At 34.9% G+C, this 144179-nt stretch overlaps 2 protein-coding genes across 7 annotated transcripts; one reads left to right on the top strand and one right to left on the bottom strand.

Annotated features, from left to right (window-relative positions):
* Positions 1 to 8746: 8746 nt before the first annotated feature.
* LOC148942274 (zinc finger MYM-type protein 1-like) lies at positions 8747 to 11948 on the bottom strand. Its single transcript, XM_089103277.1, has 2 exons — positions 11764 to 11948; positions 8747 to 9833 (listed from the first exon to the last, which is right to left on the bottom strand). Exons 1-2 carry the CDS (start codon positions 11946 to 11948, stop codon positions 8747 to 8749), a joined length of 1272 nt encoding a protein of 423 aa, XP_088959403.1.
* A 28474-nt stretch (positions 11949 to 40422) lies between these two features.
* On the top strand, positions 40423 to 133452 carry LOC148942273 (uncharacterized). 6 transcript variants are annotated; one of them, XM_089103112.1, is made up of 13 exons: positions 40423 to 40446; positions 48625 to 48765; positions 51296 to 51540; positions 60301 to 60632; positions 64391 to 64642; positions 74809 to 75028; positions 76302 to 76508; positions 83205 to 83635; positions 94981 to 95223; positions 104556 to 104680; positions 115854 to 115917; positions 123796 to 123849; positions 133043 to 133452. In XM_089103112.1, exons 2-13 carry the CDS (start codon positions 48631 to 48633, stop codon positions 133144 to 133146), a joined length of 2412 nt encoding a protein of 803 aa, XP_088959238.1. In that variant the 5' UTR covers positions 40423 to 40446; positions 48625 to 48630; the 3' UTR covers positions 133147 to 133452. The 6 variants fall into 6 exon arrangements, 5 of the variants coding, with proteins under 5 accessions (XP_088959238.1, XP_088959237.1, XP_088959236.1 ...); XM_089103111.1 differs by having other exon boundaries at positions 40433 to 40480; XM_089103110.1 differs by having other exon boundaries at positions 40439 to 40475.
* Positions 133453 to 144179: the final 10727 nt, after the last annotated feature.

Genomic DNA, 144179 nt, shown 5'->3' with positions numbered 1-144179 from the left:
CTGCAAAGAAGAAAAAAGTTTCAATTAAGTTCTGTATTTTTTAAAAGAAGAGAAAAAAAAGTCAGGTTGTCTTCTGAATTTTATTGGAGAATAGAAAAATGTTAAACTTCAATTCTCAATTTTTTCCAAGAAAAAAAAGATATCTATCTGGTTCTGTGATTCACCAACGAAGATAAAAAAGACCCACTTGTGTTCTGAAATTTTCAAAGAAAAAAACGGTTCAATTTCTTTTCTGGATTTTTCCTTGGAAGTGAGAAAATGCTAATCTTCGATTCTGATCTTTTTCCAGAGAAAACAAAAAGGCTAAAATTCGACTCCGAAATTTTGGCAGAAGATAGAAAAAAGTTACGCTTCAGTTCTGAGTTTTCCTAAGAAGAAGAGTTCCACCTTAGCTCGGAATTTTCTCAACAGAAAATAAAAGTTCAAGTTATCTGCTTAATTTTCTCAAAGAAGAGAAAAAGAAAGTTACATTTCGATTTTGAATTTTTCCAGAGAATAGTAATAGTTCCAGTACAATTCTGGATTTAATCAAAGAAGAAAAAGAAGTCTCACTTCACTTCTCTATTTTCTCTGTGAAGAGAAAGAAGTCTCATTTCTCAATTTTCAATAGAAGAAGAAAAAATTTATTCTTCGATTCTGAATTTTTTCCATAGAGAGAAAGTTGTACTTATGTTCTGAATTTTCTCAAAGAAGAGAAAAAAGGTTCAAGTAGTCTTCTGAATTTTTCAATGGAATTGAAATGTTAAACTACCATTTTGAACTTTTCCGAAGAAGAGAAAAATATTAAACTTTGAATCTGAATCTTCTCAAAGAAGAGAAAAAGATCAATTTCTGTTCTGGATTTTTTTCAGAAGAAGAGAAAAAGTTACAGCATCAAATACAGCACACCAAATAACCTTCGCTTTGAGGTTTCACGTGCCCATCCATAAGAAATGTAAAATTTGTTGCTTTTTCGAGGAAATTATGTCAAAACTGAAAATTCGTTGCTTTTTCGATGAAAGTATGCAAGAAATAGAAAATTCAATGTGGTAAAATTGTTGAATGTGTGCTAGTAGTCAAACAAGTTCACAATTTCGTGAACAGTCTGGGGGAAATCTTAGAAAATCTTGGTTAAACATTATATCAGTGAAATATTCTTGAAAATTTGGCTTGTAATCCAAGTTTTAAATTCTATTGAAGCCAATTTGATTTTTGAAAGGGGGGAAACACTCGCAAATAGTGTAAAGTGTCTTTATAAAAGTTACAACGTCAAATATAGAACATCAAAGAACCATAGTGTTGAGGTTTCACACGCTTATCCACAAGAAACGTACAATTTGTTCTTTTTTCAATGAAAATATGCCAAAAATGGAAAATTCAATGTGATAAGATTGTTAAATGTGCGCTAGTAGTCAAAAAATTTCAAAATTTCGTAAAGAGTGAGAGGGGGGTGGGAATCTTAGAAAATCTTCGTTATTCACTTTATTAGTGAAAAATCCTCGACAATTTTGCCTGTAATCTAATTTTTGTATTTTATAGAAGCAAATCTGATTTTTGAAAAGCGGGATACACTGGCAAAGGATGTAACGGGTCCTTATAAAAGCTAAATCATCATATACAGTACATCAAAGAACCTTGATGTTGAGGTTTGTTACGGCAGTGCATCGCCGTCCATTTAGTTTTGTTCGCCCTAGTGCCTCGTCCTTTCTTTTTTCTTTCGTTTATAATTCGTCTGTGTTTTAATTTTTGTTGTAGATAGGTTACAAATAAATAAAGACTTAGTTAAAAATGGGGAAAGCGTTTCCTGCCTCAAATCTAGGAAGTTTGAGTTTATAACCTTATCGTCGTCTGCTTTTTTAATTAAGTCAGCTGTAATTATGTTAACATTGTGATTGTTGCAATTCGAAATTCAATGATGATTTAGTTTCTTTTCGTAAGAGTCCAATTTATGTGACGCTGGTTATTCTCAATCTTGGTGTAAATTTTTCTCTGATAATATTTTGTGTATATAACTAATAATTTAACTGTTTATTAATTATCCATTCTTTTAAGCATTTTGTTTTATGTAATGAAGTAAAAAAAACCATGATTAAACAATTTCCTTGTTTTTGATATTTATGCATATCGGAGTAAATGAATCATTTGTTGAGAGTCATCCAAATTCAAGACCAGCGGACTAAAGTGTCGTTTAATTGTTTTACCGTCTCTTTTCATATTTAGACTAGTTGATATGACTATCTACTATATATTTTTCATTCACAGATGATTATTTGTTTTAAATTTTTACCAGTTGTGGTTTATTGTAACGATGATCATATTGCTTATGTTTGTTCATTACTTGGGAGTTTAAAAAGTAAAATATGTTACGTACCTGCAGTGCAGTGTATAATTGAGTTCTGTTTCTCGTCTTTGCAATTTGTTCGATATGTTTTTTTGTTTATGTTTTTTCTTTTTAGTGATACTCCGTCTTTTTTACCTTTTTTGAAGGATAATAAATAAATAATAATATATCAGTGAAAAATTCACGACAATATTGCCTGTAATCTAAGTTTTGTAGTCTATTGAAGCAAATTTGATTTTTGAAAAGGGTTAAACACTAAAAAAGGGTGTGAAGGGTCTTGATAAAGGTTACAGCATCAAATACAGCACATCAAAGAACCATAGTATTGAGGTTTCACACACCTATCCACAAGAAACGTAGAATTTGTTGCTTTTTCTATGAAAATATGCAAAAAATGAAAAATTCAAAGAGGTGAGATTGTTGAATGTGCACTAGTAGTCAAACAAGTTAATAATTTCGTGAAGATTCAGAGGCAAAAATTTTTGAAAATCTTGGTTATTCACTATATTAGTGAAAAATCCTCGACAATTTGGCCTGTAATCTAAGTTTTGTATTCTATTGAAACAAATTTAATTTTGAAAAAGGGAAAACCACGCCAAAGGGTGGGTCTTGATAAAAGTTAAAGCATCAAATACAGCACATCAAAGAGTCTTGGTGTTGATGTTTCATGCGCTCGTCCCCAAGAAATGTAGAATTTGTTGCTTTTTCAATGAAAATATGTAAAAATGTAATAATGCCACGGTGGTATGAATTAACATGGTGTACCACGTAGGGTTGGGTTGAAGTATAATTTTAATTCTTGTTATAGAAACAAGAAATGTCTTATAAAAGTCTTTGAGGTGATAATGTAATGTCAGAGGGTGCCAAAGAGTACAAGAAAAACGTAAACTTTTATTGAAAGCTTTGTCATAGAAACTTGGAAAAGGGCGCATTCGATTTGAAATTCAAAGGGCTGGAGCCTTTTTTAATAGTCGAAAGTGATTGGAGGGCAACTAACCCCCCTCTCACGCCCACTTTTTCCCCAAACACATACAATCAAAATATTTTGATAGCCATTTTGTTCAGCGTAATTCAAATGTTTGGAAATTAGGTCTTTAATGATAAACCCCCCCCCCCCAGAGCCCTCAGGGCAAGGGTTGTAAGTTAAGCCCTGGGGGAATATAAGGTTTTTATAGAAAGTGTTGTCATAGAAACTTCAAAAAGGCCTCATTCCATTGGAAATTTAAATGGCTACTGGCTTTCTTAATAGCTGAAAGTAATTGGAGGGCAACTAACCCCCCTCTCACGCCCACCATTTCCCTAAACACATCCAGTCAAAATTTTGAGATATTAATTTTGTCCGACGTAGGTAAAAGTTCGGGAAATTAGGTCTTTTAGGATGACAACCCCCTCAGAGCCCTCAGGGCAAGGGTTGTAAGTAATACACTGAGGGCATATAATATTTTTATAGAAAGTGTGTTTTCACAGAAACTTCAAAAGGGGCTCATTCAATTGGAAATTGAAATGGCTAGTGGCCTTCTTAATAGTATAAAGTGAATGGAGAGCAACTAACCCCCCTCTCACGCCCACCATTTTCTCAAACACATTCAATTAAAATTTTGAGATAGCCATTTTGTTCAACGTAGTTGAAAATTTTGGAAATTGTGATTTTGAGGATGACAAACCCCCCAAACCAATCGGGACAAGGGTCCTAAATTATGCCCTGGGGGCATATAAGGTTTTTGTTGAAAGTGTTTTCGTAGAGACTTCAAAAAGGGCGCATTCGATTGGAAATTGAAAGGGTTAGTGCTCTTTGTAATAGTCGGAAGTGATTGGAGGGCTACTAGCCCCCCCCCCGCTCACGCTCACCATTTCCTCTTACACATCCAATCAAAATTTATAGATAGCCATTCTGTTCTACGTAGATGAGAGTTCTGGAAATTAGGTCTTTGTGGATGACATTCCCCCAGAGCCCTAGGGCTAAGTTTGTAAGTTATGCCCTGGGAGCATATAAGCTTTGTTATAGAAAATGTTGTCATAGAAACTTCAGAAAAGGCTCATTCAATTGTAAATTGAAAGGGCTTGTGCCCTTTTTAAAAGGCTAGTCGAACCTGGTTGAACGGCGACTAACCTCCCTCTCACGCCCACCATTTCCCCAAACACATCCAACAAAAATTTTGAGATAGCCATTTTGTTCAATGCAGTTGAAAAGTTCAGAAATTATGTCTTTTAGGATGACACAGCCCCCAGAGCCTTCAGCTTAAGGGTTGTAAGTTACGCCCTGGGGGCATTATAGAAAGCGTGGTCATAGAAACTTGAAAACGGGCTCATTCGATTGGAATTTGAAAGTGCTAGTGCCCTATTTAATATTCGAAAGTGAACGGAGGGCCCCTAACGCCCCTCTCAAACCTACCATTTCCTCAAACACATCCAATCAAAATTTTGAGATGGACATTTTGTTCAACGTAATTGAAAATTATGGAAATTACGTTTCTGCCACTTTTATCGCATAAACTTCAAAAGGACTTATTCAATTGGGAATTTAGAGGGCTAGTGCTCTTATTAATAGTCAAAAGCGATCGGAGGGCGAGTGCCGCCCCCCCCCCGACCCCAAACTTAAAAAAGTAAAAACTTCAAAGGCTTCAGAAAGGGTTCTTTCGATTGGAAATTGAGAGGGCTATTGCCGTTTTTAATAGTCTTAAGTATTCAGAGGGAGAATAGCCCCCCCCCCCCTCCCAACGCCCGTCCTTTCCCCAATGATTTCCTATCAACATTTTGATTTGGCCATTTTGTTCAACGTAGTTGAAAGGATGACAAACCTTCCCCCATAGCCCTCATTACAAGGGTCGTAAGTTATGCCCTTGGGGCATAGAACGTTTTTATAGAAAGTTTTATCGTAGATACTTCAAAAAGGGCTCATTTGATTGGAAATTGAGCGGACTAGTGCCTCTTTTATTAGTCGAAAGTGATCAGAAGGCAAATTTCTCCCTCAACGCCTTCATCTCCCAAAACACTTCTAATCGATATTTTTATGTAGCCATTCTTTTAAGCCTATCAGAAAGGTCTGGAAATTATCTCTTTGAGGATAAGAAATCCCCCCCCCCCGCACTCAGGGCAAGGGTTTTAAGTTGTGCCCTTGGGACATATAGGGTTTTAAATTAGATTGGTAATCAGACGCTCTAGTGGTCTTTTTAAGACAACTACCACAAATCAGTATCAATAAATAAATGAAACAAACAGAAATTGAAATAAGTCAAACCCAAAACGAGCAGAAATTAATCTGAGTAAAGTTCTAAACCCTATGCTTTATAAATCCAGAATATAATTTGTAATTTACTGCAAAAAATTCTTTTAAATATTTTCACTTATATAACTTTAAGAAATCAAAAATTAATTAAGATTTTAAAGAATAAATATCAACACATGTATATTAAACTGACAATAAATATTTTTTTCAGTAAATTCATTTGAAATTTTTTCAGTAAAGTACAAATTTTTCTGTAAAGTAGGCCTACAATCAGTAAAGTAAAGGACAAATTTCCATTTCAATTGGAACTTTCAATTGGAAATTAAAATTTATCGTTCACTTTATAACAATTAAAGAGATCGAAGGGCAAATAGCCCCCCCCCCATCGCCAATTTCTCCAAACCCATCCGATAAAACTTTTGAGGTAGCCATTTTTTGAAAAATAGTTCGAATATCAGATAACAAAAACTCCTGTGTCTACTGAAACCCCCGGGGCCTGAGGGAAGGCGTTGTAAGTTGTGCCCTGGGGGTATATATGGTTCCTATGGAAGCGATGCTCGTATAAACTTCAGAGAGGGCTCATTTGATTGGAAACTGAAAGTTTTAGTTCACATCAGATAATAGAAACTCCGAGGTTGACACAAACCCATTTTTTCACTTTGATATCGTTACTTTCATACCAGTTTTGATAAAAGGTTGATGAACATTTGATTTTAAAAAGGAAGTTTGATTTTGATATTAGGAATTTTTTAAAACTTGAAACTTTTTGCGATGAAAAAGGAACAAAAATTAATTTTAAAAACTTTCCGAAAAGTAAGGTTTTCAAAGAAAAGTAAAGGCAATTTTAAACTTAAGATCAGAAGATACAAATAGATTTTAAAATTCAAAGTCAAAACGACCAGAAATTACTATTAAAGAATAAATGAAACTCAAAACGAAGAGATATTAAATAGTCAATCAAAGCAAAAAACATGCAACAAGTAATAGTATAAATGAATAAACAGATCCTAAAGCGAGTAATGCTTGGATTGAACATGAAAATAAAGATTAAAACGAAAAAAAAATATTTTGCTATGGAAGTATAAATGAAACTCAAAACGAACAGAAGTTAAATAAACAATCAATGCAAACAAACGTTCAATAGATATTAATGTAAATGAATAAATAAATCTTAGAACGAGTGAAACTTAAATTAAATATGCACATCAAGCTTGAAACGAACAAAAATCACTACAAACAAAAGCTTGGGTATCGCCTCCTTTTTTTACTGTAAAAGTCTAAAACCTACTGCGTCATTGGTGCTTTACTGAAAACTAATTTTATTAGAAATACTTCTTTTGTACTTAATATTGAAAATAAACATTAAAATTAAAGTAAAATTTAGAACTCATTAGCTTTCATCAGTTCAGTCTGATGTATAAGGATTAATATCATTATACATCAAATATTCAGTTTAATTTATTAGTTCTTTCTAAAATTGTTCAAGACGACAACAGTTTCACTACAAACAACAGTTTAGATACTGTTTAGCCCCCTTCCTTAACTGTAAATACCAAAAGTCTACCGCGTCAATGGCGCTTCACTGAAAACGAATTATATCACAAATATTTTCTTTTCTAGTTCTAAAAGCATTAAAAATGAAAATGTAATTGTAGTGAAATAAATTCTTGAACTGATGGATCTTTCAACAATTAATATCATTATATGTCAAATATTCAATTTGAAATGCTTTTACTTTCTGAGACTGTTTAAGACGCATATAGTTTTCAGTAAAGCACCAATGACGCAGTAGGTTTCAGACTTTTACAGTGAGAGAAGGACGCGATACCCAAACTCTTGTTTGTAGTGATTTTTGTTCGTCTCAAGCTTGATCTGCATATTTAATTTAAGTTTCACTCGTTTTAAGATATATTTATTTGTTTACATTAACATTTATTGTCTGTTTGTTTGCATTGATTGTTTATTTAATTTATGTTTGTTTTGGGTTTCATTTATTCTTTAATAGTAATTTCTGGTCGTTTTGATTTTGAATTTTAACAGCTATTTGTATATACTAACATGGGCGTAGCACCAGAATTTTTATTGGGGGGGGGCAAGAATTTTATTCCAGCACTACTGAAGAAAATTCACCATTTACCGAAGACGCTACTAGGTTAAATTCAAAATATTACACGATACATAACAAACAATAAACACGCACTAAATATCCATGAAATTTAGTACTATGGTAATCAAGCTTCTACTAAAATTATGATCAATGAGTTGCTACAGGCGACAGTAGTATAGTTTAAAAAAGCTTTTGCGTTTAATAAGGTTAATTTCATATACATTGGACTTTTTTCAGCAGGCTTCATCACTAATGTTGCAAAGCCCATCCCCCTTGACTTCCCCAGCCTTGCTTCCAAGCAAAGGAAGCTCAATCTTATAGTTGAACCAAGCACCATCCTAACATCTCCGTGTATCGTTGTATTCAGTTGCTGGCAAATTTTGAATAGATTTTGACTCAGTGAGATTAAATTTGTTGTGCTAAACTTTTACTATGCGTGATTCATTGAGATATTATTTGTGAATTTTTATTAAATTGATTTGATTGTAGATTCACTGCTTTATATTAATAAATAGCATTGAAATAAGCGGGCCACATAAAGCAAAAATACAGAATAATTCCAAGTTTTATTACATATAGTTCCAAATCTAATATTATATTGTGACATGAATCATATGACACTTCCAAATTAGACAAATTTACATATAAAAAAACCTACAATACACACTAATCCTGGAATAAAAAAAAAATCAATGTGTTGGCTCTGTATTACATAAACTTGTTACGAAAATTGCAGTCGTCTATGTTTTTCTATATTAAATTCCTTTATCACTTTATCATGGTCCATTTGTACTTCTTTTTCAATTGCCAGCAGTGCAAGTGATGATATTTTTTCATGTCCCGAGGTATTGCGGCAGTACGGCTTCAACCATCGAAGGCAAGAAAACGATCTTTCACACGACGCTTCTAAAGCTGCAAGAGTTTCTTCAAAGTTGTCCAGCAGTGCACGCACTGCTTCAATGCGACAAGTCCATCTGGTGTCGCTTAGTGACTTTAAAGTTATGGTTCCCCCCTGAAAGGACTTGGAATTCCTCTGAATCCTCTCAAACACTGCATGGCGTTTGGTTGACTTTTCAATGAAATTATAGATACTTTAAAGGACAAAGAACGTATTTCTAATTGAAGTCACTGAATTACAGCAGCTGACAATGCATAGATTCAGTATGTGTGCGCAGCAATGAATATAAATTGCGGTTGGGCTCTCCTGAAGTATTCTGGCTGCCACACCTTTATAAAGCCCTCTCATGTTCGAAGCTCCGTCGTAACACTGACCACGTAAATTTTTAATGTCCAGGTCTAGTGAAAGAAATGTATTTTTTATTAGTGTGGCTAATGTTTTTCCATCGGTTTTTTCAGCACGATAGAAACCAACAAACGATTTGTGAATTTCTAAGTTTTCATTAACATATCTCAAGACCTCTGCAACTTGTTCATGTTTTGCTATATCTTGAGTTTCGTCCACAATAACAGCGAATATTTTTGCTTCTTTTACTTGTTTAACTATTTGTTGTAATATTTGATCTCCGATAATAGATAATAATTCATTCTGGATAGTCGGTGAAATATATGGAAAATTCTTTTTACGTTCAATGAAGAGCTGTTGAATCACATCACTGTCCTTAGAGCGAAGTTCCATGAGCTCCAAAAAGTTCCCTCTGTTTTTTGAATCCATAGTTTCGTCATGAGCTCGTAATGCGATACCTTGTCCATCACAAAAAATCAATGATTCGCATATGGATTTTAGATACAATCGATTTTGTTGCACGTCTTTGCAGTATTTAATGTTTACTTTTTCAGCAACAAAACCAGTTTTGTTCGATTCTCTAAGAGAGACAAGTTTAACAGCATTATCATTGTGTGAGTTACACTTCTGATGGCTTTCAAATACCTGGACGGCTTTTTTCCAATTAGAGAACCCATTCACTGTAAAAGCATCATCTGCTTTATATTTTTTACTATAACAGTAAAATGCAGGGCAGGTAAAACAATACGCTTTATCATTTCCTGGGCTATACTCTAACCAAAGTAATGTGCTGTACCGATCTGTTCTGAATTGTCTCCCATTAGTTGAAGGGAATTTCAAATCTCTTTGCTGAAAGGGGCCATCACAAACATGAGCCAAAGCTGAGGCTGAACCATTAACTGGATCTCGTTTGTTTATTAATTTGGTCAAAGTAGAGCTGATTTCACAGTTTAGATTGGATTCACTTTATGTATTTATGTTGCTATAAGAAGAAGTAGACGGTGAATCGTAGTTCTTTTCAATACATTCTTCTTGGTGTTCCAAAGTCCTTTGCTTTTTTACATTTGGTTCTGAACCAAAAAAAGAAAGAAAGGATCTCTGCCCTTTCTTGGTTTTATTAGCCTGTAAAAACCAAATAAATTGATACAAATTATGTTTTCTATTATATTATAAAACACTTCAAAGTTGAGAACTGGACAGAGCTAGTTTTTAACGGAGCTGGTGAAGGAACGGAGAGTTTCGTCATCTTACATCGCTGAGCCTACGAACGCACTTTTTCTGAACTATTAATTTTATTGAATACATAGCAGCCCAGCTGTCACAATTCTGGGACCACAAGTGCATGCACTATTCCACCAGATGGGGAGTAGAGGGGGGAGGGGGTACCAAACGGTTAAAAAAGTTAAGATGGCCTCTTTCTTTTCTAGGTTGTCAATAGTACATTTATCTTCAGGAAGTGGTAAAGAAAAGTTACTATTTAGCAATGACATTACTCGGTTAATTTCAAAATCCTTATACAATACATAAATAAACAACGCACACGCATCAGCTAAAATTAAATGCTTACGTTCAGCTTTTTCTAAAATTGTCAGCTATGAGTTGCTGGAGCCGACAGTAGAGTGCTGTAAACAAGCTTCGTGGTGAGTGATGGTGAATTTCGTATAAGATCGGTCTTTTTTTCCAACTTTATTTTAATATTAAAGTGCGTATCTCCCTTCCACTTCCTTCAACTCCTGCGCGCATTACTGGATATTAAATATTACAGTTTAACCAAGCGATATCCGTGCATCGCATCATTCAGTTGCATGTGATTTGAAAATAGCTTCTTAGCAAATCTAAAGGCACACTCTTTAAATTGCAATTGTCGAAACCTTATATAGGAAAATTATAACCCACCTCTTTGAACAAAAAAAAATAATAACTTTTTGCATGGGTAGCAGCGATATGTCCTCTTTATTTCTCCGTTGCTATCGGGCACTGAAACATGGCTAATTCTAATATCTTTTTTATAAATTAGACTCGATAAAGCTGTCATAAACTGCCATATGGTACTCAAGGGCGGATCCAGGATTTTTTTAGGGGTGGGGCGCAAAAAAAATTGATCCGATAAACTTGCGTTAAGAGGAAGTTTAATTGACGCAAACGTACCTGAATTAGGTAAATTATGCCACTTTAGACTACGTTAGGGGGGGGGGGTACTCTAAAATTGCAATTCGGCTGACATTTTTGGAATAGAAAAGCCGGGCCAGACACATGGACATCATAGAGAGCTAATTATGAGCTCATCTATAAACAAATCTTCTTATAAATTCAACTTAATAAGGCAATCATAAAGTGCCCTATGAAACCCACAACGTGTACTCTTGCTAAAAAAAAAAACCTTCTTTTTTATTTAATATTCATCTTTAATATCTTAAATATTTAATATCTTTTTTATTCAATTTCACAGGTTGAAACAAGAGTGACGCATTGAAAAATACACGGGAAACGTGTAATTTTGGTTATATATTTTTATACTAGGGGGGGGGGGATGTGAGGGTAAACTATAGTGCAGCTGGAGTAAAAAGGTGTCAATTCTAATTATTCTACACATTATGAAGCAGGTCTAAGTTTTTTTTAAACATATATCCTTCTCAACCGCCTCAATTCTATACTCAAAAAAACATTAAGGAGGGGGCAATTTTTTTCAAGGCCATTTTAAACTTCAGATTAGTAGACTACTAATCTGAAGTTTAAAATGGCCTTTACTTTTCTTTGAAAAACTTCTTTTACAGAAAGTTGTTTTTTTTATTAATCCACACAAAAAACTGTCAGGAACAAGAGAACAACAAATACACATTTGGAAAAGCAAGTGTAGATGGAAAAACAAAGACGGGCAATATATTTTAAGATGATGAACACTAATTCCGTCAACATCAACTGAGCACTTCAATTTCTTAACAGATGCAATTACAGCATCAATAGAAACGGGTAGAACATGTGCCCCAGTCAAGAAACAGGGGAGAACCGAATCAAGCAATTTTGAGTAAAATGCGTATATTGCATAATTCATTTTGGAAAATATAACTGAATAGGGGTCAAACCACGCAGCTGGCAAGATAGAGCAATTAAGATTTGCTGAATTGTCTAATTTAGATGAATTAAACATTTGGTCCTATTCATTCTTGTTGGTAGGACAATCTAACCCTTTATATCGGCTTGATCGCAGACACTTTTTAAACACATGCTTAGTTTTTTGCATATGATTTTTATGCGAGGGTTTCTTAAATAGTTCAAAGATCAGTTAAGCCCGACCCCACCTCCATGCCCCCCCAGAAAAAAGAAAATACTTATTGACGATATTGTATTCCAAAAATGATGGAAACTTACCCCTGGCCCTACCCCCCCCCCAAAAAAAAAAATCTATTAATGATATTTTATTCCAAAACTTATGGAAGCTGACCCCTGGCCCTCCTTGCCCTGAGCCTTCTCCCTCTGAAAAAGCCTATCAATTATAAATCATGCAAGCTAACCTTTGGCCCTCCCTCTATGGCCTGACCCCCCCCCCCCAAAAAAAAAAAGGTTATTAAAGATATTTTCTTCTAAAAATCATGGGAGCTGACCCCTGGCCCTACCACCATAGCCCCCCTCCTTTATAAAAGAAACAACAACTAATTAAGGATATTCTGTTCCAAAATCATGGAGCTGACCCCTGGCCATCCCTTCATGTCCCCCCACCCCCGAAAAAACAAACTTATTAACGACATTTTATTTCAAGGTTCAAAGAATCTGACCCCAAGACTTTCCTCCATGGCCCGACTTCCCCCCCCCCCCCCCGGCAAAAAAACACTTTTTAGTAATTTCTTATTAAAAAAAATTATGAGAGCTGACCCTCTGTCCCCCATGCCCCGCACCCATCCAAAAAATACAACTTATTAGAGATATTTTATTCCGAAAATCATGAGAATTCAGTTTACTTTTATTAGCTCTTTCCAAGATTGTTTAAGACCCCTTTAGTTCTCACTATAAAAAAGAGTTTGGCTTCTGCCTGTTTCCCTAATGGTAAAAGGATACAGTCTACTGCGTGTTTGGCGCTTTACTAAAACAAATTATATTACAAATATTTTATTTTGTACTTATTACAACATTGAAAATAAAATGAAAATGGATGTGAAATAAAATCTTTTCCGCAGTTTTCAAAGTTTTCAGCAATTAACGTCATTACATATCATACATTCAGTTTCATTTTATTAGTTCTTGTCAAGACTGTTTCAAGACACACAATTTTATTTTGAAATAAAAAAAATATATTTTGGAATAGGGAATCTTGAATACTTGAAACTTGGGCAATTAAAAACAAGCAGAAATTAATAAGAAAAAACTTTCCAACAAAATAAAGTTTTTCAAAGAAAAGTAAAGGACAATTGAATTTTAAGATCAGAAGAAATAAAAACCTATGCTTACTCAAATTTAAAACGACCAGAAATTACTATCATAGGCAGCGCAATAGCGCTGCCCAGGTAAAGAACGATGTGGGTCCAATATATTATATATTAATTTATTTTTTCTTTGGTTTCTTTTAGACCAGGGCACTTAGTATCGAAGGATTTGTCGTAGAAACTTCAAAAAGGGCTCATTCGATTGGAAATTGGAAGGGCTTGTGCCCTTTTTAATAGCCAAAAGTGATGGAAATGCAACTAACACCCCTTCCACGCCCACTACATCAAGAAACACATCCAATCAAAATTTGAGACAGCCATTTTGTTCAACGTAGCTGAAAGATCTGGAAATTATGTCTTTGAGGAGGGAACTCCCTCCACAGCCCTCAGGGCCAAGGTTGTAAGTTATCCTCTGGAGGCATATAAGGTTTTTATAGAAAGAATTGTAGAAACTTCAAAAAGGACTAATAGGACTAATAAGGTTTTTGTAGAAGGCGTTGTCGTAGAAACTTCAAAAAAGGCTCATTCGATTGGAAATTCAAAGGGCTAGTGCCATTTTTAATAGTCAAAAGTGATTGGTGGGTAACTAACCCCCCCCCCACGCCCATCATTCCCCCAAACACATCCAATAAAAATTTTGAAATAGCCATTTTGTTCAGCGTGGTTGATTTCCAGATAGAAAATATGTTTTTGAGCAGGGCAATCCCCCACAACCCTTAGGGCAAGGGATTTAAGTTATGCCCTGGGGGCATATAAGGTTTTTATAGAAGGTATTGTCGTAGAAACTTTAAAAAAGGCTCATTCGATTGGAAATTCAAAGGGCTAGCACTTTTGAATAGACAAACGTGATTGGAAGGCAACTAGCCTCCACCCCCCCCCCCCCAGCCCAAAATTTACCCAAACACATCCAATAAAAATTTTGAGATAACCATTTTGTTAAGCGTAGTTGATTTTCAGATAGTAAATATGTTTTTGAGGAGGACACTCACCCACTACCCTCCGGGCAAGGCTTTTAAGTTATGCCCTGGGGGCATATAATGTTATTATAGAAGGTGTATTAGTAGAAACTTCAAAAGGGGCTCATTTAATTGGAAATTCAAAGGGCTAGTGCCATTTTTAATAGTCAAAAGTGATTGGAGGGCAGCTAGCCCCCCACGCCAATCATTCTCCCAAACACATCTAATCAAAATTTTGAGATAGCCATTTTGTTCAGCGTATTTTATTTCCAGATGGAAAATATGTTTTTGAGGAGGACACTCCCCCACAACCCTCAGCACAAGGGTTTTAAGTTATGCCCTGGAGGCATATAAGGTTTCATAGGCAGCGCGCTAGCGCTGCATAAGTAAAGAACGATGTGGGCAGAATATGTTTTTTTTTCTCCATACCCGGGCACTTCGTATCGAAGGATTTGTCATAGAAACTTCGAAAAGGGCTCTTTCGATTGAAAATTTGGGTGGCTAGTGCCCTTTTTAATAGTCAAAAGTCATTGGAGGGCAACTAGAGCAGGGAGAGCATAATGAATATGAGATATACACCGTGCTGCCATCTACTATTTAGTCTAACGCCGACAGGTTATAATTTATGCAAGGATTATTGATCGAGTCTAATGGGGTCAATGTCCCTTTTTTCAAGGTCGATTTATTTGTTGTTTCTAGGTGTAATGACTCCGGGGTGAAGTTTGCACATGCGCATTAACGGGAAGAGATGTATTGATCAACTCGAAGGGGACGTGGATTTCTGAGAAATTGATTTACATAAGCGGGGGGGGGAATGTATTGATCAAGTCTAACGGGAACAGGATCATGTGTCTTACTCTAAGCCAAACAGGGAAGTTATGTAAGGTTTCCCATTACATCAGAATTCGTCCTTGAGATTTTGTATATAACGGACATGCGTTGTGATTAAACTTTCATAAAGTTCTAAGACACCATGGATAAAGCATATGATATTATTGACTTGGAAGCTTTGGCTACATCGATTTATAATGTGAGTTCTGTTTAGTAAATTTTTTTAGTTTATTTCCAAATAAAATTAAAAATAGTCCCATTCCAGTAAATTCAAGTTCAGGGTATCCCCCCCCCCCCAAACACAATACAAACTCCACTTTATGTTGTTTATAGTCGATAGAAAGCGTAAAATACGCTCTTTTTCCATTACGTAAACCCCATCCTTCCTTTGTAATAAATTTTAATAGAATGTTTTTGGAAAACCCAAAGAAAATTTATTATTGCTATAGTATTTGGCAGGAGTCCTATGATAAAATAAAAGCTATTGCCACATCCATACCAATAAAATTCATACGGGGACTTGATGTTTTCAATAGTATTGAACCAAACTCATGGCTGATTATTTAAGATTTTGCTGAATCCATTGAACAGTTCTCATAGGAAATGCTGCAGCTGTTTACCGTTCATTCTCTTCATGAAAACATTTCCATAACCCTAGTTCTACACAACTTCTTTCATCAGAGTAAATGTATGAGAACCCTTGCTTTGAATTGCATCATCTATATTATCTACCAAGTTGTTCGTGATTCTAGCTCGCTAATAACTCTCAATAAGCAAATATACCCCGACGCCCTCAAATTTATGCTGTCAGCGTATACTCAGGCAACAAATAAGCCCCACGGCTACATTTTGCTAGATCTTAATCAGAGCACACCCGAGGATCTAAGTGTTGTCACAGATATTTTCGACAAAGAAATTACTGTATATTTTCCGGTGAACAGTAGAAAAAGCTATTAGTTGTAATTATGACACTGAAGAAACTAAACGAACAACGGCATTTATTTTCCGTTTTAGGCACTTCAAAACTCCACTCAGGAAGGCCATACTCAAACATGGTGTTGACAATGATTTCATTAATGTAATATCTGAACTTTGTTTAAATTTAACTGAGGGCAATTTACACTTGCCAGAAGGTGTTAGACAACAGACAAAGCAACATCGATCCACTGTACGTGTCTTGGCTTGCAAAAACAAGGGAAACGTTTTTAAAAGAAAACTTCTCCTTCAAGCGGGCGGTAGCTTTTTTACACTTTTACTACCAATAATTGCAGGAATTGTAAACAGTTTCCTCTAGAGAATGGCTAAACCCTATAAATTGAAGCCATTTGAACTTGTCCTCTCGCCCGTGGAACATTTTGAAGACAATCTAATCAAATCCATTAAGGATATGAACATTTCTGATGATAAAAAGCTAGTTTTACTTCAAGATGCATTGCGACGTGTGGACAAAAATAGACCTTATCGTGAGCGATCCGCCACCGTCACAGATCCCTCTAAACAGGAAACATCTCCTCAAGATTCAGCAGCAGTGCAATCAAAGGAGAAGGAATTGAATTCCTTAGTGACAACAATTGGAAACCTATTGTCAGTGACCTATCGAGAACAGAGTAAAAGAGTATTATCATATCTCATGTTGGAAACTGCTGGTGATCATCAAGTTCAAGTTGACAGCGCAGGGAAACGAATTATAATTCAGGGAAAAAGTTATAATCTAGTTTATTTAATTTGTGATATGGTGACGAATCGTAAAGGACTTTTATCATTTGAAAATAATCTATACACCTTTTTAAATGCATCAAACTTCCCGAAAAGTCTTATTAGCAATAAGCAAATTCTAAAGAAACTAAGAGAATATAGTCCTCCAACAACGCCAACACCTTTTAAAAAAGAAGAAGATTCAATATTGGAAAATGCTAGCAGCAGCAGCAGCAGCAGCAATGATTTTATAACATCAACGATGGCTGCTAGTCTAAAGCGAAGACGGATTGGTTCACCCTCCAGTGTGCAAAAGGGGAGTGGACATTACACTACGTGTTTGCGTTCAAAATGGTTGAAGTTCTGAAGCATGTCTATGAGAATATTGGTGAAGCGGGAAGTCTAAGTTCCCCTACAACGCTTTCTAAAGCTGGCTCTGACATAGATGGCAGCACATTAAAAAAAACAAAAGAGTATCTACAGAATGAACCGAGTTACACACTGCATCGGAATCGCAGGCTTCGTGGCAAACAATATCGACAAACTAAAGCCTTCTTCCCTCTAAATATAATACAAACGGATCCTTTAGTTTTAAACGAGGTTCAAATGCGTCACAATATACCCTACAAATATATTCTAGTGGCTGTCACTGTCTTAAGTCGTTATGCCTATGCCATTCTATTGCAATCAAAGAGAGTTGTTGAAGTTGCTCAAAGTTTAGAAAGTATTCTTGAACAGGATTCGTAGAGAAAAATTCAATCGGATCGCGGTAGTGAATTTTTTAATCCTCATAAGCAAAAGGTTCTATTGAAATATAATACAACGCTCTATCATAGTCGCAGCCCAAGCCATAGCCACAGTCACTGCATTGGCTGAACGATTGATAAGAACGATTCGTCTATTAATTTCAAGATATTGCACGCTGAAAAATACACCTGCTTTTATTGATGATTGAGATAAAATCATAGGAATATACAACCATCGATCCCTGTCCAACTCAAGCCCTCGGGACGTTCATTGTAGTGAAAATACATTTGATGCTTTTCTAAAGCAATATTCCAGTGAAGAAGAAAAAAATGTGAAGAAGAAATTCAATGTTGGTGATACGGTTCAAATTAATAGAACCACCAATATTTTTGAAAAGGGGAATTTCTTTATGGAGCACTGAACTTTTTAAAGTGTCCAAAATCCTAGACACTACACCCACGACATATTGACTGCGAGACACCAAAGATGATAAGATTCTCGGCAGCTTTAATGAATATGAACTACAAAAAGTTAGAAACACTAGTGAAATTTATCAAATTGAAAAGATATTAAAGATTCGTACTCGTATAGGCAAGAGACAGTTGCTTGTTCTCTGGCTAGGATACAACTCAGATTTTGATTCTTGGGTCAGTGCTGAAGCTACTAACAATGCTCAATGATTTCTATGTGACTTTCATGTCCAATGTTTCTGATCCTCTCTACAATGACTTGAATAGAACAAGTGACTTTTGGACGAAACTCTCCCCCACTATCAAATTCGACGGCGCGTATGAAGTAGCTCTTGTCGACTTTATTCTCAAAAATACATAGGAAATCCTGAGAAAGGATCGTAAATATGAAATAAAAATTAGACCCTATGATTGGCCGCCACCCTCAGGTGACCAAGAACAAATTCAAAAGATTAATTGGATGGATTATCCATATATTGAATTACCCTATGAAGAAGTCACCTGTATGAATGATTTATGTCGTTCTATTAATAAAAGAATTTCTGCTCGTAAAAAAGGAGCTTTTCATTTCAAATATTCAAAGGAGGAGGGCAAGATATACATTAGTTCACCTATTGCCAATGAAAAGATTATTCGCAATTATAATCTAAAAGATGTTTTTGTCTTTAAGCTCAATATAATCAACGGTAAAATTGCTGGAAACACTAATTTCATTTTTGCAGACTACCCCCCTGCCTTCTCCACAGACACTTTAAAATTTTTCTACGCTTCATTTGTGCAAACATCCCGGGTTGGCAATAGCAATGTTCCCATCCTACGAGTTTTTGAACGAAAAACCAATCAAGAACATATTCACCACTACAATATAAAGCATCTTCAGTATATTCCCGTAAACATGTCCTATTTGGAACTCTGTCAGATAACACTAAGAACTGAATTAGGTGATCCTCTAGCAATATCCAAAGGTTTGGCTGTGATTACATGCCATTTTCGACCCATTGTTCAACAACAACAAGATGTCTAATAGAAAAGTGGTATTCATTTGTCCTGATATTGACTGCTATGTTAATACTCTTGGCCCCAGACAACTGGGCAATGGAATGGACTATTAAAAAGGTCGCTCTTCGATGTCTGACTATGGTCTTGGTAGCTGGTTTGCTAAGTTGTTTCGCTCTGCACTACCTCTGGCTAGAAAATATATTGTACAGGCTGCGACAGATTTTGCATCCTCTACACTATACGATTGGAGCTCTGGCAAGGATGTTAAAAAAAAGTGCTTCGGAAAATCTTAGGTCCGGTACGGGAACCCTTGGCAAGAGATTAAAACAAAATGGAAAAGATTTAAAAAGGTCGAGAAACAATGCATCACTCATCAGTCTCTACTCAGGTTAGAAACGAAAGACATCACCCCTGTCAAAGAAAAGAAGGAAAAAGCCGACACGCACTGTAAACAGTAGAAGAAGAAGCTCCAGGAAGATAATTGTTACATCGAAACTAGATTTCTTTTCCTAAGATGTCCTACCTATCGCAAAAGGATTCTCAGCCTTCAATCACCTCCTCATTGAATCTATTCAATGCAGAAAATGTTGATGTGAGTGTAAAACACGGATACTATGAACAATTTTATCCTCAATAACCCCTTTCCAATAAAATCCACTTTCAAATTTATTCCAATGAAGACTACTTTATGGACATGTCTTCGACATGTATAGCTTTAAAAAAGAAAGTCCGGAAACCTGACAATACATTATCAATTCGTGCAGATAGAATATCCTATGAAAATTGTATATTACATAATTTATTTCGTCAAATCAGTGTCTACATCAATGGCATGCTGGTGAGCACAAGCAACAATCTCTCAAATTATACAAGATATATGCAATTTATGCTGATGACACCCAAGTCATACAAGGAATTGAGAGGCACCTCAAATGGATATGAATATATTACACATACTAATAGTACAGATGCACTTAAAAATGCTTCAACTAGTGAATTACATCTAGTTGGAAATGATATATCATGATATATTATGAAATATTTTCTATACCCCAATGGCTACCACCCAATGTTAAAGTGGATATAAAATTGACGCTTGCTCCATCTAATTTCATATTGAGAAAAGAACTTGCTGCCAATCCAGATGTAACTCTCTCCCTCACCTCGACAATACTACATGTACGCAAACACAAAGTTATGAGTTTTGTTGCTTTGGCAGTGGAAAAACTGAGAGCCAGTGGAAATAATATTAAACTACTTGTTCCTCATGCAATCACCAATCAACGTCATATTGCCGTGGGGTCAGGTACCTTCACCGACTCATCCTTTATCAATGGCGAAATTCCTTCAAAACTGGCCTTGGCATTTGTAAAAAGTGCTAGTGCAATAGGATCGTGGACTGGATGCCCGCATAAATTTGAAATGTTTGGGCTTTCATCTCTTGTCTGCAAAGTAAATGAAATCTGACTCTACAATCTATCTTTTGATAAATCCTATAGAACATTGTATGAGTTGACCATGCAAACCCTAGATCATGATTCAAAACTATTTGAAAATGGTATAACCGAAGAAATGTTTGTTAAAACACATAGTATCATTGTATTGGATTTGTATGGCACCCAGGATATGATTATAGTACGTACGGTGAGTGTGCGTTTAGACTGTAAATTTGCCGACCCATTAGCTGAGAGTATTGCACTAATCTCGTTAAATCAATATGAAACCTATTGGGAAATCACTCCCGAAGGCAGTGTTCTACTAGACTTGGTGCCAAGAAGACCTATCAAATAACCAATGTATTTAATATGGACCCCTATATGTCCAAATACAGATCCTATTGTCTGCCCTCGGACTTTCTTGGAAACATTCAAAGTGTAAACAATACCCTAATCATTGTTAATAGCAGTCTGTCAACTGTGCAGACAGGTCATTGGTTGTGCATCTTTTAAACAACAAAGACTATTGAATTTTTTGATCCCCTTGGTCTACCCTATACAATCTAAACACCACAAATTAGCAACTATATTGAGAACAGTGGGAAAACTATAATTCAAAATCAGAAGAGAGTGCAGGATCTGACGACTAAAAGCTGTGGCTTCCATGCACTACTATATTTTGTGTTCTGATGTCGCGGCTATACTTACAAGCAGTTTCTCAACATTTATGTAGACAATCCACGTCTGAACGACTTTATGGTGGAAAATATCCTCTCTGACCTGTATAATATTGATTTTGGTGCCCTACGAGTAAAGTGCTTAAAAAATGTATGTAAATTTGTTTATTAATAAAATGTATATATGCAACAATGTCTTTAAATCTTCACTTTAGATTTCTTCTTCTTCTGTGTATAGGCAACTGTCGTGAACCACTAATGCTGGTAAATCATTTGGATTCACTGTATATTGATCTTGATTGGCTGCAAAGTCAGGGTCACATTTTCTACAGTATAATGTAACTTCACTCTTGTCATATCTATTTGTATAGTCAATGATACTATTTACATTCATATCATGAAATTCACGAGTTTCAATCGGCCTATTTGAAGCAATATCACATACAGTTTTTTCAAATGGTGAATCACATTCGGTAACTGCCAAATAAAAATCACTTGGTTTATGGTCATAATAGGCAGTGTCGTCACAACGATGACGTAGAAACCAAATTGTCTTGTTACCCCAACAGTTGAATCGTAGACCAAATTCTTCCTCCCAGAATAATTTAAATCCACGACGATACCAATATCGTAGAAATAGACTAAAATCACATTTGGGATTCTTTCCAATCATAGCGGGGTAAGTATTCTCCCACTGATCGCATTTGTCACAGTGACAATTGGAGCACAGATGTCTTCTAGGGTGAGAGTCACAAATCTCTTCAAGGCATGAATTACATCCTTTAATTTGTACTGCATAGCCTCTATGTAATTTACAAGGATTACATAATTTGCACTTTTCACTATAGTCATCAATAATTGTACAATTCTCACATGATGTCCAACTGCCAAGAGTGTACATACATAGTGGACATGTATAGAACATTTTCGGTTTCCGATGACAACTCTCTCACAGCCAAAACTAAACTGATCACCCTTCGTTCGATAAATTCAGAGAGAGGAATGGTGAGAGGAGTAACTCTGTGACGTCACCTCTTTCAAAGGCGGAGCCATCTACATTGAATCTATGGCAACGTTTTAAAAAGTATATCTATGATACTATTCTGCTTTGTTCCAATTAATAAATCAATAAATTGAGTATAAGCATTTGAGTCACATCGACAAAGTTTCATACAATAGTCCAATGGGGGAGAATCAGTTTTCATTATATTGTCAAGTGTTCCCCGAGAGAATATCTTTCGTTGAAGGGATAACTTAAGAAAATTATCATCCAAAATCAAATGTTTTTCCATAATCACCAGATTCGATCTAATTCTCTCTTTCTCAAATTCATTCATTTTTCAATCCTATCACTCTGACTGCTGACTCTAGACTGACCATGATTCGTTAGCATAAGATTCTAACAAAAAGAAAGGGAACATTTTCGATTTCGAAACAATTTTATTGTATAATTACAACAACAATAGTAGACATGTAGCCTACAATTAGCGATACAGTTTATTGTCTTCGATATGCTTCATTAACGCACTAAAAGTACATTGCAGTCTATTCACATGCGCTATATCAACTTTTGCAGCGAAGCATAATTGATCCTCCATTTTAAATTTGCTCAATGATATCACATATCTTGGATATACTTCATCCCATTCCAGAAAAACCCGTAATCCCATCGTTATTTCCACCACAATGTTTGGTGCTCTTGTATTATTGCCACCAACTCTACTATCAACTTCTAATAGGGTAAATATTCCACTCATTATTGCAATATATATCTCGACGAAAAAATAAACGAGTATAGTCAAACTGTTCTCTCCTTGAATTCTAGCTTCACACTAATAAAAACTATAGCAACAGTCCTTTCCTTATATTCTCTGCAATCCTGTCCCGCTAATATTTCCGACTCCCTGATTGGCTTAGAAAGAGACACGTGATCCTGTTTCCGTTAGACTCGATCAATACATTCCCCGCCGATTATGTAATCAATTTCTCAGAACTCTACTTCCCCTCTTGTCCTAGTCGATTGCGTAATCAAGTTCTCAGAAATCCTCTCCCCTTCTTTTATGTAAATCAAGTTCTCAGAAATCCACTTCCCCCCCCCCCGAGTGGATCAATACATCTCTTCCCGTTACTGCGCAAGTGCAAACTTCGCCCCGGAGTCATTACACCTAGAAACAACAAATAAATCGACCTTGAAAAAGGGGCATTGACCCCATTAGACTCGATCAATAATCCTTGAATAAATTATAACCTGTCGGCGTTAGACTAAATTGTAGATGGCAGCACGGTGTATATCTCATATTCATTATGCCCTCTCTACTAACTAGCCCCCCCCCCCCCCACCCATCATTCCCCCGAAACTCGCGCCTCCAAATTTGAACCGTGTTATATGTTTCGATGTTGCTGAGGTTCGGATACGCAAGACGTTCTTGTGGAAGACACTTCCCCAAAACCCTTAAGATCGGATTTTTTCTTTGTGCCCCGGGTACGAATGCAGAGGGGTCTCGCACTATGTACTATTTATTATTTTTTTTTCCTCGAAAACTAGGCATTTCATATAGAAGAGGTCGTCGTAAAACCTCAAAAGGGGCTCATTGAGAGTTCTAGTGCCCTTTTTAATAGTCGAAAGGGATTGGAGGGCAACTAGCCCCCCTACCCCCATCATTCCCCAAATCACATCCAATCAAAATTTTGACATATCCATTTTGTTCAGCGTAGTTTATTTCAACATATAAAATATGTTTTTGAGGTGGACACTCCCCCACAATCCTCGGGGCAAGGGTTTTAAATTATGCCCTGGGGGCATATAAGGTTTTTATAGAAGGTTTTGTGGTTGAAACTTCAAAACAGGCTCATTCGATTGGTAATTCGAAGGGCTAGTACCCTTTTTAATAATCGAAAGTGATTGGAGGGAACTAGCCCCCCCCCACGCCCATCATTCCCCCAAATATATCCAATCAAAATTTTGAGATAGCCATTTTTTTTCAGCGTAATTGATTTCCAGATAGAAAATGTTTTTGAGGAGGACACTCCCCCACAACCCTCAGGGCAAGGGTTTTAAGTTATGCCCTGGGGGCATATAAGGTTTTTAATGAAGGAATTGTCGTAGAAACTTAAAAAAAGGCTCATTCGATAGGAAATTCAAAGGGCTACTGCCCTTTTTAATAATCGAAAGTGATTGGAGGGTAACAAGCACTCCCCCCCCCCCCCGCCCATCCATCCCCCAAACACATCCAATAAAAATTTTTGGCTATTTTTTGGCAGACTTTTTGGCTATCTCAAAAAGTGGATTTCATGTTTAGGGGAATCATTGGTGTGGGGGCTGTTTGCCCTTAATTTGTTTTCATAGGCAGCGCGCTAGCGCTGCCCAAGTAAAGAATGATGTGGCCACGATGTGTTGTTTTTTGGGGTTTTTTTTCTCCATACCCGGGCACTGCGTATCAAAGTAGTCGTCGTAAAAACTTCGAAAATGGTTCATTCGATTGACACATGGAGTGGCTAGTGCCCTTTTTAATCGTCAAAAGTGATTGGAGGGCAACTAGCCCCCCCTCCCCAAGCCCATCATTCCCCCAAAAACATCAAAACAAAATTTTTAGATAGCCATTTTGTTCAGCGTAGTTGATTTCCAGATAGAAAATATATTTTCGAGGAGGACACTCCCCCACAACCCTCAGGGCAAGGGTTTTAAGTTATGCCCTGGGGGCATATAAGGTTTTTATAGAAGTTGTTGTCGTAGAAACTTCAAAACAGGCTCATTCGATTGGAAATTCAAAGGGCGAGTACCCTTTTTAATAGTGAAAAGTGATTGGAGGGCATCTAAGCCCCCCCCCCACGCCCATCATTCCCCCAAACACATCTACTAAAAATTTGGAGATATCCATTTTATTCAGCGTTGTTTATTTCCAGATATAAAGTATCCTTTTGAGGAGGACACTCCCCCACAACCTTCATGGCAAGGGTTTTAAGTTATGCCCTGGGGGCATATAAGGTTTTTATAGAAGGTGTTGTCGTAGAAACTTCAACACAGGGTCATTCGATTGGAAATTCAAAGGGCTAGTTCCCTTTTTAATAGTGAAAAGTGATTGGAGGGCATCTAGCCCCCCCCCCACCCCCATCAATCCCCCAAAAACAACCAATCCAAAATTTGAGATAGCCAATTTGTTAAGCGTAGTTGATTTACAGATAGAAAATATTTTTTTGAGGAGGACACTCCCCCAAAATCCTCGGGGCAAGGATTACAAGTTATGCCCTGAGGGCATATAAGAACGATGTTGGCACAATGTATTATTTATTATTTCTTTCCTCTAGAGCAGGGCACTACATATGGAAGGGGTCGTCGTAAAACTTCAAAAGGGGCTCATTGAGAGTTCTAGTGCCCTTTTTAATAGTCGAAAGTGATTGGAGGGCAACTATCCCCCCACGCCCATCATTCTCCCAAACACATCCAATCAAAATTTTGAGATAGCCATTTTGTTCAGCGTAGTTTATTTCCAGATAGAAAATATATTTTTGAGGAGAACACTCCCCCACAATCCACAGAGCAAGGGTTTTAAGTTATGCCATGGGGGCATATAAGCTTTTTATTGAAGGAGTTGTCGTAGAAACTTCAAAAAAGGCTCATTCGATAGGAAATTCAAAGGGCTAGTGCCCTTTTTAATAGTCGAAAGTGATTGGGTGGCAACAAGCACTCCCCCCCCCCCACGCCCATCCTTCCCCCAAACACATCCAATAAAAATTTTGAGGTAGCCATTTTTTTCAGCGTAGTTGATTTCCTGATAGAAAATACATTTTGAGGAGGACACTCCAACACAACCCTGAGGGGAAGGATTATAAGTTATGCCCTGGGGGCATATAAGGTTTTTTATTGAAATCTTTGTCGTAGAAACTTGTATAACGGCTCATTCGATTTGAAATTCAAAGGGCTAGCAGTCTACCCTTTTTAATAGTCGAAAGTTATTTGCGGGCAACTCCCCCCCCCCTCTCAGGCCCACCTTTTCCCCAAACAGGGGAAAAGGTCCCAAGGATGACAACCCCTCCCCCCACAGCCCTCAGGGCAAGGGTTGTAAGGTATGCCCTGGGGGCATATAAAATTTTTAATGAAAGGCAACCAGCCCCTCCCCTACGCCCATCATTCCCCTAAACACATCCAATCGAAATTTTGAGATAGCCATTTTGTTCAGCGAAGTTGATTTCCAGATAGAAAATACGTTTTTGAGGAGGATATTTCCCCAAAACCCTCAGGGGAAGGGTTTTAAGTTATGCCCTGGGGGCATATAAGGTCTTTATAGAAAGTGTTGTCATATAAACTTCAAAAGGGGATCATTTGATTGGAAATTGAATGGGCTAATGCCCTTTTCAATAGTCGAAAGTGATTGGAGGGCAACTAGCCCCCCCCCTGCACCCATCATTTCCCCAAACACATCCAATCAAAATCTTGAGATAGCCATTTTGTTCAGCGTAATGGATTTCCACACAGAAAATCTGTTTTTGAGGAGGACACTCCCCCACAACCCTCAGGGCAAGGGTTTGAAGTTTTGCCCAGGGGGCATATAAGGTTCTTATAGAAGGCGTTGTCATAGAAACTTCAAAACAGGCTCATTCGATTGGAAATCCAAAGGGCTAGTGTCTTTTTAATAGTTGAAAGTGATTGGAGGGCAACTAGCCCCCCCCCCACACCCATCAATCCCCCAAACACATCCAATCAAAATTTTGAGATAGCCATTTTGTTCAACGTAGTTGATTTCCAGATATAAAATATGTATTTGAGGAGAGCACTCCCCCACAACCCTCAGGGCAAGGATTTTAAGTTATGCCCTTGGGGCATATAAGGTTTTTATAGAAGGTGTATTAGTAGAAACTTCAAAAGGGGCTCATTTAATTGGAAATTCAAAGGGCTAGTGCCCTTTTTAATAGTCGAAAGTGATTGGAGGGCACCTAGCGCCCTCCCCCACGCCCATCATTCCCACAAACACATCCATACAAAATTTTGAGATAGCCATTTTATTCAGCGTAGGCTAGGTGATTTCCAGATAGAAAATATGTTTTTGAGCAGGAAACTCCCCCACAAACCTCCGGGCAAGGGTTTTAAGTTATGCCCTGGGGGAATATAATGTAATTATAGAAGGTGTATTAGTAGAAACTTCAAAAGGGGCTCATTTAATTGGAAATTAAAAGGGCTAGTGCCGTTTTTCATAGTCGAAAGTGATTGGAGGGCACCTAGCCCAACCCCCAAGCCCATCAATACCACAAACACATCCAAACAAAATTTTGAGATAGCCATTTTGTTCAGCGTAGGCTAGTTGATTTCCAGATAGAAAATATGTTTTTGAGGTAGACACTCCCTCACAATCCTCTGGGCAAAGGTTTTAAGTTATGCCCCGGGGGCATGTAAGGTTTTTATAAACGGTGTTGTCTTGGAAACTTCAAAACAAGCTCATTTGATTGGAAATTAAAAGGGCTAGTGTCTTTTTAATAGTCAGAAGTGATTGGAGGGCAACTAGCGCCCCCAAGCCAATCATTCCCCCAAACATATCCAATCAAAATTTTGAGATAGGCATTTTGTTCAGCGTAGTTGATTTCCAGATAGAAAATATGTTTTTTAGGAGGAGAGCCCCAAACAACCCTCAGTGCAAGGGTTTTAAGTTATGCTTTGGAGCCATATAAGGTTTTTATAGAAGGTGTTGTCGTAGAAACTTCAAAGAAAGCTCATTCAATTGGAAATTCAAAGGGATAGTGCCCTTTTTAATAATCGAAAGTGATTGGAGGGTAACTAGCCCCCCCCACGCCCATCATTCCCCAAACACATCAAATAAAAATTTTGAGATGGCCATTTTTTTCAGCGTTGTTGATTTCCAGGTAGAAATTATATATTTGCGGAGGATTCTCCCCCTCAGACCTCCGGGAAAGGGTTTTAATTTATACCTTGGGGCATATGCTTTTTTTATAGAAGGCGTTGTCTTAGAAACTTCAAAAAAGCTCTCATTCGATTTGAAATTCGAAGGACTAGTGCCCTTTTTAATAGTCGTTAGTGATTATTGATATTTTTTGTTGTTGTTTTTTTTAGACCAGGGCACTTCGTATCGAAGGAGTTGTCGTGGGAACTTCGAAAGGGGCTCATTCGATTGAAAATAGAAAATGATGATGCCCTTTTTAATAGTCTAAAGTGATTGGAGGGCAACTAATCCCCCTTCCACTACCCCCCTCCCACGCCCAACCTCCCACTTGCCTATTATTTTTAAAAACTAAATGTTTCCTTAAGATTAAGTCACAATGCACTGTGTTAATGCTAATTCCCAATAAGGCATCTCAGCAGAATCACAAGAACGACTGAGGGTATTATGTTCAAACTTTTGGGGCTACTTCTGCTCTTGAAATTTAACCAAATCAAAATTGCGTAAGTATATCCAAGCTATCAAAGAAAGTAAACAGATTCTTTTGCGAGGGGTATCAAGTTTTCCATTTCAGGTCAACTAGAGGAGGTATGAAACTAAATTAGACACTACTATTTGTGTCCAGATTTTTAAAAGGGTGTATTTTGTTAAAAATTGCTGAAAATTTTTCTGCAGCATACAAATAGCAGTCCAAACTATAAAGTCTTAAAAACCGAAAAGATTTAAAGTGTTGCCACTTTAAAACCCCTATGCCTTCCCAAGGCCTGCATCGTCAGTTTAATATGTATATACTGATATTTAGTAATAAAATGTTAATATTATTTGATTTATTAAAGTTATAAAAGTAAAAACATTTATAATTTTTTCAGTAAAGTGCAAATATTGTTCTGGCTTTGGGAAGGCATAGGGGTTTTTGAGTCCAACTTATGTTAATTCCTCCTCGTTTTGACTTTGACTCGGTTATTTATTGTAATTTCTGTTCGTTTTGGGTTTCATTTATTTATCGATGCTGATTTGTGGTAGTTTCAGGCTTGGTAGATTATTTGATTAATTCTTGCTTATTTTTTGTTTAATTGAGTTCTTTACTTTTCTTTGAAAAACTTATTTTTTGTAAAAAGTTTTTCAATTAATCGTATATAAAGTGCAAACGATCATCCATTTCATATAAACCTTATATGCCCCGGGGCAAAACATACAACCCGTACCCTTGAGTTCTGGGGGCTGGGTTCACTCTGAAAACATTGTTATATACTCTTTGGACTATTGCTAACAAAATGGCTATCACACGATTTTGATCGAATGCGTTTTGGGAAATGAGGACATCAGAGAGGGGTAGGGGGTTAGTTTCCCTTATTCACTTTTGACTCTTAAAAGGGAACTAGAACTATACATTTCCAATAAGATGAGCATCCTCTAAATTTTTCTCTACCAGCTCTTCCATTAAAACTTCATATGTTCTGGGGTATATAACCCTTAGTCCCATGCTCTGGGAGATTTTGTCAACCCCAAAGGCCTTTTATGTGATCTTTTGACTATTATTTGAAGAAATGGCTATCTTAAAATTTCTATCAGATGCGTTTTGAAAAAATACGAAAGGGGGGAGAGGTATTCCTTCCGATCACTTTGACTCTTAAAAAGGCCAGTAGAACTTCGGATTATCCAGTCCAATAAGCCCCCTCCGAAATTTATACGACCACCCTTTCCATAAAAACCTTATATGTCCTCAGGACAAAACTTACAACCCTTGTCCTGGGGGCTGTGGGTTGTCATCTTAAAACACATAACTTTCAGACTTTTTGGCTATCTCAAAAAGTGGATTTCATGTTTAGGGGAATCATTGGTGTGGGGGCTGTTTGCCCTTAATTTGTTTTCATAGGCAGCGCGCTAGCGCTGCCTAAGTAAAGAATGATGTGGCCACGATGTGTTGTTTTTGGTTTTTTTTTTTCTCCATACCCGGGCACTGCGTATCGAAGTAGTCGTCGTAAAAACTTCGAAAATGGCTCATTCGATTGACACATGGAGTGGCTAGTGCCCTTTTTAATCGTCAAAAGTGATTGGAGGGCAACTAGCCCCCCTCCCCAAGCCCATCATTCCCCCAAAAACATCTAATCAAAATTTTGAGATAGCCATTTTGTCCAGCGTAGTTGATTTCCACATAGAAAATATGTTTTTGGGGAGGACACTCCCCCACAACCCTCAGGGCAAGGGTTTTAAGTTATGCCCTGGGGGCATATAAGGTTTTTATAGAAGGTGTTGTCGTAGAAACTTCAACACAGGGTCATTCGATTGGAAATTCAAAGGTCGAGTACCCTTTTTAATAGTGAAAAGTGATTGGAGGGCATCTAGCCCCCCCCCCCCACGCCCATCATTCCCCCAAACACATGCAATCAAAAATTTGAGAAAGCCAGTTCGTGCAGCGTAGTTGATATCCAGATAAAAAAATGTTTTTGGGAAGGACACTCCCCCACGACCTTCGGGGCCAGGGTTTTAAGTTATGCCCTGGGGGCATATAAGGTTTTTATAGAAGGTGTTGTCGTAGAAACTTCAACACAGGGTCATTCGATTGGAAATTCAAAGGGCTAGTTCCCTTTTTAATAGTGAAAAGTGCTTGGTGGGCATCTAGCCCCCCCCCCCACGCCCAACATTCTCCCAAACACGTCCAATCAAAATTTTGAGATAGCCGTTTTGTTCAGCGTAGTTGATTTCCAGATATAAAATATGTTTTTGAGGAGGACACTCCCCCACATTCCTCAGGGCAAGGGTTTTAAGTTATGCCCTGGGGGCATATGAGGTTTTTATAAAAGGCCATGTCGTAGAAACTTCAAAATAGGCTCATTCGATTGGAAATTCAAAAGGCTAGTGCCCTTTTTAATAGTCGAAAGTGATTGGAGGGCAACTAGCCCCCCCAAGCCCTTCATTCCCCCAGACATATCCAATCAAAATTTTGAGATAGCCATTTTGTTCAGCGTAGTTGTTTTCCAGATCGAAAATATGTTTTTGAGGAGGACACTCCCCCACATCCCTCACGGCAAGGGTTTTAAGTCATGCCCTGGGGGTATATAAGGTTTTTGAAGAAGGTGTTGTCGTAAAAACTTCAATAAAAGCTCATTCGACTGGAAATATAAAGGGCTAGTGTCCTTTGTAATAGTCGAAAGTGATTGGAGGGCAACTTGCCCCCCCCCCCCCCAAACCCATCATACCCCAAACACATCCAATAAAAAATTTGAGATAGCCATTTTGTTCAGGCTAGTTGATTTCCAGATAGGAAACATATTTTTGAGGAGGACACTCCTCCACAACCCTCAGGGCAAGGATTATAAGTTATGCTCTGGGGGCATATAAGGTTTTTATTGAAATCTTTGTCGCAGAAACTTGAAAAACGGCTCATTCGATTTGAAATTCAAAGGAATAGTACCCTTTTTAATAGTCGAAAGTGATTTGAGGGCAACTAACCCCCCTCTCACGCCCACCTTTTCCCCAAACACATCCAATCAAACATTTTAGATAGCCATTTTATTCAACGTAGCTGAAAGTTTTGGAAATTAGGTCTTTAAGGATGACAACCCCTCCCCCCACAACCCTCAGGGCAAGGGTTGTACGTTATGCCCTGGAGGCATATAAAGTTTTTATTGAAAGCGTTGATCTAAAAACTTCAAAAGGGCTCATTCAATTGGAAATTGAAAGGGCTAGTGCCTTTTTTAATAGTTGAAAGTGATTGAATAGCGACTAGCGCCTCTCACACGCCTACCATTTTCGCAGACACATCCAATCATAATTTTGAGATATCCATTTTGTTCATCGTAGTTGAAAGTTCTGGAAATTGGGTCTTTTAGATAATAACCCCCTCAGAGCCCTCAGTGCAAGGGTTGTAAGTTATGCCCTGGGGGCATATAAGGTTTCGAATAAGGTTCGAAATAGAGAGGCCTAGTGCACTTTTTAATAGTCAAAAGTGATTGGAAGACTTGACATTTTCGTGTAGTAAAGATCGATGCGGGTATAATGTATTATGTTTTTGTTGTTGTTGTTTAGACCAGGCCACTTTGTATCGAAGGAGCTGTCGTAGGAAATTCGAAATCAAATTTTAGTGCCCTTTTTAATAGTCGAAAGTGATTGGAGGGCATCTAGCCCCCCCCCCCCCGCCCACGCCCATCATTCCCCAAAACACATCCAATCAAAATTTTAAGATAGCCATTTTTTTCAGCGTAGGCTAGTTGAATTCCAGATAGAAAATATGATTTTGGAAGAGGAAACTCCCCCGCAACCGTCAGGTCAAAGGTTTTAAGTTATGCCCTGGGGGCATATAAGGTTTTATAGAAGGCATTGACGTAGAAACTTCAAAACAGGCTTATTCGGTTGGAAATTCAAAGGGCTAGTGCCCTTTTTAAAAGTCGAAAGTGATTGAAGAGCTAGTTGCAACTAGCACCCCCCCCCCCACGTCCATCATTCCCGCGAACACATCCAATCAAAATTTTGAGACAGCCATTTTGTTCAGCATAGTTGATTTCCAGATAGAAGATATGTTGTTGAGAAGGACACTCCCCCATAACCCTCAGGACAAGGGTTTTAAGTTATGGCCTGGGGGTATATAAGGTTCTTATAGAAGGCGTTGTCGTAGAAACTTCAAAAAAGGCTTATTCGATTGGAAATTCAAAGGATTAGTGCCCTTTTTAATAGCCAAAAGTGATTAGAGGGCAACTAGCCCCCCCCCCCCGCCCCTGGCCCATCATTCCCCCAAACACATCCAATCAAAATTTTGAGATAGCCCTTTTATTCAGCGTAGTTGATTTCCATAGAAAATATGTTTTTGAGGAGGACACTCCCCCACAACCCACAGGACATGAGTTTTAAGTTATGCCCAGGAGGCATATAATTTTTTTATAGAAGGCGTTGGCGTAGAAACTTCAAAAAAGCTCATTCGATTGAAAATTCAAAGGGCTAGTGCCCTTTTAAATAGTCGAAAGTGATTAGAGGGTAACTAGCCCCCCCACGCCCATCATTTCCCCAAACACATCCAATAAAAATTTTGACATAGCCATTTTGTTCAGCGTAGTTGATTTACAGAGAGAAAATTTGTTTTTGAGGAGGAAACTCCGCCACAGCCCTCAGGGCAAGGGTTTTAAGTTATGCCCTGGGGGCATATAAGGTTTTATAGAAGGCGTTGTCTTAGAAACTTCAAAAAAGGACTCATTCGATTTGAAATTCAAAGGGCTAGTGCCCTTTTTAATAGTCAAAAGTTATTAGTAATATTTTTGTTGTTGTTGTTGTTTAGACCAGGGCACTTCTTATCGAAGGAGTTGTCGTGGGAACTTCGAAAGGGGCTCATTCGATTGAAAATAGAAAGGACTGATGTCCGTTTTAATAGTCGAAAGTGATTGGAGGGCAACTAATCCCCCTTCCACTCCCACCCTGCTATTTGTCCATTATGTCTAAAAGCTTACCGTTGCCTTAAGATTAAATCAAAATACACTGTAATAATATTAATTCCAAATAAGGCATTTCAGCAGTATCTCAAGAACAACTGGGGGTATTATGTTCAAACTTTCGGGGCTACTTCTGCTCTTAAAATTTAACCAAATCAAAATAGCGTAAGTGTATCCAAGCTATCAAAGAAAGTAAAAAGATTTTTTTGCGAATGGTATCAAGTTTTCTATTTCAGGTCAACTGGAAGAGGTATGACACTAAATAAAACAGTACTATTTACGTCCAGATTTTTAAAAGGGTGTATGTTGTTTAAAATTGCTGAAAATTTTTCTCCAGCATACAAATAGCAGGCCAAACTATAAAGTCTTAAAAAACGAAAAGATTTAAAGCGTTATTTTCTTTTTCCCTGAAAAAACAATGTCAATATAAAACGAACAGAAATTAATTTAAAAAAACCTTTTCCACAAAATAATTTTTTCAAAGAAAAGTAAAGAACTCCATTAAACAAAAAATGAGCAAAGATAAAATCAAATAATCTACCAAGCTCAAAACTACCACAAATCAGCATTGATAAATAAATGAAACCCAAAACGAACAGAATTCACAATAAATAACCGAGTCAAACTCAAAACGAGCAGAAATTAACATAAGTTGGGCGCAAAACCCCAATGCCTTCCCAAGGCCAGAACAAAATTTGCACTTTACTGAAAAAATACAAATGAATGTGCATTGTCAGTTTAATATACATATACTGATATTTAGTAATCAAAATGATAAAATTATTTGATTTATTAATGTTATAAAAGTAAAAACATTTATTTTTTTTCAGTAAAGCGCAAATTATGTTCTGGCCTTAGGAAGGCATAAGGGTTTTGACCCCAACTTATGTTAATTTCTCCTCGTTCTGAGTTTGACTCGGGAGTTTATTGTAATTTCTTTTCGTTTTGGGTTTCACTTATTTATCAATTTATTTATAATACAACGTGTCTGTGTGTGTTGGGAGGGGGGAGCGTTATTTGCCCTCCGAATACTTTAAATCTTAACCTCCTGGGATCTGGTGTCCACGTCTGTGGACACCCCCATAAAATATTTTTTGTGCAAAGGCCTCACCATCTAGCAAAGATTTCGTTGTTTCAACGTGCTTTTTAGACCTGGAAACCCATCTACGATTTTTTTCAAAAAGTTTCTGCGACTTTTAGTGGTGGTTTTACAAACTAGAAAAGGCTAAAATAAGGAGATGAAAAAAAGCAAAGGTAAGAAAAAAGAAAAAAAAGTGGTGAGAACGAGTTCTGAGAAAAATCAGGTGTACTCTCTTGATTGTAGACAGTGCTTAGATAGTTTTAAAAGCAGTTAGTTTGATAAGTTCCATCTTTTGGAACTTTGAAAACCTCCATGTCCACGTCTGTGGACAGGCGGTTCCAATCGAGTAAAAATCTAGGGTTGATTTTTCGTAGTTCAAATCTTGATTCTAATGGGGATAGCAGAGGCCAATGATTGTTTTATTAACTAAATTGGCAACAACCTAGCCACCACTCACCCATAAGAAATCGCCACCCCCGTAAAGTGTCCCTCCGCACCCCTATTCTGTCTCCCATACCCTTTTCTTCCTTACTTTATAAAAAACTTTTATTCCCTTTTTTGCAAATAAAATCAACCAAAATCACAACCCGTAAGTATGCTAAAAATTAAACTATTTTGTATATATTATTTTTTCATTGTTGAATATTTGGTTATTTTATTTGTTACCCTTTTTATCTTTATATATTATGACCTTTAAAATATTTTATAGTTATGACCTATATTTATGACTTTTGTATTTTGTATTTTCTGACTATTACCTGTCGTGTTTTCGTTACAGTGGTAACTATGTGTTGTTATTGTATTATTTTGTTATTGTATTTTTTTTTTTATAAGAAATGCAAATTTAGTCCACTAGGGTTTGTGATAGTTCTTTTGCCAATCACTATCTATCTATATATCTAGCTATTAGTTTCAAGCTTACTGAACCTGTTCCTTTATTGTAGTTTCCCTTGATGACGCCCTTGGAATGCTCGATGAGAGTGACCTTGACCTCTCTGATTTAGATGATGATGAGGAATGGATAAAAAACCACTCCTTGTCGTCTTCAGACTGTGATGGTGAACCAGCTGTTGCAGCCATTCCGTCATCAAGCAGTTATGCTGTTCTTCCAGATGTTGAAAATGAAGAATCTGATGATGACGTACTCTTAGCAACCCGTGCCAAACGCTTGAAGGCTGACAAAGTAGCAGCAACCTTATCCTGGAGGAAGTCTCGGCGGTTCGATAATCATCGTGGCCCGGACGTGGGCCCCGCTCATTTCCAGGACCACGACGACTGGAGTACAGAACAATTCTTTTTGCAATATTACCCGGAGAGCTTCTTCAAACGTATAGATGTTTGCATGAACTACAACTATCAGTTGGCCCACCACAAAAGCTTGAATGTAACTCCAGACGAGCTGAAAATGTTTGTTGGCATTGTCATCCTGATGGGAAACCTCAAGTTTCCTCGGATCCGCATGTTCTGGTCTGGGACGTTTAGGGTGGAAGCCATATCACAAAAAATGACTCGAGACAAATTCTTCACAATCTGGTCGAACCTGAATTTCGTTGTTGATTCAGAAATCTCAGTCGAAGAAAAAAACAAAAAAGGCTTTGGAAGGTGCAGCTGATTCTTGACAACTTAAGGAATATCTGCCTCGAGTTGCCACGTGACAGGAACTGTTCAATTGACGAACAGATGATACCCTTCCAGGGTATATCGATTCTCAAGCAATATGTCCCCAACAAGCACAATCCGGTTGGATTAAAGAATTTTGTCCTTGCCAGCTCCTCAGGGCTGATACTTGACTTCCAAATCTACAAGGGAGCCACCACCCTAGGAAAACAGCTGGTAGCACACGGCTTGTCAGCTGGGATCGTACTGCTCTTGTCTGAGACCCTACCAGAAGGTACATACCTCTATTTTGACCGATTCTTCTCGTCTGTTAAGCTCCTCAACATGCTGGCTGAAAGAAAAATAAATGCGACCGGAACTATCACGAAGAACCGTTTGGGTGCCAACGGCCCAACGCTTTCTACCGAAACAGAAATGAAAAAAAGGGCAGAGGAACCTCTGTCATGTCTTTGCGCTCAGATAGAAAAGCAGCCGTGACCCAGGGGTTTGATAACAAAGTGGTTCTCCTGTCTTCAAACTGCAAAGGTATAGAAGAGGAGACAGAGGTCAAATGGCATGACAAGCGCCAGGGGTCTTACGTGCAGGTCAAATGTCCACAAGTAGTCTCCAACTACAACACCTACATGGGTAGGGTCGACCTTGTGGACCACATGGTCAGCTATTACCGATTTGAGACGCGTACTAAAAAGTGGACTGTGCATCTGTTTCATCATTTTGTGGATGCTGCACTAGCCAATGCATTTCATGAGCTGAAGGGCCATGGCCCAGAAGTTTCTGGTGACCTCAAACAGCTCATTGATCTTCGTTTCAACTTGGCCGAGTTTTTGCTCAATTCTGGAAGCTCGGAGTCACGAGGTCAAGAAAATAGCAACGAAGAACCATTGGGTGAAACTCAACACCGTGTTTTGAGTGTGAAAAAGAGGCCAATCCCTCCACCATATACCAGAGCTGCACTGCATCTACCAGAATTTTGTGACTTGGCGAATGCAGCCCGGTGCAGAAGGCCTGGATGCTGCAAGAGGTCAAGATGGATGTGCTCGCAGTGTAAAATCATTCTCTGCTTGACACGAGACAACAACTGCTTCAAGAAATTTCATGAAGAGTAATGTTTTGTTTTCAACGTTTTGACATATCTCTTTTAATAGACAAAACAGATTTTTACTATACTCTTAGCTCGATAGGGACCCAATGTCCACACCTGTGGACATCCTCCAGAGGGAGGGAGGGGGGTTCAACTTTTTTTTTTTTGATCAATGGTCAAAATGATTTTTTTTTTAAGTCAACTACAAAGAACTGAACATAATCAGAAAAGTATTTCTATGGTCAGGTCTCAGGAGGTTAAAATGGACACTAAAACTTCTGATTACCAATTCAATGAACCCCCTTCTCAGTTTTTACAATTAGGCTACCCTTTCTATAAGCACCTTGTATGCCCCCAGGGAATAAAAAACCTTACCCTTCGGGGGGGGGGCCGGGTGTTCATCCTCAAAGACATAATTAGTGGATTTGTTTGGCAATCATGTTTGGCTGTCTCAAAATTTTGATTGAATGTGTTTTGAGAATTGATTGGGGTAGATGTGCTGGTTCCCCTCCAATCACTTTTGATTATTAAAAAGAGCACTAGAACTTGTAATGTCTAATTGAATGAGTTTTCAATCACACTTTCTCCAATTTGTCATACTTAGAAAATGCATTAAAAATCAATTATAACCCACAAATCTCTGAAGCAATAAAAAATCTTACAACCTGTCATCCCGGGTCCTAAATATTGTGACTATATATATATGTATTTATGTTTGTGTGTGTTTGTATTTGTATGTGTTTTTGTATATATACAGCGTATATAATTAGATTATGATCAGTTTTCTTTGGGTAAATTCGGTTTTAAATCACTTATTTGTGGTGTCAAAATTAGTAATGGTATTAAAAAAGTTCTTAAAGCATTTAAAGATGAATAGTAGTTGTTGACGCATCATGCTTGAAAATGTCATGTTAAAACATTGCATTTAAAAGAATTTGAGTTCTAAAGGCCAATTAGTGTGCGAAATTTACTATATATATATGATGCTCAATTAAGGCCTAATTGACAAATGTGCTCGAAAGCAACTGTTAGTAACTTTTATCTGGCAAAAGGTGGATCTAGTTGGCACTAACATGACCCAGCATTAAAAACAAGAAGAAGTTAAGTTACATGCTTTTCAGAAACTAAACTCTGATTAAAAGGGTTTTATTAATTTACAGTTTTTGATGTAACCTGACGTTTTAAATTTGTCACTTGAATTTATAATTTATTTGTCGATATGGAAAACAACGGACTTTTTCTCTTTCTTTGAAAGAAAGCAAAATTTCGACATGGTATGACTATTTCACAAATCGACCGCCCGCCGTTCAGAAAAGTCTAATGAAGCGACAAAATTTTCTGTATTGTCGAAAGAAATATGCTGAATCAGCTTGATTTGGCAATCCTGTATGTTTTCTTCAAAAGAAAAGCAGAAGCAAGGTTGCCACTGTCATTAGGATCTTACTAGATCTAGTAAAATAAAAGAAATCTAGTAAATTCAGAGGATCTAGTATAAATTTCCCGAAATCTAGTAAAAAGTAATGATTTGTAGGAAACAAAACTTTTGTTAATTTCCATGAATTCAGTAAAACAATTATGGTTCATTAATTACACAATCTGATTTCGATTATGTTAGATATTATGGCTACTATTGCTCTCATTTTTCAATTTCGCGACAACCCTAGCGCTTAAAAATATTTACTTTTCTATAGGCTTCTTCTTGATACTCGCTTTGAAAGGCTAACTGTTTAAAATTAGGATTAGTATGCCGGCTTAATTTGTTTTCAGAAAATTTTCCTAGACTCTCATAACAGCTGTTTACGTTTGTTAGTTAGCTTTGTCCCTTTTTAAAGACGCTGTTGGAAACGATTTTTTTCCATACTCGCCCAAGTTCTTTCTGACCCTTTGGAGCTTGCCCCATTCAAATGCTGGAGAAGAGAGACAGTTCTTGATTTTGTCGGTCATCAAAACTAAAAACCGGAATAAGTTAAATGTCTCGAGTGTTTCGTCTCTGATGAAAACGAAGCAACTTGTTTTCAGGTTGTCAAGTGGAGTAAATGACTGGGTGATCCCCAGCGATTTGACTCGAGCTATCAAGAAATGGAAACAAGTAGATCCTTTCAGTCAGTACTCAACACTAGTGGATACTTTAAATTTGGATGAGGCATAAGACAATTAAAGCCTTTTAAGTGCGACTTTTTTTTAATTGTGACTACATATTTTTCTTCTTACTTTTCAATTTATATGATTTGCCTAATATGAAGACTATTGATACAATGATATTTTTTAAAACTAATTATTGTATGTTATAAAAGTTTTTTTTTCTTGGCAACCCTAGTCCGATTTGAGGTGTACTTTTTAACTTAAATAATTTTACAACTTTAACGGTAGCTGATTTCGTCATTTGCGTTTTTAAGTGACATAGATTGTGTTGGTTTTTGGTACCCTTGAATACAAACGAGAGAGGATCCAGAAAAAATCAGTTCAAGCAAATCTAAAATTAGTTTCTTTAAAATGTAGTGGAAATCTTTGTTAGCATCTTAACCAGTATGTAAACACCAGCCCAACTAGCGTTTTAAAACTGGCACGTTTCCTGTTAAAAAAGGCAAAATTGAAAGGGTGTAGATTCCAATCGTTAAAACAGAAACTGGGGGGCAAATTTCAAAAGCCGTCACTTTCAAACACACCTCAGGTTCTAAGCACTCCATTGCCTGAATTGCTTTGATGAATATGAGTTGTAGCTGTTTTTCTTCGTTGATTGTTTTTCAATTTTTCAATATATTTGAATTTTATTACCTGAAGACCATTGATAAATTAAAGCCGGGCTTCATTAGCTGGATTTCCAGAATCCAAGTTTCCCGTCTATTATTTGACGTATTGGTGACACAGCATCTGGAATATGACGCCTATCCAGTAGTACATCCAAATAATAAAAAAATAGGATTTTTGAACTTATAGATTTCCGGAATTTTCAATCATACTATGAAAATAAAAGAAAAAAGGAAAAGAGAAAAAAAAACAAGAAAAAAGTAAAAAAGATTGTGTAAACCCTATTGATCATCTTTCTATAGTAAAAATCGATGCTTGATGGTGCGCGTGTGGCGGTAGCCTCACGAGCAAAAAATGTTTTTGTGCATTTAGTAAAAACAAATGCGATTTAGTAAGCTTTTCCCTCTCAGATTTAGTAAGTTCTTCAAGGCCAGGGTGGCAACACTGAGGAGAAGAAATAGAGCAAAGCTGTCCTTAGATTAAATTGGTGAATTTTCATAACCTTGAACATCTTGTGTGTGGTTGGGATTAACTCTTATTTAACTTTAGGCTAGGTTTATCCTGGTAAATATTTAATGGCCGTCACTGCTGATGGGCATTCAAACAAATAAAAAAGTATCCTTATTTTATGATTTTCCTGTGGCATTAGTTGCTTTTCTGATGCTGAATCTAAAGCCCCTATTTGTTCCAGATATAGCCCTAATAATATATTTCAGCAAATATCAGGCAGTAATCATTCTGATTTACAAATAAACTGAACACACCACTTGATTCCCTTTTTTATGCTCTTTCTGAATAACCAACAATACTTTAAAGCCCAGCTCCCACTAGCGCCCAAGAACCCAAAACATTTACTTTAGCGCCCAAGAACCCATAGCGCCCACAGCTCCCAACTTGAAAGATAAATACAAGCACACCCAAGCATCAAATTATAGAACCAAATATTAAGTTATTTTACCTTTGGTACTGCAAATTCTTCTTTCTTCTTTAAATAGCGATTTAAAAAATTATCCTCACTTAAGTTTGTAAATCATAGATGGTGCTGGCATGCATAAAAGAATTCTACTAGTCACAAAGATTGGAGTCAGCAAACCAATGTGTCGGCAAAGGGTACTTGACATAGAGAGATCATATCAAGTTACAAGAGGGGAAATTTGGCTTCTGTCGGCAAACATATTTCACAGAGACATATCAAGTTACAGGAGAGATCAACTTTGGGTTCTTTCTGGGCATTCAGAAATATGTCATTCATTTTTGGGTTCTGATAAATTAAAAATGCTTGTATTACATGCATGCAGGCGTTGGCCTTGCTTGGGCTTATGATGCCCTATACAGTGTTTTTATTAAGTGAAAAATAATTCATACTTATATTTTCGGCCAAATAAGTATTCAAATAATCAATTTATTGTCAGTATAATTTTATTTTTAACTTAGGCGCCAGATTCAAAGGTAAATATAAACCTTTGCTGAAACTGGATCTAGCTTCCAGGATCAAAGCTTTGATACTTTAGCTCTTCAGCTTCCAGAGTCCAAGCACCCTGGATCAAAAGAGCTTTAGACTTTGTGCCTGGGATCTTATCCTCAAAATTTCAGCTCAATCTGATCCTTCCTTCCCTATTTTCCAAAAACCAAATATTAAGTTTTGTGGGAATTTGCTTGTGTCAAAAATAGATACAACATGCTAAAATAATAAGTCTCTTAGTGTCTCAGTGGTATAATGGTCGCTGATTCTGACTGTCAGGCGGGAGATCCAGGTTCGATTCCCTGTCAGACAAAATTTTTTATATACTGAATTTAAAGTTTAAAAAAGAAACTCAGTTTTTTTTTAAAATCGAATCTATTACTTGGATTTAAAAAAGATGGAAAAAAATGTTTTGTTACAACTGATTGTTACGAAATAATGGTTGAAAATTTAGCTACCCCTCAGTGGAATTCTGTGCATCCTGCTTGTACCATCTGTGGGTTGCTAGCTATAAAAATTATCCACGGTTATTAATTGCAAACCTATGTAAAAGAGGCTTATCAAGTTACTAGAGAGATCAACTTTTGTGCCCCTCTGAGCATTCAGCAATGTTTTCGACGTATCATTCCATTTTGGGTTCTGATTAATTAAAAATGCTTGTATTACATGCATACGGGCGTCAGCCATGCTTGGGCTTATGATGCCCTGTACAGTGGTTTTATTAAGTGAAAAATAATTCATACTTATATTTTAGGCCAAATAAGTATTCAAATAATCAATTTATTGTCAGTATAATTTTATTTTTAACTTAGGCGCCAGATTCAAAGGTAAATAAACACCAGATTGCATGGGATTTTGCAAGTTCGCAAGTTCCTTGCGCTTTTTCTTCTTTGCCTCCAGTAAAAATCGCTATTTAAAGAAGAAAAAAGAATTTGCTCTACCAAAGGTAACATAACTTAATATTTGGTTTTATGAATTGATACTTGGGTGTGCTTGTATTTATCTTCCAAGTTGGGAGCTGTGGGCGCTATGGGTTCTTGGGCGCTTAAGTAAATGTTGCTTTCTGAATATAGCCTAATAGGCTAATTGCTTGTGCTGCAAATTTAATTTTAACCTAACCTATCTATCTTTATTCATATATATAGCCAGGAGCATTGATTTTGGAGGTACTTTGACTCTTAAAAAGGGCATTAGAACTTTGGATTATGCAGTCCAATAAGTCTCCTCCCAAGTTTATACAACCACTCTTTTCATAAAAACCTTATATGTCCTCAGGACATACCTTATAACCCTTGTCCTGAGGGCTGTGGGGGTTTGTCATCCTCAAACACATAATTTTCAGACCTTTTGGCTAGCCTAGGCTATTACAAAAATTGGATTTGATGTTTTAGGGGGAATCATTGGTGTGGGTGGCTGTTTGCCCTTAAATTTGTTTTCAATAGTAAATTTCTGCCAAATCATATAATTGACTTATGAATAAAGTAAACATACCACTTGGTGCCTTTTTTATGCTCTTTCCAAATATAATATAATAAATTTATGCTCTTTCCTAATCATTTTTGTTGGAAATGAATTTTACCCCCATCCCTATATATACCAATTCAGGGTATATATTTGCACATTCAGGGGGTGAGGTAAATTTTATTTCTGATGTAAATGGGAGGAGCTTAAACTTTACCCCCCCCCTCCTAATGTGCAAATATATACCCTATCCTGAATTGGTAAATATATGGGTGGGGGTAAATTCCCAACAAAATAATTATTATATTTGGAAAGAGCATAAAAAAGGCATTGAGTGGTATATTCACTGTATTTGTAAGTTAATAATATGATTTGGTAAAAATTTATCTTTTCAACTATTAAAGAAGACACTAGCCCTTTCAATTTCTAACCAAATGGTCCATTTTTGAAGTTTCTACCACAATCAATGGCCATTTCAAAATTTGTATCAAATGCATTTTGGTAAAATGCAACATTTCTGTGTTGTGGAGGGGGGGGAGCATTATCTGCCCTCTATTCACTTTAAATCTTAAAAATGGCACTAGAATTTCTGATTACCAATTCAATGAGCCCCCTCCTTAGTTTTTACAACTACCCTTTCTATAAGCACCTTATATACCCCCAGGGCATAACTTAAAAGCCTTACCCTTAGGGCTAGGGGGGGGGGGGGGTGGTCATCATTAAAGACATAATTTGTGGTTTTTAAAACTATTTTCAACAATATGACTATCTCAAAATTTTGATAGAATGTGTTGTGGGAAATGATTGGTGTAGGGGTCTGGTTCCCCTCCAATCACTTTTGATTATTAAAAAGGACCCTAGAACTTGCAATTTCTAATTGATTGAGTTTTCAATCACACTTTCTCTAATTTGTTATCAAACATACTTAGAAAATACCTTAAAAATCAATTATAACCCACAAATCTCTGAAGCAACAATAAATCTTACAACCTGTCAGCTGGGGACCTAAAAATTCTGACTATATATATATATATATATATATATATATATATATATATATTTATGATTGTGTGTGTATGTATGTGTTTTTGTATATATACAGCACATATAATTAAATTATGACAGTAAATACCTTGAGCTGTTTTCTTTGGGTAAATACTGTTTTAAATGACATTTGTAGTGTCAAAATTAGTAATGGTATCAACAAAACTATAAAAGCTAAACGAGAATAGTAGTTGTTGACACATCATCTTTGGAAATGTCATGTTAAAACATTGCATTTCAAAGAATTTGAGTTCTAAAGGCCAATTATCTATCTTTACCCATATATATATATATATATATATATATATATATATATATATATATATATATATATATATATATATATATATATATATATATATATATATAGTATATATATATATATATAGTGTGTGTGTGTGTGTATATATATATATATATATATATATATATATATATATATATATATGTATATATATGTATATATGTATATATATATATATGTATATATGTATATATATATATATATATATATATATATATATATATATATATATATATATATATATATATATATATATATATATATATATATATATATATATATATATATATATATATATATATATATATATATATATATATATATATATATATATATATATATATATATATATATATATATATATAATATATATATATATATATATATATATATATATATATATATATATATATATATATATATAGCCAGGAGCATGGTTTTTGGAGGGCAATTGCCCCCCCTAAAAAAAATAAAGAAAAAAACTATCAGGCTATCTAAAGCCAATGCCCCTTGACTTTCCAGATATGGACCTCCCTTACCCCCTTCCCCAATAAAAATGCTGGGACTATTCCCTGTATTTAGTCCATGTTATGTATTTCCCTTGTGTGTTTTTATTCTCAATTTTGTCACTGTTAGAGTATGCTGGTTTTAGTAAGTGACACTAACAGAGGTATATAAACCATACTAAAAAAAAGTATCATCTTTGAGGGTTCATAAAGGGCTTAAAATCAAATTTATACCAAAAGCAATTATTATATAGGAAGAAGGCCAAGCCAAAAAAAGGCATCAAGTGGTATGTTCATTTTATTTGTAGATCACAAATGGAGACTTCTCAATATATACCTATATTTCTTAGTAAAGGTTAATAATAATAATGGTATAAGCCTGTAGAGAAAGAATAATGTTAAGGAAAAAATTCATACTTCATAATATGCAGAATAATTCTAGCTACGACATTTTGTATGCAGTGCTTTTATACTCCCCCTTCCCTAATGTGCAAATATATAGCCTAAATTATATATTTCAAATGCACTCAGATGGAAGCAACCCAGAGGACGCCCTCCCCCCACTAGATGGAAAGACAAAGCTGATGAATTTTTTGCCCAAGCCCTCATCCCAGTGGAAGAAGCTGCAAGCAATAGGTCAGCCTGGAGGCACCTGGTCTCATTGTTCTCTACACTGAACCCTTGGCAGGAGCCTTAAGTCAGGTCAAGTAAGTCAATGCACTCTACCACCCATCATTTGTTTTCCTGGTCCTTGTTTCATCACAGTTGATTCAATTTACAGGTACACAGGTTGAAACAAGAAAGAAGCACTGGGAAAACAGATGGGAAATATATAATTTTAGTGGTACTCATGTATTATCCCAAAGACACTCAAAAAGTAGGTTAATCATACTGAAATATACCAAAATATGATGAAAAAATAAGGCTCTAGTAACAAAATTATAGAAACTACAACAAAGAATCATGGAAAGCAGGCTGCCCAGAACTCATTATATTAAATACCTAAACTAACCACCTCTATATGCTAAATATTTAATTTAAATATGCCTGTATTGTAGTTTTTCTCACTAAGAATAAGCTAATTGTAACCAATTGCAGACAGACAAACCAGTGTTTCTCAGAGCAAACTTCTTGAGTGTGTTTTGGATAATCTACAAATACCATTTTGGCATATATTTGTGCATTAAAGGGGGGGGGGGGGGGTGAGAGATAAAGTATGCAGGACTGCATCCAAAATGTGTTAGCTATAATTATTCTACATATTATGAAGTATGAATTGTTTTCTTAACATGTTTCCCTCTCTAGTTATATAGGATTACCGTAATAACTCCAGAAGGAAGCAAGGTACAATTAAATGGGATACATTTTAGAAGGCTAATTTATGCTGTTTTTTTTGTAGTTTTTGTGCATATTCTTTATATCCTCTCTTCAAGCTCAAAAGCCTAACTGCATCCCTGGTTAAATGATACAATTAGCAAGGGGCCAGGGATGATTTTGAAATGGTTTTTCCAATGATAATAGACAAATTCAATTACACAATTACAATAACAAATTCAGTACAAATTAAGCATCTAAAACTGTACTTATGATAAGTATCTTTCTTCACCCTGTTTCCTATGATATATTAAAGAAATGCTGACTGGTTACAAAAATAAAATTTTTTTCCAATTCCTTTGAGACAGGAAGCGTTTCCAAGCTTGAAGGGAAAATGCTTATACAATTTCTGAAAGAAATGGTTGCTTGTTTCCTCTAAAAACTTCCATGACCTTTGTATACATTTTTAGCTTGACTTCTAAGGTAACTTTTGGCTTTTGGTTTCCCCTTTTTTTTCTTTAAAAATTTATTGAATTATATGGCACCATTTCTTATATCATTGCAGAATTCACAACCTAGTCTCAATGAAAAGTAGACTTAGAACTCCAGATAAGCAAACTTTTTTTTTGCCAGAGTTAACTTGAGTATGTATCTTAGGATCTCATCTGGTTATAGGCGTTATTAAGGCTCTAGACTTATTTCTGAAGGTTTGATACATTTAGAAAAGGTAAAGAAAAGATACTAATTTTGAAAAATATATTTCACGAGCCCTGAATGGCTGATTTCGATTTTTGGAGTCATCAAAAACAAAACAAGAAAACTAAAAATTGGCAAACAATGCCAAAAAACAACAATAATGGAATGAAAAATCATTCTTTAGTCAGAGTAATTAAAATGCAGTGTCAGATTAACTTAGAAAGGTAAAAAACTGGTAATGCTAAAAATGTATTAGTTAATAGCCTATATGTATTTAAAACAAAACTTTAAAGAAACATATAGAAGGGGAGGGGGAAGCTGGGGCAAAACAAGCAAATAAACTACAAGATTTGGGCAACACCAGTACCTAATAATAAAAAAGAAAAACTAGCCAGATATATTATTTATTTTTTTCAATAATGAAGGGACAAAGGTTTTTCATATCTGGAGGTAAAGCAACAAATTGGAGACAAGATAGGAACGGGTATAGAAACAGTCAAATGCAGGTGGAATCTGGGTTGGGGGCTTCTTTTGGGGAGCATGTTTTCTTTACAAGGGTTTGCTATTGCATTTTTTGCAAAACCAAGATACAACATTACTCTCCTGTGCTCAAGTGTCTCCAATCTGGCTTTTTTTTTAGAAGAAGAATTAGTCTGGAACTTTAGATTCTTTAAAAATTAATCACAGGGTTCTTTTTTGGATGGATTCAATTTTGTCTGATTCTGGGGGAGACTGAAATACTGATTCTGATATCTGACTACCTGTAATCTATTGGATAAGAAGGTTTCACCAGGGAAGAATTAATATTGAATTCAGTGACAAGTTTCTCAAGTAATATATTGTGGTCAACAAGGTCAATCAAAATTAAATCTAGTGTTAAAAAGTGTTTAGTGTTTTAAAAAGTGTTAATCCAAACTCTTACTGGAATGCGCTTATTTGGGTGTGATAATGACAGTGTCGAAACTGTCTATCTTACCTGCTGCTGCACCTCTAACTCGAACGTGCTGTTGTACCTCTTGAGGACCTATTTATCCAGAAAACCAGCTACCTATTCAACTGGAACGTGATGTTGTACCTATTGAGGACCTATTTATCCAGAAAATCAGCTACCTATTCAACTGGAACGTGCTGTTGTACCTATTGAGGACCTATTTATCCAGAAAACCAGCTACCTATTCAACTGGAACGTGATTTTGTACCTATTGAGGACCTATTTATCCAGAAAACCAGCTACCTATTCAACTGGAACATGCTGTTGTACCTATTGAGGACATATTTATCCAGAAAACCAGCTACCTATTCAACTGGAACGTGATGTTGTACCTATTGAGGACCTATTTATCCAGAAAATCAGCTACCTATTCAACAAAATTGAAGCAATTCAGAAGAGAGCAGCAATAGTGATAACTGAAAATAGAGTAGTAGATTATATGCAAACGCTGCAAAAGCTGAGGCTTGAATCATTAAAAGAAAGACATAACTACTTAATAATATCTTTCGGAAAACGTTGCTTGCCTCATTTCAGCACCATGAGATCTTGCCACAAGATGCTGCAGTGAATGCCCAAGCCAGGTCAAAACTGAAATTAGACCAACCGAAATTCAATATTTAAATTAATTGAAATTGGAGATGAAATTCAAGAGAAATCGGTGTCAAAACAAATGCGTTCCCTACACTCTGGAATTGTATAACAAATATATGGGTATATTAATAATGTATGTAATATATGTATATATGTTTTTATTTTTGTAAAGACTGCATAATTCGTCTTATGCTAGAGCATTAGTCTAAATAAACATAAGTCTAAGTTTAAATGAAATAGGTTTTTTGTTGTTCTTGTTTTCATGGTATCATAATAATAGTTATTCTATCCTTAAGGATAACATGTCTGATGATGAAGATATTGAGAGCTTAAGGATAGCTGCTCTGCAGTCTTTAATCAAGAAATCTGTATCTGATGCTCCAAAGAGCTCAAGCATCCAGCCATCATTGGTATCAGTTAATCGAGACTTCACACTGGTAAGTCTAGTGCTCAGTTATTTTATTCACATAGTATTATCTTTATGATTTATATATTTTTTCATTTATATATTTTTCTTGTGAGGATCAGTCACTCTTATATTTTAGAGAAGTAGGTGCTTGAAATCTCAAATATGCAGGATTTATTACCTAATATCCCTTCTTGTATTTATTTATCTTAATTTTTTTATTTCAAGTATATTTTTCACTATGTTTGTTCACATTTAACATTTTTATTACTATAAATAAAGTCTACAATATGACACAATATCAAGCTAATTTTATAGGGTCACTCCAGTCAAAATACATTTAAAAGACATTTGACAGGTTATGGGTTCATAATATTCAAATTTGAGCTCAGGTTTTGGGTTTTTAATGTCAAATTGAAATCAGACATTTGACAGTTCTGTCCCTTAAAAAGTGAATAGTATGCAAAATCTACATTGACTACCCAGAGAAAGAATGATATATATGTATATTTTATCTTGATTTTCTTTATTGTCATAATGGAGTGTAATACAAAGTGATTTGTAATTATCCAACGGTTGAAGCAAAATGTATCATTAGAAAAAAAAACCTAGTTTTTACACATTTAATGAGTTAAGCAGCGTTCTCAAGCGTGTCTAGCTAGAATCCCATGTCTAGCCAGAATTCAATGTCTAGGCAACTACTGATCACAAGTAAAATTCGGTGCTTTGCTAAAACTACAAATTTAGTTTCAAATAGTCATTTCTAGCCAATCAAGAGAGCTTATGCAAGCAAAACTTTCAAAATTGTAATCCCTATTTTTACTGTCACAAGATAATGGATGAGATAAGCAAAACAATTGCCTTAGTGTGTTTCACTATTTTGTCTGGTGTTGCATATTTGTCTAAAATGAAAAAAAAACAATTAATTAGAAAACAAAAATTAAATTTCAGTTTAAAAATGTGAACATGAATGATGAAGATAGTGGAACTTGACACATTCCAATTGGCTGTAATCGAAAATCCTAGACATTGAGTTCTAGACTCTAGAACTCAATGTCTAGCCAAGCGCATTGTCTAGCGTGTCTAGCTAAGAGCCGAATTAATCTTGTGAACGGTTGTTGCTTAGACATTGAATTCAGGCTAGACGAGTGTCTAGACATGGGATTCTAGCTAGACACGCTTGTGAACGCTGCTTTAGCAGCCCAACTGTCGTTTATAGTAATTTAATTTTGTTATAGTTTCGAGTTTTTTCTTTTCAGACCCCAATCTGACTCTAAATTTTAATTTCTTATCTGATTCAACCTTACTATTATAATCCTTATTGTTATTTTACTTTCTATTATTTTTGTTATTTATTTTTAGCCTTATATATATATATTGTTTTCTTTGACATACACACACCACACACACACAAAAACAAACAAACAAACACACACACACACACACATATATATATATATATATTTCATGTTTGTTGGGGAGCAGAGAATTTATTTCTATCAATATTTGCTGTCCAATGAAGCTTTGCTCTTAATGAATTATCTACGGGCTCTCTTTGAGGGGGTTGGGAGAGTCAAAAGTTAGGAATTTGTTGAGCATTACCATGACTGAAAGGAAAAAACTTTTAACATCTGATAATTGTCAGACATGGTCTTGTTATTAACACATTTTTCGTTTTTGGGGCAACTTTTGGGGCAACTTTAGGGGCAACTTTCAGCAGATATGGTCAGTTTAGAAGCAGTTTTAATGCCACATGATTCCTTAAAGAATCCCCTATCAAAGTCCGTACCGTATCCAGGAGGCTGGAAGGTTTGACCCCCTCCGCCTGGAATGTTTGTCCGACTAGTAAAAACGTAAAAATTTGCAAATGAACAAATTTTTGTTGCGTTTTAAAGTTGTTTTTTTTAGTAAACCACCTCCAAAAAGTCCTTGATACGGCCTTAATCCTATCTCATCGAATGTTTACTATGTAAAAGGTATTAGTAGACCGTGGTTTCTCTTCTTTTTTGGCATAATAACATTCTAGTATTTAACATTTTAAATTCCAATGTAGTCCTTTTCCGGATAATTATGTCAAGCAAGGACTTACTATCATTATTTTGGGTTTGTAATGGTCTTTAATTTTTATGAATCCTTTCTTTGGCGTAATTGGCTTCTTTTTTTATTTATTTTTTTTTTCAATGAAAAGGAAATCACCGTAATGAATAAATATCTGGCTACTAAGTAACGTTAAGTCAAACTTCCTAACGCATATTTTATGAAGACTAAGCTTCTTCTTCAAATAAAAAAACAGACTCTTTCTCTCTATCTTTCTCGAGTATATATATATATATATATATATATATATATATATATATATATATATATATATATATATATATATTGTCAGATATATACATATACATATGTATATGTATATATACATACATACATATGTATGTATGTAGCCAGATATACATATGCATATGCATATGTATATATATATTTTCAGATATTGACAATCAATTCTTTGCTATGCATCCAGCAATAGCATACTAATTCATATCTGTTATTTTTTCTAGGCCCCGTATTTGCTACCACCTGCTATATCAAATGTTCCTACGGAGGTGCTCGTTAACACGTGTCTCCCTCCTCCATTCTATCCACCTCCTTCACAACCACTGTATGGCTTAACTCCCATTTATAATCATCCACCTCCTTCACTGCCTCCCTGGGAAGGCTCAGGACAAAATGTTAATAGTAGAGTTTCACCTTTGCCACCAACTCATGTGGAAAGAAGACTGCCTTTGAATTTCCGTGGACCAAGGTATTGATAACATTTTTAGGGTTCTTCCTTTTTTAGGGCTCTTAGTTGTTTTTAGGGTTCTACTTTTTTAAGGTTCTATTTTTAGGGTTCTTACTTCTTTAGGGTTCGTTTTTTTTGGTTTCTGACTTCTTTAGGGTTCTTACTTTTTTAGGGTTTTTACTTTCTTAGACTTTTTTTTAGAGTTCTTACGTTTTTAGGGCTCTTACTTGTTTAAGGTTCCTATTTTTTGATGGTTCTTACTTTTTTAGGGTTTTTACTTTTCTTAGGGCTCTTTCTTTTCTAGGGTTCTTTTTTTAGGTTTATTACTTTTTTTAGGGTACTTAATTTTTTAGAATTATTTTTTTCAGGGTTTTTACTTTTTTTGGTTTTCTTTGGAGGTTCTTACTTTTTTAGGGGTCTTTTTTTAGGGTTCTCATTGATCTATTGAATTTTTTCTATGTCTACTGTCTGTGAATAATTTATATACTTGAAGTTCGTGAATCTTGAAAAATAAGGAGTGTGAAATAAGATGGTAAATAGGAGATATTTGAATTGAATATTTTGCTTTTTCTGTGTAAAAAAAAAAAGAAGTGCCTACATTAATTTTAGCTCTTGGTAATTAGTTTTTTGTGAGTTTTGCTAATGCGCGCGTTTATTATTAAACATTTATATATAAACACTTACTCATTAAAAAAAACTTTACATATACTGGCTTTCCATTTCAGCTTGGCTTTAGTCCTAAGGGGCAAAGGTGCCCATAGAGTAGAGCTGGGGATACAGCTACAGCTTCTTTTTTTTTCGACATAACACCTTTAAATTAGGTGTTGTTTTCTTAGACCACACTGCAGTTCCAAAACGAACAAATAAACTTTCAAATGGGGATAAATCCATTTATTTAGACAGTGAAAAAACAGGTACAAAAGTCCAGATATTTCGGTCGCATATACAGCAACCGTCTTCATTATACATTTATACTGAAGTCGGGCACTGGATATGTGGTCGAAAAACCTGGACTTTTGTACCTGTTTTTTCACTGTCTAAATAAATAGATTTATCCCCATTTGAACTTCCCTCACTTAGATGGCCAAGAAGATACAAAAACTGGTAATTCTACAAGATTGGAATTAATACACTTTTCATGCTAAATTCAACTCACTTGCACATCAGGTGCAAAACTAGTAAAGATTAACCCTTGTTCCAAGGGAAGCTTAATTCAAAGATCATTTTTAAGAAAGGAAACTATACAGTCAAACACATTTAAATTTTTATGCTAAACAATTCCCACTTATTTTAACATAAAGAAGGTAAACCCTTCAAAGAAGCAATCAGACCTCGATTAAAACTTAAACTAGTGCTGATACTTAACGCACTAGACGACCAACCTTTTAGGGCCAGACGTAAAGCAGGTCGTCCCTGAATGGGGTGGGAGAATGTCGTAAGGAAAGATTTAAGAGAAATGGTAACTTCTTGGAAGGGGTTAAAGAGAGAGGCTTTGAATAGATTGGGATGAAAGAAGAGCGTTTGTAGCTGCGTTGTTCTCAGGCGGCTTGGTGCTACAGTGATTTGTTAATACTAGTAGTAGTAGGAGTTCTCGACCTCGTTCTGGGGAGATCGGAGGAATATGGACGCCCCATTCTCATTCGCTCTAGGTGACTCTGGGTTAAAATTCATTATACCCAAAATAGATGGCGTTACTGGCAGAGACGCTTTGTTGGTGAATTCTGTTGCTGTGATTACATATTCAAATCTGACGGTATAAATTTTGAATTTTCAAAGGCTAAGTAAATTGCTTGATTTTCATTGAATTAAAATTGTCAGCAAGCGGTATTAACTTGCGCACATTGTGTTTAAGCAAAGTTAAGGAGAGTGCTGCTTAGTCTAGGAATTGGGTAATCACAATTTGATATAGCACTTCATGAAGTGGACATGTTTTAAGTTTTTATTTTAATTGATTTGGGAGCAGGACATCAATGACCAGGGTAAAATGGACAGGGGTATCCATTATGCCCCGCCTACGGGAGAATCTGCTCCACACACAGATCATAATAGGTAATTATGTTTCACATGGCAGGAACTTATATAGGAAAGTCAAGCAGAAGCTTAACAGATGAGTAGACAAGGGCAGCTAGGCTGGATTAGTGTTTCCAGGAAGAAAACTTCTAAACTACATAACATTCACTGTTGAGGTTTCACCCTTGTTCCTTTTCTTTTTCAGATAAATGACCTGTTTTCGTTTTCATAATTACATTTGCTTAGATTTGCCTATAGTGTAATTTTCAGTGATAATTTAAACTCCCGTTGCTATGCTATAGTTGTTTTGCAATAAATATGCTTTCAAGCTAAAGTCTATTTTAGTTTTCGGGGTCTGGGCTATTGAAAGATGATGCTATGCGAAAAAAACCATTGGATTTGAACTCTAATTTATTGGATTGGTCTGTGCCATTCTGGGGTCCACCCCAACACAAGTTTTCCTTTTATGAAAATAGTGATTTTGGAGTTAATTCGTTGATAGACTTCAGAGTCTTTGCTATTGTGCACTATTGTGAGTTTTGTCGAGTTTGACATCGGAAAATATAAGTAAGCCATTTTCTACAGCCGTGTGAGATTATTTTTCCAGGAACCCAGGCAGGGTAGGGAAAAGAGTTCGTGAGAAGTACCGGCACTAGTATATCGACAGGGGGACCGTTTACCCTCCAAAGAGACAGCTAGAGATATTAGGGGTGACCTACGTGGTGGTACTCCTGGCCTAGAGAGCTGGTCCATTTAACCGTTCGATTACGTTGCCATACCCTGGAATAGGGTATGACGAGGGTAATAAGAACAGGGTAATAAGACGTGAGAGATCGATTTTTCTTGGAATTTTTCAGAAAATCGTAAACTTCAAAACATATGTAACGAATACGAGACACCTCCAAGTACATACCAAAGTGAAACACTCATTGTGCCAGAAACAAACGAGAAGAAATTTATTGTATGCGCTTTTCCTCGTAAAGTTCAAGAAATTCTGAAGCAATATGAAAAACCAAATGTGGAAATCCAACTCCCATTTGATGAAGATTTATTTCTAACTTCGGCAAAAGAAAAGAAAACAAAAAGGGAGAAAAGGAATATTAAACGGAAATACAATAAAGACATGGAAGGATTGACCCCCCGGAAATAATTATCCGACTCGTAAAAACGTAACAAAAATGAATATAAATGAATTTTTGATGCGTTTTTTTTGTTAACCCCTCTCGGAAAAAAACTTTGTAACCATCATCCCCCCTGAAAAAGATCCTGGATACGGCCCTGAATGTGGTTTATTTCCCACGTTATTTTATTTAGATGGTGTGCCCTTTAAGAAAGTGCCAAGAATAGGTGAATTGTGTCAAAAATATCATCGTAAGCATTTCGGGGGAAGGATGGACTCGGAAGACCCCTTCGAGGACGGGTTTGTATTTGTGTCATGGCTGAGGTAATGCAAAGCGTTAGGACGAAAAAATGAGGTGTTTCATATTGGATTAGTAGAAATCGTCATCATTACGGTGTTACGCGGTAACACCAAAATTGGTCAAAATTGGTCACTATATAACCTGGTCACTATATATATGGTCACTAAAACAGGCCAAAATTGGTCACTATCTACGTACAGGTTACTTCTCAATTAATAAAAAATAGATTTTATGATCGCCTAAGAGTTTACATGCAACACTCGTCCGCTTGTTTGATCATATTCAGTCTTGCTTCTTCTCAGGTCTGAGGAGTAAAGAGTTTGGCTAGAATATTAAAGAAAAATATTATGAAAATCCTTGTATACAATAAAGACTAGTCAAAGATGTGGAAACTGAAGTCCAATTCAAATCTAATGATGATTTAGTTTGCACGATTGACAAAGTAAGGAAAAGTAAAAATGAAAAGATAAATACTAAAAAGAGACAAAATTTGGAGATACAGTCTGCAATCGTGGAAAACAAAATCTTTGGGGAATTACAAAATTATGACAACAAAAAAGAGCTCAGGCAGGGGGAACAAAGAAGTCCAAGACCCATGGGGAATAAAACAAGACTATAACACAACAATGAAATCTAGGAAAAAAGGCATTTTGGTCCAACTAAAAGTTGAACTTGATCTACTTCGCAGAACAAATAAAAGGGAGGAAAGTAAGCAAGGCATAAGAGACACAAAAAAGAGATGCGATTTAGAAATTCTGCCTGCGATTATGGAGAATAAAATTTTAGGCGAATTACAAAACGAAGTTAAGAGAAAAAAAGAGGCCCTAGACCCTTTGGAGATAAAACAAGATGATCATAAAGTAGAGTTGAACGACCTACGATGGGTTTAAAAAAAGTTGGGATGTATTGAATGTTGAATCGGGTTGAATTGGAAAAGCTTGGGAAGGAACCTGAGATTAGTCCTATCAACTCTAAGGGAAATTTGGTGTGTTTTCGGGGGGAAGAGCCCCCTTGGGGAACCATGAATGATGGACAGGTCGCTCAACTGACAACTGGTTGGCCAGCTGTGACCCTGTTACCAAGGTTTCACCCTTCTGATCTGGAATTCTTGGGGAACACTCTCCCTCAGTCACTTCATATTTCACCCAAACCTTTGTCCAGTAACTCTATTCATTGTTTTATCTCTTCATGGTTATCAAAAATTATTTCCTGTAAACCTTATTCGTTAAGCGACGCATCCAAATTTCATCTTCAGTTAGTATCAACGCCAGTTCTTCAATTAATTATCATAGGGGAGGAAACCCAGAATGAACTGATTAATGATTCGCTCAAACTTTTTGCTGATTTCCCTGTACCCTATCGTTTTCAAAGGCCTTTGAATTCTTGGCCTTACATGATTTCAAACTATGCCATGGGACAATTCGTGTTTTAATTGAGATGTTGTCTTGTTTCCTCCGATGGAGAGTAAGAGGCGAGTTCAGCCAATTTTTCTTTATGACTGGCATCACATTATGTGCCAGAAACCGATTCTGCGCTCTCTCAAATGTAGATTCGTGAGAGCGAGAAAATTATTGTTTAATCATGCTAAGCACGATTATTTTCTGCTAATCTTGTGGACTTCAATTTTAAAAACCTCATGCGGATGCCCATACGATCTAGACCATGGTGGTTCTGCAGTAGAGGCGTGTGGATAGCGATGGATCCACAGCCAAGCGGTGGAAGCACTAGCAAAGACGCTGATGAAGAAAGAAGGCAAATGGATGTTGTGAAGTCGAAGTTCAGCGCTTATGTTTGTAAAGGTGGACCAGCGTGGCGCGTGGGTGGTCATTTATCTTACGTGGGGAGGTGTTGGGGTATCGCCCCTGTTTCTTTTCTTCTTCGGATAAATGACCTGTTTTCGTTTCCGTAATTACATCTTCTTAGATTTATGTATAGTATAATTTTCAATGATAAGTTAAACTCTTGTTGCTATGCTTGTTGCTATAGTTGTTTTGCAATAAATAAGCTTTCAAGCTAAATTCTCTTTTGGTCTTCTGGGTCTGGGCCATTTAAAGATGATGCTATGCGAAAAAAACCATTGGATTTGAACTCTAATTTATTGGATTGGTCCGTGCCATTCTGGGGTCCACCCCAACACAAGTTTTCCTTTTATGAAAATAGTGATTTTGGAGTTTGTTCGTTGATAGACTTCAGAGTCTATGTTACTGTGTACTATTGTAAGTTTTGTAGAGTTTGGCATTGGAAAATATAAGTAAGCCATTTTCTACAGCCGTGTGAGATTATTTTTCCAGGAACCCAGGCAGGGTAAGGAAAAAATTTCGTGAGAAGTACCGGCACTAGTATACCAACAGGGGGCCGTTTACCCTCCAAAGAGATAGCTAGAGATATTAGGGATGACCCAAGTGGTGGTACCCTTGGCCTAGAGAGTTGGCCCATTTGAACGTTCGATCTTGGAACAGGATACCATATTTACCATACCCTGGAACAGGATATACCGTAATAGTGTATTAACATACTCTATATATTTACGTTACGGTAGTGGTAGCCGAGAGCCATTCCATTACAACATTTGATGCTAGTGAGGCTTTCCCCTCCAGTAAGTGGTGCAGCACCATATTCCGCACCAATATCAGGTGATAGGCCTGGTTACCATTACAATAGTGGTGCCAGCATTGGTACCATTACAATATCCAGCAACTCAAAGTAAATTGTCGAATCCAGGAGCATTTGCAGCTGATAAAGGCATTACAAAAATATTATGTACTATCAAAGAAAATAATCTAACTAATAGTTCTGCAAAATTAGCAAGCTGCACTACAGACTCAGCCCAAATAAATACCGTATTCTGGCCTATCAATTTGGAAAAATAAAAAACAAAATATTTTGGACAGCTGGGAAAATAATAAAAATGGCAGTTCTGGTGTCTGGGTTGGTTACTTCATTCCTGAAGATAAACTCTGGCGTGTCTATCTGTGATCCTCAGGCTAAGATCATTGTTAGGGCAACAGTGTTTAATCAAGCAATAGTCAGTTAGTTTTGACAACTACTCAGTTTTATTAGAAATGGAGAACTTGAAGTCCATGCTATATGGAATGTTGTGAAAATCAGCCTTACGACTTTGCAGAATGCTAAGAAAGCTATAGCTCCCAAATGTACTAAGCAAGCTGGTCAGCTGAGCTGGTCATCCAAGAAGGATGAGCTTGTCAGAGTATGTTGCTGTTGCTACAGGTTTGTGTTCAAAGAAAGCATGTCTTTGAAAAAAGAATGCTGTCTCTTTCCTTGTGTTTATTTGAAAGAGCACATGGTCTCTGGTGCCCCTACTGACACAAAAAGAGCTGCTTACGTAGGCGGAGAGAGGACTGTAGAAAACTTTACTGACTTTTCTAAAACAAAGCACACACAATGCAGTCTTACCTCAAAAGCTCCATTGATCATGGACAACCATTTGAGCCATTTTATTCCGGAATCACTGGAAAATGCCAAATTAAGTGGAATTGTGATTTTTACATTCCCACCACACACAAGTTTTAGTTTCAGCCTTGAAGAGATCTGTCTTCAGACCATCAAAATCTCACTAAAAAAAGCTGCTGATGCGTGGATGGTTAAGCATTCTGGTAAGCTCATCAAGATAGTTAATATTGCTGAACTACTCGGCAGTGCTTTTCCACTGACTTTTATGCCACAATATATTTAGTCTTACTTTAGACTTTCTGGAGTCTATTCCTTCAACCGTGATATGTTTTACCGATGACAGATTCTTGGATTTCTGTATTTCTGATCTTGCAGAACCAGCTTCTCTGAGTTTTAGTCCTTCTAAAAACAAGGATCTGTCTCAACCAGGGACATCTTCAAATTCATGTTCAAAATTACCAGGTGAAACGTATGTATGTCTAAATGTCTCTCTTGAAGAGATTTTTTCTAATCCTAAGGCCAGTGCCAGAAAAAATATTACCAACCACAAGAGGACCAGAAGCATTGTAGCCACCAACGCACTTGTAAAAAAAACTGATGAAAGACATTACTGAATGAACAGTAAAGGCCAAGGGAAAGAAAAAGGTGAAAAGTAACAAGGCAAAAATTACCAAGAAGAAGGAAAGAACATTGAGTTTTGTCAGCATAGATATTAATCAGGATGAAATGAAAGAAGAATTCTATATAATTGATTTGGATGATGAAAGCATGCAACCAGACATTTTGGGAGTTTCAAAAGCTTTGTGCCATTCATCAAGTTCACAAGGACAGATCAGATTTTACATTCAACAGAGGCAGCATCAAAATTAGCACAAAGCCTCCATCCTTTACTTTTGGTATTATGTGACAAGTTGAGACCTGTAGCTGACGATTGCCTAAGTTGTTGCTGTACACATGGTCTATATACATCTTCAAAACATCTTTTAAATACGCCCAACAAGTGCTCAGTTACCTACTCTACTGTTTCCGATTTTAACAATCGAGGGTATAATGGACATCAATGTCCAAATTACCCATACCAGGTGTACATTATACCCCATTTTCCAGGTACATGGACACTTTTGCTTCTTTTCGTAGATTGCGTTTTACGGGAATCCAGTCAGAGGGACAAGTTCGTCATGTATTACTCAAATAAAGCCAACATAATGAAGTTTATGCTGGTACAATCAGATGTAAAAAATAGTCCTTATGCTGGTACAATCAGATGAAATCAGAAGTTTAATCAGAAGGTACAATCAGAAGTTTATGGTGGTACAATCAGATGTAAAAAGATAGTCCTACTAAAAGGCTATTGGTAATTCTGTGAAAAGGTGTCCACAATGCCCCGGTTTCCCTAAAAACTATATAACTATTACTATTATTAGTTTTTTTTTTAATAATGTATTCTAATACCATGTTTTTATTGTCTTTATTATGGTTGAACTCACCAGAATAGAGTAATTAATTTTTTTTCTAAATATGTTCAAAATTTTTTATAAATATTGCAAAATAAATTGTATCTTCTTAGCCAGTTCTAGAAGATAGTATGTCTAAATTTTCACTGACAGACACCCATTCCCAAATACCATATAGAGGCCCATTAATTTCTGACCTCGAAAAATGGTACCTATAAAAGAACTTTTCAATGTCAACTCCCTAATCTCCATAGTGAAATCGTCCTGTTCTCTTTGAAAGTGTGCTTTTGTGTGTCCCTATGACCAAGAACACACTGGCGAGAAGATTATTCTTTAATATTAGCTCAAAGAACTCCTTACCCTTTTTTGAAAGTTGTTACCTAAAAATATCCCCCTCCCCCTTCTCTCTCTAGGGATAGTATCGGTGTATAAACATGTTCATATCTGTATTTAAGAAGTATTAATGAATTTATCATCCATTTCAGAGGGAATAGAGGCAGACACATAAGAAATAGAAGAGGAGATAGATTAGAACACCGGCATGGAAGAGATGGACCTCCAAGAGGTGCTTGGAAAGCGGGCCTCCATGCTGTAAATAGAAAACCTAAAGGAGGTACAACAGTGCAAGAAAATAGTGTGATCACAGTAATAAAAACAGTGGAATGTAGTGAATTGAACAATACAAATGTGTTAAAAGGCGATTCAGGGGATATTGATAAACCTCAAGAGACAATCGGTGTTCAAAAGAATGTTGCTGCTTCCACGAGAGTATTGACAGTGACAAAGGAGAAGCGTGATTCCAATCTTAAAGTTAAAGGTGAGTGTGGAAATAAGGATATAAGGTGGGGTGCATGGGGAAATCAGTGAGGTGCATGGGGTTTGGCATTTCCCTGAAAATTTTTCCATTTTTTGTCATTTTAGGTTAGAAATATTTTTTTAGATAGCCTATTTTGCTAAGGTATTTTATCTTCCTCTCAAATTTCAGTTGGTTTCTGAGTTCTGGTTAGTTATTAATCATTCTTATTGTGAACTCTGACCTACACTTTTTAAGTTGGGAACTATGTTTCAGAGCCATGCTAATCACTCTAATCATGCTATCTGAATGTTCTAGAATACTTTTCATGTTGTGGATGTTCTGTATTGTGTTTACAAGAAGGAGAAAATTAGTGTTTTCTTTGGTTGTTTGCTGTTACCTCTCGATTCTGGGTTGTACACTCATTACTGCTGCCTTTTATGTTCTTTACCCTATCGTGGGGTATATGCCATTTTGCTATATCTGTTGTGCAACCAACTTTGCTCTGCTTAAAACATAGCCTATCCTTTAATCACCCAAGAGGTCTTCATTAAACGAGGCTGTCGTTAATTTGATAATTTATAGGATCAGGATGAAATAGAAGAAATAGGCAAAAATGAGCAATTGCCAAAAGAGAATATGAGAATCCATACAGGCTTGTCATTATTGTGGCTTCCAATATTTAGTCTTACTTTGAAAACTTATATTTTTACACTTTTTTTTTCCTAAATTTGTGTTGCCAGGTATTGTAAATATTTTATATACCGCTATTGATTTTTACCTTGCTCCATCACTAGGTTGTAAATGTATATTAAATCTTTCCTTTAAAGGAGTCGATAAAGACACTTTTAGGGAAAACTTCCCCATGAAAATTGCTCCAAATCAAAGTGCACCACTGAATAAAGCTGTTCTTCAAGTACTCAGTTAGAGGCGTCTCAACGTTAAGATGATCAGCCCAAGTTGGGCCCCTTCATGCTTGTCTTTTCGATTGGACTATGGGAGGCGGGGGGGGGGGGGGTGAACTATGAGCCACGTCTACCGAAAGAGATAAATTCATGTACAAAAAACAGCCATCAACGCTACATCAAACGTTTAACTAGGAGATTATAGAGAGTCATGGGTAACAAAGCTGCCCTAATATCCCTATTCTGGATCTTCTGAAGTAGTGCTAACGGCCTTTTTGGAGCACCAGCATAGGCTACAGCAGGCCTCCATATTCAGAGATGGGTTTGATGCAATACTTGTAGAGTGGTATAATCGAGTTGGGCGATAGAGGGGGTTGGCAGCCAAGAGTGATCCCCAGCTTTCTTGTGCAGAAGATTCCCACCTGATCGAAGTGGGTGTACTGAGAAAGATCTGTGGAAAAATCGATCCCGGAGATAAATCTCGTCATCTCTGTTTGCAGCTTAACTGAAGATGAATTTGGGGCATGTAGGTGGCGCTTTCGATAGGGAAATCAGCAGCTCTTTTACTTTCGATGTATTTAAATTGACCATTCATGAATCAGACTCCTCTCCTATTTTCAAAAGATTTGTCTATGGTGGTAGGGAGGCTTACACTTGGTGTTCGTGTTCTGGGTTGGCCAAGTGCGTTGTGGTGTCATCAGTAAAGTCTTGGAGAGGGTTTGCAAGATGGTCTCCCACGTCATTCATGTAGATAAGGAAAGCGGAGCTCCCAAGATGCTACCCTTGAGTACGTCTTTTTTTATTGGATACTTGCTGAAAGTGCACCGGTGGGGAAAACCCAAAATGAATGATTTGAAAACAAGCTTTAAATTGCTTTTGACAGACGTCCGAAGACGCCATACCTGTAGAGTTTCTTTAGTAAACCACGATGCTATACACTGTTGAGAGCCTTAGTGATGTTGGAAGAGAATAGCCTGATGGGGTGTCCTTTTGCTTGGAGTTCCGTCTACTCTTGGTGCTGGGGCACTAAGCAGTCTAGCGTTGAACTTTTCAAGTGGAATCTATATTGGCGGTCGCCTATAAGGTCATTGCTACCTAATTTAGAAAGTTGTTTTTTTTAGAATTATCAGCAAAACCAAACTAGTGCTCTACTAAAGTTTCATAAGTCCGTTTTTAGCCTTCATTTGAATTAGACAACATTTTTCTGATTTTTATTCTTTTAATCCTGATACATGTTTTAAGCTCATGAATGGTAATAAAACTGTCACATGTTGATAAGACTTGGGATAGAAAAGATTTGATTCAACCACAGTGTTTGCCTGTAGACAATTTATGCTCGTATATCTTACGGGCAATCTCCTGTCGTATTATTTATGGCTTTTCTGAGGGATGTGAACCCATATTTGCTCACATCACAGGTGACAATTTTATATCCCATGGAATTGGTCTAAAGGACCTTTCTCCTCCTGAAAGTAGAAAATAATGGGGAAAAAACATGTATTTTGTTAGCTCCTTACCGTTATTGTAAGGAAAGTCTTCACATTCCAGCCCTAACCTAGGTTTGAATCTATCTGAAACCGTGTATTTTAAATTAACTGACTAAGAAAAGTTTTCTAAAATCATAGTTATACCCTGGATTCCTCCCTCTTAAAAAATTATGGACAAACCTTTTTTGACACCTTTCCCCCTGTTAGAAAACATATTTCACCTATCTCCCTGCCTTCCTAATGTGCCCCTCTCTTCTCCCGGAAAATAGAAATATAGTGGCCTAACATATGTTTCTTTTGGATTTTCGTCTCAACCCTTCCCATAGGAAATATTCTGTTCATCCCTCCCAAGGCTACTTCCAGTGTTGGGTCTGAGTAAATCTATTTCTCTAAATATAAAAGAAATTACCCACACAGCTGTTTAGTTCGGTTTGACAGCCACATTTTAACAAAATTCTGCCACAGTGAATTTGTTTTCCTCTTTTAGACTTTAGCTACTCAGACTTAATTGAATCAAGTTTATACCCAGTGGACCCCGTCCCCTAAGGTTGATCTAAAAAGTATCTTTTAGAGAAAACTGTGGAATAAAAACGTCTCTCCCTTTTTTTTTTTTTTTTTTTTTTTTTTTTTTTTTTTTTTTACCCCGGTCTCTGTAGGAAAAGCCCTTTAAGCATCAATGGTGTTTGGCAGCACTTGCTCCCATTTCTAAAATGCGAAAAAATACAGTCGCTCAGTCACATAGTCATGATCATAGCCGTAGCTGCAACCTAATAAAGAGTGAACCATGACCCATAGTAACCAGAAAATAAAAATGTGTTAAAAAAAACTGGCTAGTGAGAAAAAATTGCCATTTGTAGCTGATTCAGGAATTATAGCTGCTATCTCGATTAGTCTTAATACTAATTTTTTTTTTTTTTTACAAGTTTATGGGAGTTTCCATAAATGCCTGAAACAATCAGAATCGTCTTGGTGGACAACTCTGTTCAGAACACTTAAAGTCCCCCGCCTTGAACAAAAAGGAAAATCACTTTAATGCATGGATAATATTGATATGTATACTTTTTTCCACTGCTAGTGGGGCACTGGAACATCATAGAGAGCTGTTTAATTTGTATTAAGGCCCATTCAAAATGAAACATAACTAGTGCCACGATTTTGCTAGTGCTAATTTGAGCCAATCAGATTTTTCAAATGATTTTCTGATTGGCTGAATAATTCTATGAAAAATTCTAATTGGCTTAAGTACTACCTCAATATACTACCTCAATATAATTTGATAACGCTTGATTTGTTTTGAAATCTTGGCCTGTGCTTGTCAAACTAATTAAAATCTAATAGATGGTTCTCAGAGTCGAGTAAAAATTTAATGATTATTTTCAATTCATTTTAGCCAAAGACAAGTTTGAGAGATTTCGCGACTCTGATGAAAGAGATTCAAGTGAAGAAGAATCTGCATTTGAGTCAGAATCTGACATTGAACCTGAAAAAGTCACCTATGATGAAGAGCCAGATACTTTAAAAGAAACAGAAGAAGTAGATCAAGAAATGCCACAAGATTTGGATAATGTATCTTCAGATGATGAATTTCTGGAAGAAATTGTCGAAGAAGAAGAGGAGACTGAAGTACAAACAACCATCAAAGGTAAGTTGGTGATAATGCTATGGTTACCTGCACAAGGGTCACTGTTAATCTTTAGAAATAGAAGCAGAAAGGCTGTCTTGCCAAAGTGTTATGATGTTTTTAATATGAGTTCACTGAACAAACTCTGATGGGTGTCAAAAATATTTTAAAATATAATATATCATATATTATAATATATAAATTATATAATATATAATATATTATAATATATAAAATATATATATATTTTATAATATATAAAATATAATAAAATATATCAAAAATATTTTAAAAAGGTAGTTGGCTTTAAAAACATTTTGATAAATTAGGTGGCTTTGGTAAATTTCAAATTGCACATTACCGTTTTCAAATTACCCTTTGTTGAAACTTTTTATTTTCTGATGGAGTTCCGAGATTCATTATATTATGATATTGTGAATTATTCAGTACCTCTGGCTGAAAGCAATAAGTTGAAAAGGATATTAAGGACTAGGGACCAATTAGTGCTCTTGGGTGGAGTTGTTAAATTTTTGAGTAGTAAGAAGCATACACCGCAGGGCGGAAGCGGGATGGGGAGTAGTGTTGTAAAATTATCGTAAAAAAAACTCGGTAAGTAAAATTGTAAAATAAGGTAAAATTGGTAAAATAAGCCAAATTTTTTTTTTTTTTTAATAAATATTTATATTTTTTAAATATTTATAATTTATATATAAATATATATATATTAAATATATATTTAATTATAATTATAAATTTATTATATATTTATAATAAATATATTACAAATATAAATATTTATAAATTTATTTTTTTAATAAATAAATATTGGTATTCCCTCGAAAATACAGGGTAAAATTGGTGTTTCATAGTTTCCCTGTAGCTACAAGACCAGTTGAGCATTTCATTTTAAACATCACTTTCAGCTTTTAATGAAATTTTTTAATGTTTCTGAATTTCCTGGGCTTAAGAAATAAAACCCTTTATCTAGAGTCTCATAAATTTATCTAACAGTCTAGTTTATCCCTTTGATTAAAACATATTGTTGATGCGTTTTCAAAAGTTTTTTGTGTCCTCCTCCCAAACAAAAGTCCTGGATACGGTCCTGAGGATTATGTATCAATTTTTGGCTCCAACCTTCCCTCGTCTCTTCCTTAAAATTAATTTTAAGGAATTTATGTCTCCCTTAAAATTAATTAATTATGTATTTATGTGAAGATTTTCCCAAAACAACTGCTGAAACACAAGGATCGTTAAATTAGAACGATAATTTAAAGACACTGTAGTCGGTAACAACTCATTCGGTAGAGCAATTGGTTTAAAAACAGGCTAAATCTTAGAAAAGGATACTGGAACTTTTGATTTCCAATTGACTTGAGCCCCTTACAAAGTTTATTCGACTGCCCCTTACACATGAAGTGCCTCTTGGATAAAATAAATGAACAGATCTTAATACGTTGAACCCATGAGGTCTTTACTGTAGGTAATGTTATAAGATTGCCTCTGACTTAAAAAGGAGCGTAGAAATTTCAATTTCCCTTCTAAGAAGATCCGGAAGTATCCAAGGGGAAAAGTGGGGGGGGGGATTCGATCCCTGCCGTGGCCGGTTATTTGGTTTGGAACGGGGGTCAGTGGTGTGATTCTGTAAGCTCAGCCAGAGTCGACCCACCTGTAAATTTGTACCTGAAGAAATCTGGGGAAGGTAAGCAGGAAGGTGTGCAAAAACACGGGATGGCTGGCCTCCAACCCCCCATTGCATTTCCTGGCTAAAGGGCCATGAAACGGAGATCAGCTCCTTCGGTTTGGATCTTTAGGGTCTAGTGTCGTCATACTTACTTACTAATGCATTCTGTCACCCGTCACTTGTCATTATGGCTATGAAACCTGTTTTATTGGATTTTACATTCAAATCAAAAACTTGAGTGTGTTCTGGCTAATTAACAAGTACAGAGAATACTTGCCCAATCTTGTTGGGTATAGTCTTTTATTTAATCTAGCTTGGGTTTTTGGTATGCTGATTCAGTATTTCTCTTCTGCTCTGTTAGATTTACTTAAAAAAAAATTATTTTTCCCTCTTTTTTTTAATAACTGAAGAAGGCTGGGTGGAAGTCCCTGACAAAATATCTGCTTCTGTCAGTTTTACTTCTTTTTCTGTCCACTACCTGACATTACCCTCTTTTTCACGGCTATTTAAATTTTTTTCTTGTTTGTCATATGTCAATCCTGCTTGTGGCTCTTTCTGTCTTTAATAGCTCCCAGAACTAATATAGTTTTATTTTAGCTAATATTTCACTATTTAAAATTCTAATAACAAGAGACTGAAGTCTCACAGATGGCGTTTTAATACAGCTGACGTAATACAGCTATACATAAAGAAAATAAATAAATCATTTCCAAACCTATTTTTGTCTACCTGTTAAAGGGAGATTCTTTATGCAAAGTATAGCATGTTTTGACGCTGTGAAAATTTCAAGGCGTCGTAAAATATGGCATTAAAATATGTAATATACCGGTAAAATACGTAAAATAGGTAAAATACCGATTTGCGGGGTCCTTAAAATTACGGTAAAATACGTAAAATACCCAATTTTACCGTGACCAATTTTACGAGTTACAACCCTAGAGGCGAGACTGTAGAATTAGCAGAAAATTATTTGAGACTTTGCCAAACATGTTGACAAACCATCTTTAAATTTAAAGAGGTCAAAACCTCCTTAAATCATTTTCCACATTTACATATTTCCCATCAGATTTAATTAAAATCGCTGAATCTTCAGGGCCAAAAATGCAAAATTTTATTTTGAAGGAAATTCGCCCCAAGGAAACAGACAGATTACTCTTGGAAAAGAAATAATTCATATAGTTTTTAATAACTTGATCAATTTAGACTTTAGTAAAGATCCAAACGAGTTCATAGACTATCAGGATCTATAGAAACAAGTCAGGTTTATGAAAAATGTCAGGTTAACGATCAAAAAGAAAAACGAACGTGGTATATTACCTTTGGTGAGGCTGGAAAAAATAGTTTGTCCCCTCCCCCAAAGACTAAACTCTTAAGTTCTCTGACTCATTTGAAAAAAACAAAAAAATAATGAAAGCTTCAATTCGGACCTCCAGCCAAGAGACAAAATTGGTTGAGCTTAGCAAACTAGGTAAAATTCGTTATTTTTGATAAAACCTGCTGAATGTTTTTAATTTTATAAATAGATATACTCAGTTGTCTTTAGTCTGAAAAAAAAACGAATGCTCTCTTGTGAGGATCCAAAAACCAAACAAACTCTAAAGAAACCGTTACCCGTCGTAGAATCACGTGATTCTTTTCACATTGGCGAATAGCCGCATGATACCGACGATTGCTGAATATAGAAAGTGAAATGTCATTTTCCAGGTGTTTTAGATTTTACATTGAAGCTGCAAAGCCCCTAAAAATATGATTCACTGGAAAGGAAATACCTATTTTAAAGAACCAATGCAATAGGCGCTTTTCCTAATTCTGGAAAGTCTTTGAAGTCTAAGTAATCGACTCTGTAAAAAAATAAAAGTTTTGCTTTTGTTGAAGAATAAGAAGCTATAAATCAAAATTATGCTAAAAGGCATTTTTAAGCCTATTTTAATTTTCAGTTCTTACCTTATTTAACAAATTGACTCGTTTCAGCATATTGCCGAAGAACTGTACATCAGTCCTAATATAGTTCAATTCAATGCATATGTTTTCTGATTTTAAATTAACTATGCTTACTAGAGGGTGATGGTCAATGTTTGAAAAAATAGAAAGGAAAAATCTAATAGTAAAATAGACCAAAAAATTATCTATTAAAGAAAATTTCCAAACAAAAGAAAGAGTTGCCTCCTTTATTGAAACCAATACAAACATGCACTTCAAGATCAAATAGAAGTTGTAAGTTTTTTTTTGTGTCTAGCTCCTCCCGTTACAAGTATGCCAGTAAATCATAGGCTTAAATGGCTATAAGGGGACGAGTTCTAAAGCTATGAATGTAATAGTCTGATTTTCTACTTGATGTCCTACAGTTATTTTCTCTTAGCAAAAATGAGTGTTACGAAGATAGGGGCTTTTCACTGTTGTATTCAAATTTCTGTGTTTTAATTCATATGAACTCAATTTCTAATTTCATTTCAATGTTTTAAACTTTAATTCAGTGTTTGTTTTATTGAATAATCCCATGGGTTTTACCCCCTCAAGCTTACGATACTATATCGTACAATATATACATACGATACTATATGTATTTCATATTATATCGTACATATATTTTACTATATCATACTGTATACGTACATATGTCAATATGTACGTAATACATATATCATACGTACAAACTGCATACATACTGACTCTCGTTGTTCCGAAATTTTTTAGAAAAAGAAGAATGGAAAAAGGAAAAAGATTTATTGGTACGAAAGGTTCTACGTAGTTAATATAAACAATTCAGCAACATAGACAATTTTATAGTTTAAAAAAATCTATAGTCAATATAAAATCTTCTAAAATTAACTATTTAATATTATTTACTTCTTGAAAATTGTATACTCAGTGTTGTTTCATCGTAACAATAACAGATCTTGTCTACTAATGAAGAGAACTGGAGGTGTGTACAGCTCTAGGTTGATGACTTAAGATGAAGTACTTAGAATGCAGTGAAAATCTCTTTTCTCATCATTTCACTCAATACAGCGTACTACAATTAATTTTTGTAGGTTCCTTATTAGGGAAGGCCTATGACAAACCGTCTAGGGCTAAACGGAAAGCAGGTTGTCCGCGGTTGGGGTGGGAGGATGTAAAGAAAGATTTAAGGGAAATGGGAACTTCGTGAGAGGGTGTAAAGAGGGGAGCTCTAAAAAGATTAGGATGGAGAAGGAGCGTGCGTAGTTGTGTTGGCCTTTGGTGGCTTGGGGCTTCGGTGAGTTGTTAGTTGTAGTAGTAAATTTCATGCGAGCATTTTTAGCCAATCAGAGACTTATGTTCCATTGTCAAACCTACGGAATTTAATTTTAATAAGTTTTCTTGAACGCAATGTTAAAAAGGTGTCGAGTATTAGAACTGCCTTGAAGCTATTTGTAATGATGCTGGTGTATGTTTGAAGACAGTATTGGCCTATTTATTGAACAATGAAATTATTTGCAAGATCAATTCATAATTTTTTAGACAATATTTATTAAACGATCATAGGTTTAACACTCATAAGAAAGTTTTTGATTGTTGCATAAGTTATGTTTCATTCCCTTGAGCTTTGGAAGATCAAACGTTTTGAATAAGCTTACTTTTAACAGGCAACGTTCCTGAAAATATTTTTAGAAGAAATTGAAGAGAGACGAGCACGAGCATCGATTTATCGATTAATAAAAGTTGCTCAGTTGGATACTCGTATCATATACTTTTTATCCGTGCTTTCAAAACAGCTTTTGTCTATGGCTTAAAACGTTCATGGAAGTATTTTTTGAAGAAACTGAAGAGAGACGAGTGCATGCACCAAATTTGTTGATTATTTAGATAGATAGATAGATTTATTTTCCATATAACAGTAAAATAATTACACCACAATCTACAAATCCTTACAAAGGCTCCATGGCCTGTAGAAGGGGGATTATGAAAAGATCATATAAACATTAAACATTTAAACTCTTAACATTTAAGCATATAAACATAACATTAACATATAAACATTTAAACATAAACATTTAAACTCTTAACATGTAAATCATTTGCTTCATAAGATGGAGAAAAAAAAACGAGAGTTCATTAAATAAGCTTTATCAAACTACAATGAATCACAACATCTATAAATATAATAGTAATTATAAAAATGGATAGCACTATATACGTCAAGGAAAAATTAATCTCATGAAAACAAACATTTTACGAGTCTTTTGAAGGTACCAAATGAGTAGGACCTAGGAATATCACTATGGAGCTGAAGAAAAGAGAAAGACGCACAGGAAAGAATATAAAGTTTTTTAATATCAAGTAACGGTTTAGTTGCCGAACGGTTACATCCTGGATTAGATTTATAGCTTTATCGTAAGTATTCGAAACTGGTTTGAGAAAAGAAGGGAAAGTAGACATTTATATGAATGGGCAATAGGAAACATAAGAATGAATTAAGCTATGAAATAGGATTCTTAGAATTGGTCCTGGAAAAATATGCTTGAGTTTTCTTAGAATACCGAGGTTTCTGCATACCTTCATTTTAATCAAATCAATATGGTGTTTGAAAGATAAATTTTCATCTAGGAGGATACCTAGGAAACGGACATAGCCATCCTTTGGTCTACTAATAAAGGCTTTGTATATATGAATTTCAGATAATTGAGGACAAACCTAAGATATACGAGAAAAAAAAACGAAAAAACTAGTTTTAGAAACATCTAAGGCAAGAGAGTTAGCATTAAACCAAATTCTTGAAGAAGTCCACTAATTTTGTACGAACCTCATACTCTGTTCTCCCAGAAGTAATAAGGGTGGTATCATCGGTAAAAGTAACAAGACAATCCAAGGTATGCCAACTATCATTCTGGGTACGGGAGAATGTTGGACGACATAGACGACAACAATAAAGAAGATTTTTATTTTAACTGCAAAAATTAGGTCATCTACATAAATTAAAAACAGTACCCGCCCTAGAATTGACCCTTGAGGAACCCCCTGGTCAACACCTGATGGTGAGCGAAACAGCGGATCCACAGAAATTATTCTACCTAACATGAAAAACTTGAACCAAAAAAACGCACTACCTCCTACGCCAAAATGAGAAAGTTTAAATAGATGAACACTGTGGGTTAAAGAATCAAAGGCCTTACAAACAACCAGAAACAAAGTAGAAAAATAAAAAAGGAGTCTAGAGCGGAGTGTAGATAATTTAATAAAACTGCGCAAGTATGCTCAGTTGAATGATTTGCTCGAAAACCAAATTGAAAATCGTGAAAAAAAAATCTTTAGAAGTAAGAAAATTATTAAGACGAGAAATCATCGCCTTCTCAAATATTTTACTAAACACAGACAACAAAGAAATTGGCCGATAGTTGGCTGGATCGTGTCCCCCCTTATATAATATGATGAGTCAAGCACACCTGAGACTACTTGGGAAAATACCATGCTGAATGGAGAGGTTATTAAGTTACATTAAGGGAGAAACAATGGAAGGAAATATGAACTTAATTACTTTGGTAGGAATGTTATCAGGGCCAGACGACGAAGAATTTTTCAAACCCATAACAATTTTAGTAATTTCTATCTCCGTCGCTGGTTCCAAAAACATTGACTTCATACAAGGTGGCCCAAGATCAGATCTGAAGTTGGATCTTGAAGGAGAAGAACTAACAACCAAAGCGGTCCTTTCACCAATATTTGCAAAATAGGCAATAAATGCATTTTGAACATTCAGCTCACCCTCGATAATTTTGCCATTGAGATCCAAAAGAGAAAGGACTGATGGAGACTGAAAAGAGAGCATCAAGACATAATTCATAACCTGCCAAATTTTTCGAATATCTTTACTGCAATCTGAAAAACAATTAAAATAATACTGGGACTTGGCCTTTCGACACATATAATTGAAAATATTACTATAAATTTTAAATCGCTGAAAGCAAAGAGCTTTCATTGAGGGGCTAGCAGACTTAAAGGCCCTCCAGAGATTATTTTCTCTCCTGTAACTCCTAAGGAGACCAGGGGTCATCCAAGGATTAGAGGAAAGGTCTTCTTAGGCTTACGATTAGAAAGTGAACAGAACAAATATCAAGAACAGCTTCTTTAATAGACTCATAAAAAGTATCAAATAAATTACAAAAATCAGAATCTTTCAAAATTACCCCAATAAATTTCTGCCATTCTTGACCTAAGAAGCTTCAATTCCACTTCATCAAACCTAAAAGGTCTCAATGCTAAAACAAAAACAATAAAACAATTTAAAACCTAAAACAATCAAATAAAACAATCAAACCTAAAACAATGTCTAGAGTAAACAGGGAAATGATCAGAAATGTCACTCACTAAAACCTAATTTTGGATCAAGATAGCCGTAAAGAAAATATTGTCAATCAGAGATGATGTTCTCTCTCTTATGTGAGATGGGATACATACAGAAGGTAAAGTACCTGCGGCAAGTATGGACGAATGAAAATTCAAAGATACGGAAGACCTTATATCCATCAAGTTCATATTAAAATCTCCCAGAATAACTAATTCTGTCGACTGTTTGAGGATGGTATCCTGTAGTTCATTAAGGATGCGTAGAAAAAAAGGAATAGAGCCACTAGGAGATTGATAAATAATACCAACAATTAAGTCCTTACATCCACATTTAATTTCGACGAACAGTGACTCAAAGACACCTTTGATATTTCTGGATAAATCCATTCTAAGAGAATATGGGAGATTATTTGAAATATACAAGGCAAGACCACCCTTGGTCATTTTTTGTCAATTCAGCCAAGCATATCATTATTAGGATCTAAAAGTCTCACATAAACCAACATCAGGTAGCCCATCAGAAACAATCTGTTTTAGATGGTCAATTGAGGAACAAAGACCCTGAATATTTAACTGGGGCACAGAAAAATATACATCCCGTTTGGCAGCCTCCCAAAAAGTTGTTCAGTTGGACGTTTCTGTTATGTACTTTTTGTCTGAGCGTGACATAACCAGTATAATGAAAGCTTTTAAAAATAATAAAATATGTTTCAGTAAAAATTAAAGTTGTTGAAAACGATCATTTTTCCTATTTTAAAGCAAGTTTAAATAAATTTCTGTCCCTTCTTCTGTCCCAAGAAGGGACAGAAATTTGTGTGAAGTCGGATGTATGGAATAAAAATTCTAAAACGCCATAATTTAGGAAAAACGACCAAAAGAAGCAATGATGTCCTGAAAAAAAATGGAATAAAAATGAATTAGTGATGAATTTAGGAGTAAAACAATGATTGCAAAATTATAGTGAGGGGTTGTCAATTTTTCAGTTCTGAGTGTTTTTAATATCTTAAGATAAGGCTACAGATGGGGAATAAAAAAGAAAAAAAAAACCTGACCGATATTATTCTTCCTGCCTAAAAGACTTCTCAACCTTTTAACACTCAAAACAATGGAGTTTCTTATCACCTGACCGAATCTCACGTGACTTCATCCTGACACGTGAATTCATCATGGTCGCTCCCCTAGGTTCATCATTAGGGTATAATCAAGTATAACCAAGATAATAGATACGATTCCTAACTAAGCTAGAAATGGCAATTTTTTCTCACTATCCAGTTTTTTCTCAATCCGTTTTTTTTTTTCATTTTTGGTTATTATGGGCCGTGGTTCGCTCTTTACTCGGTTGAAGCTATCGCTGCACCCATAATGCCAATGAAGAAGAATCCTGTGATACCACCTGGGATTGATGCCAAGAAACATTACCGAGTGGACGAATTCTGAAGAGAGAGTGTCTTTTGAGGAAAATATAGATTTTTACCTGAATAGATTGTAGATAATATAGAAAAATCATTGCAATATTGTGTCAAACACATGGTGGCTTTCTATTAAATATATTATAAACATTTTGAATTTTGGCTGCTAAATATTATTAAAGTTGATGTAACAGGTGTAATGGGGGTTCAAAATCTACTCAAATTCAACGCTGCTTTCTCTCCATTATAATCAGCGCTTTCTAAAGGATACTTGTAATCTCCCTCCCCCCCTTGCAGAAAATTTTGCTATTTTCTTAGATAATTTCTTAGACCACACTTCCTTTCCATTTATTTATATATATATATATATATATATATATATATATATATATATATATATATATATATATATATATGTATGTATGTATATGTATATATTATTATAAACAGGTAAAATTTTTAAGTCTCTTTCCTTATTAGAGACGAATCTCATCTATAGACTATATTGGACTATGTATAGATTATATGTAGTCTATATATTGTAGACTCTATATAGATGTATAGCCTATACACAAGACCAGTTATAGATGTCTTTCTTATAAAGTAGCAAAATCCCTTTATAATAAATATAGACGTTTATATTCAAGTAGCTTTTTTTTATTATAAACTAATCTTATCTGTAGACTGTATATAGATACATATATAGTCCATATATAAATGTTATTCTTATTAATCTGTTAAAATTTTCATTATAAATATAGACGTTTATTATCAAGTTGCTTTCTTTTTGTTAGACGAATCTCAACAAGAAAACGGCATTGCAGCTAGTAATCTCATAGAGACAGTTGTCTCAAGCCGGGTCACAGGACCTGGTCTCAATTCGGATTTATTAGAAACCCGTTCAGGCTATCAAACGAAGTCAATTGGATCGGTACCGCCAATCAGGTCAGAGTATGATCTCCAACAGCCAATTATTGATTCGTCGACTGGTCGGTCCCCTGTCAGTAATGTCAGGTGAGTATTTGCTCTCATGCAATTAGAAGCGTCAATTTAAGAAAATTTAATGGGTATAAAATGTAATTTTTTAATCGGGGGGGGGGGGCAAATTTATGTTTATTTAGTCTTTAATGAAAATACCCCCCAAAAAGTTATTTTTCATTTTTTTTTGGGGGGGGGGCGAGGGTTTAGGGGGATGACACACACACCACCTTCTTTCCTCCCCTCCCCAATCGACGCTAGTGCATGGAGTATGAAAACAGCTTCTTTACCAAGTTTTGTTCAAGTTGGCACTTTGAACGAAAAGTATAAATCCCATCCTTACACCCACAGACTGGAGACATTGGATTAGTTCTCTCTGATAAGGGTTTGAACCGCTTCATCCCAAATTAAATTGAGGTTAAAAGAAACAAGATAAAGAAACAGGCTAAAGAAATAAGCAGTTTCTTAAGGATAAAGAAACAAGCAAAATTAAATCAAAGGGATTTAAACCGAATAGGACAAACAAAAATGTCTCAAGCTTTTCTTTTTCCTAGAATCTAAGAGTAATTGTAACCTCATCCCAAATTATTTGTGGTCTAAAACTTGCTCCTCCTCCAGAAATCAAAATTCAGATTTATCAAAATTCTTTTAACTAGTTAATTTCGTTCAAAATAATTCTTAGTTCGGTTTGTGATGTTTTGCGTGTTGCAATAAAGAAATTTTTCGTTACTGCGAAGGGAATCTCCGAAGCCAAGAAAAAAAAGATGAAGAGTGAAAACCTGCCGTGAGAAAGGGTACTAGTAATCCTCAAAATTGGGTTGAGTTGTCCACGCTGAACCTCTCTAAGCAGGGTTTTCAACCCTTATATAGTTAACCAAGTTCAAATCAGTACTGTCTGCAACGAGTTGTGCTTGCCTCACGTTGGAGACCTTTGATTTGTTGTGTCACGTGGAGTGTGGTAGCAAGTTTGAGACTTTGAAGTTCCAGCCATCGTTGCTAGCTCAAGCATTTACGAGTCTATCCATCATACACCGCCCAATCCTCTAACCAGTTAGTAGGCTCCATTTCGGACTTGATAGTTGACAGCCATGCTTTTTCTTTAGTACGTCTGTCGTTTTCCCAAGAATATACACCGTTTTACGTCCAGAGAGTGTTGACGTCCTGCTGTATATTTGAAATCCACTTGACGAAGAACGCCCGAAATCAAGGTTTCTGAAATTGCTGAAACCAAAAAATTAATACCGAGGCTTCGATGTTAAAGCGGCTTTAATCTATATCATTTTCTTTAATTTGTCTTCTTTTCTTCTAGAAATCGACTAGGCAGGAGAAAATTTCCAGATGTTACTTATGATGTTCCATCGCCTTTTCGTCGGTCTCCATATGATCGTTCGCCAATTCGGAGACGTCATCGCACCCCAAGTCTTTCACCAAGCCCCCCAGCAGACCATCATCAAATTCTGATTGCTGATGATTCAACTCGCAGTCCAAGACCAGTAAGAGTCATCAGAAGCAGCAGGTAAGTTTTTTGCCTTTTTCAATAAGTCTCGCAGTTTCTGCCGTCTTATTTCTGTCGTCATTGTTTCTGCCGCTATCGTTCTTTTTACAAGGTTTATTTTACTTGCTATTCCTTTTATTCTCTATTTTAATTTATTTCAAAAGCATTTCTACTTGCCAATAAAGAAGAACCTTGTGGTAACGCAGTGGATTGATGCTAAGCTTGGCAACACGGGGCTCAGGGTTCGATTCCAGCTGCCACAAGCCTTGGTGACAGGCTTATTACCTGGCCTTTAAGAAATACTTGGCAGTAAATGAAAAGTTAATTTGACGCCCTGTGCGCCATCAATGGCCCTGGAGGATTTTTATCCTTATGCTATTTAATAAGGAAGCAAATGAAATTTGACTTTCTAAAATTCAAATCTTAGCCAATTAATCTTGAAGTGCCCACTTTCATGTACCTAATGCTCCAATTTTAGAAAGTGTCGCCCTCGTTCAGTCCATCTTCTCCCTTTTCTCCTACGTAAGTCTTGCATAAGGTCTGTTACCAAATATGGCTGATATGGTTCAAGAACTAATAGTCCTGGTGTTCTAGAATGATATCTAGTAGGTCTTTCATTAGGTATGTTACCAAATATGGCTGATTTGGTTCAAGAAGTATTAGTCCTGGTGCTCCAAAATGATATCTAGTAGGTCTTGCATTAGGTATGTTCCCAAATATGGCTGATTTGGTTCAAGAAGTATTAGTACTGGTGCTCCAAAATGATATCTAGTAGGTCTTGCATTAGGTATGTTACCAAATATGGCTGATATGGTTCAAGAACTAATAGTCCTGGTGTTCTAGAATGATATCTAGTAGGTCTTGCATTAGGTCTGTTACCAAATATGGCTGATTTGGTTCAAGAAGTATTAGTCCTGGTGCTCCAAAATGATATCTAGTAGGTCTTGCATTAGGTATGTTACCAAATATGGCTGATTTGGTTCAAGAAGTATTAGTCCTGGTGCTCCAAAATGATATCTAGTAGGTCTTGCATTAGGTATGTTACCAAATATGGCTGATATGGTTCAAGAACTAATAGTCCTGGTGTTCTAGAATGATATCTAGTAGGTCTTTCATTAGGTCTGTTACCAAATATGGCTGATTTGGTTCAAGAAGTATTAGTCCTGGTGCTCCAAAATGATATCTAGTAGGTCTTGCATTAGGTATGTTCCCAAATATGGCTGATATGGTTCAAGAAGTATTAGTCCTGGTGCTCCAAAATGATATCTAGTAGGTCTTGCATTAGGTCTGTTACCAAATATGGCTGATATGGTTCAAGAACTAATAGTCCTGGTGTTCTAGAATGATATCTAGTAGGTTTTGCATTTAGGTCTGTTACCAAATATGGCTGATTTGGTTCAAGAAGTATTAGTCCTGGTGCTTCAAAATGATATCTAGTAGGTCTTGCATTAGGTATGTTACCAAATATGGCTGATATGGTTCAAGAAGTATTAGTCCTGGTGCTTCAAAATGATATCTAGTAGGTCTTGCATTAGGTCTGTTACCAAATATGGCTGATTTGGTTCAAGAAGTATTAGTCCTGGTGCTCCAAAATGATATCTAGTAGGTCTTGCATTAGGTATGTTACCAAATATGGCTGATTTGGTTCAAGAAGTATTAGTCCTGGTGCTCCAAAATGATATCTAGTAGGTCTTGCATTAGGTATGTTACCAAATATGGCTGATATGGTTCAAGAAGTATTAGTCCTGGTGCTCCAAAATGATATCTAGTAGGTCTTGCATTAGGTCTGTTACCAAATATGGCTGATATGGCTCAAGAACTATTAGTCCTGGTGTTCTAGAATGATATCTAGTAGGGCAAACTGTTGCCCTCCCAAAGAGTAACTGCAGCCGTTAAATAAATTGGTTGAAGTGATACCAGTGATTGACTTCTACAAGTATATCCACTCATCTTCGTCGGAAGAGCGCTTTCTCCTTAGTTTTTCACGATTTCCTGAGGTGAAAAGGCACATACGTCGGCCTCCAGCTCACTTTAGTCCTCCGGTGTGAACGTCTGAAGCTGAGTACCCGAGAAGCAGCTCTGATCAACCATGTACTGGACTATCGCTGCAAGCCCAACTATTGACTCAAGGTGGACTAGCAATATATCACGAAGTTTGACGTAGGCCTACCTGGTTTAACCGATTCTAGTTAGTTGTCCTCGTAAGTGACGTCACAACTTAGTATGAAAGGTGAATCACGAAACGGCTTTGAACGAATTCATGTTTTCAAAAACCTGAATTCTTGACAAACACTCTGAATCCTGAAATGCCTAATGCTTATTTGCTATGATAAGCCTTGTAATATTCTGCTAAGATATGAGAAAAATAAAATCTCTCCAAACGGCCTCCAAAAACAATGCCTAAACAATGACGTCAATTTTTGAAAGTTCGGGATGGCGAATATTTTTTTTTAGTATCTAGAGGCCTAAAATTATCGTTTTGTTTTCGTCTTTTTTTTAATGAAAATATCTGAAATTTTATTTTTTAATGAAAATATCCCAAAAAAAGGTGTTTTTGAAAATACATGCGAAGATACATTTGCCTTCACTGTCCTTAGACTTAAATGGCATTCATTGCTTTTATTTTTGATAATTTTGTTTTGCTACTATTTTAACAAGGATTTTATCTTTATGTGGCTTTTATATTTTTTCTCATCTTGGACTTCATAGCCTTACAACTTCAACTTAAACTTCATAGCCTTACAGCGCCTCCCCTTATAGCCATTTGAGCCAATGATTTACTGGCATATTTGTAAGGGAAGGAGTTAAACACAAAAAAAAAAAAAACTTAAATCGTAAACTAAACGGCGTTGTCATCTACAAACCCAGTCCTAGGACATTTTAATGATGACAGGTGCCGTAAAGAAACGGACGAATGAATTGATAAACCGGTTAGTTTATAAGACCCTGGCGCTAATTTGTCCTTCCTCCTGGTGTAATCTCCTGAGTTTGCTGAAGGGGTTGAAAACCTACTACCCCCTTTGAAAAGTGCAGCAAGGAAGAATCGCCCGAAACGCATTATCAGTAAAAAAACGGCGATCTCTAAGGGTTAAATTAGTTGAGTTTAGAAACTCAAAAGCAGATTCGTAATGAACAAATTTGCTGATTTTTGTTGATTATGCGTTTATGCGCTCTATTAATCTACTTTTCCTTATTAAGCTCTGCTCTCTTTGCTTACTTGAATGAATCACAATTTTGTTAATCATGGTTGTAGCCATGCCTTAAAATCCTTTGTCCGTGAGGACGGGTTCGAGTCCCGATGTCACTGATTTGTTGGCTTGGGACGAGCCACCTGGGATTGATGCCAAGAAACATTACCGAGTGGACGAATTCTGAAGGGAGAGTGTCTTTTGAGGAAAATGTAGATTTTTACCTGAATAGATTGTAGATAATATAGAAAAATCATTGCAATATTGTGTCAAACATATGGTGGCTTTCTATTAAATATATTATAAACATTTTGAATTTTGGCTGCTAAATATTATCGGAGTTGATGTAAGAGGTGAAATGGGGGTTCAAAACCTACTCAAATTCGACGCTGCATTCTCCCCATTACAATCAGCGCTTTCTAAAGGATACGTGTAATCTCCCCCCTCCCTTCTAGAAAATTAAGACGAACAAATTTGCTGATTTTTGTTGATTATGCGTTTATGCGCTCTATTAAGCTACTTTTCCTTATTAAGCTCTGCTCTCTTAGCTTACTTGAATGAATCACAATTTTGTTAATCATGGTTGTAGCCATGACTTAAAATCCTTTGTCCGTGAGGACGGGTTCGAATCCCGATGTCACTGATTATTCGGCTTGGGACGAGCCACCTGGGATTGATGCCAAGAAACATTACCGAGTGAACATTACTTGGGACAAGGGTCAGTGGTGTCACGTTCTGGCTGAGCTTGCAGAGTCACGCCACTGACCCTCATCCCAAGCCAAATAATCAGTGACATCGGGACTCGAACCCGTCCTCACGGACAAAGGCTTTTAAGTCATGGCTACAGCCATGGCTCAGCCAGAACGATTCGATTATAAGTGGGAAAATCAGGGGAAGGTAGACACGTAAGGTGTGCAAAAGCATAGGCTGACTAGCCCCCAGCAGCCCTTTGCACTTCCTGGCTGAAGGGCCATGAAACGGAGATCAGCGCCGTCGGTAGGGACTATAAAGTCCAGTGCCGTATTCTTTTTTTATTCTTTATGGTTGCAGCAGTAGCTGCAGCCTAGTAAAGAGTGAAACCCAGCTCTTAGTAACCAAAAATAAAAAAACATGTTTAAAATAAATAACTTGCTTGTGAGAAAAAATTGTCATTTCTAGCTGATTCAGAAATGGTACGTATTATCTCGATTAGTCTTTTAAGTAAAATCTTACTTTAAACACCTAGAAATTATCTAGGTGTATCTCGATTAGTCTTTTAAGTAATTATCTAGTATTATCTCGATTAGTCTTTTAAGTAAAATCTTACTTTAAACACCAATTTATAGGAATTTTGAAAAATAACATGAAACACCTAGCAAAATTGCGTCAGGTCGAAATATAAAGTATATCATTGGTATTGTTATTCTCTAAAACCCAATTCAGGAAACGTACAACCTCCTGGCTTGAACGGCAAGGAAAATCACTTTTTTGCATGAGTAGCACTGATGTCCTTTCTCTTTTTTTCACTGCTAGCGGGGTACTGGAATATCATATAGACTACTCATTTGATTTTTTTTTGTCAATGTTAATCAAATGCCTTAGAAACTTTCTTACTTTATATTCGTTTTGCTAAAGCCTGAATCTAGATTTGGAATTCTTAAATGCTTTAGATATAGATAGATATATTTCTCACAAAAGCCCCATGGGCCATGGAGAATACAAATATAACAAAACGCATAAAACATAATAATAAGCTCAAACACTTTTGAAAATAACACTACGATAGAAAACCCTCCCTATGTCTCATCCCCGCACACAAAATTTCCCAAATTTCTAATATCCACTTTGCAACTACTTTCTATTTTATTTTCTAAACACCTTCTATCCATGACATCCCTCCCAAAAATTCTCCTTCTAAGTACCTTCAGTTCTTCACAATGACACATCTTTTTGACAATGACACAATGTATCACAATGACACATATCAGTTAATCTTTTTTTGTTGTGTCTAAAAATTGCGCTAAAGCTTATGTTTTGTAATTATACCAGGGTGTTTATATCCTTAAATACCTGCTAATTAATAAATTGTTATTTATAAACTGTTGAATATTGATTACAGTTGATGGCTGAAGCGTTTTGTCCTTTAATGAATTGTTTGCTATAATAGTGTAGTGTGAAGGACAATGAAAACGAAATTTAATTGCTTGACACGGTTAAGTGGATACTTGTATCTTAAAAAATCAGTAATTAAAAAAGGACTTCCATATGCAGCGTTGCAATGTTTGGTAGTAGCTGGCGCCAAATAGCATCAAACAGCTTAAAAAGGTATTAGCTTTCCTTTAAAGGATTATTTCTCTATGGAAATCAACCGATTATTATTGCTTTAATTTGTATAGAAGAAAAATATTGTCAAATTTTACTCATGAGTTTCGCTTGTTTATTTTTACTATTAAACGCAGCAATACAGACAAAATATGGTACTGTCTTAAAAACTTTTTTTTTAACAAATGAAAGAAAGATCTTAAAAAATAATCTTTTTAAGGGATGAATAGACTTAAGATAGTCCCAGGGGACAAAAGATGTTTCATTTCGGTGTCCAGTGGTGTAATTTCGTCAAAATCTCGGAAGGGGGGGGGGGAGAGTTGGAGCCAACTTTCCCAAATCAAGTGAAAATAACAGTAAAAATTGAAAAATGAGTCATGTATTACCATACAGGCAAAGACATACTAAAGAAAACTGACCGTGCGCGAAAGTGTGGAACGTGCTTTCACAAAAGCTAAGATGTAGGAGCTCCGTTGGGTCTTTTAAAAATAATTTGAAAAAATATCTTATTGAATTTCAAAAAATAGAGTTAATTAATAATTAAGATTTTTTTTGTCTTGTTTTAAAAATGATAACATTATTATAGCGGTTTGTTTTCTGTTTTTTGTTTATCTATTATTATTTTATAACGTTTAAGGTAGCTATGCTTTCGGGGAGGAAGGGGGAATCTCTTAGATAATGATTTGTATGGATGAGGGATGTGGTTGTGTTGAAGAGTAAAGCGAGAGTCGTAAAGCGTGATTAGGAGGAATGGTTATTTTTAAGGGACTCAGCGTGCGTTTTTTGCATAGAGAAGTTTATTTATGTTTATTTATTTCCATTTGTTTTAATAAAACCCCGATTGAATTGAATTGAATTACCTGTTTCTCTGGATACGTGAATTATGCAGGCTTATCTGAATATGACAAGATTGTTTGCAGCAACTTAATTTCAGCTGGGGGGGGGGGGCAAATTGAGGTCTGGGGGGCAAACTGAGGTTTGGGGGGGGGGCCACTTGGGTCTGGAGAGGGCAGTTGTTCCCCTGCCCCATAGCAAACTACGCCCCTTTCGGTGTCCTTGGTACTTTAAGGAGTAAATTAGCAGATATTCCATTGATTAGGAGTGATAAAAATGGTAGTAGGTGAAGTTCTTCAAGTGGAAATAAACCTTTTTGTATTTTAACCCTTGTTGCTTTTTTTATTTTAAATTAAATAAAAGTTTAAAAAATTAAAGGTGCTTCAATTTTTAGGTCTAGGTCTCCCCGTCGTCAGAAAAGACGTTTTTCTCCTGCACGATATCCAAGTCCAAGCTCACGTCGACGATCTCCATACAGTGGCAGTCCTTCCCTTTTGACTTCTCTCAAACGACGACGTAGCATCGATCCAGAGTATAGTCCATCGCGTAAATCGCCACGCCAACAATGCACTAGTCCTCGGCGTAATGTTCATCGATCTCGAAGTCGCTCTCCTTTGAGAAGAATTGAATTAACTTCGAGACGAAGTTCGCCAGATAGAGATGCAACATCACTTAGGTCAAGTGGTGCAGATGTATCAAATGATATTGCTGCGACTAGAGAAGAAGTGACAGAAGAGGAACATCGAGCAAGATTAGAAGCTCGACGGAGGAAGTTCAACTTGGGAGAAGTTGTTGCGCCAATTAAGAGAAAAATCAGTTTAAAAAGTAAGTTGTATATTTATATTTAAGTAAAGTTGATTTTAGAGGTTTTTTTTTAGCTTGAAATAAAACTATTCTGACGTGACCTTGAAATAGCTTGCTTAAAAATGAGATTAGTTATTCTTCTGCTTATGTTCTTCAGGAAGTTTGAGTTCTAAACAACCTGTTTCCGACAGATCTCTAATTGTTGGTATATTTTTCTTTTTTTTCAACGCCAGCTTTAATTATTACCCATTTGAAAAAGCACATTGGAATCTAGCATTAAGTTTAAATTTGGTGAAGGTTAAAGTTCATCTCCTGGTTATGTCTTGCTTTTATTCCAGCTCAAGGGGAAAGCGAAGGGGAAGTCTTTGTTACCCCCTTTACAAGAAACTCTTGAAAAATGCATCAAAATGCAGGAAATTAATGTTTTTTTAAATACATACACGTTGGCTAGAAGTGGGGGAATTCTTTGAGAGTGGGTTGAACGGCCAGCCGGACAAGTTTGGCCTAAGACACAACTGTCTTGTGTTTGTATTCTTCTATTTTTCCAGCACTAACTTACACTATTAACCTATTCAATAGGATTTATTTAATATTTTTTTACTAACTTATAGCAAATAATTAGTTGAGTCTCATTACCGCGTTGTTCTAGTGCTCTTTTGAAATTGGTAAAAATTATTTTAGTTCAGAAAAACAAGAATTCAGAAAGCTATCTCATTTGAAAAGTAATTTTTTTTCAGAGTGGAATTTAATTAATAGGAAATATGTGGAAGTTTGAGTCATTGATAGAATTATTATGGATGTTTTAATATGAAACGTTTTTAAGACGTCTAAAAATTGGGCTTCTGTACTAACCTCAATAGCCGATAGCATAAAAAGTTAGCTTCTTTCTTTCCCCTTTTTTTCATATTACAAATATTGATGAGTCTACCAGAGTATGGGAATAAGCATGGGCACTGTTTCTGTTTTCTGTTTCTGTTCTGTTTTTAAATTACCTGTTTCTGTTCTGTTCTTACAAAAAGAACAGAAAAAAATTACCTGTTTTCAGTTTACCTGTTCTGTTTCTGTTTTTATAATAACTATTTTGTCGTGTTTCTTTTTTTTCTACCTGTTTTTCTTCTGTTCTCCATTTTACTTTATTGATTCGAGAATGAAATATTAAGAAATTTTGAACTTACATAATAGTGTTTTAAATTGTAATTTGAAATTTTGAAGAAGCTTGGTTGGGCCCCATTCAGTTTTTGGAATTGGAGCATTAATATAAAGTAGAAGTAAGTAAAATGATGGCACTCAGTGTGTCTAACATATCAAATGTGCTGCTAGATTGTTTAAGCGAGGCAAAATTAGGACTTAGGAGTTAGATGAGAGTAGGTAGGTGTGTAAATGGGAGAACGGTAAAGGATCAGTTTTGTTCCACTAAAACAGCTTATTTTTTAGTGTATATTATTCAGTCAATTGAGCAGCAAAGCTGCATAGATACTGTCTAGGTGAAGGACGATTCAAACAAATCATTTATTACTGTATATTCTGGTTCTATTGGTAGGGCCTCTGTATCCCACATTACATGGGAAGTATTCAGCACCTTTGACCGGGAAAACCTTAGTTCAACGGCTTTTATGGAATTTATACTGCTAGATAACAGTGACTTGCTATGATTACCATACTAGCCTATACATGATAAATACCGATTATTAATTGCAAATTTTCTTTAATGCTTAGTCAGAGAGGAATGTAAATGTATTGAAATCTTGTCTAGTAGAAATATATGTTTTTACTGGCACGTTTTATTGCATCAACATTACAGCATATACTTTTTCAAGATGCCAAATATACTTTTCTACCATCTTTAAATATAATCAATGGAAACCCTTTCAGGGAAAAGCCTAGAGTTGAAACAGTGGCCTAACTAGCTGATTCTGGCCTAGTTGACCAAAGTCTTATAAAATGCTGATACACTTTTCTCATTCTGTAGAATAACACTTCTTCCGGTGAACATGGTAAATTTTGCCATACAGCACATTAAATGAAAAAAAATGCCACTAATCAGTATATTATTTCTTGTATCTGTCTGTTAAATACCTATTATAGACAAGTAAATTCCCGTATAAATTAATGTGATATGATATGATTTATTAACACTAAAAGCCCAACTGGGCAATGGTTAATACGCAACACATTTCAAAAATAATAAATGAAAATAACCTTCTAATACTGTATATTATAATACTGTGCTGCAAATTGTCTAAGTTTTTAGGAAACCGTAGTTAGGAGCTGTCATTTTGCTTTTATTTGCCGACAGGTTTTCTTGGCTCATTGCGCAAACAAAACTGCTCAGGGAGAAATTGACCACTTTCCTCATAATTACGCCACTGAGGTGGAAGAGGTCAGATATTTGGCTGGAGGTGCAGTTTTAAAAATGGTAGGCTACTGGATGGTGCTTCTAATTTTGTGAAAAATCCTAAAATCAGTCTTTGCTGTAAGAAACGTATGATATCATTTTCTGATAACGACTTGGATGTTCCAAGACATCTCTCTGGGTACCCTACGGAAAAAGGAAGCAAAGGAAGTATTAGGTGCAACTTCTGAAGAGCGTCTCTAAAGGCTAAGGGAGTCTCTGCCATGACATTTATATATTATCTGAAAAGGAAGCACACAATTGATATGCACAAAGATAAAGTATATGTGTCTCGTGCAGAAAATAACAAACCCAAACCAACTAAAAAAATATATTAAGTCAGGCTGCTTCCCTTGAGAGAGATCCAGATAGTAAGTCAAGTGACACATAGGGCAATGGATTAGTGAAATCTGGAGTAAGAAGAGCAGAGATACGACGGTTTTTTATTTCCAATCGATCAAAGTAAGCTGGTCTGCGGATGCTCTGCTGCAAAACCCTCTTAAAGGACAAATTGCTACTTTCTACGTTTGATAAGCCAGATATTAAACAGCTTATTTAAAAAAAGGGGGGGGGGCTTGAAAGCACCATTTGGGGGAACCGTCCATTGTCACATAAGTTTTGATGCCAGAAAAAAAAAGTTCTGAAGACTGCTTTAAGATCTGCCACTCAGACTAGCTTGACTTTTCACTGCTGGTCTGCAAAAGGATCTAGCTTTATAGGTATCACTGCCTATTATTTCAAGAGGCATAAGCATTCTCATACAACTACTAACATCCTTTCAGCAATCCAAGTTGCAATCAGGAAGTGTTCAATGACATAAAATGTTCCGCGTTGTGACTGATTCTGGGAACAATGTCACCGGAGCCTGTAGGATATGAGCCCTTTCCTGGACTTCATGTTTTTAACATTGTCTGCATTCATCTGTTGCACGCCTTCTTGGATTTTTGTCCTCTCGAAGATTAGCCAATGACATCCCTGAAGAAGATTGCTTGGAATCCTTTGATGAAGTCGAAGATGTTGATCCAACTGTTGAAAACGATTCAGACAGGCTTTCTGTTCCTTGTTCTGAAAACTCTGGAAATGAAGATACGCTTGCTGAAGATTCTGAATAAACTGATGCAGTGTCTAAAGAAGAGGGCGGTGAAAGTAATGGAGAAAAAGAGTGGGGAGCTGGGAGTCTGTCAAAAAATGAGGTTGCAACACAGGCTATCTGATCCGAAGACACGTTGAACTTGCTCAAACATTGATAGTCGAGGTTGTCACAACTCCTTTTCCTTTGGGAATGGACCTTGAAAACGTGCCTAAATAATCCAAAGCATGCCCACTCATACTCTTAAAACAAAAGTCTGATGTAGTAACACTATAATGAAGCAAGTGTATGGGCAAAATTCCGTGTTAACAAGTTCGTGTTGCAATGTTTCTCAGAAGAAAATGACCTTTTTCTTATTAATTTGTGTGTTTGGATGATTTATCTCTAGCAAAAGAAACTGGTTCTTTTCAAAATTTTCAATTTTGTTTAAAAAAAAAAGGTCTCAGATCATGGTTGCAGGATAAGCTGCAACTTAGTAAAGAACGAAGATTCCCTCATTGGGAAAGGGGGAAACCCTCCCATATCGACGAATTGTTTTGATGACAATTACACCATCAGATTCAGATTATTAGAGATCTATATTGTAATAGACTCTTCATGTCCATATCTAAAAAAATATGAGATTTTCAATTTTTTTGAAAAAGATGATCACGGATGCGTGTTAATTTTTTTAAGAGAAGGCTCATTAAAAAGGTAATCGAAAGTCTCCACAGGGCGCCAAAAAAGCCAATGAGTGAAAATTATGAGGTGCCACCCTCACAGAAAAAATGTGTGGACCTTTCAACTGCGTTGAACAATATGGCTATAATTTTGATTGGATGTGAAAACAAATTTGATTGGATGTGTTTGGGCAAATGGTGGGCGTGCGAGGGGTGTTAGTTGCCTTCCAATCACTTTTGACTATTTAAAAGGGCTTACACTAAAAGGTGTTTATAGGTGATAAAAATTATTAACTAAATTTAACATTTACAAAAAATTCGCATTTGCTATATTCCTGTTTTACATATAAAATTAACGTGTAGTAAGTTTTTTTTTCATGCGATAAGAGTAGCATCGTAAAATAATGGGGAGAGGAAAATATTAGCCTTTAATACTCTGCTTTATTAAGTTTGTTTAATTAAGCAATAAAACTAAGCCAAATTCTACGTATAAAACTAAGTTGATTTTATTAATGATGGCAATTCTTATCATAGAGAGAAAAATACCAAGGTTTATTGTTAATTTACAATTGTTATGAAACCAAAATTGTGACTATTTAGACCATTTATTAACCATTAAGTGCAGTTAAAATTATTTTTCTGGAAGGTTTCAACACATTATAGGCTCTGCTTAAATACTAATGACTTTGAGCTGACTGCGTAATTTCATGCTGAAAATTATTTTTTTTTCAAATGTCTCGAATAACTAGTATATATTATTAACTTGCCAGAGAAAATTTGCCTGATTTTCAAAGGAAGGGAGAACAACCCTTCCTTTTAAACCCTACTGTAGAGGTTTCAAGCTCCCATCTGCAATAATGTGGAATTTTGTAATAATTTTTTAGTGTAAAAATAAGGATAATTGATTTAATTACTATAATTGGTAAAATTAGGATAGGAATAAGAATCTGATCTCAGCTCCTGACTGATAAAGGATTACAGAACTTGACAAAATTTTTTTTTTGAGATGTAAAAACAGGTCGCATCCAGATATTTTCCAGATTGATGGGCGAAGTTGCTAGTGTTAAGGGAGACTGATGATAAGATTAACGAATGAAGTGTTAAGGGAGAGGGGCTAAAGTTTGGGGGAATGAACTGTTACCCAAAAAAACGTGCCTAAATAATCCAAAGCATGCCCACTCATACTCTTAAAACAAAAGTCTGATGTAGTAACACTCTATAATGAAGCAAATGTATGGGCTGGAGAAAGTATTTTCTGCCGCAAAGCAAAAGAAATTTTCGAAATAACTTATCAAAAAGTGCAATTGTTTTTAAATTGCATCTTTTTGAAAACCTATTAAGAGAAGAGAATGCTTAAAGAAAGTATTGTGTAGCAAAGGGTCTAAGTTTCTTTGAAATTCAGAATTTTACAAATTTCATTTTACATATTTACTTAAGAATGAATTCGGTGGAGGGCCTAGAACATTATTTTCTAGCGCAAAGTGCCGTAAAAATATACAAAGTACCTTTAAACCATAAATTTTCCTTTTGATTTGTCTCTCACACAAATTGGCAAGGAAATAATTAATCTAAAAAAGATGTTTTAAGCTGCAAGGCAACGAAAATTTTTTACTTGGAGGTAAAAGTGTCATTTTTCCGTGCATTTTTCTTCTTTCATACATTGTTTCAGATGGCTTCCAAACATCAGGATGGGGGAAGGGGAAAGCATGGTCTGGAGGGGGAGACTGTCCCCCGCCAAAGCAACTATGGGCTTTGCTTAAACACTCATGGCTTTGCGCTGACTGCGCAATTTGACGACGAAAATTATTTTATTTTCAAAACGGGTCGAATAATTAGTATGCATTTCCGGGAAATTCGATGAGAATCTGTATAAGCATAAAGGCGCATTTTTGGAAAAAAGGAACGGGAACATGTAAGAAAATAACCATAAAAAAGGATGGCGATGTTGTGTGCATAGACAGTTTTTCGCCCCTTTATTGGAAAACTTTTTTTTTGGCGGAAAATGCTGCAATAGCACTGATAATAAACCAAAACTAATCATTTACAATTTTTTCTTCTTTAAACTTTAGGTGTCGAAAAACAGCTGTTTAAACAGCTGTATTTTGAACGAAAACAGCTGTTTTCTGTTTTTACCAAAAACAGAACAGAAACAGGTCTTCTGTTTTGTTGTTGACCTGTTCTGTTTCTGTTCTGTTTCATTCAAGCCCTGTTTATTTTTTTTTCTGTTTCTTCAGAAAAACAGAACAGTGCCCATGCTTATATGGGAACTGGTACTATTGTCGGCAAGAAACTAGCAACGCCATCTATACCGTTTGACGACATTTCTCTTTTTTTAGTGTAATAATAAGGATAATTGATTTAATTACTATAATTGGTAAAATTAGGGTAGGAATAAGAATCTGATCTCAGCTCCTGACTGATAAAGGATTACAGAACTTGACAAAATGCAAAGTGTCGCCAAACGCTGATGATGTTAATAGTTCCTTTGTCTATACTAGATCCAGTTTCCACTCTTATAAGTTTCCCATACTCTTTGGAGTTAACCTCCAGTTGAAAAGAGCTGAACCTTAGTGGAGAATGACCTAAGATCTTACCGATTGACGTATGGTCATTTCTGGAGAAAGAGTTAAGACGCCGTATCTTGAGTAAGCGAGATAGGTGGCTCACTAGCACGTTCACGCAAAATTAGTTTCTTGATAAACTACTTCCATGCTTAAAAGAGCAGACGGCTGGTGGCCGTGCTGCTTCTGATGTTTAAGGGGTGTATTTCTAGGTATTATGGTGGTATTAACGGTGGCAATGTAGTGTTTTAATAGTGTTCTTGTAGACGCATATGTTTGTTGCTTTTTTCGGAGGGGGGGGGGGGGAAATGTTCATGGTGACCATTACGATGATCATGGAAACTTTAATTGGGTAAAGTGTAGTAACGACTGTGGTGTTATTAATGGCAGCACTGTGGTCTATCAATAGTATTAATGAAGATACATATTTTGGGATTTTTTTTTGGAGGGTTTGGGGTACAAACCTACGAAAAAATTTTTAAGTTTACAATGATTTTGTGGAAAATCATGAAATAGGTGGAAATTTAAAGCAATTTCTAGATTTTGGAGTTATACAGACGCGGCCCTAAAGGCATCCCTCCCTTATGTACGTGGCTATGTTCAAGTTTAATTGTTTGTCGTAGATTTACTAATACTGTTATCTGTCTACTTATAATAAATATCTGGTGTGTCCAACGGAATTATTTGGTTAGTTTTAAGAAACCTGAATGACAATGTTATTCGATTCTCTTATTTTATATGGGCTTAAGCTTAAACTTTGAGAAATGAGCACAATTTTTTGATTGTTTTCAAACTATACAATTTTTTGTTTTTTTTCTGTATACTAACCTACCCCAATTTATTTATAATCAAAAAGTTTTTTTTAAAGGAATTTGACTATTTTAGAAAATTTTAGGTTGTAGTAAACCAATTAATAAACAACTAATAAGTAACCTACTAATAAATTTTGTCCAATTAAACGATATATTGAAATCTTAATTCTATAAATCAAAGTTGTTATGGTTTTGTATGCCTGTCGTATAGCTCTGCCATAGTTCTGCAATAGTTTTCCTGTGAAATATGTTTGCATCAAGCCTACTGCTGTAGCTTGGGCCAAAACCACACAATACTTGTATCTTTGAATTCAAAAGTTCCAGGTCATTTTCCGAGCCAGATTTATGACATTACTTGGGACTTTTTCTTAAAATGTGATCTAAATTTGATTGTGCGATCTAAGTGTGATTAATTGATTGCGAGGAAAATTTTCCTATTTTGGCCTGTTTTCAACCCATCGTCAACGTATTTTACAATCCATAAAAAAAGATAAAACAAGTTTAAATATTTTAATTATGTAAATGGATGCAATAAACCCAATGCAAATTGAAAAAATGTATAATTCAGGCAAGGCCGTATTCAGATGGGTTTACCATGGGAGGGAAGGGTATGAATCCCTCCCTCCCCCTAAAAAAGTTTTGTCGGGGCTTTGAAAAGGTAAAAAAATGTATACAACCAAATTTTTGATGTGTTTAGAAATTTTTTTTGCACCCTCCTCCCTGAACGAGAATCTTAGACACGCCACTTGGACTTACTAGATGACTAAAGGTGAATCCTGGCTGTCGAATGATAGTAAAATTATCGCCTTATATCTAAACCGCTGGACTTCAGGAAAATAACCTACCTAAAAGCGGGACACATAACTTACCAAATTACTTACCAAAAACGTGGGACGTAGAAAAGTACATAAACATAGCATTAAAGGTGTCAATGTCATGTCTGTACATAAGCTTAAATCTTATCAAAAGAGAAGACACCACAAACTCCGCTTTATCAAAAACTATTAGTCACTTCTGTATTTGCGCCAAATTGATTAAATTTCTAACCACGCTTCGTTATTTTTATTTATTTTATATTGGTAATTTCTTTAACTGGAAATTAGCAACTGGAAAAAACTGAAGCACTAGGAATTTCTTACTGCATAAAGAATTTAAAAACACTGTTTGCAAAATTAAGTTTTGAGCAAATGCAGTTTTAATTGAGCAGCTGAGATGATCAAAATGATTGAATTTAAACAAGGAATCGGGAAATAGGCTGTGTTTTAAACAAGGAATCGGGAAGCGATACTGGTTAAGTATTCCCCCCCCCCACTACTCGGGAAAATATTTTTTATTGAATAAAGAAAAAGTCCTAATCCATTTGAAACAATTTTATTTGTTGGGTCTAAATGGTAAAGCTAAATGTAAATGCGGTATATATACACCTATGCTTTTGTTTGCAAAATTTCTGGACATAAAAAAGTCAAGTTTATTTATAGATCCATATTTGAAGTAAGTAAGCAACGTAACTATTTAAGCTAAAACGTAAAGTTTTTCGCAGAATATTTTTTGAACAATAAGATGATTGGAGTTATAAAAAAAAAAAAAAAAAAAAAAATCTTGGAACCACGAATGGAATTGATAATGCTCCGAAATTGTTCCGGTTCAGTTTACCTGTAAAAAATAAAGAAACAAACAGGAATCATATAAAAGAAAACAGAAATGTTTTCAAGAGTAATGCCATTCAATAGTAATGGTAATGGAAATACCGTTCAAGAGTAAAACAAGTTTATTGACCCCTAGTTTCTGCTTCCTTTCATGTTTTTTGTTCGCGGAACCATGAAATAAAAAAAAAATCGCGGAACCATGACTGGAATTTTTTATCTCTTAGGTTTAACATCATCACAAAAGAAATGGATCTAAATGGGTATATATATATATCTATTTTTTAGTAATTTGAGCTTGAATGAACCGTTGCGTCAGTGAGGAATACTATTCAAGAGTAAAACAAGTTTATTGACCCCTAGTTTCTGCTTCCTTTCATATTTTTTGTTCGCGGAACCATGACTGGAATTTTTTTTTCTCTTAGGTTTAACGTCATCACAAAAGAAATGGCTCTAAATGGGTATATATATAATTTTTAATAATTTGAGCTTGAATGAACCGTCGCCTCAGTGAGAAATACCATTCAAGCGTAAAACAAGTTTATTGACCCCTAGTTTCTGCTTCCTTTCATATTTTTTGTTCGCGGAACCATGAAATAAAAAAATCGCGGAACCATGACTGGAATTTTTTTCTCTCTTAGGTTTAACGTCATCACAAAAGAAATGGCTCTAAATGGTTCTAAATGGGTATATATATAATTTTTAATAATTTGAGCTTGAATGAACCGTCGCGTCAGTGAGAAATACCATTAAAGAGTAAAACAAGTTTATTGACCCCTAGTTTCTGCTTCCTTTCATATTTTTTGTTCGCGGATCCATGAAATAAAAAAAAATACCGGAACCATGGCTGGAATTTTTCTCTCTCTTAGGTTTAACGTTGTCACAAAAGAAATGGCTCTAAATGGTTCTAAATGGGTATATATATAATTTTTAATAATTTGAGCTTGAATGAACCGTCGCCTCAGTGAGAAATACCATTCAAGCGTAAAACAAGTTTATTGACCCCTAGTTTCTGCTTCCTTTCATATTTTTTGTTCGCGGAACCATGAAATAAAAAAATCGCGGAACCATGACTGGAATTTTTTTCTCTCTTAGGTTTAACGTCATCACAAAAGAAATGGCTCTAAATGGTTCTAAATGGGTATATATATAATTTTTAATAATTTGAGCTTGAATGAACCGTCGCGTCAGTGAGAAATACCATTAAAGAGTAAAACAAGTTTATTGACCCCTAGTTTCTGCTTCCTTTCATATTTTTTGTTCGCGGATCCATGAAATAAAAAAAAATACCGGAACCATGGCTGGAATTTTTCTCTCTCTTAGGTTTAACGTCGTCACAAAAGAAATGGCTCTAAATGGTTCTAAATGGGTATATATATAATTTTTAATAATTTGAGCTTGAATGAACCGTCGCCTCAGTGAGAAATACCATTCAAGCGTAAAACAAGTTTATTGACCCCTAGTTTCTGCTTCCTTTCATATTTTTTGTTCGCGGATCCATGAAATAAAAAAAAATACCGGAACCATGGCTGGAATTTTTCTCTCTCTTAGGTTTAACGTCGTCACAAAAGAAATGGCTCTAAATGGTTCTAAATGGGTATATATATAATTTTTAATAATTTGAGCTTGAATGAACCGTCGCGTCAGTGAGAAATACCATTCAAGAGTAAAACAAGTTTATTGACCCCTAGTTTCTACTTCCTTTCATATTTTTTGTTCGCGGATCCATGAAATAAAAAAAATAGCGGAAACATGGCTAGAATTTTTCTCTCTCTTAGGTTTAACGTCATCACAAAAGAAATGGCTCTGAATGGGTATATATATAATTTTTAGTAATTTGAGCTTGAATGAACCGTCGCGTCAGTGAGAAATACCATTCAAGCGTAAAACAAGTTTATTGACCCCTAGTTTCTGCTTCCTTTCATATTTTTTGTTCGCGGAACCATGAAATAAAAAAATCACGGAACCATGACTGGCATTTTTTCTCTCTTAGGTTTAACGTCATCACAAAAGAAATGGCTCTAAATGGGTATATATATAATTTTTAATAATTTGAGCTTGAATGAACCGTCGCGTCAGTGAGAAATACCATTCAAGAGTAAAACAAGTTTATTGACCCCTAGTTTCTCCTTCCTTTCATATTTTTGTTCGCGGAACCATGAAATAAAAAAAATAGCGGAACCATGGCTGGAATTTTTCTCTCTCTTAGGTTTAACGTCATCACAAAAGAAAAAGGAGACAACGACCGATAGTGATGCTTCCGAAGAAGAACATGAACTGAAGAAGAAATCAAAAAAGAAAAAAGAAAAAAAGAAGAAAAAGAAGAAGGAAAAGAAAATAAGGAAGAAAAAGAAGAGGAAGTCCACAACTGAATCAGAGAGTGAAGTAGATGAAGAAAATGCTTCGCTAAAACTCAAGGATAAAAAATTGAAGAAGGCTTTGTCGGCAATAGGTATATTTTAACTATAGAATATTTATTCAAAATAGACGCAGACAGCATCTGTTTTGTCAACTTCTTTGTCTAAAACGCTACCTATAAAGATTTTTTTTCTAGGTGCTGGAAATAGTTGATACCATTCGCTGTGTGGTAGCAAAAATGTCGTATCCACACTTTGCATTTCGAGAAAAATGCTATTGAAAAAATCGGTCGTTGCGGAACTGAATGTATGGTAGATAGAAAATCGAATGAAACTCTATTTCGAAACCGCTAGTAAGGGAGACCTGTTGGTAGAATTTTGGTCCTGTTAGATGAAATTGACTAGGTCAAACGAAAAATGGACACGACATTTTTGCCCGTCGTTTCTGCTGCAAAGGTAGTTACGATGAAAGTGCAGGACAGCGCTTAGGCTTCTTTTCCACTTTGTTACGATCGTTTTTAGTCTAGGTTTCTCAGGAATAACCAAGGCTTTTCTTCGAGCTCAATCACGGCGTTTCTGCCTTTTCACACTACTTTGCTCGTTTAAAACTGAATTTTAATCGAAAATTATTATAACTCAACTTCGGAAATTTCGTTATTTTGGTGAAGAAAAAAAAAGAAAGGTAATTGATTAGGTCTTTACTGATTACTTTCTCCCCTACTCAGCTTTTTTGAAGAGGGGTTACAGCTTCTTCTCCTGGGCATGCTGTCTGCACTGCAGTGGATGGGCGGTTGATGTCTCGACCCATGCTTGCAAAAGCGCACTTGTAGTACTCCACATTTAGATTAGACATAAACCAATTGGAATAAGACGTTGGAAATCCGACAGCTTTGGGCCCAGAACAAACTGAACCACTTTCGTTGAAGTAGTGTATTTTCTTGCCTTAAGCTTACCCTCCACAACAATGGTTATTTCAGAGACTGATTCATTAGAAAACGACAGTTTGCAACCGACTCTTTTCAAGTAGTCTTGTGTAAATTGAAGTTGCTTAACTTAGGAAAATGGATCAGTAGCGTACTTATAGATCTTGGGAGGCCTGCTTAAAATCCAGCACTTTGTTTCATTTGTATAAACATGTACTGGTGCCTTCTGCTAACTCTTTTTAGCTGCTTCATCAAGTCCAATGGAGGATGTACTTCGGACTGCTTGAGACTTCTCTCAATACAACTATGGCCCGTATCTGCTTCCTGTATGTGGCATGGTTGTGTGGTGGCTGTTGAGTGGCATGGTTGACAGTATTTCATTGTTACTTTTAATAGTCTAGGATGCTCACAAAATACTTTCTGCATGGGGAAGCTCATAATTGAGTTTTAGTTCTCTGGCACAGATGAATCCGACCAAGTGATAATCTGGGAAACATGAGGATAGGTAGACAGAATTCTTTTAATCATAAGGATACTACCACTTGCTATTTTGTTTGCTCCGTGACCTGCAACTGTTTCAGGCCACGCTACGCATTGCACTTCTTCTATACGTTTCCCGGTAGCATAATGATATGAGAATACACCCGTCAAGTTATAATTTGTAATTATTCTGTTGTAGAAAATAATGAAGCATTACCAAGAGGAAATGCAAATACATTTTCAAGTTCCAAGCATACAACTGGCGCAACACTATTAGCCATATTCTTTTTTCTCTCCTCTCTAGTCTCAGCCTTACTAATGCCATATCGTTCAGTACTCTTATTTTTGGTTCTGGCAGTTCAATGTCATGTATTTTGGCAATACTTTTCTCCTTGCGTCACATAACGTTTCTCCACGTGTCACATAACTCCTTCTTGGGCTTATAGAAGCCTAGATTTTAATTTTGGTTGAAAATATTCCTATAAATTATCAAAGATACTGGAGTCCTTCGTTCATCACTACAGACTTCTAGATAAAGTTCATACATTTTGGAAACATTTAGAATTGCATCTAAATATTCTTTCTGTGGGTCTGACCTAAGGTAGTGAGACTCAATTTTTGGAAAGGATTCAATATGCCTTTTCTCTGTGTCAGTGTCTCCTGCCTTTGTTTTATTACAGGAAACCTTAACTACATTTCAGTGAAGCGTGCCTATACCAGTTATTTTACCATCCCTCTGAGAATAGGATATTCGTTGTTCAGAAATATCAAGAGTTAACAGATAAAAGTTTTTACAAACTCCTCTCGTAATGTCATTTTCTGTTAAATAGTATCTCCCTGAAACCTTTATTCGAGTTTCGACCTTTGTGTTTCGCTTCCTTCGATCAAACTTCACAGATTTCAGGTAGTTTATTTTCTTCTGTTGTACAGTGAGTTTCCAAAACTTTTTGAGTTTCAAACTTATTGAATTGTACTAAAATGTTAAACACCAGTATATAAAAGAACATTTTATCTCTTTAATGGTGTACGCTGAATATTGTCCGAATATCTTTAGTTCCTTCTGTAAACCAAAATACTGAAAAATCCCCTATATTTCAAAACATAAGTTAATAAAATGCCAAGATAGAATGGCAATTACTGACCTCAGAGAGTCAAAACAGCCGAGTGCTTCAACAAATGCCTGCCTTTCCTTGACATATTCTTTCTTTTATTCATTCTTCTTCTTCTTCTTCTATTTCACAGCAGGCAGGCTTTTCAGTTGATACTATTTAGCCCTTTTCCTTTTGCTTCACTCTGTGGGCTGCAAAGCTACCGGCTTGGATGTCTCTTATTTATTAGATATTCTCAAATATCTTTCAGTAGATCTTTCAACTGAAGGAATTCAAATATATGATGATTGATATTTATTTCTGTGCGCTGTGTGCAGGAAGAGTCAGCTATGCTCTTGGCTGATAGTGAGATTTTGTGGTGTTTGAAGCACCTTAACAGTTTACAATGCAAGGTATGCTGTGCAGACGTCAGCATATTACATTCAAATAGGCAGTAGTCAATTGTTTCATTATTCATAATACAATTCCTGCAAAGAGGGGACAGGGGAACTGAACCACTTGAATTAGGAAACTGATACGAGAATCCAAGAAAGTTTAGTCAATTTGTTCCAGAACGAATTCTGTGATAAATTTTAGAAAAGTAGTTATTGGGAAAGGAGTAAAGAGTATGATTTTTCTAATGAAACATAATACCATATAGTCTCCATCAGTTAATATCTCTAATGGGGATTGGTCTCGCACTTGACTGGTCAATATTTATAGCATTTTTTGTTATTTCATCAACCTGATGATTACCACTTATACCAGAATGGCTAGGAATATACTGAAGATAAGTTCTTATGCCACTTGAAGCAAGATTATCTATAATACTAAGACAATGATAAGTGTCAATATCCAGCTGATACTGAGGAGCTGAAGACAGCAACTCAAGGCTTGATAGAGAGTCAGAATAAACTATAATATTATTTGAATTAGCAATCAAGGGTCTATTTTCCATAAGGTGTTCTAATGCCATGATTATGGCATTTAACTCTGCAGACATTATAGATACATTATTATACAATCTCTCACCCATTGCAATTTTCAGGTGAGGAAGGAAGGTACCACTTGCTACCTTCTCATTCATTTTGGACCCATCAACAAATATTTGGAAATGGTTTTTATAAGTAATTGTATTAAGTTCAGCAAATTTTTCTGGGCAAAATCAATGGGGGTTAAATCTTTAGTCCACTTTGAGAAATCACTATTTATTATGGGGATTGACCAATTCCATGGGGGGGATTGGGGGAAAGTAGGTTCAATAGACTTTGCGGGTACAGGGAACTTCCTCTGAATATTGGCATACTCATCTGCAATGCCTCTATACATGGCTGGATTTCTTAACCAATTATGTAGGGTGTGTGAGCTATTTGATTCAATTTTTGTAAGATGTTTTATCAAGAGAAAGCTACGTCTCTCCCTTATTGTTGTTAATCCACTCTCCATAAGCAGAAACTTGGTGCTTGTGGGTTTCCTAAGACCAAATATGAGACGTATTATATTGTTTTGTATTGTTTCAATTTTTTGCATCTGGGTCTTTGCAGAAGCACCATAGACGATGAGCCCATAGTCAATATGGGGTCTTATATGTGATTTGTAAAACTGGAGTAGGGTTTTCTCCTTTAAATCCCCAGTGTATGGAAAGAAGTCTTCTTAGTATAATTGTTTTTCTATAGCATTTTTTTATTGTGTTTGAAATGTGGAGGTGGAAATTAAGTTTTTGGTCAAGCATGAGACCAACGTAATTAATATGATTATCTTCTGGAATAGTTGTTTCATTTTGAGTTAGTCTTACATTAAAATGATTTCGCTTTCGGTGAAAATGGACTATTTTCGACTTGGTAGGTGCAATTGGTAAATCTGAATGTTGAGAGAATTTTTCAAATTGGAAAAGTGACTTTTGCAGCTTTGACTGTGCAATCTCAAATATTTTACCAGATGTCCATAGTACAAGATCATCAGCATATTGTAGACTCGTATGGGGGAGATTCATGTCCCAGAGATACAGGGCAAAAAGGAGGCAGTTGAGGACTGCTCCCTGAGGAAGGCCTTTGGTTATTGTCTTTTGGGGTGAAGAGGCTGAACCTACACAAACAATGAAACTTGGCAATTCTATGAAAGATTTTATAAAAGATACTAGCTTGGGGAGTAGTCCAAGGTTTGCAAGTTTAATTAAAAGGATTTGGTGCTTCACATTGTCATATGCCTCTTCAAAATCTAGGAAAGCTTCAACTAGGACATTATTTTTTTAGAATGATTCATTTATTGAATTTTTTAGACATATGAAAGCATCTGTTTAGGAATGGTGTTTCCTTAATCCAGTTTGAGTGTAAGGGATCATGTCATTTTTTTTCAACAAACCAGAGGAGTCGGTAATAGATAATTTTCTCCATTATTTTCACAATCACAGGTGTAATCATTATAGGCCTATAGGAATCAGGGTTATTTTTGGGTTTATTTCTCTTTAGGATTAGTATGAAGGACAAACATTTACAGATATTGGGGAACATAGATGAAGCCCAAGCATGCTTATAAAAATTTAGAAGTTCCTGTTTGTATGAAGGGGTGAGATTGTTTTTCCATGTAGGGTGTATATTGTAATATCTGCCGCTAGTCTTGGTCCTAATATGATGTATTGCATTGTTCATTTCCTGGATTGAAAATGGGCTGGTTATATACTCGGTTCCTGGGCGAGGTTGGTAACTTGGATTCATAGAAATCTAGGGTATTTTGCTACAATTGCTTGCTGTTAGATTATTAACAAAAAGAGCGGCGAATTCTTTAGCTTTTTCATTATCATTGTCATAATGGGTATTATTATGTATTAGCTCATACAGGAGTGGGTTGGGGGAAGTTTTTTCCCCACAGATGTGGCTTATGACTTTATGTATAATTGGCTCATGTGTTTCTCGGAAGAGATTATTTGCAAAATATTACAGTAGTTATATTTAGCATTTATTATGGTCCTTTTTAGATTAGATTCTGCTTGTAATTTTTGAAATATGTAGTAGGTGATGGTTTTTTTAAGAATGTTCTCCTAGCTGCCTTTTTTGTTCTCCATTTATTTTGACACTCATTTGTCCACCATGCTTTGGGAATATGTTTTGGGAAGGCTTTCCTGGGTGTTGTCCTTGGGATAGTATCATTTCATATATTTATTAGTATAGATGGTCAAATTTCCTCATGTGTGTCCGGTCTAGCACTTAAAATGCATGAATTTTTGGTGAAACTCTCTGTTTTTTCTGTTAGTCGATTTCGTAGTATATACCAATTTGTCGTAAGGCTAATACATTTAGAGATATGTGATGGGGTTTCAGCAGATTTGTTTAGGGATCAAACTATGGCAAAGTGGTCAGTACATAGACTATCAATTTTATTTATATAAATTTTATTCAAAATATTTAAAGACACAATTTGTAGGTCAATTGTAGAGAAACTGCCACTTTTGGGGTTGAAATATGTATTCAGGTTTGGAGGGGTAGCAGTAGCTAATTCATTATTATTTGAAGTCATATGTTCAATGAACTTACCAGCTTTATTTGCTGGTTTATTCCCTCACGAAAGGCTGTGGGCATTAAAGTCTCCACAAATAATAATATTTTTCAACATATTGTAATTTTTTATATAGCTTCATATTCATATTCTAATATATTTTTCTTCTCCTTCTTCTCGCATGACTGAGATGGAGGCTATACAGTTACGACTACATACTCCAGGTTAATTCTCTGGTAAGTTACGACAATTTTCGCTTTCACAAAAGGGGTAACATGCAATTACGATAAATTTCAAAGTCAGTTGAGAGATATCGTACATCAAAACGAACTACACCGTTAGAAAGTTCGTACAAAATAACGCTGATAGGGTTTGTGTCTCAATTTTTGACAACGTCTGTCGGCTCCGACTTTGCTTTTACAAGGCGATTTAAGTCTACTTTTGAATTATCTCTCATTGCCACCGCTCTTGTTAGATATATAGTGGCTGATTTATCTGCTCGCAAATTGCAATGCTTTTTGTATATTCTTTATTTTATAACTCCTTTTCCGCAAAAAGACGTTTTTCAAAGAAAAGTAAAGAGCTGCATTAAACCAAAGATGAACAGAAATAAAGTCATATAATTTTTCAAGCGTAAAATTACCATAAATAAAATAAATGAAACCCAAAATGAACAGAAATTAAAATAAATAACAAAGTCAAACTCAAAACAAGAGTAGGACTGACGCCCCTGTCAGCCCTAGGGCTAAAATAGCCCAGTAGGGTTACAGTAAGTAACCGATTCGAACTCAAAACGAGCAAAATTCTTATTTCGAGCTTTGTGTTTTTATTTCTCGTAACATGTTTTGTGAGTTTGGTCTTTTTTTATACAGGCAGGTAACAATCCTGTGGTTCAACCTTTCGGCGGTGGGGATCTATGCCTGGGCCTCGTATTGTCAAACAGAGCACCACTATGCTGCCACAGGCTATATCTAGACTATAAATTACTCATTTATAGTAGATTCAGCATCAGGTGTTTTCGTCAGCTTCTTGTTCTTTGTCTCCAATGACGTCTCCAATTACTCATTCATAGTAGATTCTTGTCTTGTCTCCAATTACTCATTTATAGTAGATTCAGCATCAGGTGTTTTTGTCAGCTTCTTGATCTTCGTCTCCAATTACTCATTTATAGTAGATTCTTGTCTTGTCTCCAATTACTCATTTATAGTAGATTAAGCATCAGGTGTTTTCGTCAGCTTCTTGATCTTCGTCTCCAATGATGTCTCCAATTACTCATTTATAGTAGATTCTTGTCTTGTCTCCAATTACTCATTTATAGTAGATTCAGCATCAGGTGTTTTCGTCAGCTTCTTGATCTTCGTCTCCAATGATGTCTCCAATTACTCATTTATAGTAGATTCTTGTCTTGTCTCCAATTACTCATTTATAGTAGATTCAGCATCAGGTGTTTTCGTCAGCTTCTTGATCTTTGTCTCCAATGATGTCTCCAATTACTCATTTATGGTAGATTCTTGTCTTGTCTCCAATTACTCATTTATAGTAGATTCAGCATCAGGTGTTTTCGTCAGCTTCTTGATCTTCGTCTCCAATGATGTCTCCAATTACTCATTTATAGTAGATTTTTGTCTTGTCTCAAATTACTCATTTATAGTAGATTCAGCATCAGGTGTTTTCGTCAGCTTCTTGTTCTTTGTCTCCAATGACGCCTCCAAAGACTTTTTTGTAGATGCTTGAAGCAGTTGACGCACTTGACAACACTGTATGGGTCTACTTTTTAAATACTTGTGATTACCATCAATTTTGTTAGATACATGGTGACTGTTTTATCTGCTCCAGAGTTGTAATGTTTTTATATATTATTAATTTTTATAATTAACATATATTTACCCATCAGTATAATTTACATATATTTAAAAATTAATGTAATTCTTTTTAACTTTTTGTGTATTGTAATTTTGTATATTATTAATTAATCTGATATCTATTCAGGTGATTAATTATGATTTTAGCAAACTAAATCTTGGGATATAGCATGGATTTTGTTTCTACTGTGAGAGTAGACGTCATAACGATTAAAAAAGGGAGTCTTTAACTTGTGGAGTCTTTGAGTCTGATATTACAGATTGACGTATAAGTAGTAATTTCAGGATAGTGAAAACAATTTGTAATATTAAGAAAGGTCATGAGAACTTTTTCAATTAAGTTTTGTTTAGAATAATACAGTTTATTAGGGCAATAGTGAAAACAAAATAATTTTTAGAAAATACCCTATTGGCAAATGAAAGTGTCAGCTGAAAATTTAAAACTATCAGATCTTACATGCTAATAACTAGATTAGGTTTGTCAAGAGAATATCTTCTCGTTGATTTAATCCAACGGTCTTGAGTAAGGTTTAGGGTATGAGGTCCACATATAACTTCTCTTATGTATTTTATTTATTTTATTTTTTTACCTAAAAAAGCTTTAAATTTTCGCGTCTAGATCAATGACCCTAGTAACATAATTACCGACCTTTGGATTTTCTCGAATCAGACAAAATTTCAGAGGTTGAGGGGAGGGGGCTTGAATTAAACACAAAAATAAACTTCTTCCCTGGGATATGACCCTGAACAAAATTATTTTAATTTTAATAAGTAGTGTGTCTGTCCTGTGCGAAATGAAATTTTTAGTTCTATGGAGTTTTGTTGAATGAGTCAAATTATGAGGATTGCATTTTGAGGAAGCATTTTCAAATCATCTTGTTGAAAGTTTTCTATCCCATAGCGCATGAATTGAAATTTCTCTCTCTTCCATTTTAAGCTTTAGGTGAATTTTTTAGTGTGTAATTAATTTGCAGTTTTGCTTATTGATATCTTAAGTAAAAATTATTCTCATATACTCGTAAATTCTGATGCATTTCGCTATTATTTTAAAAATTTTAACTTTCTATGAAGTTACGGGGAAATGTTTGCTTTATTTGAGAATGTTGTAAATTCCTTTTTTTGGTGTTTTTCAATAGATTAATACTGTTAAAAATAAATATAACCGTTCAGTAATATTCACTGAAGATTTCAAATCAACTCGCTCCAAAACTAAATATAAATTTTCCATTACAATAACTTTCTAAAGGAGGGAAAATGGCTAACAATCAAATTTGGAACTAAATTAATTTGAAATTGAAAGAAATAAAATTGGAAAACAAAGTTTTTAAATTAGTTTGTTAATGGGAAAAGAAGAACCATGTGCTTTTTCATAGAGATTTCTTTAATTAAAATTGAGATTAGTTCGTTTGTTTTTGTTTTCGTTTTTTTTTTTTTTTTTATACTTCTTGGGTAGTTCGTATTTTTATAATTATTTTTTTATAGTACTAATTCTAAGAATTTATTAATTTTCACAAAAAAAAGGAGGAAAAGGGCTCAACAAAAACTCTTTAGAAATTCCAAATAATTGTTTTTGTTTTTTTAGAGTCGCTTGCTGGTGTTAAAATTGAGATCAAGCCGAAAGCGGACGCGAAATCGAATGATGAAGTGTCATCTTCCGTCGATCTCCGCCAAAGGCTGCAAAAGCGGAGAATCAGGTCATCACAAAAGGTTCGTTCCCAACTTAATCATATTTTGATTCTTAAAAATTCTGGTGTAGCTAATATTTAGTAAGGCTCCATGAAATAGGATATCTGGCCGTGTAAGGAATTCACCACGATTTATATATATATGAATGCACAGACGTATGTAAGGGGTGCCTCGGGGCCCGCTCTCCTTCCAATTCCTATATTTTCTTTGAATTTCCGAACACGTCTCATTCAAATTGTTAAATAATTACTTGATTCTTTCTCCCCGTCCACCACTTCGAAAACTCATTATTATTGCCCCCTCTGTCACCTCCCCCAAAAAATTCTACGTATGCACTTGTATGTGCGTATGTATTTTATCTCCTATAATTCAAACAAATAGAGATGCATTAACTATTACAAAAGCTACAAAAATGAGATGTTTCCATGGGTGGCCGGTTCCTTTGTTGTTCATACCTGCTTCTTGCTCCTAAAGTATTTTACATGGATTATGCAATACGTATTTTTTATTTGAATAAACAGTACACGTCTGTGGAGGAACATACTTTGTTGTAAACTAGAGGGGGTTGTTAGGAAGGATGACAAACTTCGGTTATGTGATTTTAGTCTATTTAAGTTTCAATATCGCTATTTTCCTTTGTGTGAAAACAATCTGCTATTGTATATATCATTTGACCTTATTCTGAAAACGTACAGACATTTATTTCTGCATATTTTTATTGAATATGAAGGGATGGATGAGAAGCAGGTCACAGTTTCTAGGACCAACAAGCTTTACAAAATACCTAAAGAATTTTTTTGTATATATTTTTGTTACTTTTTTACGGGTAGGTTGAAAATTTCGGGGGTAGAGGGTTCAAGCCTGGTAAGACACCCTTGGATACGGCTTCGATCATTTATACGGCAACTAATTGATTGATAGCTGCTAACAACAAAAGCACGAAGAACAATAGGGAAATCTTTTTGCAAGACAGTGGAGATAATTTGAATGAATATTTCGGCCCTATGTCCAAGGGCCGTCCTCGGCAAGACAAAAATATATTAAAGAAAAAAGACTCACAACAACATGCGACCGATAAAACCAAAAATTGATTTTTTTTTTTTTTTTTTCAAAGCAGTCCTAGCATCCTTACTTCAGCGAAGGTGAACCAGGACTGATAAAAAGTAAGGTAAAACAAGGCGATTCAGTGAGATGAAATAAAAATAATTTAAAAATAGTTGTGATAGCTGCTGCGTAAGTAGATTCGATAGCTGCAGAAGATATTTGGACCCAAGGACAGTTCTTAATCTTTGCGAAATAAGGATTACTTAATATATCTTTTCTGGCTCTATATACAAAATGCGGGACAGTGATACACAACTATTAATTTTAGCCAAGAGAGCTTTATTTAAATGGAATTGTTAACTTATAGTCGAACTCTAAGCTTGATGTATTCTGTGCTAACATGCTCTAGTGATATTAGCCCCTTTTGATACGAATTTTGCCCTAATGGGCAATCAAGGTAAGTAATTAATCACACGGTGTTTGACGGGTGTACTATCAGAATTACTACTATATCGGATTCACATGATAACTGTTATCGGACTAACAAAAGTCGGTTTAAAAAATCTGCCCCAATATCGGACTAAGCAAATCTTGGTTATCGGTTTAAGAAATCTACGATATTGGATTAACATAATAACGATTATCGGTATGAATAATCAAACAGTTCGTGGTAACGAATTGTGAGTAAGGAGTGACCTGGCTCAATAGTAACCGCAACTCTAAAAAACGGAATTTTGATACCAATTTTGGATTTTTATACTGGTTTCAAATATATAAGTTTCATTAAATTTAGTCTTGCCCATCAAAGGTTACGAGCCTGAGAAAATTTGCCTTATTTTCTATAAAAAAAAAGGCAGAAACACCCCCTAAAAGTCATAGAATCTTAATGAAAATCACAACATCATATTCAGCGTATCAGAGAACCTGACTGTAGAGGTTTCAAGCTTTTACCTGCAAAATGTGTAATTTGGTATTTTTGCCAGAAGAAAGATCATGGATGTGTGTTTATTTATTTTTTTGTTTGTTTTTTTTTTTTCCCAAGGGTGATCGTATTGACCCAGTGGAGAATATCGCGAGAGGGCTCATTCGAACGGAAGTTAAAAGTTCTAGTGTTCGTTTTAAGTGACCAAAAAGATTGGAGGGCAACTTTACCACCTCCCCACCTTTTTTTTCCCAAAACCGTGCGATTAAAATTTTGAGGTAACAATTTTGTTCATCGTATTTGAAGGCCCAATAATTTTGTCTTGGGATATAACATGACCCCCCCCCCCCCCACAGCCCCAGAAGAAAAGTCTGTAAGGCATGCAATTTGCACATTGTTTAAGCCGGGCAGTTTTTGTTGAGGAGCATGCATAGCCTACAGTTTTGGATGGGAAGACAAATTTTTGCTGGTATTTTTTTCACGGGGAACTTTCCATAGGGAGGGAGTTTCCAAGGGATGACCTTGTCAGATGAAATTATATCCTAGGGGAATTTGCCAGAATTCCTATACAAAATTCTTTTTATGTTTCTTTCGTTTGCTTTTCCGTCTCAATCTTAAACGTGGACCTGTTAAGGGTAATTGTCCTGGGTAAATTTTCACCGGGATTGAATTGTCAAAAGGATATGTCCGTGGGGAGAGTAGTTTTCTGTGGAGCCGAGGCCTGACTTCTGCGGGCTATATAAAAAATGATCCAAAATTGAATAAAAAGCAAGTTTTGTGAAATGAAAGTAAGAAGCCACAATAAGACTTGAAACGAGCATGAACTATTACGCATATGAGAGTTTTGCTTCTTTTTAACACCATGCTCTTTATGCTAAAGTTTGAATTTTGTCCCAGTTCTTTAAGAACGATTCCTAAAATACAAGGGTCATTGGAACAATAAGGAGTTTTTTTCAAAAGTACTAAGAAACTTTAGCGTAAAGAGCAATGTGTTGAGGAGGAGGCTACTCCCTTCATATATATAATAATCTCTGTTTGTTTTAAGTTTTAATGTTGCTCCTTATTTTCAGTTGAAAAAACTTGTTATTTTTTATTTAATTGGTTTAAAAAATGTATCACAATGTCGGATTAACATAATATCGCTTATCGATTTAACAAATCTACCGCAATATCGGATTAACATACTATCGGTTTAGTAAATCTACAATAGTATCGATCTATCATGATATTAGTTATCGGTTTAACAAATCTACGATATTGGATTAACATAATAACGATTATCGGGTTAAGAATAATTGGTTTAACAAATCTACCACAATATCGGATTAACATGATGTTTGTTATCGGGTTAACAATTATCCGTTTAACAAATCTACCACAATATCGGATTAACATTATATTGGTTATCAGTTTAACAAATCTACTGCAATATTGAATTAACTTTGTGTCGGTTATCGGTTTAAAAGAGCTGCTACAACAGCAGTTTAACATAATGTTGGTTATCGGTTTAACAAATCTACAACAATATAAGAATACCAGCAGAATATCTCATATTGAATATTGTGGCATCACAATTGGAAATGTTAAGGGCTAATCGTCTGATAATTGCCTGAAATTTCCTGTGTACATTTTCAACACAAGAACGGTTGATAAAACTGCCTGAAGGACAATTCCAGTGTGAAATTGACTTAAAAATTGAGATTTTTGTATAATAATTATAACGATAGTTAAAACACAACAAATACAATAAACAATATATACAGTAAAAAGCAAAAAAAAAAAAAGAATAGAGAATAAATTAGAAACACTAAAAAAGACAACTAAGAGGGGGGGGGTAATAATCAGAAGCAGAGAAAGTAGAGAAAGCAGACCTGGTCGACAATAGACAATGAAAAAAAAACACACAACAAATTCAAATCATTAAAAAAAAAAAAAAAAAAAAAAAAAAAAAAAAAAAAAAAGTAGATGAGTCTAAAACTCAGGAAGATTCCTCGAGCATGGTTTGGAAAGAAGAGGAGAGAAAGATATCAAATGAGATACAATTCCAAAGTGATATTGTCGGAAAATGTGAATTTTTGTTTAACGAATGAAGCGATAGTCTTGGTGAGAGGCAAATCTGGCCTTTTTTAACGAATGAAGCTGTAATAAACACCCCAAATACGATAAACAATGGACTAGAAAAAAAACCTATCCCAAATACGAAAACTATGCGCTACAAAAAAAATTAAAGAAAAAAAAAACACCCAAAATATGGGCCACAATGCGCTAGAAAAAAACAAATGACTAAAAATACCCCTAATACAGTAAACAATGCGCTACAAAAAAAAAATAAGGAAAAAAAACACCCAAAAAACGGTAAACAATGCGCTAAAAAAAACTAATTGAGCAAAAAAATACCCCAAATACGGTAAACAATGCAATACAAAAAAAGAAAAAAATACGGTAAACAATACACTACAAATATAAATAAATTCTAAGAATTATACCCTAAATACGGTAATCTGCGCTAAAAAAAAATTAAAGACAAAAAAAATAATCCCTAAATACGGCATACAATGCGCTACAAAAACAATAGATGAGAAAAAAATACGGTAAGTAATTCAAAACACTACAAAAAAAAGAAAAATCACCTCAAACATGGCAAACAATACGCTACAGAAAAAATGAGAAAAAATAATAGAAATGCACTAGAATAAAGTAAAAACACTAATATAGGCAAATAAGGCAATAGAATAAAAAAACAGTAGTAATAATTAGAAACAGAGGAAGTAAAGAAAACAGAGCAGACGTGGTCTATAATAATAGACCATGAGAGAACAGAAAAAAGTAGAGTCTAAAAGTTAGGAATATTCCTGAATATCATTTTAAGAGAAAGGGAGAGGAATATGTCAATTTCCACAGTGAAGGATATGGAATTTTCGATAAAATTCCAAAGTGAAATTGTCTGGAAGATGGGAATTTTAATACTGAATAATAATACATAAAAAACAGAGAGTATCCACTAGAATACAGTAAAAACACTCATAAAGAAAATTAAGGTAAAAAATGATAATAATCAGAGGAAGTAAAGAGAGCAGAATGGTCGATAATGAAAGACCATGAAAGAATAGAAAAAATGTAGGGAGTACAAAGGTTAGGAAGATTCCTGAATATCGTTTTAGTAGAAGGGGGAGAGATATCAAATAGAATAGAATTCCAGAGTAAAATTGACCGGGAAATGAGAGAATTTCGTATATAAGAAAAGGTAATAATAAAACACGTCTAATACGGTTAACAATATGATAATTTACAATACAAGAAACAACTGGAGAATATGCGTTAAAATGAATTAAAAACACTAATGAAGGAAAACAAGGTAAAACAGAAAATAAATAGAAAAGGCTGAAAAAAACGAGGAGACCTGGCCGATGATAACAGATCATCAAAGAATGGAAAAAAGGTAAGGAATCTAAAACTTAGGAATATTCCTAAGTATAGTTTTAGAAGAAGGGGAAGAGATATCAGTTGGGATAGAATTCCAAAGTCAAATTGACTGGGAAAGGTTCTTGTTTTTTAGATAAAGGGATAATAGACCACATATAATACGATATACAATGTGCTAAGTCACAATACACAAAGAAACTGGAGAATATGCATTAAAAAAAATTTAAAACGCTAATAAAGGAAAGCAAGGAGAAAAAAGTAATAATTAGAGAAGGTTGAAAAAACAGAGAATTGATAAATTGCAAGAAGTTTAAAAACTTGAAATGTTCCTGAATATTATTTTGCAAGAAGGGGAGAGAGACCCGGATAGAATTCCAAGGTGAATCGACTTAGAAACTGGGGGTTTCTGGTCGTTCGTCGATGAACGCTTAATAGTGTTGTAACTGCTAAAATTTTGTATTTTACCGTAATTTTACGGACCCCCATAAAATTGGTATTTTACCTATTATACGTAATTTACCTGATTTTGTATTTTCCCGGTATTTTACGTATTTTACCGGTATCTTATATATTTTACAATTCCTTGCAATTTTCAGAGCACAAAAGCGTGAAGAGGTTTGCAAAAAAAGGGTTGAGTATGATTCTGTTTTGTGTATAGCTGTGTTCCCCGGTTTAAAAGATCGTCTGTCTGATTTAGGTCTTTTGTTATCAGAACGATAAAGTGTATTATAGTACAAGTAATTATAATTTTAGAATGGTGAAATATTAGTTGAAATAAAACTACATTAGTTATGTGAACTGTTAAAGACAGAAAAGGGTACAAACAGGATTAACATATGACAAACGAGAAAAAAAATATTAAATAGCCGAGAAAAATGTCAGTCAGCGGACAAAAAAGAAGCGAAAATGATAGAGGCAGATATTTCGTCAGGGACTTCCTCCGAGCCGACTTCAGTGCTAAAAAAAAAAGAGAAGGAAAACTAACCTTTTGAATTTGGTCTAACTTAGCAGAAAAAAGACTGAATCAATCAAACCAAAAACCTAAGCTAGAATAAATGAAAGACTATACACAAATTATACTCGGCAAGAATTCAACGCTAGATGATTGACTTACGTTATCTACTTGTTTAATTTTTAATATTAGTGTAGAGAGATGATCTCAAGTTAAACTTGAGAAAATTGTTATTCGAATACAATAACTTTAAGTTAAATTAATTTGTTTTTATAGGACTATCTCGTGTATCTCTATTTAAAGCATGGTCTCTATGGATTTTTTTTTTATTTCAATTGCCTTCCTAAAAGAATGTGGGAAGCCATTTGCTTCAAATATTAAAGTTGCCTACTACTACTACTACTAACAACTCACAGCAGCACCAAGCCGCCTGAGGCCAGCACAGCTACGCACGCTCCTCCTCCGCCCCAATCTCAAAAAGACTACATTATCTGGCTTTTTGACAATGTAGAAGGCCAAAGCAGAATAGATATCCTCAATTTTATTTTAATTTTCACATCTCAGAGAAATCTCGTATTTATGCCGTCACTTCTCCGGGAGTTGGCGTCCCCCCCCCCCCACGTAAAACCCTCTCACGGAATATTCACCCCTGTTCCGCGGAAAATTCCCCATATTTTCCCCTTGGATAATTCCGGATTTTCGTTAGGATCTCTCCTGTTTTAGTCAGGGGCAATCGTATAAAATCGTTATAAAATCGTATAAAATCGTTTTAAATCGTTTAAAATCGTTTAAAATTGTTTTAAAATCTGTTTTAGTCAGGGGCAATCGTATAAAATCGTATAATCGTTAGAAAAGTTTCTACTCTCCTGTTTTAGTCAGGGGCAATAGTATAAAATCGTATAATCGTTAGAAAAGTTTCTACTCTCCTGTTTTAGTCAGGGGCAATCGTATAAAATCGTTTTAAATCGTTTTAAATCGTTTTAAAATCTGTTTTAGTCAGGGGCAATCGTATAAAATCGTATAATCGTTAGAAAAGTTTCTACTCTCCTGTTTTAGTCAGGGGCAATTGTATAAAATCGTTTTAAATCGTTTTAAATCGTTTTAAAATCTGTTTTAGTCAGGGGCAATCGTATAAAATCGTTATAAAATCGTATAAAATCGTTTTAAATCGTTTAAAATCGTTTTAAAATCTGTTTTAGTCAGGGGCAATCGTATAAAATCGTATAATCGTTAGAAAAGTTTCTACTCTCCTGTTTTAGTCAGGGGCAATCGTATAAAATCGTATAATCGTTAGAAAAGTTTCTACTCTCCTGTTTTAGTCAGGGGCAATCGTATAAAATCGTTATAAAATCGTTTTAAATCGTTTTAAATCGTTTAAAATTGTTTTAAAATCTGTTTTAGTCAGGGGCAATCGTATAAAATCGTATAATCGTTAGAAAAGTTTCTACTCTCCTGTTTTAGTCAGGGGCAATCGTATAAAATCGTATAATCGTTAGAAAAGTTTCTAATCTACTGTTTTAGTCAGGGGCAATCGTATAAAATCGTTTTAAATCGTTTAAAATCGTTTTAAATCGTTTTAAAATCTGTTTTAGTCAGGGACAATCGTATAAAATCGTATAATCGTTAGAAAAGTTTGTACTCTCCTGTTTTAGTCAGGGGCAATCTTATAAAATCGTATAAAATCGTTTTAAATCGTTTAAAATCGTTTTAAATCGTTTTAAAATCTGTTTTAGTCAGGGGCAATCGTATAAAATCGTATAATCGTTAGAAAAGTTTCTACTCTCCTGTTTTAGTCAGGGGCAATCGTATAAAATCGTTATAAAATCGTATAAAATCGTTTTAAATCGTTTTAAATCGTTTTAAATCGTTTTAAAATCTGTTTTAGTCAGGGGCAATCGTATAAAATCGTATAAAATCGTTTTAAATCGTTTTAAATCGTTTTAAAATCTGTTTTAGTCAGGGGCAATCGTATAAAATCGTATAATCTTTAGAAAAGTTTCTACTCTCCTGTTTTAGTCAGGGGCAATCGTATAAAATCGTTTTAAATCGTTTTAAATCGTTTTAAAATCTGTTTTAGTCAGGGGAAATCGTATAAAATCGTATAATCGTTAGGAAAGTTTCTACTCTCCTGTTTTAGTCAGGGGCAATCGTATAAAATCGTTATAAAATCGTATAAAATCGTTTTAAATCGTTTAAAATCGTTTTAAAATCTGTTTTAGTCAGGGGCAATCGTATAAAATCGTATAAAATCGTATAATCGTTAGAAAAGTTTCTACTCTCCTGTTTTAGTCAGGGGCAATCGTATAAAATCGTATAATCGTTAGAAAAGTTTCTACTCTCCTGTTTTAGTCAGGGGCAATCGTATAAAATCGTTATAAAATCGTTTTAAATCGTTTAAAATCGTATTAAATTCTGTTTTAGTCAGGGGCAATCGTATAAAATCGTATAATCGTTAGAAAAGTTTCCACTCTCCTGTTTTAGTCAGGGGCAATCGTATAAAATCGTTATAAAATCGTTTTAAATCGTTTAAAATCGTTTTAAATCGTTTTAAAATCTGTTTTAGTCAGGGGCAATCTTATAAAATCGTATAATCGTTAGAAAAGTTTCTACTCTCCTGTTTTAGTCAGGGGCAATCGTATTGTATTACCTATAGTAAAAACCCATAAGGGTTCAGTGTATTAATATTTGTTCATTTATTTTTTCCCAGAAGCACTTCATGTGGAAGGGGTGGTCAAATAAGCTTTGGAGGGGGCTCAGTCAATTGGAAATCGTAAGTTCCAGCACCCTTTTCTAAAATTTAGCCTACTTCTCAACCAATCGCTACCGAATGAGTTGTTACTTACTACAGTGTCTAAAAGAAATTCTTATTCTAGTTTAACGGCCCTTGTGTTTCAGCAGTTGTTTTGAAAGAATCTTCAGATAAATTACAAGAATTAGAAGGGAGAGACGATGGGAGGGCAGAGATAGAAATTGATATATACTCCTCAGGGCCGTATCCAAGACTTTCGTTTGGGGGGGGGGAGGGGCTTCGGAACAGTTACGGTCACCTGAATCAGAATCCAAGACTGAATGTCAAACCTCTTTTTTAATTGTATTCGACACTTTTATAAATAAATGAGCAATAAAATGTATCTAATATGAGAATGTGGCTGAATACGGCTATTTAGATAAGCAAGGATGTTAAGGTAACGTTTTTTAGGCTTAAATGTAGAAAAAAAATGACAAGTATGATTTTACTCCCAAGTAATGGTAAATTGGATTTTTTATTTTGTTTTTTATTATGATTTTTTTTTTTTAATGGATGTCCGAAATCAGGAACTGCCCAATTGCCGAGGTATTACCCTAGGCACAAGATTACCAAAAGGACAGACTAGACTGATATTTAAGTAAACGAAACTCTAGATGAAGGGGCATTACCTTTTTTAAGCAAAGGAAAATCAGAATTATTAAAAAATTCATTACAAGCTGTAAGTGATGCTGAAAAAAAAATGTTCAACTGATCTTGTAGCTACAGGGCAACTCCAAAACATTAAATTTTACCCTTTATTTCCTAGTGAGTACCTTATCTTACCTTACCAAGTTTTACTTACCGAGCTTTTATTTCACGGTAATTTTACAACACTAACGCTTAATTAGGATAAGCTGTCTTCAAGAATAACGATTTTTTTTTATTGCCACTTTTTATAACCTCAACCCAGGAAAATTCTCTGAAATGAGAGTTTAGGAGAAAAAGCAAGGACTTCGAAGCATCACTAGATTCTTGTCCGATAGATCTATCTCTCGTTAGAATGTTATTGAGGCAGCAAACTTCCATCTAATGAGTGTATGGTGTAATTTGTAGTTGACAATATAATTCAGCTTGGATGAAAATAAATGCATTATTTGATGCCTTTTTTATGCTCTTTCGTAATTCAATAACTGGTTCTGGGGGAAATTACATTTTGAGTCCTTTAACGTCTAAAAGGGCTCAAAACAGTCCATAGTAACCAAAAGTTACTAAGGGTAAAAAATTACCCTTTGTAGCTGATTCAGGAATGGTCATTCTTATTTCACTTGGCCTTAATATTAAAATGTTATTTTAAAAACAAATTTGCAGGAATTTTTAAGAAGAACCTAAAAACCCTCGGAAATAACGTCTCAGCAAAACTGACGTTATTTTTCTAATTTCTAAAAATGACTCTATTTTACCCTCGAAAATAACGTCCCAGCAAAGCTGGCGTTATTTTTTAGGGGTTTCTGGCTCTTTTAGAAATGTCTATGGATTTGTTTTTATATTCACATTTTACTATTAAGTTTTACTATCAGTGAAAATAATAACTATCATTTCTGAATCAGCTACAAATGGCAATTTTTTCTTATTAGACACTTTTTTAGAAATTTGTATTTAAATTATTTAAATGAATTTCAATGGTTGTTACTTGATTTTTTTCTCTCTCTCTCTTTTTTATTACATATTTTAACACTATTTTTCTTCATAAACAAATTCATTCTCATACAGATGTTTTTATGTATCCTAAATTTTTACATTTTACCCATTTTATATATTTGATATTTGCACAACTCCCTTCTTCTATTTTCTTACCCATTTGCTTTGATCTTTTTTTTTCTTTTTTTACTTCTTTCATTCTTTATAGTAAATTAGTTTTACTTCTTTTTTTTAGTTTTTGTTTACATATGTAAAAAAAATTTTAATCACCTTTTAATTGTGCTAGGGGGATTTAAGGGGAGTTTTTATTGCCCTAAGGGGTGGATGATTCCTGGCAGTTACTCTTTTGAGGGATTTTTCTCCTTCATGTAGTCATAGTGAGATTTGTTTCTGTATGTTTCTTCAATATATTCCTTTTGCCTTTCAGGAAAGGGACAATTATGATAATAGTGGAAGTGAAAGAAGTCCAGATATTACAACAAGCAGGCAGGGTAAGAATTTATCCTAAATTAGCGTATTTTTTAAAGAATCATTTAAACAAAAATTGATTTATTTTTAATTTTGAAGTAGTATTGTAGTTGAATACGGTTTCAAATGGTATAAAATTTAATTTTGGATGATTGTAAAAAAAAACAAATAAATAAAATATATATATATATATATATATATATATATATATATATATATATATATATATATATATATATATATATATATATATATATATATATATATATATATATATATATATATATATATATATATATATATATATATATATATATATATATATATATATATATATATATATATATATATATATATATATATATATATATATATATATATATATATATATATATATATATATATATATATATATATATATATATATATATATTTATATGTATATATACATATTTAACCCTATAGGAAAAAATTGGAAAAGATGAAAATAAGTTCTTAAAACGCTTGACAAAAATATCCCCAAAAAGGTTTTGATTTTTGAATAAATTAAAAAAAAAATTAAAAAAAGGTTTTTAAAAAAAGGAATAAATTAAAAAAAAATAAATTAAAAAAAGTTTTGATTATTAAAAAGGCTTTATCCGTATTTGTTGTATTAAATGACCTGTTGGAACAAATAGAAGAATCGGGGTATCTCCGATTTCGAAAGGTTTAAAGGCTGTTAACTCAAAAAACTGCAAAAACGGGATTGTCTACACGCATTTGAATCAAAGAAACCTATTTGCTTCTTCTTTTGTTGCAAAATGTAGTAAAAAGTCATTTTTTGGTATTTTGTGAGCTTTTCAAGGTGAAGGGTCATTTTTTCTGAGCCAACGTAATACGAAGCAAATACGTTTCTTTGATTCAAATGGGTGTTTTTTTTTTTTACCTTTCAATCAGGGAGGCCTTGGCCTTTTCCATAAAAATAGCAATAAATAACTCACCCCTATTATCCGGTGATGCGGCAGTTGAATCACGGCTTAACTCTATATTATCGGAAGAAATTTCAAAGCCCCGCCCAAATAGTAAAATATCTGTTTCTGTTCAAGATGTAACGGCAGCAATTAAAGCTCTAAACAGTAAGCATTCTTTTGATCATGATGGTATACATTCAAACCATATAAAATGGGCATCCCCCAAAGCAATCCTTCTTCTCGCTACTCTTTTTACTGCTATTCTTTCTTCTGGAGTTCTCCCAACTAGCTTTTCTCGTGCTGCCATTCAAAAAAAGGAGGGAATACGAATCGATGTTCTGATTACAGGCCGATTACTGTTTCGTGCCAGATTAGCATAAGTTTTTGAGTTAGTTTTATTAAAGTATTTGGAGTCTTGGAACCAAGGCCTGAATCAAATTGGGTTCCTCAAGGGTCTAAGCATGGATGTTGCTCATACCCTCCTTTCAAGAATAATATCCTTTTGTAAGCAATGGGATAGAGTTTATACACTTGCGTTAGATTTTGCGGCGGCGTATGATTCAAATTATCCATTTTGGGCTATGACTGCGCTTCTGAAGAATAATTTCCCACTACCAGTAGTTTTGGTTTTAAAAAAGTGGTATGGCTCCTCTCGTATTCGTATTAAGTGGAAGAATCAGTTTAGTTATTATAATGTTAAGTTATGTAGGGGGCTGAGACAAGGAAGCATTATTTCTCCTTTGATTTTCAATATTACTGTTTCGGGGCTATTTGATCAAATTCAGTTGACTTTTATTTATGGTAAAGGTTATGTTCTGTTGTGGATTGCTTACGCAGATGATTTACTCCTTTTGAGTCGATCACTTCAGTCACTTTTTAGCAAATTTTTTAGCAAAGTTTTTTTAGTGAGCATGGACTTCGTTTTCGCCCTGAAAAGTGTCAGTTTTTAATTCTTGGTCCTAAGGCTAATGATCTCGTTAATTAAGAAATTTCCGTTCGTATTTATGATAGTATTTTAAAACCTTCGGAATCTTTTTTATATCTTGGTGTGCCTTATGGATCAACTTTAGCTCTATGTCGTGCTTCTATTTCTAAAGAAGTTAAAAGTAGAGTAGCGTCTAGTTTCGGGGCAGTAATTTGTCTTCGCGATCTTTTTTCTCGGAAATCACTGGCTCGGGTATATAATACAGTCGCTTTGCCTCAGATTTTAATTTTTTCATAGCTTCTCCCGTTTTTGAGAATTAGTAATATTGCGCATGTAAAAACCACATTTTTTAATTTTGCTAAGTTCCTTTGCCACTTTTCTAAATCTGAATCAAATACTTTTTTAATGAATAAATATAAAATAAAAAACCCTGTTGATGTTTTGGAGAAAAAGCAAAAGAAATTTTATCCAATTTACCTGTTTTTTCTCATAATTTGTATAGAGCTGCGCACGAAGCTTAATTTATTTTATTTATTTGATTTAATTTTTGAATGAAGTGTTAATTTGTGAAGTGTTAATTTTAAGTGTTAATTTATTATCTATTGAATGAAGTGTTAATTTGTGTGGTAATTTTGATTGAAGGCCTTTGCGTACTTAATTTTATGGCCTGTTGATTAGCGGTTATTATTATTTTTATTTATTTTTTTACTCTTCGTATTCGGAGGAAATAAAAAGTTTGAATTGAATTGAATTCAATTGTCTTCTAGGCTATATCAAGACCAAATGACCTTCGTGGGCTTTTATAATTTGTTTTAATATTTTTATATATTTCTATCAAACATCACCTAGACTATTTCAAAATTAAAAGATCCTCCCGGGTGTTTTTAGTATCCTCAATACTTTATTTACTCTTATCCATCATCATGTAGGCTATCTCAAGACCCAAAGAACTTGTCCGGCATGTTTTAGTGTCTTTAACTATTTATTATCTCCCATTCAACATCACTTAGGCTATTTTAATACCAAATTACCTTTTGGGCGTTTTTTGGGCGTCTTCAAATCTTTAAATACTACTATCAAATATCGCCTATTCTACATCAAGACTGTTTCAGTTTCGTATCAGTGGATATTTTTCCATCAGATAAAGTAGGAACATCGACGCATATGCCACAAAGGACGTCTAATATTGACGAAATATTGAATTCACAAAGGACGAAATATTGAATTCACAAAGGACGAAATATTGAATTCACAAAGGACGAAATATTGAATGCTATCTGAATATCTGCGTATCTTTTTATAATATTCCATAAAAAGTAGCAATAGATTTGACCTTATACATAAAACTCTTCTCATTTGTTTGATAGTTTTTAGTCATCTGTAAGTGAGATATATCTGAGGTCTTGGATTAAGGTTGTTTAATCCCTTGATAACTGAAGTGCCCGTCTGCAGACTTAACTTCTTTTGTATGTCCAGAGTAGCGAAACTATTAAGGGCAACATAAGATCTTTACAGGTAAGGGCAATGTAAGGGCAACACAACTATGAGGGAAACATACTTTTTTTTGTAAAACCATGCTAGAAAATAGGAGGAGCAAAAATTATTTGTAAAAACACGAAAAAAATCTAAGGGCTAAAATATTGCTCCCATTATATAGGCTATTCTGTCCAGACTGGTCATGGATTTTATGTTTTTAAAGCTATTAAAATGTGTTTCATTTTATTATATCAAAATCATTACTATGATTTTGATATTATATATCAAAATCAATTTATTAAATATTAAAATCATTTTTATTGTGTATCGATATCATTTTATTATATCAAAATTTATTTTATTACTCAAAATTATATTCAAAATTATAGCTAGACCGTTATAGTTTTGATTCTTTCATAAGCGAGGTATGTCTTTTCTTTAAGGTCTAAGAATAAGGTAAATTGACCCCTAAGTAATTTTTTATATTTACTAAAATTACTTGAAGCCTAAATATTACTACCATAAAAGTAATTTTTCAGTATAGGGTCTCGAAGCTAAGTAACTAAAGTAAAGCCTCTTACTTTCATCATGTTTTTCGAGACTCAATGTGACAGTTGTAATTTGATGATACCCAATATAGGTTCCAGCTAGAGAACCAACTAGAACATGTATTATATACGTCTTTGTATTACTAGATCCAATTAGAGCTCCACTAGTTCCTAATTAAGACATGAAGAACCTAACAAAGCAACCAAGGGCCCATAGTAGCCAAAATTTTAAAATTTATTTTTAAAGAAACTGACTTGTGATAGATATTACTTACGTAAGGATTTTAAAAATAATAATTTTAATTCAGACTCGACTGATAATTTTTAATTACAGGTAGAATTTTTAGCATTAAAAAAAAATACAAAAAAGCCTACCCTTTTCTCGATCACGGTAATAGATAGTAAATGACAAAACCAATGCGACAGTAGGTAGGCTCTTTTGTAGTTGTTTCTAAGGCTGGCTGTTTCTAAGGCTGGCTGTTTCTAAGACCAGTAGTAGGTAGTATAGTTATTTTTTTGATTCAGGAGTGGCTATGGGCATTAAATTGAGACCTCCATGGAATGCTAAGGGGAGTGTTAAACAAAATAAAACACACTATGCATCCGGGTTGTCAAATCTCGGTAATATTCTTTTCTATGGGTTCTTCTAAAGGAACGCCATAATAAAAAGACTTATAATTTATTCAGAAAATTTGTGTTATGCAGATTTCGTGAGTCGGTTTCACTTTCTCGTTTTGTCCATTATATCTTTGTTTTATTTTCAAAGTATCGTAATATTTTCTGTCTATACTCGTATTTGAAATACTTGCCCATTAAAATATTTTGAAAAGCCTGACAAATAAATAGTTTTTTCCCATTGCCTTTGCTGTGCTCTTTAGACCAAGTACATCAAAATGATTCATATAAATGGTTATAGAACCCAACCCTGCATAAATCCTGATCTAATAATAAACCAACTACTAACCTCATTTCCTACCTTTGCACAGTGATTTATTCTCGTACATAGCGCTAGTCATTTTAGTCTGTTTATTTGGTATACCATACAAGGATAGGACCTTCGCTAAAGCTTTTCTATCAGCTGGATAAAACACTTGCTCCTAATCTGTGAAACTGAGGACTAAGTGTGCCTGATAAATAAGGCACTTCTCAAATATTCATCTAGGAGTATAAATCTGATCAACGCATCCTCTACTCTTCCTAAAACTGCATTTTTATTTTCTTAAATTTTGTCGACAGTATCATTTCTGTCAGTCTAAAAAGTATCATGATCCTAAGTGATTTGCTACACACATAAACCATGCTAATGCCTCTTTAAGTACCACACTCACTCTTATCACCATGCTTATACAGAGGTCTAGTTATGGTTTTCCTAGAATTGCTAGATGCTTCAATTTTTCAAAAATCATATTCATAATCTTCAGTAATTTATCTCTAGCCTCGTAACCACCGTATTTTAAAAGCTCATTTACCGCGCTATCAGCACGCGGGGCCTTACTATTTTATAATCCTTTTTGTACTGTCATTGTACATCCTTATAGTACTTTCACTCTTGTACAAACCCCTCCTTCTGTCTATTAAATATAAAACATTTTCACTAATACTCCTAGCTGCGTATATAGCTTTCTTCTCTAAGCCATTATCAGCGACTTCACAAACTGTTTTCCAAAAATTATTCCATCCATCTTTTACATTGTCAAATTTTAAACTCTCCAGTTTAGTATTCAAGCGCTCCTGGAAAGTTTCTCTTAATTCTCATTCTGGAGTCTACCAACGTCTTAGCTTACCAGAAGATTATTAACGTTCCTAAATTTCAGCTTTAAATTAGCCCAGGCACTACTAGATGGTTATCTTTACTTTAACTTTTAAAATTAATAAGAGTACTCCTATACTCCTTAGTATATTCTATTGATCCATCCAGTCTTCGGTTTACAATAATATAATCAATAAGGTTAGCTGTCTTACCATCATGTGAATACCATGTTAACTTATGGGTCATTTTATAACCAAACACTCCTTCTGGCCAGGAATAACGTTGCAAACGTAGAGGAAACCAGCCGTCAGCGTCTTTAGTCATCTCTAGTGTTCTGTCCTGGGCGAGTTTGGAGCTTCATCAGGATCAATGTCCCTGGTAGTAAGTCGAACATGTATGACTTCCGCCCATCTTTTACCTGGTCTACCTCTGGGGTGTTTCCAGTCATTTGTGGTTGGATTGAAGTCGATGGAAATGTTTAAAGTGGAATAGCCAAAGCCCAGGGTTTTTTTTTTAGTTGAAAAAGGTTTGGATTAACAGGAAGATAAGTTTGCGAACCAAAATTTGAATATTGGATGCTACAGTGATGACAGTGGTCAAGTATGGTTTTGAAGCGTGGGTGCTCGATGTTTATTTAGAGAAAATGCCTACGGATTGTTTAGGGTACCCGACTGACTGACCTTATCTCAAACAGTAAGCCGTACAAAAAATATGGTTCAACCCTGCTTTCCAGGGCTATAATGAGAGAAAGGATGAGATGGCAAGGGCATGTTGTGCGGATGAAGGGTAACAGAGTGCTAAAAGGTGTCCTTGTCGGCCAACCATCTACGGCCAAACGAAAACCAGATTGTTCTCAAAGAAAAATTGGAGCTTCCTATGAGGGTGTAAAGAGGGAAGTTGTGAATAGGTGGAGATGGAGGAGTGTTCGTAGCTGTGTTGGCCTCAGGTGACTTGGTGCTGCAGCGGGTTGTTAGTACTGGTAGTAGATCACTTTATTCCTAATTCAGGGAAGAAACATTCTGGAGCGGTAGATTATTACGTCTTTGAAACCCTGATTATTTCTTTTGTGAGGAATATTAAACCGGTAGAAGAAAAATTTTGCAGTCGCAATATTTTCTATGAGCAAACATAAAAGGTCTAGGAACATTGAAAATGAAATATGATTTTTTTTTTGGACTGATCGTGTGAAAACTTACATAATCCTATATTTCTTAAAAAAAAAAAAATACAAAAAGCAGCTTTTAATGAATAAGACATTTTTGTAGTTAAGGAGTTTTGGCCACTAGTGGGATTCAAATTAATAACAAAAATGTGGGTGAAAAACAACAAAAATACGCTAAAACGTGTGGCTAAAAACAACACAAGCACTAAGAAAAGGAAAAAACTGGAAAAATAAGCTATAAACATGGGACTGAAAACGGCAAAACACTAAACACAAAAACAACAAAAATAAGCTAAAATAAGCAAAAAATATGGAACTGAAAAGGGCAAAAACACTAAACATAAAAACAGCAAAAATAAGCTAAAAACATGAGACTGAAAACGGCAAAAACACTAAACACAAAAACAGCAAAAGAAGATGTGACTCAATTGCTTAATCAGGTGGCGCTTTTCTTTGAAGGTGTTGTTGAACTACTCGGGAACCTATAGATTGTTAATGTTTTAGGTTTTACGGACGAAAAGCGTTGTTAAATTTAACTAATTGTGCAGTACTTTTATGCAGTACTGCAAGTTGTGCAGTACTTTTATGGCTCAATGTAGCATCACTTACGAAATGTAATGCTGTCCTAAGCACTTCATAATTTAGCAAGAATTAAAAGAAAGGTCTTAGAAAACCACGGATTTCATGTTTGAATAGAGCCAAGATGTGTTCAGGGGGTGAAGGCGTTTTTATTTTAATTTTCTTAAAAGATATAGACTCTAATCACAACCCATTTGACATCACGTTTCTCTCTATTAGTATTACCGTAAATCAAATTGATAATTTGATTTATTATTTGCTAATTATGTACTAATCGATAACCTGAAGATAATCAAATTAATAATAAAAACACCAAAATAATTATTCCAAATTCCTATTAACAAAACGAATTTAATGGTGCCTATTTCCGATATATGTTTGGTGATGGGATGTGGAGTAAGATATTTTAATTTTTTCTATCTGGCTAAGAAGTGGCCTCCTGTATCTCTATTTGGCCTTCAAATGAATTGTCTAATATAGTTTACTAATCAAATTTTTCTTTAAATTGCAGGCAGTACGCGATCATTGGATTCTGTGGGAAGAAGCGTCGCATTAAAATATGAGGGTAAGAAGAATATCAGGTGACGAAACTACTTGTGCCATTTCTTGTCGTGATATTTTATTTTAGGTTTTAAAAGTATTACAGGCAAGGCCGTATCCAGGATAGAGGGGGGCACCGGATTTACCCCTTCTCCGAAATTGTGTCCAACTCATAAAAAAGGTAACAAAAATGCACATAAATATGTTTTTGATTTGTTTTGTGGTGTTCGTTTTGTCACTCCCTCCCCCTGAACAAAAGTCCTGGGTACGACCATGATAACAGGATATTGTTTTCGCTGTTAAATTGAAACTATTCGCAAAATCAGGCTGTGATATCTGTGATATTTTTGTCCCGTGTTTTTTTTTTTTTTTTTTTTTGCTTTATTTTACAAATCACTCATTTTTAACTATGTTTTATTCATTTTTTTAACTTTATTTTAGTGTAATTTTGACACTATAGTACAATTTTAGACATTACTGTCTAAGTATTAATCTCAGGACATTTTATCTTCTACTGTACATTCAAGATATTTAGTTGTTTTTTTTTTTTCTCAAATCATCCAGAGCCTATCAAGTCTGTTTAATTGCTTTCTAGAATAGCCTATAAAACTCTTGGAAAAAAGCAGCTCTCGACTTCTCCAGAGCATATCCACTGAAAAACATGAAAACTTTTCCAGCTCTTGTTTTTGCTTCCGGTCAAAACTGAAACAAACAAGATATCAAACAGTTTGTGCCAACGAACTATGAGTAAAGAGCGACTCTTGCCACTAGTAATCGGAGGTTTGAAAAAAATGATGTCGTTAATAAACGTAAAACAAGAGAAAATACTTTTTATGTTGATTCTAAACACACAAAATTCAATAAATTTAAAATTATTCATTGAAAATTATTAGTCTGAGTTAACTTGCCTAATTTTAAATAAAGGGAGAAAATACAGGTGCGTCACCTGGGGGGAGGGGTGCATTTCCCCTAACAATATGTTTTGCTCACTCCTAGATTAAAGAAATAGTTTTTTCATTGAAAAATGCCTTTATTGTGCATTTTCATTTACAAAGATTAAAAAAAAAAAAAAATTTCCCCTCCCCGTTAGATTTCGAAAAATTCATTTTGCCTTCCTCTTAAGTTCTCATGAATCAACCCCATTGGGGAGACACCACCAAAAGAGTGAGTGGATCTTGCTGAAAATTACAGCATCAAATTCAGTAAAGATACATTGTTACAGAAGGTTCAATCCCTTATCTAAAAAAATGTGGAATTTTGCCTTTTTTTTAGAAAGTTTGATACGGATACGTGATTATTTTATTTCTATCATATTTTTTTGCCCGAAAAAAAAAAAAAAAAAAAATAATTTCGGCCAGTTCAAATCTGGCAGTCGAAGTGAACTAAAACTTCCCTTAACACCTTGTATGTATGGAATATTTTCCTTTAGCTTTTGTAATTAATTGATTTATAGATTTTAAATTAGTTTGAAAAACAATTTTTCTATTTTGCAAGTGTAGTATCTTTGACTCAGTACTCAAATTATCATATTTTTGGCAGTTTTAAATTTGCTGAATTTTCATTTCCGTCTTAAAGTTAAAATATAGTTTGCTATGGTTAATGTGAATAAATAAATTGTTAATGTGAATAAATAAATAAATAATGTGAATAAAGTGAATAAATAAATGTGAATGAATAAATAATGTGAATAACTGCCCTTCGTATTGTTTATATTGTTATTATATGTGTTTTTCTTATATTTTAGATGTTAAATATTTTCAGTGCATTATCTAAAAACGAAGAAGGTCAAAACATGTCGAAGTCATGTTGATAGTTGAGTTAATGAGAGTTTTGAAACAGATTGCTATTTAAACAAAGCTTTTTTACGTCTTTTGTTTCTTTTTCGTCTTGTCCATTGATTTTTCAAGTAAAAATAATTTCAACATACGGTACCCTCAGAAACCTCTTCGGGGGGGGGGGGGCTATTATGGTAAGATATGTAAGGAGGGGGTAATTAAAAACTATAAATACCTAAGCTTGTCGACAAAATGCTGATATGAATTTTTTTGGTATAAGAATTTTTGGTTTGAGTTTTATTGCTGTTCTGGTTTTGGCTTTTCTAAAATAATAATATAACTTAACAAGAGACATGCTTAGGAACCTCTTACAGGGGGGGGGGGGGGTAAGGACATCTGGTTACGTTACCTCAAAGGATGGTATTTGACAATCCATGTAAGTTAAGATTTTCGCTCCATCCACAACACTCCATCACTCCACCTGGGCAATTGTATGATATACCCCTACCGCTCAAGAAGTGAAGTTAGGTTAATCCTAATAAAATATACCCAAGTATGATTAAACATAATACTTTAGAAACAAACTTGGGCTATATATATATATATATATATATATATATATATATATATATATATATATATATATATATATATATATATATATATATATATATTTACATTCGGGGGAAGGGGGTGGGGATAAAGTACAGCGGGTCTACAAGCAAAATGTGTTAGCTACAATTATTCTGATATTATGAAGTAAGAATTGTTTTGTGACTTCACACTGTCCAAATACTTTAGCCCCTTCACCCCCTAATGTGCAAATATATAGCCCAAATTATATATTTCCCATGTATTGTGTCACTTCTCTTTGCTTTTCTCAGGCTAAGTTGAAAGAAACCGGTTTACAGTGCGTCAATACATGAACAACTTGAGTGGTTGGGGTATATCATACAAGTACCTTAACTTGTTTTGCAATGTCTATTGCTTTTTCAGTGAAAAAATAATTTTAACAAAAGATACCCTCAGAATCTCTTGGTAGAGGCGTTTATTAAGGTAAGATTAAGGAGGGGGTAATTAAAAACTAAGAAGGTTTAAGCTTTTCGACATAATGATGCTAGCTGAGTATATGGTATGAGTTTTCTTGGGGGATGAGAATTTTTGGTATGAGTATTATTGCTGTTCTGGTTTGGAATTTTCTAGAAATAATACTATAATTTAACAAGAGATATGCTTAGGAACCTCTGATTGGGGGGGGGGATAAGGACATTTAGTTACAATGCCTCAATGAAGGGCATTTGACATTCCCTGTAGGTCAATATTTTCACTCCATTCTCCTATATTGAGCTTAATTTTACTTCTTCTCCATTTTTATATCATTTACCTGTTTTACAATTTGAACACCCCTTCAGGAGTCAATTCATGTTTATACAGCTGAGCAAAAATAAATGGCATTTCAAACACGCAGATATACAAGTCACACATGTGTCAAAGCTTTTTATATAGAAAGTTAAATCATATTAGTTGTATTTTTAGACATTTATGATAGTTTTACGTATTTAAAAAATGGGTTATCAAACTCTATGCTATTATACAAAACAAATACCAGTTTAAAAATTTACTTACTGTGTGATTTTATCTACGGAATAATGTATATTAGACTTGGAGCAGGTTTTAAGAAGTATATGCAGGTATTGCCAGTTGCGACACGCTAGATGACGTTGTCTTTTTATAGGCGATTTTTTTGCCTTATAGGTTTTCTATACTCTTTGTGTTTAAATTAGAAAAATTTGCCTGCTTTATCATACGTATTTAACAATTTGGCTTAAAAGAAATGAATTAGCTTATAAAAAAAATTAATTTTGAGAATATAATAAATTACAAAAAAGATTGACATTTTATTAATCTTTTTCTGAAACAAAATAATCACTGTACATAAGTATTCTAGTTACCAAATTCATTAACGCTATGAGATAAATAAATCAAATTTTGATAAAGAAGGTACAGGAAGGTATAATGTTAGATGGCGTTGTTTTTCCTGTCAGGTGAGTTTGTTGTCTTCAATTCTCTATTCTCTTTGTGTTTTGAGTTTAAGAAATGTGTTTGCCTACTTCTAAGTGTAAAGTTTGTCAATTTCGCTTCTAAAAAGTCAACCCTAGGAAAAATATATAAAATAAGTTTTTTAACGTCTAGAATTTAATTCGTGAAAAAAATTGACGTTTTATAAAGATTTTATGAAACAAAATAATCACCGTACACAAGTGTTCCAGCCAGGTGCGTATCTAAGGGGGAGGGGCTATTCCACCCTCCCACGTTATAAGGTATCGGAACGCAAGGCTGACGCCTTGAAACTAACTTATGTTTAGTTTTATGTTCTAGTTTAATTTAGCTTATTTGTCTGAATTTGTCGGCACAATGGATGATTTTGTCGGGACATTTTTTTATTCTCCCTCAAAACTGAAACTCTAGCTGCACTCTTGGTTTCAGCTTTTAAAACATGTTTTCATGATTGAGTCTTCGGAGCAAACAAAGATCTTCTAGCGGGTTTGACTACATCTTTTGAATTCCCCGACTCCCCTCGAATTTGTTCATACGAGAACAGCACTCACCAAAATCCCCCGAAAACTGATTTAAACGAAAGCTAACATTAGATAAAAATTGTTAACTTTCGTTAACGTTAATGTAAGGAGATTTCTGAGGTTCCAATTTTTTTCGGGAGTCTTTAAGAAATTTTTCTGGCCCAGATCCATAATGTGAGCTAAAACAATGTTTACTATTACCTCCGTGTTTTCTTAAATTTTTGACCAGTAGCCTTTTTAACATGTTAATTAGTCACGTGACCATTAAAAAAATATCGAGTGCTCGATTTCCAAATATATCCGTGATTTGTGGGTAATGACACTTATATTTGAGGAAGTTAGTGGTCTTTTTTTGTGTTTTGAGGTTTAATTTTGGGGAAAAGACATATATATATCTTGGGATTTAAGGGGAAAAGGGAGTTAGCTAACTTTTTTCAGATTGGTATTATTTGTCATTACAAACCAACTGTCGATAGGGTTTTCATAAATTTCGAGGCAAAATTGCCACTCCACTAAACATGCAAACGCTCCTTGTCACGGCCAGCATATGTCTTAGTCCCCCCCCCCCGAAATTTTTATAAGCCCCCCCCCCATTTTTACCTGGAGAAGGTATGATGTTTGAGTAAAATATGGAATTAAGTTTAGAAATTTTAATTTACTTTCTGTTCTTCTTTTCCTTAAGGTAATCTGGTTGGCCTAAATCGTTTTCTAGAAGGAGCAGGGGTGGGGGTAAACCTCATCTCTGTGACATTTTTATTAAAATTTTCAACCAAAGAATTTCTGTTTGGGTTGGGGTTAAGGTTTTCCATAAATGCATTGACGTTTCGGAAAAAGGGAACTATCAGCTTGGGGAAAAGGAGGTTGCAGCTTGGGAAAGGAGGTTTGCAGCTTGGGAAAAAGGGGGTTTGCAGCTTGGCCTATAAACAGCTCAAATTTTTTTTGCATTTATTGGAATCGTATGTTAAAAAGAAGTTTATTCTGGGGAGTAATAATCGTTCTGTACTGCTAAAGTTTTGATGTCAAGTAGACGATCTATAGGAATTTGTGTATGTAAAGCTCGCAGTTTTTTTCAAAGTGTGTTGCAGAGTTTAACATTTTTCTCTCTCGTGTTATCCTCCTCAAAACTGTTGGCCACCTCTCTTAGTAGTCCTGTAGATAAGGCAAAAGCAATAAAATTATGAAGGTCCGTCCATATAAGAACCAGCCCTTAGGAGGATATTTTGTATTTCTCTTTGCAGCTATCAAATTCGACACTTTGACCCAAGGGTTAGAACGGCTTGCTAGAATTCAAGTTTGTAGTATTTAGGGTGCTTTTTGAAAAATTAGAGTATTCTAGAGGAGATGACCTTGATGTAACTACCCCTTACCTCTTCTTTTGGTTATATGTTCTGATGAGGAATTATGATGATGCATAATCTTCGGTGGTAAAAAATGATGTTTCTTTATATATATTTATCAATTATTGTTGTGGTATTAATTTTGTTGGTGGTAAAGTCTCGACCCAAGGTGCCACCTCCCTTTAGGTAATAATTTTTTTGTTAACTATTGTTTTTGTATAAAACCCTTCCTTACTATAGCCGGGTACTAAATTCCTTATGATTCCGTAAAAAAAAAAATTATTCCTCCACTGAGAATGTGGTTTTTTAGATTCACAAAATTGTGATGTTTAAACTGTTAATTTCGGGGTTAATAGGATTTCTTTTGTTTCTTGTTCTTAAAGTGTTCACTTTCAGTATACTTTAAAAAAAAAATTACTGGGGAAGGGACGTTTAAAACGAACGAATGGGGAAGGGTTGTAGATGACAATTTAGTTCATAGAACACTACTATCCCCTCTAACTCTACAAGTTCATGAAGATACCTTTACACATGCAATAACATCGTCGGGGCTGAAAGTGGACTCTTTATTCAGCGTAGTCCCTTCTCCATAGAGAAATCTTCCTACCTCATAAAGTTGTTGGATGTGTTTTGGTCCTTAAATCAACATGGTGATCAATGCCTAGGTTTATAAGTTTTTCAGGAAAGGGCTAAATGTCTCCAAAACCAAGCATTTTACTAACATTTATTAATATTTGCTCTTTGGGCTTCGGAGGAAAATTGAAGATATAACCTAAAGTGGGCCAGTACCCCCCCCCCCGGTGAAGGGGTAGCCAAGTTTACCTTAAACAAATAACCGCCTTTTTGTAAGATATGGGAGTTATTTGGCTTCTACATGAGAAATAACACTTATGGAACACTTATGGATTTTGGATTCTATGAATCCAAAGTGTTCATAAGTGTCCACTTTGTGTTCATAAGTGTTCTAAATAACACTTATGGATTTATGGGAGAGGGTCATCCAAGTTTCAAATGACACTTTTAGTCTCATAATTTCAAAAATACATTGTTGATTTGCCAGTAAAAAGCGTCGAGCGTATAACTCAGGGCCGTCTCCAGGATTTTTTTTAGGGGGGTGTTTTGCACAAGATTTTTTTTTTGCGGGGGGGGGGGCGTTTGGTTACACAAAAACAACCCTCAATCAACGCATAAAAATTGCTTATATCCATTTTTGCTACTGTTTTACGAGTCAGACAAATATTTGTTGGGGCGGGGTTCAAACCCCCCTGGAAACAGCCTCTGTGTTGCTTGCTACATAGGAGAAAAGGGTTGTACAAAAAAATGTGGAAACATTTCTTGAAGGAGTATAAAAACTTTTCAAGATTCAACTATAATGGATATCTTGACCGGATAGCCATGAAGTACCAAGGACATTGAAATCTAATTGTTTAAGTTCACAACCAAAGAGTGTGGATAGCTTATAAGAGTGGGAACTCGTACTAAAGAACTGTTGACGCAATCTAGGGTTGCTCGGCACATGGCATTTTTTTTTTTTTCATTGCAATAATAACAAGAGTTAATTTGATTAATGTTAGGGGTAGTAGTAAGTGTCTTATCTAAGCTCCTGATGGAAAAACAGTCACGGAGTTTCAAGAAATACTAGGTGTCGCCAAACGCTAGATGGCGTTGATGTTTTTTGTTGACATTAGTGCCAGTTTCTACTCTTATAGTTACCGGTGCTCTTTGTTAATAAACATATAGATTTTTTTTTAATAGAAAATCGAGAATTCAGTTTTTTAGTAAAAATACCTCTATACGCAGCAGCCCAGCTTTTGGTAGTAGCTGGTGCCAAATTTAATAAAAGAAACATGGGTATAAAATCAGCAAAGGTAAGCTTAGAAATATGACATGAAATAGCTGAAAAAGGAGTAGCTTTTCCTTGAAGGTATATTTGTATTTGTCTTTAATCAATAGATTGTTAAAGTTTGAATTTTTACGAACGAAAAGTGTTGCCAACGTTAACTGATTAATTTTACTTTTCGCTGTTCACATGGCAACATTGATAAAAACATGATACTACCGTAAAAAGTTCATTTGTCAAAGAATCATTTCCCGAAACATTCTTCAGTCAAAAATTAAAAGTATATGAAAGATACATATTACATTGGCCAGTGTTATTGTATGTAAATTATTAGTTTAAAACCCTTGTAGCTTTTGACTGGGGATTTTACATAATAAAGGCTTCATCTTCGAACCTTAAATATTCAAAATATTATAATATATTTTTATTCAAAACTAGGCTTAAATTTTCTACTCTCTTGTCTCTAAATTACACATTATATTAATGTTTATCATGCCTTACAAGAAGTTAGCTAACTCACTTCTCATCTTTGGCACCACCAGGTATGTCCCCTTATCCCCTTACCACTTCAGGGAACTAGAAAACCTTTAAAAATGTATCTGAAGAGGATACTGAATAATATTTCCGTTTGAACCATGCTAAAAACAAAGCTCCTTGATGTGTTTTTACCCCCCTTTGAAAATCTCCTGAGGGTGCCATGGGGGGAATAATAGAGATTAATTTGTCTGGTGACCTCGAACTGAAATATTTTAAATCTGTTATCCGTCTTGTATAAGAGGCTCCTCTTTCACGTATAAATTTATTTGAGTTGGCTGAAGAGGTTTATGAACAGGTTTTCACTCCTAATAAAAACTCTCCCTAAGAGGCTTACCCCTCTCCCCTCTAAGTATTTAAATATTTCTCGGAAACGCTCTTTATTCTCATGACCATGTGGTTATTTTAGGTGACCATCTTGTTGATAAAACTGCATGGTTAAATATGGTTCGTTTTATAGTGGTCATTTGAATTTTTGAGGCATCCTCAGTTCCCTTGTAAAAAGGGTGAGAGAGTTTGTTCTAGGTCGGGTTTTGATTGACCCCCAAAAGCCTAGTGAACTGATTCTGAAAAGATTCCCATTAAAACACTTGGTTCCTGAAATATTCACCACGTGCCTAAACAAGTTACCCCGTGTTCAATCACAATTTTTTTGTAGATTTGCCAAGGGAAAAGGTCTCTGATTGGTTGAAAATGATGTCTGAAGATCACTTTTAATGGAGGCCTTTTCAGCTGAAAAAAAGGAAATTATGATAAGCTCATATTTTTCTAATGTATCAAGACAATGTATAGTAGCCCGTTGCAATTTATAGTTGCCTCTAAACTTCTCATTGCTAGAGTTATTTTTTACTGACAACATTTTTTCTAACAGTGATAAGCTTTTTATATTTTTTATTGTTAAAATTTTAAAATTATTTTTATTTTATACATATTCACATATATTATTTCTGTATTATTTATTTTAATTTTTTTACTTGTTTCATTATTAATTTTAATTTTTATTTTGTAATTCTTATTTATTGGTATTATTTATATTTTTCATTATTATTTTTTTATTTTTTACACATGGCTATTGTTTGTATTTTTATTTCCAGTGACATGGAAACGCTGTCTAAATTTGACGCTAATTTTTTAACGATATCTCTTTGTGCAGGTTTAAATCATACTGATCCTCTACTCTTAAAAATGAAAGAGCAAAACGCAAAGATTGAAGCGAGACAACGAGAAATCGAAGAAGATAAAAAGAGACACAGTTGATTTATGTTGTGACTTCTCGCAGTGTTGCCAAATGTAACCCTTTGCGTTCTTATATATAATTTTTTTCTAAATTTTAACTTTAAAAGTGCCCTTTCATAAAAAAAAAATTTTCACAAGTAGGTAGGCGTTAGGTTGTGTGTATAGTTGTGTCATTTATTTTATGTAATTAATATATCTGAAATATTTGTTGTTGTCTTTTGATGTAGGATTGTATTAGTTCGATTTCTTGTGATTAAAAATAAGGCAATTAAAATTGTGTGTCTAATTCTAGTAGTTTTTTTTTATGAGTATAGTGTTTTATATGACCTGTGAAATATTTGTATTTAATAAAACTTCAATTTTTTTTAAATTTTTTAATCAAATTTTTTAATTTTTCTTTCATTCATGGTTATATTCAGGAAAATATTATGACCGTAGATATAGAATAAAAAGTAGAAGCTAGACTGCAAAATTTGCAGTCAGATTTTGCCATCAACCTACTGCCACACTAATTTTTAGAATGAAATTCTTAACTTGGAAAAATGGAACAAATTGCAAAAACCATCGAGAATCTGTCCTCTACTCTCTTTTCTAGCTCTTTGACTCTGCCCACTAAGGGGACCTTTCAATTTGTGGGGGGGGGGGGGGTATGTTGTTGATTCCCTTATTGACATAAAAAATATTCATTAATCCATATTATTAATCATCGTTTTGAATATTGTTACAATTTTTTTTTATTAAATTATGGTTTTGGTTATGATATATTGATAACAAATCAAATTATTATAAACAAAATGAAATAAAAAAAATATTAGTGTGGTATTTTTTTTTAAAACCTACATAAATCTTAACTAGGAGGCTTCGCGTGACCAACACTAACACACGCTTCCTTCTTCTGATTTTGGCTTTTCTATCTCTTTGACTCTGCCCACCACGACGACCTCTCATTTTGTGAGGGGGAGGGGGCAGGAGATATATGTCATTGATTCCCTTATTGACAAAGAAAACATTCATTAATCTATATCATTGATCATTATCTTGACTATTTTGACTATTGCTATCCTTTTTTATTAAAACATTATTATAATTATGGTACGTTAAGGATTAATCAAATCTTTGTCAACGAAGTATATTAAAAAATATGAACAAAAATAAAATTATTATCAATGAACGAGCCCTCCTCAAACTCTATTATATTATAATGAATATTATTAATTATTAAGTTAAATAACTAGTTAATCATATACAATGAAGTCCATGGTGATATCCTCTAAGGGCGCTATGGATTTCTAAATTTGCTAAATGGATAAATTTGCAAATAGATAAATTTCTAAATTTGCTAATGGATAAATTTGCTAAATGGCTAAATGGATAAATAAACTGAAAAAAGCTCTGGCAAAATGTCAGGGTTTTGAGATCGGGCTCGTCATACACTTAGGTTTATTTGAGTTTGTTGATTTCTATGAACTATAAGTAACAACAAGTTTTCAAGTTTTTTTTCCTACCAAATTCTGCCAAATTGACGATTTAAAAGAATACGGTCCAGAAAGTGAAAGAGATTTGAAAGAAAATACGAGCCTGGATATTTCTCGAATAGTTTATGTGGTACTTTGTATCTCGAATAGGATTCTGTTGGAAGAGGATATAAGGGTTTATAAGAGCTACAGTCTAAAAAAAGTATTGTTGCCAAAAAATTTACAGCGGTCGAGAGAATACACTTTTCTAAACATTAAAGACTAGGCTACTTTGGACCTGCAAAAATATATCGATCTAAAGTTCGTAAAAGTGTTTTTCAGTTAAATATGGCTGCTCAGGACACCGTGGTTGCATTAATTCAAAAGGTATAATGTAAGACTTAATCATTGCGATCTTTGTGAACCATACGATTAAACAAAATATAATTCATCAATTGTTACAATACCCTTGTTTCTATATAAGTATCTTATATGTAGCTTATTCCCATGACGTCAATTCACAAAATTTAGGAGGGGGTGAAATATTTTTCAAGACCTGAGGGCAGGCAATTTTGCTGTTTTTTCAGTTTTTCCAATGAAAATACTGAAAAAAAAAATTTAAAATGAGAATTCTCTGAAAAATTTAAGGGACCAAATGCTCTTCTGAACTTACTCTCCCCCCACCCCAATTGGCACCCATGCCTTGTTCTTGCTCCTATGCAATTATGTATATGAAAATGTGTGCATGATCTTTGGTTATGTAAGGCCTAATATACCCACTTTTTACTGTAAATTAAATAAAAAAACTAGTTTTTTTTTTCAACTGGAAGCAAGACGATAAAATGAAAGTTCAAAATAGGGATAAAATCCTTTTTAATATACAGTGTATAATAAATTTCACAAAATATACCAGATCTTTCGGTCACATATACAGTGACCGTCATCAGTAGTAAAACTAAACTAAAACAATTTAAAACAAAAGTTTAAACTTTTGTTTTCAAAGAAAAGGCGGAAGCTAGCCTCTTTGACCTTCTTGGATTCGGTTCATTAGCGTTCAATGATATAACATTTGGACAAAGGTCAACTGCATTTGGCGAATTGAACTCTACTCTGTCAGATTTTAATAAATTATCATAGATAGAGTTCAGCCCAAATTCACCTGAATCCCAATTCAAAGCAATATTCTTGAATAAGATTTTCTTTATTTCAAGAATTTCACGAAAATTTTGCTTTAAACCTCGATCCCTAGAAATAAAAGAGACATTCTCGAATAAAATAAAATGGTCTGGAAAATTAAAAATAGGTTGTGAAAGGGCTGAAGTAAAATCTTCAGACTTAGAATCTTGCTTTAAAGCCGAACAAATAGAATCATTATGCTGCAATAATCTCATTTCCAAACTCTGGTTAATACGTCCCACATATGAGCTTCCGCAAGTACATGGGATCTGATAAACCCCACTTTGTTGCCCCAAAGAAGTTAGATCCTTTCCAGAATTTAGAAAACTACCCAAAGTAATATTACTCTTTAAGGCTACCCTTAGACCATTGCTTTGTAAAATTCTTTTAAGTTTTTCGCTTAGCCCGGGTATATATGGTAAGGAACAAAAAACATCCTTCTCCCGAGTTGTCTCCAAGACTTCCTTAGAAATCTCTAGAAACTTTTTTCTTCTTTTTGAAAAAATCTGGTTAATTAACCATTCTGGATACATGGTGCTTATTAGCATTTTCGTTAGAAAAGACAACTCCTCCTCAACAAATTTTGGAGAGCAAATACTAAAGATCTGGTCAGCTAAAGAAATGATCAAACCAATTTTTACTTGGCGAGTGTGACCGGAACTATAAGACAAAAATCTATTGTTATTTGTCGGTTTTCTGTAAATTTCAAAATCCAGACTATTTTGATTTTTCAAAAGAAGAACATCAAGAAAAGGAAGTTTCCCATTCTCTTCCAATTCAACTGTAAATTTTAAATCCCTCTCCCCCCAAACAATTCCTCCCCAGAATCCTCCCCAGAATCCCATATTGAAATAATGTCATCCATATACCGGCCCCAGAAAATATGTTTAAAAAAATATGAATCTAACGCAATTGTTTCAATATTCTCCACAAAAATATTAGCTAATAAAGGGGCCCCCATAGGTAAACCATTTATTTGTTCGAAATACTCCCCTCTAAATTGAAAAAAAAAATAAGAGAACTTCTCGAAACATCATTAAAATACGTTGCACCGATAATGCCAAAATAGACTTGGTTCAGCTTAAAACTATCAGGTCGTCCGTATACGCAATATAAAACACATCAGATAAATTATAAAAATACGTAGGCTTGATTCCTAATAACACATTTTAAATGCAAGCATTAAATAGATAAGGTGATAGCACCCCACCCTGTCGTACTCCAGATTGAACTGGTATATTACCGCAGTACACTGTACCATATTTTAAACGAAGAAACAAATTACTTACCAAAATTTAAGTACATGTATGACAGAAGGGTTCACTCCAAACTCTGACAAAGAGTGCCACATTTGTGCATGACAAATACTATCGAAGGCTTTAGACAAATCCGAAGCGCAAATATGTAATTCATAACGTTTAGACTGAGTATCATAAAGAGTTGAAGCTAAGACTTTATGCGCATGTTGACACCCAATACGAGGTTGAAATCCAAATTGGTTAGAGTCTTTCGCAGTTCGTTCAATACTATATGGGAGCAGAACATATTCAAAATCCTTACTAATATTGCAAGCAACAGTGATGGGCCTATATGAACTGCACTCAAAAGTGTCTCCTCTGCGTTTAAGAATCTAAGTTACCATTCCGCAAAGGAAGGCATTAGGCACCCTTGACAAACATAAACAGAACTGAAAAAGTAACTGGAGCTGAGGGATTGGTGCCGGACAATCACAATGTAAATGGTGAGCGCTAATCCCATCAAGATTTCTTGATTTAGACTTAAGTTTAAACATACAATTAACAATACTTTAAGTTGAGACGGGAATAACGTGACGTTGCAAAACTTTAGGTGGCAAAATTTAGAAACTAAGCATTGAAAATGAAAATGAACACTATACTCAATCTTACAAAAAATATTTTTATAATAACCAAGCCAAGACGAATCTGGGATAACATCACTAGCCTCTAATGAGTCAAATTTAGACGTATTAAAGACCTTTTTCCATTGTACTGCACTTTTAGGGAACTCAGCACCATTATATCGAGCCAAACGAAGATACCGTTTAAACTCCGCTTTTGTCTTACTTTTTATGTAAAACACTTGGCTTCGCAAGGGCCGCCCACACGCAATCCAGATGCAAAGCCACAGTTTAGCATAGACGGTCAGGTGTACAAAAATTGTGGTTCAATACCGCTTTTTAGGGCTATAATAAGAGAAAGGTTCAGATGGCTAGGGCACGTTCTGCGGATGAAGGATGCCATATTGCCAAAGATTGTTTTTCTTGACCAACAGTTAAATGCTAAACAAAAAGCAGATCGTCCACTGTTGGGGTGCGACGATGTCGTCACGAAATATCTAAGAAAAGTGAGAACTTCCAGGAAGAGTTTAAAACACAGACTTTGAATAGATTGGTATGGAGGAGGAGCGTGTGCAGCTGTGTTGGCCGTAGGTTGGCTGGTGCTAGAGTAAATTGTTAGTAGTAGTAGTAGTGATGGGGTCACCAAACTGATGCACTTGGACTCAGAGGAGTTCTTAGGAAGTTTTCCACCACGATATTCATTTTAGTCCCCCCCCCCAAGCGGGTCTATCTACAGGTCCTCTCTACACCTTTAGTCACTAGAATAGCACTAATGGGTAGCTCAGAAAATGTGGGTCTGGTCTGAGATAAACATATTGTTGGAGAGAGAATTCTTAGTTTCAGAAGAGACTCAATGGCAAGATTTGAATATTGCAAGACTGACGTGGCAGCTATTTTGAGACCTTTATTTCCTCCTTCGCCTCAATTTGAAGATATGCTTGGTTGGGTTGATAAATAAAAAATGCCTGAAGTCTGCTTTACGGAGACGGAGGAAGTGAGTCCAAACGCCAAGGTTGATGTTTAGGGACACTGCTGACGGTGAATGACCTTGTGCAAGATGTAAATGACCAAATCTTTCAGCTCCTCAAACAGGCAAAAAATGATCTGTATTGGAATTTCAGAAAAGAATGCTCACTCTTTGAAAGCTGGCCAATAAAGTTTTCAAAAAGATATTATATAACCAGTTGTGCTTGTCACTGTGCTTATAAAGTTCTTATCACTATGTCTTATAAAGTTTCTTGCTGTGCAACATAATTCTTTTTCATTTGTGATGCGGAAGTCTATGATAAAGGTAAGTTTAAGGTATTACTCGTGAACTCTGCAGACTGCAGCGTATAACGACAACCAGCAAGTACTAAAAGCGACAATTATCTTAAGGGGTGAGTTTCTGTAATTTATTAGGTGCTATATTTGACCATAGGCTTCTCTTCGCAACGGGCTTACGCTAAATTATTTATAGGCTTGAAAAGCCTATTACACACTTGAAAAGCTGAAGGTAGGGCAGCTCATCTGCTTTAAGCGATGTAAATAGAGAAAAATTTACGCAATGCAAATAAAGGACTGTTTTATGACGTGAAAAGTGTTGGATTCAAATGAAGCGTGGGTTCTTCAAGAAAAGTAATTTTCTCCCGATTATTACTTATGTAAAAATAAGCCTGGTTTTCAGGTGACAGCTGAATGTAAAAGTTTTCCTGCCAGTCACCATCAAAGTACACCAGTTTGGCAAAAAAAAAACATTAACACTGAAAGTCGGTTTCCCAGCGAAAATTAAGCAATTATGCTACAAAAATGGTTTTGCAAAGTATGATCTTACAGATAGGTTTGCCACTCCATCGAAATTTACGGTAATGTTCAGGGTCTCTTAAAAGTATTATCACGGTTTAAAAGTACCACCTTCCAAAAATTTGGCACATCTTATTAGTGCATCTTTTCTCAGCATCATAGTTTTTGGCTCATCATATAGCAATTTTTGGCTCTTTGGCTTATCATATAAGCCTCAGGCATTTTTTTTTTCTATAGCTAGTTCTCCTCAACTGACTTCTGATATGACAGAAAAGGGCAACTTATAAGGGATGCAACTACAAGCTAAAACGTCTTATCATATTTTGATGATCACTTTAATCGGTCCATAATTGCCAATTGTGGTAATACCGCGTTCAGACAATCTATGTTTAAATACATATGTACAAGTTTATCAATTATCCTATGAAAGATGTTTTATTTTTCTGAACCAAAACCTGTAAAACAAAACAAAAAACAATTTTCAAGCGTGCATCATTTGACAAGATACCCTTTTTCTATTGAAACCAAACTAAAAAGCTATTTTTACTTTATATTTTAAAAAGGTATTTTATAAATTACTATTTATTGATTAATGAAGACTATTCCGGTTCAACTACTCCCCCTCCCAAATATTGCCTGGAAGTGTTGCTAAATCCCAACAATATAGAAGGAGGGGGAGGACAAAACATACCTTAAACGTCCTTCGCGCTAGGAAAAGGGGTCAAATTTGCCATTTCGATTTTTTCACTGAATGTAAAAAACGGACTTCTATAAAAAAGTGTTCCTCAAAAAAGTTTCCTTTCAAAATATAAGGAGAAAAAAGATCAAGGAGGGATGGTCTGTTCTCCAAATTACGTCAGGGATACCTGGATAAAGCCTTTTCTATGAGTGAAAATTAACTCAGATTGACAGTTTCCACCATTTTTTGCAGTTAGTATATTTCTCACTAGCAGCTGTTCATAATGCAAAATAAAAAACAGCAATCTTTTGCTTATAACCTTAGACTATATCCAAGAATCAAATTAGGAGGGGAGGGAGGTAAACAGTCAAACTGGAAGGGATTAAAAAATCTAATAAAATACAAATCTTAAGAAAAAAATTTCCTGAGTATAGCGCAGTAATAATTTTGTAAGGCAGATTTGGCTAACTAAAGTTCAAAATATTTTGTAAAACTTTCTTCAACAAAACAATCAGCGGTATTGGGCATAACAACCGGTTTTAAGATTTTTGATTTCAGGAGAATGTATAATTAGTGAAGGATTACAGGAAGAGGATGGGCCCTAAATTTATATATTTAAAAATCTGGGGCTAACAAATCGTTCTTCTAGACAGTTCGTACTAGTTCAAAATAGGCTGTCCATGGCTTCATATAATTCTGAGACTTATCAAATTACTCTGACATTGTTTTGTGTTTTTACTTAATAAAGAAATGTTTAATGGCCAAGTGTTTTCCTATTCACATCAGCTTATCGAAGAAAAGGCATTCGGAAACATTTCAAGTGTCTGCAGTTCAAAGCAGTCAATTGAAAAATTCACTCTTAACTGTTGATTTTTGAATTATGTTATTAAAATTGTTAATGCAAAAATATTTTGCATAATACAGCATAACTTGCTTAAATTTTCAGATCAATGTCTAACGACGGCAAAAGAAAGTACTTTTGATAAACTATTTGTAAAAATGAATTTGATAAAAACCAATAAACTAAGTTTCTGCATTAAACTTAAATTTGAGAATTTTAGTATACAAATTGCGTAAAAAGTAATTTTTGATATGCTTACCTGATTGAAGACTGACAACCTGATCTTCATCAATCAGCATAAGAACGGGGTTGACCCAATATCCCTGAAAACTGATAAATTGCTCTAAAAGTGTCCTTTCATCAAATAATTCCTTTCACAAGTAGGTTGGCGTTATGTTGTGTATATCTTACGCTGAATGCCCGAAATCATGTTAATGTCGACATTCATTAGTGAATTTTCGAAATTCTTTTTTTCTGCTTCAATTCAATTAGCTTTGCTCGTCACCTTTTTCAGTCTTATGCAACCTATGATGGTAAAAGTTAAGTTAGATTATGTTAGTTTACGTTAGGTTAAATTAGGCTCTAAACATCAGAAATAGGTTAACAACCTAACCTTGTCTAACCAAATCTAATCTAACCTCTCATCACCAAACCTTGCATTAAATTGAAAAAATTGACTGGCAACGCTGACTAAATCCAAGGAGAAGAAAAGGTATTTCGGACATTCACCGGTGAATGTCGACATTAACCCATTTGCGGACATTCGCCGTAACATATACAGTAGTTTCATTTATTTTATATGATTAGCATATCTGAAATATGTGTTGTCGTCTTTTGACATAGGATTGAATTGGTTTAATTTCTTGCGATTAAAAGTTAAGAAATTAAAATTGTGCGTCTAATCCGAGTAGTTTTTTTTAAGAATATAGTTTTTAAGTTTTTTTTAAGTTAATTTTTTTTAAGTTAATTTTTTAAGTTTTTTCTGTATGTGAGCTGTGAAATACTGAAAATTGGTATAGACGAAAGTTAACATGAAATAAAAATCCTTAACTTTTGTCAACATTAACATACGGAGATTTCTGCTGCACTGATATTTTTCGGGAGCCCTTAAGAATTTTTTCTGCCCTAGATTATAATATGAGCTAAAACAACATTTTAGCTAAAATAGGTTAAAATGAAATAAAAAATTCGTAAACATTAATATAAGAAGGTTTTTGCGGCCCTAATGTTTTTCGGGAGCCCTAAGAAATTTTTTTTAAGAAACCCTTCTTCGTTTTTCTTAAATTTTGACCAATAGCCTTTTTAATATGTTAGTTAGTCACTTGATCATTTAAAAAAAATATTGAATATTCAATTTCCAAATGTATTCGTCATTTGTAGGCAATGACATTCATATTTTAGGAATCTAGGGATGTTAGGGGTCTTTCTTGTGTTTTTAGGTTTATTTTTAGGAGGAAGACAGATATATCTTGGGATTTCAGGAGGTTAGCTACATTTTTCCAAAATGGTGTTATCTGTCATTTCAAATCAACTATTGATGGGGTTTTCTTTAAATTCGAGGCAATATTTCCACTCAACTAAACATGCAAACGCTTCTTTCTCCTTCGAGCATAAGTCTTATTGCGCCCTTCCCCCTCGATATAGTCATAAGCCCCCGAAATTTTTGCCTGGAGAAGTTGTGATGTTTGAGTAAAATATAATATTAAGCTTGTGAATTTTAAGATCTTTTCTGTTTTTGTTTTTTTAAGTATTCTGGTTGGCTTAAATCGTTTGGTAGAATGTCTGGTAAAGGTGAACTTTACCTCTTGAAATGATTATTTAAATTTTTAACCAAATAATTTTGTTTGGGTTTGGGTTAAGGTTTTTCCTAAATGCTGTGACATTTTCATGTTGAAAAAAAGGGGCTAGCAGCTTGGCCTATAAACAGCTCAAATTTTCAAGACTTTAAGGGATTCGTGTGTTGAAAAAGAAGTTTATTTTGATGAGCGAAAATCGTTGAGCAATGCTAAAAATAAGGCAAAAAAGAGACAAAAATATGATTAGTGTCCCTCAATTTTAGAACCAGCCCTTAGGATATATTGTATTTTTCTTTGTAAATATAAAATTTGGCATTTTGACACAAGGGGTAGAACAAGTAATATTTAATGGCCTGTTGAGCTCAAAATTGAATTTAGAGGAGGGAACGGTTTACTAGAATCTAATTTTGTAGTATTTAGGGTGCTTTTTGTAAAACTAGAGAATTCCAGAGAAAATGGTCTTTTTTCAACTGTCCCTTTGTTCTTCTTTTGGGTATTTATACATTCTGAGTGGGAATTATGATGATGCTTAATCCTTAGAGGCAAAAAAGTATGTTTGATTATACATATTGATTGATTGTTGTTGTGGCATTGATTTTTGGCAAATTTTCAACCCAATATGCTACTTCCCTAAAGGTAGTAATTTTTTTGCTAGCTATATTTTCTTATGAAACCCTTCCTTACTATAATTGGGTACTAAATTCCATGCGATTCCGTAAAATAAGTTATTCCTACGCAGAGAATGGGGTATTTTAGTTTGACAAAAATTGTGATTTTTTAACTGCCAATAAGTTAATTTCGTTGATTTCTTTTCTTTCTTGTTCTGAAAGTTGTTCACTGTCAGTGCAGTGAAAAAAGAAAACAACTTGTTTAAACTTTTTCCTGATAAAGGGGTGGGAGAGGGATGTAGGTGACAGTAGTATGCTAAATATGGATTCTAGCACACTAGGTTCCTTCCTGTGCTATTTGGGGATATTACGTTCCTTGTCACCTTTCCAAAGCATGTACTTATGGATTCTAGCAGACTATATTCCTTCCTATGCTATTCTAAGGGTTTATATTTCAGTAGTGTTTTTTCATGGTTTGCCTTGTCACACTTACATTCTCTTGGTCTTTCAAAGTTCATTTTGGATTTCTTTCGTTGAAATGCAAGATTTGGAATATTTCAGTAGTCTTTTGTTATGGTTTACCTTGTCACAGTTACATTCTATTGATTTTTCAAAGTTCATTTTTGGTATCAGTTTGATTGAATTCTATATCATCAACCCTTTCTCGAATACAGGGGATAAAATTGACAAAATGTAAGTATCGGATTGATTAAATTCTATATCAACAACCCGTTCTCGAATACACGGGATAAAATTGAAAAAATCTAAGCGTCAGAGTGAATAAATTTTTTATATCAACATGGTTTACATTGTCACAGTTACATTCTATTGATTTTTCAAAGTTCATTTTTGAATTTCCT

Source organism: Artemia sp. Qi Xiang Cuo, chromosome 17, assembly GCF_049724085.1.
Source record: "Artemia sp. Qi Xiang Cuo chromosome 17, ASM4972408v1, whole genome shotgun sequence".
In the NCBI taxonomy this organism is placed as follows: Eukaryota; Metazoa; Arthropoda; class Branchiopoda; order Anostraca; family Artemiidae; genus Artemia; species Artemia sp. Qi Xiang Cuo.
The sequence above is the reverse complement of the archived record's forward strand: the minus strand, read 5'-3'. Positions and strand labels throughout refer to the sequence as shown.

Bases quoted from the DNA above. Each gene is read 5' to 3' on its own strand.
- LOC148942273 (XM_089103112.1), top strand. From the start codon at position 48,631: ATGTCTGATGATGAAGATATTGAGAGCTTAAGGATAGCTGCTCTGCAG. The intron at 76,509-83,204 runs GTAAGTTTTTTG...TTCAATTTTTAG, and splicing joins AGAGTCATCAGAAGCAGCAG to GTCTAGGTCTCCCCGTCGTC. The intron at 95,224-104,555 runs GTATATTTTAAC...TTGTTTTTTTAG, and splicing joins GAAGGCTTTGTCGGCAATAG to AGTCGCTTGCTGGTGTTAAA.
- LOC148942274 (XM_089103277.1), bottom strand. From the start codon at position 11,948: ATGAATTATGCAATATACGCATTTTACTCAAAATTGCTTGATTCGGTT. The intron at 9,834-11,763 runs GTTTTTCCATCT...CTGTGAAATCAG, and splicing joins AAAATATATTGCCCGTCTTT to CTCTACTTTGACCAAATTAA.